Source organism: Vanessa atalanta, chromosome Z (assembly GCF_905147765.1).
Source record: "Vanessa atalanta chromosome Z, ilVanAtal1.2, whole genome shotgun sequence".
In the NCBI taxonomy this organism is placed as follows: domain Eukaryota; kingdom Metazoa; phylum Arthropoda; class Insecta; order Lepidoptera; family Nymphalidae; genus Vanessa; species Vanessa atalanta.
Genome location: NC_061902.1, coordinates 9,684,982 through 9,788,950, shown reverse-complemented (window position 1 = coordinate 9,788,950; position 103,969 = coordinate 9,684,982). Strand labels below are relative to the sequence as shown.

The 103,969-nt window shown below is 32.2% G+C and overlaps 3 protein-coding genes and 5 long non-coding RNA genes across 10 annotated transcripts in view; 2 read left to right on the top strand and 6 right to left on the bottom strand.

The window, feature by feature from the left end:
- Window positions 1-718, bottom strand: part of LOC125076284 — a 1,890-nt gene extending 1,172 nt beyond the window's left edge. The window contains exons 1-2 of the long non-coding RNA XR_007120302.1: window positions 690-718; window positions 120-240 (exon numbers count right to left, since the gene is read on the bottom strand). This is a non-coding gene — a long non-coding RNA (uncharacterized LOC125076284). The remainder of the gene's footprint in view (window positions 1-119; window positions 241-689) is intronic.
- Window positions 719-12,680: 11,962 nt separating this feature from the next.
- On the top strand, window positions 12,681-18,810 carry LOC125076287. Its single transcript, XR_007120304.1, has 3 exons — window positions 12,681-12,824; window positions 13,325-13,382; window positions 18,696-18,810. It is a non-coding gene; the product is annotated as an uncharacterized LOC125076287 (long non-coding RNA).
- Window positions 18,811-22,087: 3,277 nt separating this feature from the next.
- Window positions 22,088-23,615, bottom strand: LOC125076317. Its single transcript, XM_047688421.1, has 5 exons — window positions 23,487-23,615; window positions 23,280-23,405; window positions 22,991-23,125; window positions 22,783-22,925; window positions 22,088-22,142 (listed from the first exon to the last, which is right to left on the bottom strand). The coding sequence occupies exons 1-5, from the start codon at window positions 23,613-23,615 to the stop codon at window positions 22,088-22,090; spliced, it is 588 nt and encodes a 195-aa protein (XP_047544377.1).
- A 15,123-nt stretch (window positions 23,616-38,738) lies between these two features.
- On the top strand, window positions 38,739-41,361 carry LOC125076265. Its single transcript, XM_047688362.1, has 6 exons — window positions 38,739-38,859; window positions 39,327-39,459; window positions 39,551-39,631; window positions 39,709-39,833; window positions 39,930-40,016; window positions 40,105-41,361. Exons 1-6 carry the CDS (start codon window positions 38,821-38,823, stop codon window positions 40,201-40,203), a joined length of 564 nt encoding a protein of 187 aa, XP_047544318.1. The 5' UTR covers window positions 38,739-38,820; the 3' UTR covers window positions 40,204-41,361.
- A 9,405-nt stretch (window positions 41,362-50,766) lies between these two features.
- On the bottom strand, window positions 50,767-52,747 carry LOC125076290. 2 transcript variants are annotated; one of them, XR_007120308.1, is made up of 3 exons: window positions 52,612-52,747; window positions 52,198-52,498; window positions 50,767-51,191 (listed from the first exon to the last, which is right to left on the bottom strand). It is a non-coding gene; the product is annotated as an uncharacterized LOC125076290 (long non-coding RNA). The 2 variants fall into 2 exon arrangements; XR_007120309.1 differs by having other exon boundaries at window positions 50,767-51,185.
- A 17,618-nt stretch (window positions 52,748-70,365) lies between these two features.
- LOC125076285 lies at window positions 70,366-71,477 on the bottom strand. The gene is made up of 3 exons (XR_007120303.1): window positions 71,355-71,477; window positions 71,038-71,131; window positions 70,366-70,908 (listed from the first exon to the last, which is right to left on the bottom strand). It is a non-coding gene; the product is annotated as an uncharacterized LOC125076285 (long non-coding RNA).
- A 22,262-nt stretch (window positions 71,478-93,739) lies between these two features.
- LOC125076193 lies at window positions 93,740-94,970 on the bottom strand. The gene is made up of 3 exons (XR_007120292.1): window positions 94,908-94,970; window positions 93,908-93,999; window positions 93,740-93,820 (listed from the first exon to the last, which is right to left on the bottom strand). It is a non-coding gene; the product is annotated as an uncharacterized LOC125076193 (long non-coding RNA).
- A 6,159-nt stretch (window positions 94,971-101,129) lies between these two features.
- LOC125075821 lies at window positions 101,130-102,649 on the bottom strand. Of its 2 annotated transcripts, none has more exons than XM_047687598.1 (6): window positions 102,481-102,649; window positions 101,968-102,112; window positions 101,808-101,885; window positions 101,618-101,736; window positions 101,450-101,545; window positions 101,130-101,371 (listed from the first exon to the last, which is right to left on the bottom strand). In XM_047687598.1, exons 2-6 carry the CDS (start codon window positions 102,080-102,082, stop codon window positions 101,306-101,308), a joined length of 474 nt encoding a protein of 157 aa, XP_047543554.1. In that variant the 5' UTR covers window positions 102,083-102,112; window positions 102,481-102,649; the 3' UTR covers window positions 101,130-101,305. The 2 variants fall into 2 exon arrangements, with proteins under 2 accessions (XP_047543554.1, XP_047543555.1); XM_047687599.1 differs by having other exon boundaries at window positions 101,450-101,530; window positions 102,481-102,637.
- Window positions 102,650-103,969: the final 1,320 nt, after the last annotated feature.

Sequence of the window (103,969 nt, the reverse complement as noted above, 5' to 3'; positions counted from 1 at the left end):
GTTTTCGTTTTCGAACTTTGTGTGCGCGAGCGCGTGTATGTGTGTGTGTGTGTATGTGTGTGTGTGTGTGTATGTGTGTGTGTGTGTGTGTGTAAGGTCTATTTATTTATTTGTTTTACCTTCAAAAATTGTCAGATATCATCAGAGATCATATTTATTGCACCATCTCTGCCGCATACAACTGCACAGCCTTACCCCCTCCCCCTCCTTACCTCATATTAAAGGAGGGGGAGGGTAATCCTGAAATCGATAATAATAATTAATAAATACATTGAAAAATGTATTCCAAAAAAGTTTAAAATTTTACTCAATGTTTAATATACGATTATACCTCTCCTACTTATAACTCTAACACGAAACGAAAGTAATGTATTAAACTAATGTACGCAAAAATTATATAATAGAAAATTTTTGCTAACCTTCGTTGCCTGTGGACTTATTCCTAAATCTTTACCGCTTAATAAACAGTTTGGGTAAACTTTGAACTTCCTTTAATAATTTCTATCCCAAACTATTTCCTTAAGCGATAACTTTTATAAAACAAAGTTATTTTTTTATACTCATAAACAGAAACCTTTAATGTTACTTAGAAGATGTAACAGGTTTCAACATTTTGATAAATTTAAAGCTTTCATATAATATTAAATAATAACATATAATTCGTATTATATCAATAAAAGTACACTTACGATTTTTAAAAGCAACTGCTTAATAAATTATTGATTTACACACGTTCTAAAATATAAAATTTGTAATCTAAATACTTTTAAATGTATTATACTAATGCAAATAAAATGAAAACAAAGTAATTAAAACATACTAATGCCTTTAGTGCTAGAAGAAGCCCTAGAATGTCTGGTCCACAGTGCTCATGCGTAGTTCATTACCAATCACTAGATTGAAATATGGACGCGTCCATAGACTGTGACGGCCAATCAGAACGTGGCGCGAGGATCAAATTTTAAACCATTATTGATGTGATACGGACATAGTTAAAATTTCATTATTTTTAATTTATAATACTTTATTGCACAAAATATATTACACAAAAATATTGAGTACATAAGAGAAACGAAAAATATATAACAAATGGTGCGCAAAGACGGTCTTAACTTTTATTGCGATCCCACAAAGACAACCTTTGATGATAGAAGCTTAGAACGAAATCAGGTAAGTTATTATAGATTGAAAGAGTATATAATAACTATAATTTAAGAATATATGCGGTGCATCCATGCTATGGATCCAGCACGTACGCACGCACGTACGACGAGACGTATTTAGTTTAAGTTTTAATCGTAAAGTCGTATTATTCTATTCATATGATATTAATAAATTTATGAGGTAATCAATGATTCCCGAATCAATGCAAATCAATTTTAACGATGGGATTTAAATATGTTTATTTCCTAATTAAGGTTACAGTTAAAATACAACATGACGATATTTAACAGGTATGTTATATACATCGAGAGGGCGGTTCCGGACTTTAGTATTGATTGATACTGCAAAGGTCAAACATGCGCTCTCGATCTGCATACGCTCAATTCTGGAAAATTCCTTGCCGACTCGGAAACATTCTACTGGTTCAACATACATTGAATGTCTATTATAATATTTTGAAGTTTATCATTCTACGTATATACAATTTTATTACAAAATAGTTATGTATGTTACGCTTAAACAACTAAATTGCAGATTTTGAAAATTCTTATGGGGTTAGCTGGAATCCCATAAAAATCAACCTTTGGTATTTTTTAAGATTATTAATAGGGAAAAATTATCAAAATTATTTTCATCCACATACAAAGATTAATTATTATTGATTAATCTTCTCCTAAACGCGATAAAAGAAAATACTCTCTTCAAATTACATTTTTTTTTTATGTCAGAGGTGGCTAACAAGCAGTAGGCTCACCTGATGAAAAGTGACTACCACCGCCCATGGACATCTGCAACACCGGGGGGCTTGCAGGTGCGTTGCCGGCCTTTCAGGAAAGAGTACGCTCTTTTCTTGGAGGTTCCCAAGTCATATCGAGTCGGAAAAACCGCCGGCGAAAGCTGGTTCCACAGAGTGGTTGTGCGAGGCAGAAAATGTCTTAAAAATCGCGCTGTTGTGGATTTTCGGACATCTGGGTGGTGCGGGTGAGATTTGGAATTTTGACGAGATGTCCGGAGGTGAAATTCAGCAGCCGGGATTAATCCGAACAATTCGTCGGAACATTCCCCGTGATAGATTCTGTAGAAGATGCAGAGCGATCCAACATCTCTACGCAAAGCCAAAGGATCAAGCAGATCGAAAAGGGCTTGATCGTCGATAATTCGAGCCGCTCTACGTTGGATACGGTCAAATGGAAGGAGCTGGTACTGGGGAGCACCCGCCCATAGGTGAGAGCAGTATTCCACGTGAGACCGAATTTGCGCCTAGTATAGTTTTAGACGATGGGCCGACGTGAAATTCTGTCTTGCCTTGCTGAGCACACCGAGCTTTTTTGATGCCAATTTGGCTTTGCCTTCCAATTGACCGCGGAACTGAACGCGGCTCGAAATATCGACGCCAAGTATTCGATACTAGCTGTGGCGGCTAACGGAATGTTCTCGAATAGTGGAGATACGACAAATGATGTTTTTTTAGCAGTTAACGCGCAAACTTGCGTCTTTTTGGGGTTGAAATGGACTAGGTTTAGCCGACCCCAGTTCGAGACTTTGTTTAACGAAGACTCCATTTCAGACACAAGTTTGTTCCGGTTTTAAATATTAACACTGCTGGTGTATGAAGTGTCTACGGTGCTGTCGTCTGCATAGCAGTGAATGTTACAGATTTGCAACAAGTCATTGATATGCAGAAGAAACAGAGTGGGTGATAGAACGCAGCCTTGTGGAATACCAGCATTAACGACTTTTAAGTCGGAGCATGCACCGTCGACAACGACTTTGATGCTCCGATCTGCCAAAAAACTGGTAATCCAATTGCATAATTTCCCGGGAAGCCCGTAGGAAGGAAGTTTCGAAAGAAGCGCTTTGTACCACACGTGATCGAAGGCCTTCGCTATGTCCAGACTGGCTGCTAATGCGTCCCCCTTGCTTCCAACTGCTTCCGCCCATCTATGAGTAAGGTAAACTAGAAGATCACCGGCTGAGCGACCCCGATGGAAACCGTACTGGCGGTCGCTAATCAGCCGGTACTCCTAGGTACCGCCAGAGCTGGCAGTTTATAATGGGCTCCATTACCTTGGAGAACAAGGAGGTGATGGATATAGGCCTATAATTGGACGGGTCTAAGCGGGTGCCCTTTTTAGGGATCGGATGCACCAAAGCAGTCTTCCAGGAGTTCGGGACGAAGCCGTATGCATAGGATTGCCGGAAAAGACGCGTTAAGACCGTCAAGGTGAAAGTGAACGGCGTTCAAGTTGGAGTTGAGTCCCCTTATGTTGCAGAAGTCAACGGTGAGGGTGGTAGGGGTTGCCTTATGATGCCTACTCCGCTTGCACCGAACAGTGGCGAGCGCAAAATTTACTTCCAAGAATTCGGACTGCAGCCTGGGCATCCCTGCTCAGGTGATGTACGTCCTGAGCATGGATGTCTAGAGAGGGATTCTCCACCGCAGTCGCTGATGGTACCCTCCTGGGGTAATAAAACCAAATTCTGCACAACCATTATGTTTTGTGGGGGAGGGGGATCGGGTCTCCGGGACTCTCACATACCTGACGAAACGCAGTAGCATAGCTACCACTTTACGCCGATTTTAAGTGAGAGAGTGGTACTTCCCCGGGCGTGCGTGGCGTCCGCCATTCGGCTGCAACCCGAAAGTATACAGTGTGGCACTACCACTAGGTACATTAAATCAAACCATCACGATGGTACGAAATAAGGGAAAACAGAAGCTTGGAGAGTTGTGGATTAGAAACACCAGGGAGTGCAATGGTATAGACTGTACAACTTTTTCTTGTAGCTAAGATCTGACTGATCTTTAAATGAAGCGCTGTAGGGCAACTTTTGAAAGAGAAGAGGCACAAAAATAACAAGGAATTGCAAAATATAATTATATCTTTAACCACGTGAATAATTAAACTTTTGATATCGTATTTTTTTTTAATATAGGATACTAATATACTGAAATCTCCTTTTGACTTTCTGTAGGCTAAATGTTGCTAGCATTCTTGCCACCATTCCAGGCAGTCAAGATTTATACGACAGCTCTTTTTAATTCATATTTGTATATATTTAAGGAATGTTAATAATTCTTATGTAAATAAAATTTATGATTAGTTAAATTCATAAACTCGGCGTATTCATTTTAATCTAACAATATTGTATGTACAAAAATTATCTTCTCTGCCTTGAAATCATTCTTATATATGATATCCTGAAATATGTAGAAAATATACGAGATATCTTACGCTTTGATAAATAGTTTTTGAGTAGCGACTTCGTGTAGTTTTGTCACCTTTTTGTGTGATAAATGTTTTTTTTTTTAAATTAAGCGTACATGCAAATTGGCCACCTGATGGTGAGCAGTCATCTCCGCTTATATACATAGACATCGTAAGAAATATTAACAATTCGTTACATCACTAACCCAACCTAGGAAATTAAAATTTTATATCACTTGGGCTTTAAGTTATATTGGCTCAAACCATGCTAAGTATTGTTTGATTTTGTTTGTTATTTTAAATATAAAAAGTATTTATATAAAAAGGCTTTTGAATTCCCACGCCCTGACTTTTCACGAGTAGTCTCGCCCAGATTACAAATAAATCAATGTCTACCTCCCTACCGACTATCTAGTGATTCGATATGTTGATTTGTTGCGTTTAATCTGCGCGTTTCGCGCGGCGCACCTCCACAAGCTCGCGAGAGAGAGAGAGACAAACTTATATGCAATTGCATAGAAAGGTCGAGTACATTCTACAAATCCTGATATTGACTTGAATATTCACAATATAACAATTACATCTCCCTATTTTGGAATGGGTATGGAGAAATGGGCCTGTTTCGACCACCCTCCTTCCTCAACCTCAACCAACCTCCCTTGGATACTGCCTACCTGATGCACCTACGCAAAACCGATAAAATTAATATACTGTAGTCAGCAATGTACTGGCTTATATCGTTGAGTGAGAACAAAGAAAACTTATAATTCCTATTTAATGTATTGTTTTAAGCATTATTTAATTAAATGAATATTTTATACAAATCAATTATTAGGTATATAAAGAGAAAATGTTTGAAAATAATATTACAATTTTTTTCAAAAATTGTTAAAGCTTAACTTAATTTTATTAGCCATATGTTAAAATGTCACATGCAGTTTTTGCAATCAATACGATTTACTTAACTATTGGCAAATATTGAATTATTATGAAAGATTTCTTCGTTACGTTCCAATGAAGAGTTACAAAGGCCGCAATAGTAATCAAAGGGTAATACGTCACTTTTGATACAAACAAAAATACAAATTTAACAATTTATATATCACTTGAATATATTTATAGTTCTATAAATTAAGTGTCCGTTAGCGAATTATTCAAGATTAATATACCAGGCAGAAGAAGTTCTCAGACTGGGCCACAAGCATTATATATATATTTTTAGTAGAAGTATTAAATAATGTAATATAGCCGTGGTTCTAAATGTATTACTTTCACCGACAACTATTTCAAAACATTAATATTTGTCCAACAGATCAATCGTTACATAAGAAAAAAACAAAATATGATGACAACTACTCGAGACATCATAATTTTAGAAAGAGGCAAAACGAGATTAGCGGGATTAATCCGTACAGATTATAAACAATGAAATTGAAGATTCGGCTTTATATTTAGATAGTCTTTAATAAATGTGTACAATTTGATGTTTTCCAAGACTTATTGGTAAAATAATCCTATTATTTAAGTTTCGATTATAATAAAATAAAATATTTGACAAACAAGCAAGATTGCTTGCTTGAAATATATTATAATAATCTAAGAAATCATAACAAAGCCATTGGAGTTTTTTGGTGACTGAAAATAATTGTTTTCAACGTGACTTATTTTAGAAAATTTTAGATACATAAATAACATACATCACATAAACAGCCTGTAAATTTCCCACTGCTGGGCTAAGGCCTCCTCTCCCTTTGAGGAGAAGGTATAGAGCTTATTCCACCACGCTGCTCCAATGCGGTTGGTGGAAAACACATGTGGCAGAATTTCGTTGAAATTAGACACATGCAGGTTTCCTCACGATGTTTTCCTTCACCGCCGAGCGCGAGATGAATTACAAAAACAAATTAAGCACATGAAAATTCAGCGGTGCTGCCTGGGCTTGAACCCGAAATCATTGGTTAAGATGCACGCGTTCTAACCACTAGGCCATCTCGGCTCAGATACAATGGAAATAAAGGTTTTAAATTCATTTTTATACATTTCTAACTTAGTGAAAGGGTTTTGAAGATTGAATACGCTTTCGCGAAGTTTGTTTGAGAAATATATTCTTGTTCTAAATATATATAAGACTAAATTAAAGCCATTTTCGTTGCCAATTGTTAAATGAATTTCGTCTGCCCTGTTCTTGAACAAATTCTTTATTTTCTGGATTTCATTTTTTCCAAGGAATTCGTCTTGAATCCAAGCTTATTACTTAATTATCTGCCTTATGAAGGAAGCTAAATAGCCTTAATTCATGCGCTAAAATCAATTCGGAAAGTCACAAACCGACAGATACAAACAAAAGCATCGCTAGGCTAGTTTATTATAGTGATTTTCAGTGTTCACAATGCAAACTTTGACATTTACTTATTCAGTAGATAATGGTTTTCTACATTTTTTATAATTCATTATTATTATTATACCTGACTTTTGTAAAACACTCGTACAGTAGATATATCGTATTGTTTTTTGAAAATTAAAATTAATGAAATTAAAGGCAAAAACTTTATAGATTTAAGATTTAAAATATAACCCCTTGTTATAGGTACGATTGGTAAAAAGAAATATAAGATAAGGTACTGTTTCTTAGAATAGTGTTTAAATTGGTGCTAAAATTTCCCATTTTTATCAGGGTGGTATTCATTTCTAGATTATTCGATTGTCTCCAGAGTACATAAATATACTCTATTGTTAAATAGTCGCTTCTTCCATATTCACATATTCGACTAATATTAATCTTGATACTATTTAATTAAAAAAAATAAAATAAAAAACTGTCATATGTCGCTACTACTACTTATAATATTAGAAATTAAAATATACATATACATTTAGCTCTTGATTTCCGTTTGCAAAAGGTTTACAGACTCAAAATGTTGACAATTCATTATTTCACAAATTATATATAGATATAGCCCAGGATCGAGACTTGCTCATATCTTGAGGGATTTATTTGTCTTATATTTTAGAACATATTCCAATACATTGTTCCATTGAGGTTTGGTCTATGATGTTGCTAAATATCAAAATCAGTATTTAACACTAATTTGATCCCCTGTTACCACTCCTTATAAAAGTATTTTGTAACTTTTTTCAATAGTCTATATACTCATTTATATCTTTTCAACTTCCAAATTGAAGAGATTGCATATAACCGTTCAACCCCAATTTCCTATGACCGTTATAGGGGTTGAGGCTTCGTACAAAATATTATCAAAATCGCCCTAGTGATTGGGGCGTGAGAGTGTAACAGACAGACAGTGTTTCTCGCGAATTTATGATTTTATATACATTATTATATAATATAGGAGCATCTTAAGATAATGTAGCAAATTCTACTTCTTTTAAAATTAATAGATTATATTAATTTATCATATAAGCAATATAATATAGATTAATTGATAATAAATTATTAAGAGCAAAGTTCAGAAAATATATAAATTATTCTTGCAATAATTATCCTAAGGCATTATTATTAATTGAGACCCGAGGTGGTCCAGTGGTTAGAACGCGCATTGGAGCAGCATGGTGGAATATGATCCAAACCTTCTCCTCAAAGGGAAAGGAGGCCTTAGCTCAGTAGTGGGAAATTAGCAGATTGTTAATGTAATGTAAATAATTGTTATTAATCCAAGCAGAAACTATATTTAACTAACCATTTTTTTATAAGTTAAATTACTATTAATTATTTACAAAGATTTGGTACTCTATTTTTATGTTTTTATGTAAAATCAAACTCATTATGCAACTTCGATTAGTCGAGACTTAGTAGGTCTTTGTAAGAGAAAAACATTAAAAGATGCATTTAGCTATCCGTGCTCTAGGGCTTGCTATTGATCGACATTGAAAAGGTCAGACATGCGCACCTGGGTCTACGTTTGTTCCGTTCTGGAAAATTCTCTATCGACTCGGGCAACAAACTGATAATTTTGAATGTATATGAATACAAATGTTTACCGTTTTCATATTAAGCTTATATCATAATATGTTTTCTCATTTAAACCACTTAATCATATGATTTTTCGAATCTTTAAAAACAAATTGTATAAATACATCAGCATTACAAAATAACAATAATTACTCCTTCAGCGTACAAGTACCAGGTGAGGAGTATATATTTCCAGGTTGCTTAAGAATTCAAAAATATGTTTATTTAGAAAGTACGAAAAACATCATTATCTGAGTCTATAATTTTAAAATTAATGTAGCGAATATTAAAAGGGAATCTTAGACATTTTACTGTCAAAATACCACGTTATAATTGAAAGGGCATTTTATAAATATTTTTTCAAATAATTTAAATAATAATTTTTAGATTCAATAAAAAAAACAGTTAATAATAAAGTTTTGAGAAGCATCAAATCGACATATTTTATCCTTGCTACATGGGTTAGCTACCACAATCGATAGTTTTCGTACAAGAAATTGTTGGGCGTCTCTACAAAATGGAGTTACTCATGAAAAATTAGCAGTAATCAAGTGCAAAAATTAACCCTGAATCCTGGACTATACGTCATATGTAGTCATTTAATATTTTTCTACGTCATGAGAGTTCATTATCAAGAACATGGAAGTGAGAATGAAAAATGTTTCAAAATGTAACTTTTCTGTCAAATTTTTACACTTCATATTGATTTATAGGAAATTTAAAAAAAATTACTATTGTTTATTTAGCTTTAGCTTCACTTTTATAATGGTTTTTATACAACTTTCATCCGCATAATAATTTATGCTAACCTTGACATTAACCCTCCCGGTTGTTCAAAAAATCGATAAACACTACCTACCATTCCGCGCATCCTTATTGCGCACCTGATTTGCACTCAGTGCCCAGGACGAGATTATACGCTAGTATATTATGTTTATGTGCTACAAATTACTCCTATGCACTATTACTAGAATAAGTCAAATATCTTTTAAATAATACAACAGGCAATGAAAATTCATAATTATAAAGCAAAAACGGAATAATATAAACTGGATAATTATTTTCTCCGATTGTTCAACGTCTCTCAAATTGTAATAATAAATGTTATTGCAATTAAAAAATTCATCCCAGCTCATTACAGCTCGAGGCGTTTATCTTGGTATGAATATACTGGATGGCAATTAATAAAACATTAAGAAAAACAGTATTTAAACAACATGGAGGCCCCGTAGATCAAACAGAATTAATTATACTACGGAAACAATACGAAAAACTAGTCATAGTATGTTACGATTTATAAATTCATAACGTGGAAAATGCTTCTATAAGTCGTACTGCAAAAAACACTTTTGAAATACGGAGCTTCCTGTTTACAGGCAAAATGTTGTACTACATTTATTGTATGTATTGTATTTATTGTATGCTCGTATTTATTGTTATTCGGGTTGCTATGGGAAACATTCTTCTTAGCAATAAACTAACAAGCAATTGAACGTGTTTCTTATTATAAAGATTCGCACATCGAGGAAGCTCTTAAATGCTTCAAAGACCCAAATGCGCAGCCAGACGAACTTGATGATGCAGGCCAAAAATAATTTAGTCAAGATGTATGGAGGAGATTCGCCACAAACTCTAACTAACTTACGCTACGATGAATTTACTCGGTCTATAACTAAGAGAAAATACAATCTCTCCAGTCTACCACCCACAAAAGCTGCAGCACGTCAACATTCTTATCGCGTGTATCATCAAGTTCAGCAATGGTTAGGTGAGTTAAAAAAGTCCTTTGAATTTTCATCAGTTTCTTTAAAAAATAACTTTCGATTTTTATCTGTTATAGGTAACAATTTACCTGCAACGTGATGGGGTTGGTCGAGAGAATGGCATGGTTTGAGTCCAGTTTTTACGACCCAGGAAGCTGCGCCACCAGATGTCTTGAAACTTGTTTAATGCAACCTGCTCAACCGCATCATGCAGCTGCAGAACAGCTGCAGCTGGGCTAAAATGCACAGAACTTTGCTGGTCTTGTCATGGCGAAACTTGTTCGAACATCAGATAAATTGTAATCGATGGCATGGGCGATGATAAACCAGACGCATTTAAGAAATGCCGAAAATAACAATTTTGGAGAGCCGCAAGATACATATCTTGATGACAAACCCCAATGAGGCAGAAAACTCACCTGAGGAAAATACAGGTGAGGTGGATATACTCGAAGACGGCATCCCATCTGGACCAACGACCACGAAAATAAGGTGACTTTTGTGATGAGTAATTTGCGGGACAACAAAACGATTTGAAAAAGTTTAATTACAAATTTAAGAGCTGAACTAGCTTTCAATCTGAATCAGCTTTTCCTATCAGTAAAACTGATGATGAAATACAATATTTTAACTTATAATAAAAAAAAACATTTAGATTTTTTTAGTTTTGATAGATTCCACTTCAAAATGGATAATGAAATTTTCCAAATGCAAAGAACTACAGCAGGAGCAGTGGCGAAAGTTTTAAGAGAGACATATGCTCGTTTTGGTTTACTAAGAGAAGTAGTTTCAGATAATGGTCCACCATTTTCAAGTAGCGAATACTAAGATTTTATATAATATAACAACGTTATTAAAGTAACTTATATTGCGATATACCATCCGGCATCAAATGGAGCGGCGGAAGGAGCGTTTAAATTGAGTAAAAGAGCAATTAAAAAAACAATGCAGGATGGCTATGACTTAGATGCAGCGATGAGATCTTTTAATTTAGGTGATAAGGTTTGGACGAGTAATTTTACGGGGGAAAAGAAATGGTCGCAAGGGAAGATAAAGAAATATATAGGTTCAAGGCATTATGAGGTGCTAGGAGAGAACGGTTCACCGATTAAAAGACATATTGATCACATAAAAAGTAAATGAATTACTACTTGTAAATCACCATTACAAGGTACTTTTTTATACTAAGTGCCAGAGATCATGTGATTCCCTACTTGCTCGAATGACACTCATGAAGCACCAACAGTTCCGGAGGTTAATGTCACTAGATCTGGATTGACCTCTCAAACCTAAACCTTTGAGAGCTTTTAAAAGATATGGAATAGAGTTTGATTCATTTTATTTTGTATATGTATATTGCTATAATAGCAATATATAATAATTATAGTAAGGTATTGATTGTTGTTTCCAGATATGAATTAGTTGAATATTTCGGTTACTGTTTGTTTTTTTTTTATATAACAGTATAAGTTCTTAGAATAAGGGGGAAAATGGGATATATATTATACGTTTGCTATGGTTAACGCACGTATTTATTGTTATTCGGGTTGCTATGGGAAACATTATTCTTTGCAATAAACTAAAAAGCAATTGAACGTGTTTTCCTATTATCCACAAACATCTTAAATAGCTAAGAAGCGTCAATTTTGTCAATCATTTCGAGCATATAACAACGATCACACCAGGGCCTCATTCAATTTTACGTATTTCGAATGGTGTTCAAAAAATATTTTATACTTTCTGCCATTTTTGTATACTATTGACTCTATATATAACTCTCAGTCCGTCGATCGGAATTAATACGACGTGTCTTGCCAGCGTCATTAAAGAAACCTTCAACTTGGCATGCTTTTATCATACTTTAATTGATTATAGTTTTTATTACATTCTGTATAAAGAAATTTATATTTTTATCTAAACAAAATTTATAGTATTATTAACAATATACTCGTACTTTAAGAAGGGGTACGCCGTACCCCAGGCAATTCCTTAGGTATTGGAAGCCTGTATAGGAAGGCCATCCGTAAGTGCGTCAAAAAGACGGAATATTGTTAAATCTGAACTGCAATATCACAGTACTGTACACTCTAGTATTTTAGTGTTACTTTCGTTATTAATATTATGATTTCATATCACTATTATCTTTGCATTATATAAATATTAGTTAACGCCCGCGGCTTTGCTCGCATTAGGCGTTGTTCGTGTGTGTTAGGTATTAAAAAGTTGTCTGATACAATTTTTCATCGAATTAGGTTCAGTAATTTAGACGGGAAATCGTAAAAGTCATAGTTACTTTTGCATTTATAATATTAGTGTTTTTATATAAAATCTAGCGCCTAGCGTAGTCTGTAGATTATTCAATCAATACAATGAAACGTGTGCCACGTTTCATTGTATTGATTGAATAAAGCTACGCATGCGCAAATGAGATGCGCAATGCGCTGTCTGTTTCTTACATTGAACTCCGGGATTTCAGGCAGTTTAGTACTGATTTTGGCACCGTCAGAACGTCTACTATCTTTTTTTTTAAAATTTATTTATGAAAGTATTTAATTTTAAAGTTACCTAAATCAAAGCAATTCATTTAATTTTGAACTATAACAAAAACAATATTCTTTGTGTTGTGTGTGTTTTTGTGGTTTGGAATGTATGATTCACGCACTATGGAACTGCTGTGCGTGCTGACGACGGTGCAACAAAAAGACCTAAGGAAGGAAGGTAATTGTTATTTTTATCTCTTTCGTATTAATACTAGTGGATCTTCCGCGAAACTTCGAGTTTTTTGAAAATATTTTATAGAAATTTAGATTTTTTTATATTTCAAGTATTTATTTTTATAAAATATAGTTTTTTTGTTGTAGGTATGCTCTATGATTATACACTTTGTTAATTTATCGATAAAAAACATCGTAGACTTTTAGTGTACTGTAGGTAGGTCAGTACAATTTATGATTATTTTGATACAGATTAGGCACGCCATTCTATTTTTTATTATTTCATTATAAATGAGAATTATATTTACCCCTTTGATCGCAGCCATACCTAACTAAACAGAACCTGTCCAAACCAATCACAGACCCAAATAAACACTTTTTTTCAAAATTGTTTTAATTTTTTATTGAAGTTTAACTACATACTCACGTATAAACGATTTAAACTCTTTATTAATTCATCATGCATATATCTCCTATTACTATTATATAAATTTTTGTTTTCAGGCGGAACTCCCTATACCTGATGGAAGATGCTGAATGTGGAGAAGGAGGATTTTTAAAGGTAAGTGTTGCGGGGAGTAGAAAGGTAGGTGTTAGGGTAGTAGGGTGAGGAGGGGAGTAGGGTAGGGAAGGGGTACAGGGAGGGGCAGGGGCGTAGGGTGGGGAGGGGAGTAGGGAGGGGAAGGGGTACAGGGAGGGGCAGCGGCGTAGGGTGGGGAGGGGAGTAGGGAGGGGAAGGGGTACAGGGAGGGGCAGCGGCGTAGGGTGGGGAGGGGAGTAGGGAGGGGAAGGGGTACAGGGAGGGGCAGCGGCGAAGGGTGGGGAGGGAAGTAGGGAGGGGAAGGGTTACAGGGAGGGGCTAGGAAATAGGGTGGGGAGGGTGTAGGGTGGGGAGGGAAGTAGGGAGGGGAAGGGTTACAGGGAGGGGCTAGGAAATAGGGTGGGGAGGGTGTAGGGTGGGGAGGAGAGTAGGGAGGGGAAGGGAGGGAAGTAGGGAGGGGAAGGGAGGGGAGTAAGGAGGGGAAGGGAGGGGAGTGGGGAGGGGAAGGGAGGGGAGAAGGGAGGGGATGGGGTACAGGGAGGGGCAGGGAAATAGGGTGGGAAGGGGAGTAGGGTGGGGAGGGGAGTAGGGTGGGGAAGGCGTAACGGGAGGGGCAGGGATGTAGGGTGGGGAGGGAAGTAGGGAGGGGAGAGGAGTAGGGAGGGGAAGGCGTACAGGGAGGGACAGGGATGTAGGGTGGGGAGGGGAGTAGTGAGGAGTATTCCCCTCACTTCATCCCCTCCCTGCACCACTGGGGCACCCATTGGTCCAGGGAGGGGAAGGGTAGTTGGTTGGGGAGGGGAGTAGGGTGGGTAAGGGTGCAGGGAGGGGAAGGAGAGTAGGGAGGGGATGAGTAATAGGTAGGAGAAGGATATTAAGGAGTTGACGGGTAATAGGGGGGAAGGGGTAATAGTGGGGGGAAGGGTAAAAGGAAGAGAAAGGAACATAGGGAGGGGAGGGGTAATAGGGATGGGAAGGAGAATAGGGAGGGAAGGAGTAATATTTAGGGGAAGGGTAATAGGAAGGGGAAGGGGTGTTGGGGGGTGTGGGTTAGGGACGGGATGGCTGTAAGGAGGGGAAGGGGAGTAGGGAGAGAAAGGTCAGTAGGGAGGGGAAGGGGAGTAAGGGGGCTAAGGGGAAAAGAAGGGGACTAGGGAGGAGAAGGGGAGTAGGGAGGGAAGGGGAGTAGGGTGTGAAGGGCAGTAGGTTATGAAGGAGAATAGTGACAGGATTGACAATAGGGAGAAGAAGGGAAGCGGAAGGGTGTTGGGAGCGGAGTAAAAATGGGTGAGTCAGTGTACAGGTGTGCAAGTGTACGTGTAAACCAGTGTTATATGAGACAGTGTACGGGTAAACCAGGATACTGTGAGCCAGCATACAGAGGAATCGGTGTATAATTATCCAAAATACGGGTTAACCAGTGTATTGTGAGCCAACACATGGATGACCCAGTGTTATATGAGCCAGAATGTGTACTGTGTGCCAAGGTCTTCGTGACCCAATGTACTATGAGTCTGAGTATGAGGAGGAGGGTCGTAGGGACTACTTACTACTACTACTTCCCAATTCCCTTATTTCCCTATGTTTTCGATGGATGGAGGAAAGGGTGAGGGAGAGAACCAGGAAGTTAGTGTGCGGGTGAGCGAATGGATGAGTGTAAGTATGTTACAAGTGAGTATGTCATCCACTGTCTCATTGAGAGAGAGGCGGTTGAGTGAGTGGGTGAGACAGTGAGTTGACGATTTTGCGAATAGGCGAATGACAATAAATTATGGATGTGTGAGTGTGTGTTAGAGCAAGTGAGCGGACCTGTGGATCGGTGCTATATAAATCAGTAAGCGATTAGGTGAATGAGTGAGATAATGAGTCTGTGACTGGGCGACATAGTATCAAGACATAGTCACTGAATAATTAAGTGGCAGAGTAGGAAAATAATATGCATATGTGTCCGAGTGGACGAGTGATCAAGAGGACGAGTAAGCAAGTGAATGAGTGTACCAGTAGTCGAGTGGATAAGTGACTAGGTGAAGGCAAATGTTAAATTACTTTGTTTAGGACAGTATTTAAAAAAATACACTTTAAAAATGGCAGAATGGTATCCCACTATGGGATCTTACGAAACACATAAAATTATTTGAGATGTAATCAATCACTCATCTAACGTATCAAGAAATTGAAAGAACCATTTCTACAGACCCTATTGCCCAAAATGATAAAACAATGATCAAATTCCACTGATCATATTGCCGTGAAAAGGGGCAAGACGGCCTTTTGGAAATTCTAAACTTAATAAATCCTAGGCTTTTATTTAACTAATACATTATCCTTTAATATTCAATTTAAACAAACTATAATAACTTATTTAAAATATATAATCCTTAATTTTAAATTGTTATAAAAATAATTTTGTTTAACCACAAGTAAACTGACAATCTATATTATTTGTTTTGTCCGGAATCCATCTTGAGTCAAGCACTTATCTTTTTGTCTTAAATCAGCTTTTTCTAAATATTCTCCGTTAATGCCCAGCCTTTGTTTAAAAGCTTGTTTAAAAGGCTTATCTAAAGTAATAATGACAAGATAAAAGTTAATATCGAAAAATTAACCCATCGATCCGATGAAATGATCTAAGTTTACGCTGGCCATAAGAAAACGACATAATAAAGTAACCAACTAAATGTAGCTGATATGATATATTCGAAATCTAATCATAAATAACTAAAAAATAATAATATATAAAAAGAATAAAAATAATAAGGATTCAATTTTGACGATTGGTATGCTTTTAGCTTTATAAATTTTTAGCAGCCCCCGATTTTGTTGAACTTAAGGTGCCGATTATTCCTATTTGGTAGAATGTCCTTTTGTAGGTTTATGATGAATTTAAAGATACTTACAACCTTTCGTATATTGGGCAAATGATTTTAAAGATACATTAATTGTCAAACATAATACAAACTTATTTTCGAAGGAATCCACTTATAGTAAAGTAAATAAGTGAGTGATGTTCTGCTACAAATTGTGTTTGTATTTGTTATATTGTTGTACTACGTCAAATTCCTGATGAATACCATCGCGATGTCATTTTATAAGATACCTCCAAGTTCAAAATCACTTTTTGACGAGGAGCTATATTAAATCTACTTTCAAAAGTTTGTAAAAAAACTGATTATTCTGTTGTGTCTTGCTTTAAAAATAAGTCTCAAGAATGGCTCTCGTATATTTTATGGGAGTTGTTTAAATATTCAATAAGTTTGGAACAATATGGGTCCACCAAGACAAATAAGCAAATTATTAAATGATGCAGGCATTCCATTCATTCGAAAAACGTCAATAATCATTCTTAATTACAAATTCATGCAAAGATACAGAATGAAAACTTCTATCAATATGAGTATCCTGATCGAGAAAGTGTTGAAAACACGGTAATCAAAAAAACAGAACAGAGCCCCAGTTTCATTTATACCTTTTTTTTGGTGCTAAAGACAGTCGAGCGGCCGTACAAAATGCCAATTTTATATGTAAGGATACATATGAAATTTTGTACGGGAGGAATATAAAGGCATTTTTTTTGTAAAATATATTTAATTAATCAAAGTGTGCACCGTTGTTATCTTTGCACTTTTGCCATCTCATCGGTAGTTCATTGATCCCTTTACTAAAAAAAACATGGGAGCGAGAATCACGGTGGGTGTCGCCGACAATCCAATTGTCCATCAAATTTAACTTAGTGGTTGTTTTTTTTTTGCGTTTAGGGCAGGATTTGGCTGGGTCTCGAGGGTTCAGCCATTCCGACGAGCGCTTCCGATTATCGTAAAGTATTCACTTTTCATCACAAGTAACAATTCGATTTAAAATCCCTTCATTATTGTGTCGGTTGAACAAAGTAACACAGTAGTTAACGCGTGTTTACAAGTTCGCTTCACTCAATTTTTGAGGTATCCATCGCTTAAGTTTTTCTTACTTTCCCGATTTTCCGTTGAATTCTTGAAGGTGGGTGTCGTTGTCTGCTAACATTTTGAGGTCATCTATGTAGAAAAGGTAATTTTTTCATTCCTCTACTAAGAAGTCAATTTCTGAACTTTCTAGTAGTAAGCTGTGCGAGTTCTGTGACATATAGACCAAACCAAAGCGGATTCAGACAATCCTGGATGGAAGCAAAGGAAAATATGTATTTTCCTCAACGATGTCCTCGACACTGTCGTCGTACCCTTATTCGGCCATCGGCAGCCGCTAACAGCTCACCATGGATATAAAAATTGTAAATAAATTCCCTATGCATTCGTCAACTTTGTGCAGCTCAAGGATTTTTAGGAGCTTTGAACGGGGCACTGAACTTGATGCATTTTTATAGCTGATCCACAACTGAGTCAATGAAAAAAAGGCTTAACAACGCCTCAACATCCGTTCTGTTATGTTATCAGCTACGTGAGCCTTAGGCGGATGTTAGTGTCTTATTGCCCGATTTAGCGGCTTTGTTGAACCAGTTCAGGGTTGACATACAACTGGCAACTGGGTTCAACGGTTTTTCTCAACCAAAAATTGTTGGTAGTTGTATTTTAATAATGGAATACTAATTACTAATTCCTATAAACACGATGCGAAACAATGTCAGATAACAATGTTTTATAGGAATATGCCATTAATAAACAATTAATGTCCAATAATAAACTTGCATCCGATTTAAAAGACTATGCTCGCTTTTTTTAAATATAAGTCTCTCCTCGAATCGATAGTCTTTGTTTTAGCATACCGAGTCATAATGTAGCGAAAGCGAAGTATTAGTGATAAATTTGCGAATATGTTTCATGCTACGGTTTTTTAATAAACATAATATTTTTTAATTGTAAGTTTATTTGTCCAATTTACATTTTTACATTTTACATTAACAGTCTGTAAATTTCCCACTGCTGGGCTAAGGCCTCCTCTCCCATTGAGCAGAAGGTTTGGAGCATATTCCACCACGCTTCTCCAATGCAGCTTGGTGGAATACAATGTGGCAGAATTTCGTTGAAATTAGACACATGCAGGTTTTCTCACGATGTTTTCCTTCACCGCTGAGCACGAGATGAATTACAAAAACAAATTAAGCACATGAAATTCAGTGGTGCTTGCCTGGGTTTGAACCCGAAATCATCGGTTGAGATGCACGCGTTCTAACTACTGGGCCATCTCATAGAATATAATTAGCTTATATATCAATTTTTTTTATAGGACAATCAATATTTTCTAAATCGATTTTTGAGTTTATTATATGAGATGGGTATGATTATTTTTATATTCATTCAAAAATTATACTTCCTCATCAATTTTAACCTGACTTATTAATTTCAGGCCCTTACTGCGCACGTCTATCTACGCAGATGGCGCACTGCAGTGACGCAATCAGAACATAGCGGCAAACAAGAATAAAAAATAATGTAATTTTATGTATTTAAGCTGATAAAGATCAAGGAGTGAAAAAAATACATTAAATTGGTAATTATTATAACACTTCCTTCAATTTTATAAGCAGTTTTATTAATAATCAGATCTTTTTGGAATATCATAATTATTAATTCGCAAGTGAATAAATTATTACAATATTTTAAGTTTATTTTTTTATTTTTAAATTGAACTAAAAACACGCCCGTCTTTGCACGGGTACAATTTGTTGATAAAAATAAAGTTTCTAACTTTGAAGTCGGTTAAATTTTTTAATAAATTATTTTTATTTCTTAGTTTTTTATCGATTGAATTAAAATAGAAGTAAATATGTAATTATTTTTTATTACTATATTACTAGCAGACTTTCTGTGATTTTCTTGTATTTCATTCAATTATTACGATACCTACTATTGGTATTATTAAGGAAGTGATTGGTGAAAAAATGATGATAAGTTTAAATTAAATTTCAACGGATAGAAAATGTTTAAGTTTTATTAAAATAATAAATGAGTTAGATAATGCTGATATTCATCACTGAAAATGATAATTATTTTACCTAATTTTATTTTTAATAATCATTACTTTCATTTAACCAAGACTTAAGCGATAAACTTTTTTTCTTGTTAATCTGTCTTTCGTTAAAATAAATAAATTCGATGGTTTTACAACACGTGAGCATGCAACATAAAGCTGCCCATGGGAGAAATAGGGATTCTTCAAGCCACAAATATCGGAATTGTAGCCTTTTGAAAGGTATTGCAGATTCTGAGGTAACAGGACGACGTCGCCCTTAAACTTTCCAGTCAATATCTTTGCTTCAAGTACATTTCCAGTAATTCTTCTCATGAACATTGTGTGGCGGCATAAAAATTCAATTGGGATATTGAAGATCTGGTTTTTATCAGCAATGGTATAGATTGACTTAAAATTTATCAGATTGCCTGGCAATAAATTTTGTTTTTGATAGTTAATCACATCGTCATCCACATTCATCACACATCACAGAGTCAAATATGGACTAATGATTATTAAGAATATCCGAGGATACATAATATCATCATCATCATGTCAGCCGAAAGACGTCCACTGCTGGACATAGGCCTCCCCCAAAGATCGCCACAACGACCGGTCTTGTGCAGCCCGCAACCAGCGTCTTCCCGCGGCCTTCACCAAGTCGTCGGACCACCTTGTGGGGGGCCTACCCACGCTGCGTCTTCCGGTCCATGGTCGCCACTCGAGAACTCGTCGAGGATACACTCTCAATTAATTCATTTTTTGAATGAAGAATAGAGCAGAAGTCGTCTGGCAATCGGATACATTGCGTATTTTGATATTGTCTGATTATACCGTTTCCAATATCCAGTAATTGATGATTGTAGCAGTAAGTACAGTCAGAGTAAGAAAACCTTCGTCAAGTTTCAAATTCATTCCTTTTTTAAGTCTTAAACTCTTAGTAACTTTTGAAACTAAAGCACTAAATAGACCTCTGCATACAAAATTAAACTAACATAGTATGTATAACTAGGTTCAAAATAGTGTAATATCTTTGGACTACGTCTAGTTTCATATCAACATGAAAACTTTTTAATGGTCTTATTTATCATTACAAGATTTAAATTAGATATGATATCTTCTACTGAATTGCAAAGTCTGTCAGTGTCATATATTTTCTTGCAATATCTTGCAATCATAGAATAAAAACGCTTATACAATTATTCGGCCGTTATTTTGAGTGACGGTTATTGACGTGACGTGTGATGAACGATAGAACCAAAGCAGTAGAACATTGCCGAAGTGTCTTTGTCGAAATAATAAATTTTAACATAATTCCTATTTATTTTTACGATTTTATTTACTACTTCCGTCCTACGGTTTCACCCGCGTTCCCGAGAGATTTTATGATTTCCCGGTGCCCTATATGTTATTCCAGTACATATGTGTGCCAAATTTTATCCAAAACCATTCAGTATATTTTACGTGAAAGAGTAACAAACATCCATCCATACCTCAGAGAAATCAGCCAGATCCATACACTACTACTATGAAGTAGGATTACTACTATGCACTCTCTTTTATAAGAGACCAGACAATGTCCTAATCTCCGATGTTACACGAGCATTTACGAAGGGGTAAGAGGTTTTGTAAAAAGATGCTAATTATCATCCCGATTGACTGCGACCGACGGTACAATCGAAGCTTACTAGGTGCAAGTATATGTTATTTTACTCTATCTTCTTATTATTATTATTATAGCTTTTAAACGCTATTTTTCTCTTTGCTAGATGCGACTTATAAGGACATTGCGACGCAATATATCATACTTAATCGGTAAAGCAGATTATCGCTCATACTGAACACATGAGAAAAGATCTTAAGGCGCCGAATCTTTTCTTACCCCGACTGTACAATCATAAACAATTAACTTCTTTTTACTGCCATCTGTTAGAATCATGTCGAACTAATAGAAAAGTTAAAATCGGTTCAGTAGTTTCAGAGTTCATCCCGGATAAACATCGTGACACTGGAATTATACAGGTGACTGTTTGAATACTATCGATATTTAAGGACGTGAAAATATTACGATCATACACGACAAAAAAAAATACATATAACATAAATATTAATAAACTTCTAAGTAAAGTTAATCAATAGTTATGTAATTAAATACGTGTCGTTTAGACACCCTAGCTGTGCTGTCAAGACAAAACAGGTATGTAGGTAGGTTTAGTTATCGCGCGGTTACATACGACTAAACGCCGCCACTTGTTAACAGGGTAGCAGGCTACCTTTGAAAAACAAGTATGATCCAATCCCCCTTCATACTTTAAGCCTGGCTCAGGACAGAAAGAAATACTAAGATATTTCAACATTAAACTACTTATCTACATAACTTGACTAACCTTGACAAATGTTCATAGTGAGTCTCCTTCTCAAGTGATACACAGTTCGGCACGTTTACGCATATCGTCTTTCATACGATTTTATACGAATGGGTCATTTTTAGCAGTTTCCAAAGCACTGGTGATTTTTAATTTCAACTCCTTTGTTTGCATACTCTGTAGCATACACGAGACGTTTCCTTGGGCATGTGTTGGAATACTAAACTGTCTGAAATCTACGAGATTTTGTATCTAATCTATTTAATCTCGTAGTATATATTGATAAGCCATACCTTATTACTAATGACGGGCCAAACTCACACACGACAGATTAGGTATACGCATAAGATCGATCGCTAGGCGAACATACACACCTACATACGAACCTTACGGTGGCGCTTGCCCTACTGACCTAATTATCTACGGGGCGGAGGTTGCGGGTGGCATAACGCACGCGCCGCCCGCGTCGGCATGGCTGGCTAATATAAATTTATGGAAAAATTTCCAAAAATTAAGTACCTATTATTTTTTACATAATTCGAATGATAATCATGTACCGAGTATTCTCCTTATATATTGATAGTAATTCACCAGTCACCTGTATATAAAGAAGCAAGATAACATCTAAGTGATTAAGTGTAATTGGGGGAACCTTATCGATAAGCTCTGCTAAAAAAAGGAGTATCGTAACACAGGTAGCATCAGAAAAACAAACTGACAAAAAAACAAAACAATTAAACCCTATCAAACTGTTAAAACAACCTCATGATACTCCTGCTTACAAGGAAATTATGCGATTACGTATTATTAATAGTGCCCCACTGCTATTTAATAATAATAATAGGAGTACGAAACACACTCTTGTGGACTTTTGCATCATCTTTGTGGATCCTACCTATGTTTTCTTTCAAGTAATTTACCTATATCTCTGAAACTACTGGACCGATTTTAATGAAACTTACATTGTCTCCTAAGTTGAAGTGTACCTTTTTTTTATTTTTATCTCTTAACCTTGCGACACCTACTGATGTGGGGGCAGAAGGTGCGCGTAGCTCTTCTTCCTCCTCCCCGGTCGTCTTTGGCGGAGCGGGTCTGCAGCGGCATCCTCTTCCCGCTCCCGCTCCGCGGCATCCTTCTGCGACATGAGGTTTTCGCAGAAGAAGCGAATCTCCGACCAGCACGTCTCGCTACCGAGCATTTCGTTGACGATGCTCGGCAGCGAGAGGTTTCCGCGCATAGTCGCCACCAGGATGTGCCTCTGGGGCCCCCACAAAACACACTCGTTGCAGGAGGGTGATACCTCCCACCGCACCCAGTAAGTACCTGCGTCATTCTGAAGGTGAGCGTGCCCTTTTTCCTCTCGACCCAGCAACTCAAGTGGAGACGTATCGCCTCCATATAGTCGCCGCGGTAGCTCACCTCGACCCGGAACCGGTACACCTCCGCGAGCACCTCTACCTAGAGGTCCCAGGGCGGATAACCCGCGAGAAGTGTCGCCGCAGTTCACGATACCGTACGGTACCTGTGATGCCTCTCTCCGCTATGACCCTCTGCGGCTTCCGCAGCTGGACCCGATTGTCGGCGGTAAGGGCGTCTACTCAGATCAGGGCACCGAACCTCGACCGAAACCGAAACTGAGCCTCGAGCCGAGATGGACAAAGTGATACCCGAAGCTCCATCGACCGTACAAGATCAAGCCCAGATATTTCATCTGGGCCTGCACCTTGATCACCATCCCCTGGACGATGATACTCGACTCTCATGGGGGTCTTTTTCGTGGACCGTGGAAGAGGAGGGCCTCCGTTTTGCATATGGAAACCCTTAAGCCCAGCAATTCCATGCGGTCCACGATGAGAGCCGCTCCCGCCTCGGCGAGGCGAGCCGCCTCCCGAAAGTCCCGCTCAGTTGCCGTGACAAGGGTGTTATCAGCGTAGCACAACACCCCCATCCCGGGAAGGACGGGTGCTCACAGGAGCCAGTCGAAACCGACGTTCCAGAGAATTGACAGACCCCTGTGGAACGCCACAGCCTACCCGACGCCGGACCAGCCTCCCATCGACCTCCGCCCAGAGGATCTCCCTGTCCTGGTACGCCTCCAGCAGCCTCCTGAGGATAGGTCGGCACCTCATGGTATCGGGGTGCCTCCCGTATCATCTCGAAAGGTGACTGTTGAAATCGTTCGCCACGGTGAGCGATACCGCCAGGCCAACTTTCAGTTTTATGTCGCTTTCATATTTCAGACATTTATTTAATGAGATATGATGAAGGGCGCGTCCTCCCCACAGCGCTTCGACTTACGGTGTTAATATTGAGCTGAGGCTTCTCGGGCAAACTATACTGATTAATATGCTAGTGTTTATGTTATACTAAAATTATATATTTATTAGGCTATAAATGACGTTTTATATATATTAAAAATTATTTTTTTATTTATAACTTTTTTTTAAATTACCCAAAACGTCACAAAAGTGTTAATTCGTTGATTTCGTGCCGTTAACCCATTTCCTACTTGTTGCTGCTAACCCAAAACTTCACTTTGGCATTTTTATAATTTAAATAATAAAATAATTTACATCGATTTTATCGGTGCAGTAAAATAATAATTACAATTAGATTTTATTATCTAATTTGATTGCTGTATTTGTTGGATGTCATTATGCATCGTTTCAGATCAATTTATTAGCTGTCATCCAATATAAAGGTTAGTATTTGTTTGAAAATGTTGAAGTATTAGGACAGACTTCTTTTGCTTTACAATTGGCTTTTATTTATTTAAATAATTATTCCATAATTATTTCTTTGATTTAAATATGGATATAATTCTTATTTAATTTTGGTGATGATACTGGCCACACTCCCTAAGCCTTTCAAAGTTTCACGAACTTTCGATTTTTTTCTTTTTGCATTTTTACATCTTCGGTTTAACACCTAATTTAAACTTCAATTTCGATATACTGAATATATCGAATATATTAATTATAGAATTTTGAAGTTTGATACAACTTTATACAACCTGCTTCTACCGACATACAAAAATTTGATTTTTGACCCATTGGAATGTTACTGCGGAGTTGAAATTGTCATTTAAAGTAAGCAGGACTTTAAACCTCCAGAAGGAGGTTGATTTTTTATGCCTACCACATGGATTAGAAATTTTAAGCTGAAATATTAAGCGTAAGGACGGCTGCAGTTTCCTGGTTGAGTGTGTCCAAATAGCTGCTAAATTTAGTAACTGTATAACTAATTTAAGACCTGAAATTGTGATATCAATAGATATAACACACCAAAATATTTGTTACTTAAATTAAATAGTTATATAAACAAAACTGCATTCTTCTTCCTCAATTCCCCATTTATACCTAAATGTAACTGTGAATATTATTTTACCGAGTAATTTTTTGTAACCAGCGGTTTAAAACAACGTCGTGTGATGGCTCAGACTCTTTTTGGTGCAGTCCTGCGAGACTCGACTGTTCAAAAAATATTTCTCTTGAATGTATTTGACTTGACATGATTCAGGTCCAAACGCATGGTGCATACGTATCGATTGATGATATTCTCTACGCAGACAACCTCTTTTTAGTAGCTGACAACGCAAATTTCCTCCTGTATTGCAAAGGCGTCGGCATCTTTTGGCATACTGAGAGCCAGAGCTTGTTAGTTACCTTTTTCGAAAAGACGACTCCAGACTACTTAAATATGTGTTTTATTCACAGCTAAAGGAGGGAAACCGTAGACATGCAGGACAATTCTTTCAATACAAAGATGTTTTAAAGCGACTCCTGACTGCCTATAATATACCTCTGATCTCTTGGGAAACGCTTGCTAATCAGAGACCTGTGTGGAGTAATACTATTAATAAGACTTTTACTATATTCGAGAGAAACCATTTGGTTGACCTCGATACCAATCGCATCGTATTGCTATACTTACAATAACAAAGGCCAATTAGTTTCAACTCATTCTCGTGACAAAAAAGTATACAAAATTAGACTTCATTTTAAAACTGACGCGACTAAGGTAATTCGTGGGATATCGCTTAGTGACGTTTATTAGCTTTAAGAAAGGTATACTGTGATTTTTTGGATCCAGATCCATGATTGGATGAAAGATTATTTGGATCCATTAGAATGGACGAGGTTATTAAAAACGTGTGCGTCTCGGGACGCCAGACAGAAGTGACAACTGAACTTGAACTATTTCATATTGAAATTGTTTAACTTAAGAATAGCCTAGGTTATAACTTGTTTTTATGCATATTTATATGATAATGTAAGGAAAGGTTATTTATTAATAAAATCTTTTATTGATTATAAAATAGATTATATTCTTAGTTACAATTCTTGAATATGTATGTGGCTTGTGAATTATGTTGGCTGTGAATTAAAGGATGAACTCATAGCCTTATTTCTAGTTGTAGTGGATGTTTCGAACTTTGCAAGTGAGCAAGGTAAGGAGTTTAGTGTAAATTTTATTGCAGCAGAAGATGAAAGTGTCATAAAGTGTTAATAGTGCGTTGGAATCAACAGACGCTAAGTGTATGATGCAACAATGTGCATGGTTTGTCGTGGGATGAATCTTTACCGGTTGATTTTAAAAGCGTGTGGTTAAAATGTACTAATGCGTTTCAAGAAAAAACCGATTTGTATCCACGGATGCAGCTTTGATTAAGCTTCATTTGGTGTCCGATAGTTCTGAGCGTGGTTATGTTGATGCTGTCTACTTTCGGATTACTGCTACTAACGGACTCAATAAAACATATATACATTATACACATTTCGAAATTCGAAGAATATTTATTTATTAACATAAGAATTAATAACCAAGTGCTTAAATATATACAAATATGAATTAAAAATAGTTACTGTATAAATCTTAACCGCGTGGAATGGTGGAAAGAATTTTAACAGCATTTCCCAGTTGAATCGCAATTCCGATCCTCTGGGCTAAAAAAGAACCAGCCCTCCTATAACCAGTGGAGGCAATAAGACAAGGTCTTATACTTTTGATGAAGCTTTTTGCACCACTATTCCAAGGGCCAAGTGTTTCGACAGCAAATGGGACAAAAAGTAATTTGACATAAGACACGAATATTTAGATCTTTTTTTGCTTTAGCTTTTTCAGCAGCGGCACCGGCTCTTAACATTGTTTCTCGGATATGAGACGGGGCCAACGCATGTAGCGTCCCACACAAGGGCCCGTCCTCGTTCCCAGGGAACCAATGTTAATCCATCAGGTCTCTTAAGTGTGTGCCAGGGAGTGCCAGCCAGTATAATGTTAGAAAACTGAAAACTGGTTTCTTATTGCTTCAGTTCATAGCTCTGAGGGTAACATTCCACGCGAAGAACTGTCCGCGGGGAATGGTAACATCAGAGTAACTTTCTAACAACTTTTGGTGGCAAGGGCCTCCTTGGTTGCGTTTGTCATGAGATTGGCCTTTGCCTTTTATTAATGACATAAAGGATACTAAATAAAATAATATTATAAATAGTGAAAGGCGTTTTATTAAAACTTTTTATTTTTGTTGGAATTAATTTCGATTTAAACCCTCAGATCTTTCTACACTAGTCTGAGTTTCGGAGTGGTGTTATCGTTTTAAAATTAAAATTGTTTAAGTGTTTTTTTAGTGTGTTCGCTCCCGGACAGTGAATAGTTTGGTTTTGTATTTTACTCAATAATAGTATAGTTTTAGTTATAGTATAGTGTATAAAGCGTCTTGAGTGTTTATATTAAAGTGAGTGACTCCGTAGTGGGCGGGGTTCAAAGGATAAAGTTCAAAAATATTCATGTTGACAATTGTTGAATTGTGCTATGCTCACTTAAATTGACCGAAGCTTTGAAGCTCACATTAGTATTGAATGCTACTCCGTCAAGTCGATCAAGTACAAACTTAAATATGTAAACAATGGCAACAATAATGTAGTTTTAGTTATCCGTTACATGAAACACCTGTTAAAGGACGGCCTAAATAATATTTGCCTCCGACGCTCTGGGTCGGAAGGTCGGAATTTATAATGTATTAATGTAAAGTATATGTAATATGAAGGCCATATGGTGTATAAATAAGATCAAATTATACAATAAATTGTTTACTCACCGGAAACTTCTCACTTAAACTGGGACTTAAGAGCACTACACTTTCCACAGGCATACCTTAAGTTTTTTTTTTTTTTAAGTTTTTGTTTCTATCACTACACTTAACTATGGAATTGCAACTACGTCCATAATATATCCATAATATAATCACGGATTCCAAATTTTGACTTTAACAAATAACTTTTAAGTTGATTCAATCATAATTTATAATTATTCAAACTGAGAAAGAGTAAGTTTAAATCACGTAAGTGATATCACTGAATCCGAGCTCATATTTATGAAAACACCATTATTTGTAACAGTGTTCCCTTGGACTTCCTGAAAAACACGAGCCAAGGAATGAGTCATAGTATTTGTAGGCTAGGAGAAGGAAAATAGTTTATTACACTTGCCGCGGTTATAAATCAGCGTACACATGATTCGCACATCAATATAGCTCATTCAATTACCTTAAATACACTACAATTACTTTCATACTTTAATTTTCTTGTGCCTGCAAAATTCGTGGCAGAATTGCATTTAGCTTACATTTTTCACATGTATTGATTTAAGAGATGCATTCTGAGGCGCATGTGCGATGCGCACTGCGCGTTGTTCCTCTCATCGCTTCACCTATTGGTGCTTATATGATATAGTGGGAGGTTGCCAGGCTCTAGCTGTAATAATTAATTAATATTTTTGATATTATCTTTATCAGTTATGTCGCAAAGCGAAATATAATATAAGCCAAGCATAGATCTTCTCATAGCTTTCAGTTTGACAAGCATACCAACTCTCGGTTTCTCGTCTTGTGTGTCATCATTATTAGTACAAATCGTTAGAATACTTAGGGTTTTTTTGAATTCCTTTGTATTTCTATATGTTACTCTGCTAACTTCTTCTGGTTTTTACTAATAAAAAGAGCGATAAGCGACGTATGTATATATATGTAAGTTATGCAAATAGGCTGTACTATGACTGCATTTTATTAAAATTACTGTTTGTATATTTGCTTACATAGCTAACGCTGGCTTAGCCTAATGAAATACATCGAAGGGATTCAGTATAATAATTCAGGTCTTAAAAAGGCCTACAAAAAGCCCGCAATATTATGTGTCTATCCTTTAAGGTACATCCGTAATAACTAGATTTTATCCATTAAAATTATTATTAAAGCAAAACAATTACCCATAATCCATTATATATCCTTACTCAGACAAAATTAGTAACCTGGGACATTTAATAAAGATTAAACTTCATTTCAATACTTATGTAAAATAGATTAAAAAATAGGACGCTTAAATCTATATCATCACTTGTTGGATGTACTCGAACTTTCTATGGAATTTCATATTGCGTCTCTCTCGCGAGCTTCGTAGATGAGCGTCGTAATACACGCAGAATAATTTAAAACAATCTTTTTGGGTAGTATTAGGGTATAATAGATAGGGGACCGAGTAAATTTTATTGGAATATTTTATCTATCTACATATCCTTACTGTTTGATTCATCATCGCCGAGCGTAAACTATTAAAGTCAGGGCCCTGAAATTTGGTGAGGAGGATCTTTTTCTTGAGTAAACACCCACTAAGAAAGGAATTTTGGATGTTCAACCCTGAAGGGTGTGAAATAGGGGTTGAACGTTTGGAAGTACGTTACTTTTTAAAGTATGAACATGAAACTTTATTTTTGAGATACTGATTAAAAATGAGTAGATACGTATTTAAGCGTTTCTGGATAATCTAGCCCTAAGGGTTGAAATAGGGGTTGAAATTTCGTATATAGGTTAGCCTGGAAACCGTCATTTTTTGAAGCTATAAGCTTTAATCTTTAATTTTGGGCTGCTGATGAGGAATGAGTAGATATGTATTTAAGCGTTTCTGTATATTCTACCCCTAAAGGTTGAAATAGGGGTTAAAATTTTGTATATAGGTTAGTCTTGAAGCCCCTCATTTTTTATGTTAGGAGATTGGCACGCCAATTATGTTACTGAGGAATTTAAGACGTCAAAAATTATGCAACGGCACCAGACTAATATTAAGGGTTCTCTATGGTAATGTCATAGATAATAGTTATCACTGTACTAAAAGAGAAGTAGTGTATATTCAGAATCAGAATACCTCTTTAATTTCAAGAGAGTACAGTTCACGATTAAATAACCTATACTTCACCATGACAATTAATAAGGTACAAGGTCAAATTTATAAAATAGCCGAAGTAGATACAAGAGAAGACTGTTTTCCGTATGGACAGCTCTAAATAGTCTGTTCGAGAGTGAGCTCTATAGAGCTCTGCTTATAAGCAGTCTGGTGTATCTAGCCAAAGAAAGTTGAACCAAAAATGAGGTCTTAAATTAACGTAATATTTTAAACTATTCTGTTACCGCGGGCAAAAGCTAGTTATCTATTATCACATAGCTGGCTGTAGCTGTATTGATTTATTATTCGTTTTGCGTAGGTGCATCAGGTGGAGGGTGGTGGACGTTTATAGGATATCTCGAAATTTCTATGTAATTGAACATAAGTTCGTCTCTCTCCCACATATAACATAATAACTATCAAGAGGTAGGGACTAGGGAGAATAAGTACGTTAGGAACACGGGTATTGATTTATTTAAAATCTGAGAGAGAGGTCACTCGTGAAAGGATAGGGTAATAAATTTGACGGTGACATTTAACATCGATGCCCACGCAGCTTCTACCTATCTGGAAACGCGGCATCGTGTTATGCCAAGATAAAAATAATTTATGAAAAAATTAAACCGAATACAAAATTAGAAACAGTTAGTTAAATAAAAACAAAATATAATGACTTGCGAAAAGGAAATTCAAAAACGGATTTGTCTAAGTTGTACCTAATTAAGGACACACGCCGACGCGTGTTAATATTAAGTATTAATATTTGTTATTGTAAAGAAAGTTATTTGTTAATTAACTGCTGCTAGTTATTTGTACAGTATATTTATATAAGTTGGATGTATCACTCTCGAAATTAATTAATAACGTTTTTCTTTATTGGTTAAGTTAAGAATTAAAGTAAAACAAGAATGTATTTTTATTGTGTATATTTTGTGAGTCATAAATAAAATAAAAATTTAACAGATCGAGAATTGAAGAGCGCTTTGATTTCGAAAACAAAAACATTTAATCTTAAACAAAACACGATATGAAATAATTCTAGAGCTTAAACAAACATAATAAGGAAATATATTACTTATGCACTAAACAGAAAACGTGAGTTCCTAAAGTTATATTTTTATTTAATATAATGTACATGGTATTTAATTATTTTGAAAAGTATTGAGATTAATTTGTCAACTTAATATGATTGTAGCATTGAATTCTATCACTGTGCCGCCCGGCAAAAGGCAGTTTTTCTTTAATAAGAACGGGCAAGAAACTCTAGGATTGCACATATCTGTTAATATTTTTCTGTTAATTCCTAAGTATCACGTGCTTCGACATTTAAGCTATTTGTTCTGTGTGCTTGGACTGGGACCTCCAAAGGTACAAAAGTCAATGTTTGCACAATTAGGAAAAGATTTCATTAGAATAAAAATTATCAAGTTCACTTTAAGTTTAGTAAGATCTGAGATCTTTTGATAATTAGCAGTGGGATTAATTCTGCCGTGTAAAAATTATATGTAAATGTAATCCGTTGTATCTTTTAACATGTTACTAGTAAGTCTCTCACGATTTTTTAGGAATTTCGAAACCTATGACAGGTTTTGTTTTGATTTCATTTCATTGTAAATTGCAAGTCACTCATCTATACCTATTTGGCGCCAAATGATGTAAACTCTTTTGAATTGAATGAAATTTTCAAAGTCAAATAGTAAATATTAATTCACTTAGAATTGGAGTTTATGGAAAACAATTTACATTATTAATTTTGTTTACGTTTTTCATTTTTAATTATGCATCTGCTGCTCTGCTCTGCTGAATTGCTGAACTGCTCTGAATCTCTCCTGAACTGAATCTGCTGAATCTCTAAATTAACTGAAAAAAGTTACTGGCCAACTTTTTCAAAAGAAAAAGTTCTTTGTTGATATGTAACAATTTAGGAAAATGCCATCAAGAACCATTTTTAATCTCTCCAGTCTATTTAACCTAACCAGGTACCAGCAAACCAGTAAATAGCTGTTAATAGCTACATGCTTTCTCTTCAGTATTATCTAGACACGCGTTAGCGTGTCAAGTCAAGTTAAAATAAATGAACTGGCGAGCAGCACCGTGTGTGCTGTTACGTGTGTAATATTATACGAACCATTGACACATAAACGTGTCAAATTTGTCTCATATATTGAGACTCGCAGGATACATATGTGCTTCAAATTTCATTAACACATTTCAAACTGTTATTTAGATATTAACGTCGTAAATTGTCATTTTTATCACTGACTGTCCTATAGATCAAAACTAACCCAGTTCCAGGTGACCTAGAAAGTTCAAATTTAGCATGCAGATAGGTAATCGAGTGAATACAAAGAAAAAAACTGACACTGGTAAATCTTTATCTTATAATTTTTCACTTAATTGATTCTATTAAGAACACTTATATGTGGCGTAGCATAGGTCACTAGCACCCGGTGCGGATTCCAAATTTGCCGCTCTCTTATTTTTGCAATCGTTATCGAGTTTGAAGTCGAAATGACGGGCGGTTTTCGACATTTTGGTAGTACGAGTAACACTTTGACAGATTTACGCATGTAAATTTAAAGTTCGTTAATTTCTTATCGAGTTTGAACTCGATTGATTTATTTAGGTGAGAGCAGGTGAAACTTTATTTTGAAAATTAACTATTAAGCGAGTGAGGCAAAAAATTTAATTTCTTTAGAAAAAGTTAAACCTCCGCAGCGCCGCCCCCGGCAAAGTGCCACCCGGTGCGGACCGCACCCTGCGATACCCTCCCCCCCCCCTGTTACGCCACTGCTTATATACTTAGTTTCTGTGATAACTGTATAAAAAAAAAAATATAAGAATCAGAAATAAAAAATTAAGTAGAACAGTAACTTCAAAAGACAGCCAAACTTTATGTGGATTTTAAGGTCTTCACGTGAATATATAACCAGATTTAGTACTTATAATTGAGAGGAAAATCGACTTTCGTATTTATTACGATATTAACTGGGATTTAGTATTAATTATTGCTTCAATATTTCGCGCGCATCATTAGAGCATTTCAGTACACGGCTCCGATGCGACACCGGAGCAGCGGGGTGGGGCGAAATGTTGATCATTTTAGAATGGCTAATGGGTATAGTAACAAGTCAAGAGAGTTGTACTTGATCTAATCGACTCCTCAAATTAACCGCTAAAAATAAAAAGGATAGGCTTAAAGAGATCATATCTTATTTTAGAGTGCTGTACGGATGATACAGGATGTTTATTTCCCACTCAAAATATATGTAACCAGTTTAATACTACAATGTTGGCAAGTATGGAACACAAAAAAGACAATTATACCCCGTAAACGTAGGAAAATACAATATTTTAACAAAAACCATTTGGTATTAATTTGTTAGAAATAAGTACCTACTTACTAATTATTTATGAACAAAAAGTAAAGTAAAGTAATGATATCCCATCAAAACATATATGTGAAATGAGAGCCAAGTTCAATATTAAGATATAGGCCTTGGTTGTTGACTTCAACGACAAAAGAAGTGAGATCTCAATTGGTGCAAAGTTCAATGGTCAGCCCTGAAATTTATTTATAACTACATAAAATATCATTTCTGTTTATAGCTTAGGAGGATATATTGTGGCCTAAGGTCTGATTTAGCAGTTCTCATATGTTATAGCCTTCGCAAGTTCTAAACCTGTTGACTACACTAGCATTGACTGTAAAGGTTAGCATCTCACCCCTCGTAACACATTGTGACTGTGTGAGCCTTTCCAAACACCACAGTTCTAACTAACTCCTGCAATCACAACTGGACGTGACTTCCCATAAAAAATCTTTTCTTTTCTATCTTGTTAGCAATTGACCCCTCATCACCAGTGTGACCGTGTGAAACTTATCTTCGATAAATAATTCAGGATCACACCAATCAACATATTTTTTTATACATATACATTTTTTACTTGTTTTTCCTTATATTATATTTTCTACAATCAATTCACGTTCTTAATTAGTTTCTTATATTATTTTATATAACGACCTACAACGTTAAATCCCTATCGACTTATTAACGTCTACTGGAACTAACAGAATCCTTAGGAAAGATAAAGTACGATATTATTGGTCTCTCAGAAGTAAGAAAACTCAGCAACAGAATAGAGGAACACGACGAATTTATTTTCTACTACTTTGGAGTAACGCCGGGATTATATGAAGGTTTTATTATTAAAAAGCACTTAAAAAATTAAAAAAATCTTTCGACAATATGGAGGAGGCCTTCACCTCCCATCGAGAGTGGTTCTTGCAATAACAAATTACATTAAAAAATAAATATATAAATAATGCATGCACAATGTTTCTTAACTGTGAATCTGTTCTGGTGCAAGAAATAAAAGGCATTTTATTTTATTTATATTTATTTTATATATTATTTTCAAATCCAAAGATAAAATTCACAATCATAATTTGTTACAAACAAAACAATAAAAGTCTTATTATATTACCATTTGTTTTGAGTTTACATTCAGCCAAAAAGTTATAATACCAAAAAAATGATAACCCTCACACACCCCTGAAATAAAATTGCGTCCTCTGATAAACGCAAGGTGAAATGTAACACTTCAATGGACTAATTATAGGTGTACTATATATAAAATATAGTGGATGTTTTATATTATGGCAATAAAAGTTTATTGGTTATTTATTTATTTCACAATTATTAAAAAACATTGAACGTATCAAAAAATTATATATATATTTTTCTAAGATGTCTAGTTTTCTAAGATGGCGGCCGCTTGACAAGGGTTGCAACCCCACAAACTTGATAAGCTTCTACTGGAGCGCCTTTCCCCTGTCCCATCCCTAAAATAAAATTTAAAAATTTTATTCTACCAACTATAATAAGTTTACATCAAAATTATCTGAAATTTGCAAGCATTTTAAAGATTATATAGCTGCACGTCCCTTCAAAGTTTACAGGAGTTCATAGACACGTTCCTACGCACCTACGTGCGTACAAAGATTTATATGTATAAAATATAATATTTTTAGAAGGCTTAAGAATTACTTTCTATTGCATAATATGATCAGATCAGCATCAGCATAGAATCATATCGACGAAACTAGTTTAATACGTATTCTTTTTTGGTGGTTGGGGTTGGGGGTTTACTTGGCGCTTCGTTAGTTTAGGAGAAGGCAGTTTTTTTTTTTTTTTTACCTTGAATGTGATAAGTCTGCCGGTAATATGGCAGTAGTAACCCTACTAGCCACGTTTATTTCTTGTATCTGAAAAATGAGTTAGTTAATATATAATTTTGACTAATTTATCATTTAACGTTGTTTATTGACCAATTTATTTACGCAACGCCAATATCATAAACTTTACCTCAGTAGACATTTTCTCATCTAGCCACAGGCCCCACTATTGACCATATTAGCTCATCCACGAATTATTATTTCGAATATTCTTTAATTGTTGGAGACCCTTCACCCATATTTGTGCTTTTGCATTTTTGTTGTAAACTGTCTTTTTTTTTTAAATATTATATTTAAATCACGCCCTACCTTAAATTGATTTGTATATTGATCTTTATATAATTTTATTAAATAAATAGGAAAAATAAGAATTTGTCTTAAAAGTTAACCAATTCTCTTCCTGTCATGTCCTAAAGCATGAAATGTCCTGCAAGCTGCTCCCACAACTTTTCCATCTCCAGTCGTCCTTGCAATGAGTGGATGGTGGTTTATGGTAAGTAACTATGAAGGCAATTTGATGTTGCGTTGCTTTGGTTCTTGAACTCATTATTGAAATAATTCTGTGTATGAAATGAAATAAATCTAATAAGTTAATTGAATTAAAAGTAAAAATATATTTATAAAAATACACCTATAAAGTACAAAAATATTACTTATAGGTACCTATTTATATAAATTGCACTTTACTTGTAATTTAACTAGCTATGAATGATTATTTTTTGTCTGCTCGCCAAAGTCCCTCCCTTCTTTTTTTTGTATAGATAAAAAATCCTAAGATTCAGAAATAAATTGATTAATGAAATAAACATTAAATTCCAGATTCTAGTTGAATATTAAAATATTTACATATTACTTCATTGATTTTCTTAAACTGGCAATTTACGATTAAGATTGCTATATGAGTTCCAATTGTTGGAAAACAAATAATGAAAATATTCTGGTTTGGATAACCTACTATTTACATAGTTAAAAACGATTAAAACGCTACCTTAAATATTATTAAATCCTACCACAAAAAGTTCCTATTTTAAAAATCATCCTTTGCTTAATACCTAATAATTTTACAATTTTTATGGATATATTATTTAGGGAATTAAATAATTGTGTGATTTACTATTATTTATATGAAGCTACAATATGCTATTATAACTATGTTAGGGACAGATTAACACTTTTTTTTTCACAAACTTCATGGTTTTTATTGTAAGATTAATATAGATGGGATTAAAACAAGATGTTTAGTTATAGTATATTGTGTTAATTGTTCTTTATTTATTAATAAATGCCCTTTTTAATTTTATAATTGACATTAAATCATGTAATATTGAAAATATAGATCAAAACATCAAATAAATGATATGAACTTATCACAATGTATTAAAAATCATTATAAGGAAATTATGTATTTTTAATTTTGTGAAATATCATGTTAAAATATTTTACACAATTGTTAATATAAAAAATTGTATTTTTAGTTTTTTTATATTTCCAATTACCTACTGCAAGTATAAACCAAGTACATATTTCTTTTAATGATGTCATATTGTATTGTTATATTTTAAGTAATATGTAGTATCAATGAAAAAGCCTCTTTATATTTATTTATTTTGAATGTATACACAATGTACATACTATATAAATACTATACACATTTATATTCAAATATGATCACAAGTCCTTTAATTTGTGTTTATTATTGACCCCGTCCAATCTGTCTTTCCAAGTGAATGTGAAGTGCATTTTGAATATGTTATTATATAGGTACTATATGAAGCTAACTTTAATTTACTCAAAGAAAACATGAATTGCATATTTAAAGTTACATCTCAACAATCCATAATTATTATGACTTATTGATCAAATGTTGCATTTAATAATATAATTTAAAAAAGTACTTTTATATCTATTCATTGATTGGTGAATAGAATTTAAAAGAATTCCTATAGATCACAAGTGATAAACATAAATCACCTTATAATTAGTTTAAGTTTAAAAGCAACGGTATACTTGCTGAAAAAATTAAATTCAATATGCATTGCAATGATACATAATATATTTTTTTGACTCAACATTTATGAACCTAAACTATGAAGAACTATTTAATGTCAAATTTAATTACTGATTAATTAGATAAAAATTAACACGAAATTAAACTATGATAATATTTTAAAAATTAATCTTTTTATTAAATAGAAACATGAGATTTTTATTTTAACTTTAATCTTAATGATTGAAATATTAATAAATTTACTATCCTTACCCAGTTTCATGCTTTTCTATACTTATCCATTTAAATTATGTACAATCTTATAAAGGAAAGTTGATAATAATTTATTCAATCTCTGTTTTCATAATTATTTGTTTTTATATTTTTTATTTTATTCTTCCTATGGATTTCCTATAAAATATTTTGTTTCCATATAATCAAGTTATATAACAAGTTATTATTATGCGGTAAACTAGGCCTTATTAATGTTTGAACCAATTTAGCTAAATCACTAAAGTTAAGTATTGCACTCGAGGAATTCAAATTATCTGGCTCGCCTAATGTATTAAATGGCATACGCTTCGGCACGGTCGATGGCCACGGAGAAAAAATGGGCTTGTAATTCAGAATCATCCACACTGGACAGTGGACAGGAATCTCCACTCTGGAACTCACCTTCGCCGTTAACGCGAAGTCGCAGAATAAACTCTTGAAGTCACAATATCTCGTCCGGTCGCAGAATAGCTCGATCTTCTTCCAATGCCATATTATTTCGTTGCTAATCTTCACTTCTTTGTGCTACTTTTATTTTTTCTTGAGTTCCATCTATTGTTATGAGAAATATCAACGTCTTCACCAGATTGTCGCTCATTAAAAGGATCGCGTTATCGTTTAAAACGAGGCATTATTGAAACGAAAATTATCCCACTTCTTATAACAAATAAACCAGTACACAGAATATTATTTTCTTTTATTTCATAAACCTAATGCTGCGGTTAAAATAAACTAAAATTGTCAATAATCTTCTAATTACATTATAAATCAGTGACTATCATTTAATATTTCTAATTTTACGCGGGAAAACATATTATATTAATATTATATACTCTATTTCAACCATAACAGGAAAACGAAACAACATTTGACAGCAAATTGACGCCATATCATTGGTCGAGAGCTTGATTAGTCTATGATATTCACTATGGACTTGCGTAAAAATGGCGTTTTGAATCTTCGTTCAAAACGTCATGTTAATTTAAATGACGTTTTGAAATCGGATACAATAACAAAATCTAAATTTATTAAATATATAATTAATATAAATGTAACTGTATAAATAAGTATTTCTAACAAATGTAACCAATAAGAGTTTTACTAATTACTTATAGATATACATATTTTATTATTATATTATTTTGATACTAGACCCAAACACTTCAAATTTATTTATTTGTGTATATTATTTAAACTTTTTGTTAATGTTTCTAACATTATATAATATTTTAATAAATTCTTAATATTTTTTTCATATAAACAAATAGTAAATGCATAAGTGCAATTCAGACATGCGCACACTTATCGGATTCTAGCTATCTGCTATGCCCGGGTAAAATCTAGGCATTGGAGCTCCTGCATCGGTGCTTTGATAACGTATATTTCACAATTATTGTGTCTGTTTGTTTTTAATTAGTATTAAAAGTACTAACTCGTGAAAATGTTGTTATACTGTGATCCTGAGAACGGCTCGGAAACCGTATGTTTTATATTTATTTATGTTTATATGTCATAGATGTCGGAATTAAATATTATTACAATAATTAATGTAATGTATTAATAAATTTATAAATATGGAGCGCTGCGAATAATTTCATGCTAGCCTATTTCATAAGATATTCAGATATAAGTTGCACATCATTGATGCGAATTTTTTACATATTTTTGTTATTTTGCTCATATATAAGGAAATAAAAAGGCTGTTAAGGTAGCTGAGCTAAACTTTTTAAGATATGTTATTGATTTCGTCCCACCTTTCCTTACCCCGAGGAAGGCGTGTCCGCGCAGTTTGAGGTAAGGGAAGGGGGAAAGCTCGCAGCTGCGCACTGAGCTGAAAATATTTTCTTCTCTAATTCCAATTGATTGATTTTATGCTTGAATTATGTTAACTGTTACTTGACAAATTTGAACCGGTAAGGAAGTAAAAAGCGACAAATTTTGTTATAGCCACCACATCATTACCACAAAACAATGAGCGACGAAAGTAAAGAGGAGGTCAGCATGCAACCAGATTCAAGCAGCGAGTCAGCATCTGAAGACGAATCGGCTCCTGCTGACGCTTTAACCCGATATTATTATGGTAAGATAACATACTAGAACATCGACTACATTTTCATTAACTATATTTGGAAGATTCTATTAAACTTGAAATTAATTATGTTTTTACAAAGATACGGCCATTGCGGAGTCACTAGCGGAGAACATGTATAATCTAGCCGTGGAGTCGGACCAAGATGATGACTACGATGATTGTATGTAACTAACGCAAAAAAATATTACTATATTAATTCGTTCCTAACAATGTTGTAATTAAATTTAACTTTTACAGTGGATCCATCGTCCTCTTCTCGCCCACCACCGCAGCCGTTTGTTTTTGAGAACTACGCAGAAAACGATTCTGAAGAATCTGATATCGATACCAAGATAAGCAAAATTGCGGGCTTGGAACATCTGGTATAGTTTTTCATTTGTAATTTATCGAGGCTATTTATAATTTAAATATGTTGAATTGTTATTTGTATACTTACTTTTTAAAAAAATAATCAACAGGTTGTGAACAGTCCTCTTTGGTACGCGCATGTAAAGCCACACTTGACTGAACTGGAACGACTGCAGTTGTGGAACGACACTCCTTGGGTGAGGTTTCATTTACTAGCTAAATATAAATTTATAAAATAATTTTGCATCGATAAAATATAATATTAACAAATGTTTTTTTTTGCAGACAGAAAAATTTTATTGGGATGACTCCGATGACGCTGATACTGACGTTGAACCTGCTCCTCCGCTATTTAAGAAACAGTGCTACATCGCACTTATTTAAAAAAAAAATGTATTTAAACTATTTTTTGTTAATGGATATCATATTATTTTGGATTGTTTATAAGCCTTTTCAAGTATATCTAATTGGAAGTAGGGCAATGCGAAATTGGAGTGTTACATACATATATGTGTAGATTATGTATTCTACGAAAAATAATATCTATTATATTCTTTTTAAATTAGTTTCAAATCTTCTTAACATTATATCATGAGCAAATATTAATTATAAAAAAAATTGTCATACAAACATGCCAGAAAATTTTTCATATTTCATGCATTAAAAATGTAGGTACATATATTTATTGGGCTTACGATATACACAGATATACACAGTAATGATGGAATATATATATGAGTAGAGTATTGTAAATGGAAGAAGTCTCATATTCACATAAAGATCATCGGCGGCACTACAATAATGAAGAGTTAATAATTCATTTCATTTATTATATTATTTAAAGTTTGATATTCATATTTTAAAGAATAAAAATATTAATGTGATTATGCAAAATATATTTTATAATCAGTAAGCCTCGTAGTTGATATTATATAGATAGTGTCAGCTGATTTCATTATGACGTATGTCTCTCTTCGTTCGGGTAAATCGAAGTCATGAAATTGTTTAATAGAAATAAGAAAAAGATAATATGCTCGCAAAAATATAGGGAATTGAATTCGGGAGATCAAATATTACAACTGTTTGCGTAGCGTATATATATGGAGCAACATAAGGAAATTAATATAATAAATATAAAATATAAAGATGGTACTGTGTAAATAAGAAATATATATAATCGTAAGGAATGAACTGCAATCATATAACTACACTATCTTTTAATTTTATTTTAAAACAAATATCGTTTAGATATCTTCCGCCTAAAACGTTTTTCTATCTCTTATTCTTATCTTTATTATATACTATGTGTATCGCACAATGGAACGAATATATATGATATATATAATATATATGACTTTGAAAACATTCCAGTCTGAAGAGTATTAACTAAAAGGCGGCATTAGAGAATTTCTGTCTCGTCTCGAATGTTTTATGTGTAACTTAGAAATAAACATACCGTGTTTATTTACTTCTCTCGTAGAATCATAAAGTTAATCAAACTATTATTAAGTAGTTTTAGAATACTGAGATGTATTTCATTAAAGTTATAAGGACATCAATTATATTGAACTTATAATAAAAAACAATTAAACTTTTGTTGTTTATTTCATGGCTATCGAATTTTAGTATCACAATTCAAAGAATGAATAAAAATAAACAAACCTGATATTTACGCTTTGCATGCGATTCGATATTAGCTATACGAGTATGTCCCACGTAATGAATCAAATATTGCTTGTAAGATTTGGTTACAAACTCCATGGTTACAGAGAGACACCGGGACAAGAGAAACTAAAAAAAGGTTAGGTACAGTATGAAATTAGTGTACCTACTGTTGTTTACCTAGACGATGGTACATAGACCTTCGTGTGCGAGTCTGACTCGCACATGGCCAATTTTTGAAAGATTTCACGAAGTAGGTACCTACAATCCAATACATTTCCTATATTTTAACATTAGTACCGGTATTTTTACCGGGTTTTTCTTCGTAATTTTTTTGATTTTTCCTTAATTAAATCTAAATATTTTAACATAAAAATCTCAGTAAGACTTTTTTATTTATAAATACTAGCGATAAATAAATAATTTACTCGAAATGATTCAAATATTTTAATATATTCCAATTTTTTTTTGTATGTTGTTCGGAACGTATTAAAATTAGTGTTGTATCTCGATAGACAAGCGATAGTCTAAGCGGTCGTTAAGGTGCTAGCGATACTATCTACAGTCTATCGATAGCATTGACACGTGACAGTGACGTAATATTTTAAATTAAAAGTAATGTTCTTTGCAATACTATCGATGACAGTGACGTGATAGTTTAGGTTAAAAGTAATGGTTTTTGCTCGCGCGTGGCGCAATTATCTGTGCTCTCATGACACAAATAAAAACCAAAACAAAAGAAGTTATTGGCATTACAGAAAAAAAGTTTCAGGCAATAATTGTACATAATTAAAAGATCACTTTGAGAATCGGTAAAATTTAATAAAATTTAATGGTTGGGGAGAAAACGACGAAAAATAGAGAAAAAAAGTAAAATTTTTGTCTTGCGGGAGTAATAACTTGAAAAATATTAATGTTATAAAAAAAAGTTTGAAATAAAAAAGTTAATAAATTTTATTTAGAAGAGAATAGGCTTCTACAATTTTATGCCTAACACTGATATTTCTCGAGATATCGAATTAAACGCGATTCCATCGAAATGACCTTGAGCTGACCTCAGTACAACCCCTCAAATTGGAATTTATGCTCAGAATACACCCCCTTACGACCCTTATAATCCCCAAACTGTGTTCGTTCATGTTTTTTTATTTCGTAATTTGACTTCGAGGTCAACTATCGATAGTTCTGCAACACACAGATTAAAATGAAAACAGACGTCATTATTAACAATTATTGTCAAATTAAACTTTAACATATCATAAGAAAAATAAATGCTTAAATACTTTTTATTTAAAACTTTCATTAAATTCGTCTTAGCTTACGATCGAATTGATTGATTAAACGATAAGATATAATCAATAAAATGGATGCGCAGTCGATTCGTAATACATCTTTAACTATTTGACTTTTCGTCAGCGTATTAGATATTATTATTAATTTCTTCTTCGTACATTATATTGCAGTACGAACTTAAAATATTCCAGTTCCAGTATTGTTTAAATGCACCACTATATGTACCAACAGAAACATAGTTGTCTAGATAGTGTTGTCACTATGATTTTTGAAGTAGGCAACATTAAAAATAATAAAACATTGGCGGGAAATTTAATTTCTCTGTCTCTTCTGGATACGCTGGAACCGGGAACATTGTTATGACATTATCTTACATTACTGTATTGCTTTACATTAATTGCTTAACTTAACCAATAAAGAAAAACGGTCTTAATTAATTTAGAGAGTGATAGGTACATACAACACATATAAATACACCGTACAAATAACTAGCAGCAATTAATTAACAAATAACTTTCATTTACAATAGGTACCTAAGTGATATTTAACTAGAATTTATGAAATACCTATCGTAAATCTAACCTTAATATATCGCTCATATCTTTTAGAAAATATACAATTATACAGCATTTTTTTTGGATAAGAATAGTTATCAAAATGGATTGGACACTAATGGATAGCTTCTCTTAGCCTAATTACTATTAGATGATGAGTTGAAGAAGGGACTAATACCTAATACTTTAAGTGTTGTGTGCCAACTTTACTCATACCTTGGTATGAAATCAACTGAGAATGACGATAAAAGGGAATCATTTTCAAATCAAGCACTTAAAAAAAATATAACTTCTAAAGAATTGAAGGATTAGTACTGTAAAATGATTACAAGAACTGTTTATGCAATATTAAGTTCTAATTCAGTTCAAAAGAGAATGTTAGATGTTGATATCAGATTACAAGTTATTAGTTTTAAGAATGTAATACTTATGAGGAAATTGTTTTAACAAATAAATATATTTGAAGTTAAAGACATTTCTTTTAATTCTTTCATTAATATATTTTAAATATTATAGGCAAAATAAAAATAGCAGCTTTTTAAAATTATTTTATTACCTCAATATTTTAATAAAACAGGTAAATAGGTAATGTCAAATTGCAATGAATAAATGTAGTTACATAATTTTAAACAGAAACTTAGTTAGAATTTTATTAAGCAAATAAAATCATAACATCCACCACATACCTATTTAAATATATAAAATTACAAATTACATAAAGGAATGCTTTGTTGAAAATTTTGGATAATTATATTTCTATCAAAATATTATTTAGCTGGTAGTAAATAAATAATTTTATTTGAAATTCAGAACTACAAAATATATATCTAATGTTAAAATATATATCATGTTTTGCTATCTGAGTAATAAGAACTTATAAACTGAAGAGAAAGACTATATTATGCAGTATCTGTTATTTCATATTTGCACGGGCTGGTTTTACATTAATTTAAATTTACTGTATTATTTAAAGTATTTTACATGACTAATATATGATATTTTTATTTATAAATTTAAATTATGTATATTTAACACACATTTAAAATATTCACCTCATTTTAAACATAAAATTTTAATTATAATTGTGTTAAAAATAATTACATTTGAAGTCTTAATATTACATAACTTAACCTAATATCTAGTAAGTATACATTAATTTATTTTTAAAGATTAAAAGTCTATACTGATTATCCTATTTTCATCTTATTATTGAAATTCAAAAGATCAAAACCTTTCATCAATTTACTTAGTTTCATTATGGCATAACATATGTAATCTTTTTTCTTATAATTTTCAGTCGATCTATGATACCACATATAAGTTACCACCTTTCAACCCAAAATATTTAACTAGTATTGAATGTACTAATAACACATACGCCAAATGTTCTGTAACAGATCATGAGGTTAAAACACAGCTTCTATCCTTAAATTGCAATAAAGGGGCGGGACCCGATCTAATATCACCTACATTTATTAAAAATTGTGCTAAAGTTTTAGTTAACCCCCTTACAACAATATATAATAAATCACTTCAATCGGGAATATTCCCAGCTAAATGGAAAGTAACTTATATAACGCCAATTCATAAATCTGGAGACATTAATAATATTTCTAATTACAGACCAATATCCATACTATCTACTTTTGGGAAAGTTTTTGAGTCACTAATTCAAAAAAAGATGTATTCTCATTTAAAACCTTACTTTGATTCATACTAGCATGGCTTTTGTCCACATAAATCCACAACATATATATATGTAAGCTTTGTGATTACATTCGAGTGTTAGTTAGCAGTTGAGTCGAAGGAGGCCGTCTCAGTAAAAAACCATATAATATTTTTTAATGACATAAGAAGTGTCAATTAATTTAAAATATTCATTTTAAACTTAGTGATAAACGTTTTTTTTTATTAATTAGTATTTTAGTTCAGTTAAGAGTGGAAAGGACAATTCCAGTTCTCTTTAAGGAAGAAATAAAGCATGAACATTGCAATTGTCGATTCTCTATTTTTTAGGTTTGTATTATAGTTAGCCATTTGTATTGTAAAATTTATTTGTTATTAACAAAATTAAACTCTATTTTTTAGATGAATCAAATTGTTTAATGCTTGAAAAACCCATGACCTTATAAATCGACAATTTATTTACATGTAAAAAAAAAGGAAATATTTTCTTTTGCACTTACGTAATGGAGAAATTAAGATTTGAATTTATTATAAAAGCCAAACCAGACGATAATAAGACAAGTATTTATGCCATAACCTCCATTACGGATATACACAACCAAACTTATATTGTGCCTAGAGAGTACCAACCAGTGCATCTACACAAAGAAATAATATAATAAAGCATGAAATATTTGACAAAATAAAAAAATCTCTTCAAAAAAGGCACGATAAGAGACAGGTATGGATAACATTAACTAAGGAAATGAAATCAACATATTTAGATGATGACAACTTACAGTTTGATGGGTTTTTACTTGAAAAAATAGAACAAAGAAATGAGTCTTTAACAACAGAACCAATATTGTTGAAAAAACCAGAAAATAAGATGAGATTAATATCAGAATTTTCAATAGAGAAGTTTTCAAAAAATACAACAAATGTTAAACAATGGTTAGATACTTTTGAAAATGAATGTGCACGATTACAAATAGATACAGATATACAAAAAATAGAAATTCTAAGATTGCTATTGGAAGATAGTTGTGTAGATTGGTACAGCTCAATGATTATTAAACATACTATAGATTCAGATTGGTCTGTATGGAAGAAAAGTTTGAGTGAAACCAAGGGACTGTATGACCCTGGTTCACAAATAACATTAATAAATTCAAAACTAGTTCAGGTGACGAATATGAAACCAAATTATTTTTATAACACGATAAAAACAATAAGTGGAGGGGGCAAAACAAAAGGATTGATTACGTTAGATGCGGAGCTATTGCATAAGAAGATTAAAATAAATGCATTTATCTATGAAAATGAACATTTTGAGTATGATTTAATACTAGGATTAGATTCAATACATAAATTTGGGTTGACTCATGATGAGAATTTAAATATCCAAATACAAAAAACAGACAATTTCAAAATAAGAAATAAGAATAATTTTGAAGACGAACAAACTAAAAATATGGGAATATATATAGAAGAAAAAGAATATGCTGTAAACTTTAATGAAGGTATAGATACAAACAAATTTAATATAGATACAGAACACTTAAATACTGATCAAAGAAAACAGATAAACATATTATTGGATAGTTACACTGATATCTTTGCAAAAAATAAATTTGACACTGGAAAAGTGAAGAACTATGAAGCCTGTATAGATTTACAAGTTGAAAAATATTGTTATAAAAGACCATATAGATGTTCAGTTCAAGACAAGCTAGAGATAGAAAATCAAATCTCACAACTGTTAAAACATGGATTGATTGAGGAATCATACAGTCCGTTTGGTGCACCTGTGACCTTAGCTTTTAAAAGGGATGAAGGAAAAAAAAGTAGATTATGCATAGACTTCAGAGATTTAAATAAATTAATCATACCTCAATCGCAACCATTTCCCCTAATAGAAGACTTAATAACAAAAACAATAAATTGTAATTATTTTACAACTCTAGATATTAATTCAGCTTTTTGGTCTATTCCATTAAAAATTTCAGACAAATACAAAACTGGTTTTGTAACACAGGAAGGCCATTACCAGTGGACTTGTTTACCCTTTGGCCTTAAAACATCACCGGCCATATTTCAACGAATTTTGGGAAATATTATAAGAAAAAATGACCTGTCGGGGTTTGCAGTGAATTTTATTGATGACATACTGGTTTTTTCTAAATCATTTGATGAACATATCACACACTTAAAAAAATTGTTGGATGCTATTCAAGAAGAGGGTTTCAGGTTGAAATTTACAAAATGCAAATTTGCAAGAGATTCTGTTAAGTATTTAGGCCATATATTACAAAAGAATACGATTACACCTCTAAAAGACAATTTAAAATCAATTAAAGATTTTCCTGCTCCTCAAAATAGAAAACAAATACGACAATTTTTAGGAAAAATTAATTTTTATGGAAAATACATTCCAAATGTTTCAATCATTCTTGACCCTTTACATAAATTACTGAGAAAAGTTCAGATATTTAATTGGACACAACAATGTGAGGATGCATTTCAGAAAATTAAAGATTATTTGTGTTCCAAACCAATACTAGCTATTTATAATCCACAAGCACCAATACTTATCTATACAGATACCAGTGCCGTAGGAATAGGAGCAGTTTTAAAACAAATTCAACACAATGGCGAAGAAAAACCGGTAGCATATTTTTCTAAAAAAATAAATGAATCACAAAGAAATAAAAAAGCTATATTTTTGGAATGCTTAGCCATAAAAGAGAGTATAAAATTTTGGCAACATTGGTTGATTGGAAACTATTTTACTGTCTATACAGATCACAAACCCTCAGAGAAGTTAAATGTAAGAAACAGACCTGATGATGAATTAGGCGATATGCCATATTATCTGTCACAATATAATTGTGAAATAAAATATTTCCCAGGAAAAAATAATACAGAAGCAGATTGTCTCAGCAGAAACCCAGTGTTGGACATAGATGCTAATAATGAAGATAATTTAAGGACGGTTAATATTATTGATATTCATGACATAAAATGTGATCAAGCACAAAATTTGCAAATAAAAGAACATGAAAAGAACATTGTGTTAGAAGACGGAATTTACTATAAAAAAAGTGGTAAAAGTAATAAAAAAATACTTCTAAGTGAAAATTACAGTAAAATTATAATAAAAAAAACCCATGAAAAATATTGTCATACTGGAATAAATCAAACAGAATCTAAAATAAAACGATTTTATACTGCACCGAATCTATCAGAAAATATCAAATATATATGCAAAAACTGTGAGACTTGTATAAAAAATAAAACAAGGTTAAATAAAAAGTATGGCTTTATATCGCAATTGGGCCCAGCTAATAAACCCTTTCAAATAATGTCACTGGACACAATAGGAGGATTTGGTGGGCAAAGATCAACAAAAAAGTATTTACATCTACTAGTTGACCACTTTACTAGATATGCATATACCCTATGTTCTAAGAATCAACACGCTCGAGACTTCATTAAACTCATAGAAAAAATTCCTAAAGAAGAAACAATAGACATCTTACTCTCTGATCAATATCCAGCTTTTAATTCGATTGAATTCAAAAATTATCTTAAGAACCGAAACATTCAATTAATATTTACTGCGGTAGATGCACCGTTCTCAAATGGTTTAAACGAAAGGCTAAATCAGACTATTGTAAACAAAATAAGATGCAAAATGAATGAATCAAAAGGAAAAAGAAATTGGTCAAAAATAGCTGAAGAATGTAGAAACAGATATAATGAAACAGACCATTCTGTAACAGGATTTTCTCCTAAATATTTGTTATCTGGGGAATCTACAGACTTGTTACCACATGAATTAAAAGAAAAACAGTTATTAACAAAAAGTTTGGAAGAAGACAGGAAAATAGCACTCCAAAGGTCAATAAAATCGCATGACTATAATAAAACTTTATTTGCCAAGAATAGATTACAATATGATTTTAAAAAAGGAGATATGGTATATGTTGACTATGGGAACAAATTAAACAAAAAAAAGATGGATGAAATTAGAATTGGCCCATTTGAAATAGAAGAAAAAATATCGGATTCAGTTTTTAAAATAAATACTGGTCGTGGAACAAGATCAACTGGACTATATCATGTCACAAAGCTTATCCCTATGCATACTGATTTTTAGTTTTCACAGCTAAATATTACTTAAGAGGAAATATCAATTTTCTCATTTATATTTCGAAGGGGGGAGATGTAAGCTTTGTGATTACATTCGAGTGTTAGTTAGCAGTTGAGTCGAAGGAGGCCGTCTCAGTAAAAAACCATATAATATTTTTTAATGACATAAGAAGTGTCAATTAATTTAAAATATTCATTTTAAACTTAGTGATAAACGTTTTTTTTTATTAATTAGTATTTTAGTTCAGTTAAGAGTGGAAAGGACAACTCCAGTTCTCTTTAAGGAAGAAATAAAGCATGAACATTGCAATTGTCGATTCTCTATTTTTTAGGTTTGTATTATAGTTAGCCATTTGTATTGTAAAATTTATTTGTTATTAACAAAATTAAACTCTATTTTTTAGATGAATCAAATTGTTTAATGCTTGAAAAACCCATGACCTTATATATATATATCGCTATATATCTGGATTTTAAAAAAGCGTTCGACTTAGTCCACCACGACATTCTTTTAACCAAATTGGAATGTATGGGTATTCATGGTTCCTTGTTACGTTGGTGTGAGGCATAATTAAAGAATCGATCCCAATTAGTTGCCATTAATGGTTTTAAATCTTTTGAATGTAAAATACCCTCTGGTGTACCGCAAGGGTCACACTTAGGACCTTTGTTTTTCCTTGTTTTCATTAATGATGTTGGAAAAGTACTTAAATCTAAATATCAAATATTCGCAGATGATTTAAAAATATACAGGGAAATTCATTAGATTCATATATACAGGGAAATTCAATATCACTAGAGGATATCGAAATCCTACAAAGTGACATCGACAACTTTGTTTGTTGGTGTCTTGCAAATCGTATGACTCTAAATAAGGATAAATGTGTTCATATTAAATTTAGTAGAAAATGAAAGCCACTAAAACACACTTACTACATCGACGGTACGCCTCTTACGGAATCAACGAATGTTAGGGATCTCGGGGTGATAATAGAAAACACCTTAAGCTTTAGAGGTCATATTGATTCCATCATATCAAAAGCCTCGCAAGTATCTGGTCTGGTGTTAAGATTAATGAAAATCTTTAAGGATCCAAGCTTGACAATATTGGTATACAATAGTATAATAAGGAGTATCCTAGAATATTGTTCAGTTGCTTGGAATCCTGGATATGAGGTGCACTCAGATAGAATAGAACGTGTACAAAAACGTTTTCTATATTACTTAGCGTACACAGATCTAAATGCTAAAAATTTTAATTCCTACGACGCACGCCTAATTAATTATAAAGTGCAAACTCTTAAATAGAGAAGAGAAGCTGCCGACTTTCTTTTTTTATACAAATTATTGCATGGATATATTGATGCACCTGATCTACTTGCTAAGATTAGTTTTTACATTCCGCCGCAAGGTAGCCGTTTACAAAATCGTAAAATATTTAGCCTGCCTGATGTCAAAACAAATCTTGGCCAACATTCGCCATTTTTTTTTAATTTAGGATTAGTATTAGAAAAACCTTATACTTGGCAGAACAAGGCAATCAAATAATATACTATAGAATGTTTGGTTTTTTTAGTACTCGTTATAATAATTACAGTATTTTTGTTGTATTTGCAAATATATTATAATAAGCTAACCGTTAATTAAAATTTGTTCATCATCAATAAATTAGCAAGAGACATTTATAAACAAATATCCATACGCTGGTTTTTCTCCGAAGGGTTAAACTCAGGTATAATGTTTTTGCTATCTCTATTCGAAATTTGTGTGCTATGGCTCGGCTGTGACGGAAAGATATCTTTAATAGACTTAATTATTTGAGCTACGTCTTTAGAAAAAAGGATGGCTATGTGACCTTTTAGAAACACGCTTCTGTTCTTTCCTCAGCGCCTCTTCGCGATCCTGCAACCACCGACAGTAACTGCGGCTGCGTCCACTGGAGTCGCGATCACGCCCGAGTGTGAGGCTGCGGCTGGAGCGCCATCGGCCGCGTCGGGGTGTTTCTGGCCTCCGTCCAACATCGTTTGATTCTATCATCTGAAACTCGTAGCCGGAAATTGTGTGCATTAGATATAAAATCGGGCAACGTGATTTTTTTTAAAAAGACGAAATCCCTAATTTCTTGAAAACTATGCGTCCTAAGCAAAAAATAACGAAATTTTGATTCCCCTTATAAACACCCAGACGCAATAATCAGAATATCCATTATATACTTAGTAGTTTTTTTATTTTATTTTTTTTACTTTCAATTTAAAGTTTTCTTAGTTTATACGATAAAACTATTTAAAATTACATAGGAAGTATAACATCAGATTGAACTTCGAAGGTTAGTGGCGTTTCGTGAATATCATGCGTTCAATGTAGGTAGTCTATTTAACAATACGGTTTCAACATTTTCTGCTTTAGCGTTAGGTTCGGATTTAAATGAGGGGTAAGCCAGGGTAAAGGGTAATTAATTGTATTTTTTATTAAAATGTTGACAAAATACGTATAATGTCGCTGTGGTAGTTATTTGTTACTCTATTTTAGTTCTGTTTAATTCTCATGTCGATAACTCGATCGCGCTATGCAATTAATTAAAACATTCCTTCGACTTAACTTAATAAAAAAAATCTAAAACTGATTGAGTTAAATTTCAGAAATTAAAATATTGTGAGCTAATAAGTATTTATTCATGATGTATAGTTTTAATACCTATTTGAATAACTTGGAACGATTCACTTAAAATTAAATTAGTGACATATTTTTTATTTTTATGCCAGCTTAAATATTCGGAAACAATTGTACTTATGTGTAAAGCAACGCTGTATTTGAAATAATAACCATTTCGCGTATGTCATTATTCTTTTTTTTACATTACATTAACAGCCTGTAAATTTCCCACTGCTGGGCTAAGGCCTCCTCTCCTTTTGAGGAAAAGGTTTGGAGCATATTCTTAACCTTATATTTTTGCTCCATACGCATTGAAGGACATTAATGGTTAAATGTACTATATCTGTCCGTTTCCTTTTATTTTTAAATTTTTGTCTCACCTTACTGTTGGAGTTACCTGCCGTGCAATGTGGGTACGTAAGATCAAAACGCATCAACGATCCCAGTCAGCCACGCGCCGAAGCTGCTGGTGAGGTCGCCGCTGCCGTCGAGTTACTGACACTGCTGACGAGGCGCCGCCGCTGGCGAAGGGGCCCAACGCTGTCGATGTGGTGCTGTCAAGGCACTGATACTATGGATGAGGTACCGACGTTGTTGACATGGCAGTAGCGAGGTCATGCCAAGGCGATCGGTTCACTTCGAGACGTTCAGCAAGCCGAATTTTCCAGCGACAAGCGAGCCGAGCATCCGACGCGTCGCTACCCTCATTTAAACAACAAAAGAACAACTGGTAAGAACGTTCTGTATTATTCTAAGTAACTGTATACACTGCATTTTTAAATGTAGTGGGAAACCAAGGATGATCTCGTACAGCTTCATATGTTCAACTGCCGCGTGCTCCACGGTCCGGTGTCGCCTCTAGAAGATCAACAGGCCCAATTCTCCAGTGACAGGGAAGCCGAGCATCCGGAAAAAAAATGAAAAAAAAATGCTTTAAAATAGATAGAAATATTTTATGCTTTTTATTATAAATACACTACTTATAAACATTGGTCGTGCTAATTGATTTCCTATTTGAAAATTACTTGCTACTACAGTACTTGCTTACGCCAGTGGCGAAACCGACAAGATACTGATAAAATATGGAATGGTTTTCAGATTTAGTCAATAGTGTTCGCCCAGGGGTCGATATTTGGGAAAACAAATGTGTTTGGATTATCCATTTTTTAAATTTATAACCCTAAAGCACTTTTAATAGCTATTATAATAATAAAAAGAAAATCAAGTGTTCAAACTTTATTGTTTTGTTTTGACAATTGATTTTGTATTCATTTAAGTTTGTCAAAACGAGAAAAAAAAACTGCCTTCCCAATTTATTAAAATGTGAATCATAAATAAGAAGCATTAAAATAATTTGACTTTGCTGCCCATCGAATTTAGTGGATCTGCTTTCAGTCAGCGATGGTTCATTTCGTCGGTGGATGGAATAGGGTGCATAATATAACATAGAAACTGGTTATAACTCAACTTTAAAGCTTTCCACTGAAAAAATCAAGAATGATCTAATTTACTAATTATTTTTTCTTTATTTAGTCCTTATTTAAACTACGTTTTCATAAGTAACAATTACAAATCGAAAAAAAATCACAATCATATTTCCGACAGGAACAGTTTACGCAAATAATATGAAGGTTTTGTCTCACGCTCCTCACTCAGCGATGTTCAGGGGTGATGCTTATTGCTCAATCTGCTCGACAACCTGCTGCTCAACAATCAGCCGCCCGGCAAGCAGCTGCTCGACAATCAGCTAATATACCTTTACTTGTCGAAACGTAGAAAACGTCGTTTTCCCCTTCAACTGAAATTGTTAGGCAAAATAATTTTAATATGTTGTAAAACTAAATTTTTCATCTATAATATATGTAGTTATAAATTCGTTACTATTATTAACTTTTATAGTAACATTTTTGACAAATATAAAACTATATCTCGAGTTTTAATTCGATTATACCATGCAAAATAAAAATAACACCAAACTATAATCGGTGTCTTACTAAATAGTTTTACCACTTGTTTGATCAATTCCAAATAAATCATATTATATGAAATCATTATTATGATATCAATAAATGTACACTTACGATTTTTAAGATATTGAGGATGATAATATGTCATTAATTTCGTTCAAGATTAATACTACTGAAATGAATGTTGTTACGTTAGTATCAAAACAAGCTCTAGAATATCTGGACCGGCCGGTCCAGTGTAAGCGAGAAAAAGATATGTTTGCGCATGCGAAACGTTTTTCAATCAATACATTGCATCCATATATTACGAAAGCCAAATTGAAAATTAAACAATTAGTCCAGTTTTTATATACGAAAAAAGGCCGAATTAACCGCAAAGGTTGATTTGTAGATATATTGTAGAGAGAGCTTAGAAAAGCTTTACCTGAAATTGTCGACCTGGATTTCCTATACGCGCTCTCGACCATCTTGAAAAATAGGATATGGTAGAATTTCGTATTTTTGCAACAACTGGACTGGATACTTTTTTTGTTTCATTTACGCACTACAATTTAATTCTTATAAAAAAATGAAAAAAGTTTATTTTTTCGTTTTTCTTGTGATATTGTTACTGGGATTATTTCAGTTATAGTACTGTATATTTTCAAAGATATGAGACGTATCTCTAGAGATATTGTAACTGATTAATATTATACGGGAGAATGAATTATTATTATTTTAATATACTTATATATAAATCATTATTATTTTGTAATCCTGTCGCAGCGCTACCAATGGGTTCAATATTAGCCGCTCGTGGACCCAATTAAGCACATATTAAAATTTAATCAAAATTGGTTTGGGGAGTTTACTTACATACATATATACATACATACATACATACATACATACACAATTCATTAGATTACATGGTAAATGAATACATATACACGGAATAATAAAGAATAGTAACAGGAATGACGAATTACAGAATAAAACTTTTTTATTAGGCCGCATGGCCGTTGTGCACTTGAATTGGTATGAGAAACAGTGATTAATTGCTATGATAATCCAGGGTTTAACACATTGGTAACAGATTTCAGCTAAGACTGATTGACCATTTATGGGACTTTATCCCTTATTTTTATAATTATGTTGTGGCATCGGCTACTATATAAACACTAAAGCTGTGAAACTCTGTGAAAAAAAGACTTATTGATAAGCTAAGCGTCGATTTAAATACCGTAGTTATTACTTTGTTATCCACTGGACTACGGTCTAGTTTATAGTAATAAGACTTTTAGTCTTTTATAAGTTTTAGCTACGGCTGTGATACATGGTGGACTATAGTTCCACCTTATATATTATGTTCCCAACTGTTGGGACACTATAAAATGGATCCCATGCTCGAGGAAGGTTCAACGACCTATTGTTGGAATCTACAGCTGATGGCGGGTGCGGAGCCAATTCAGTATCCTCCCCATTTTATATTTTTCAAAATCAGTTAAATATATAAAGATGGGAAGGAGCGACATTCTTCAGCTCGTAAGAGGTGTTAAAGGAAATGGGAACAATATCTCATACATCCGATTATTATTATTCAAATTAATTAAACAAAATATTTATATTAAAACGTAATCATAAGTCAAACCAATAATTAAATATTAAAAATATATAGTTAAAATTATATTTTAACAAAGGTAGGTAGGGAATAGTCACTATATCAATAATTTTTGTGTTGTAGCTAAATACAGAAGTCTGAAGTCAAGAAGTCAGAATCTTTATTCATTAAAAAAAGAGATTGAACAGAGCAGTTTTGTTTTATAATTGGTTTGTACAAATTAATCTTATTTCAATCAATTGGGTGTAGTACTGTACTCCTCGCTAGGTTATTAAATAATCTCTAATAAGGAGTAACAGGTCCCGTTCCGTTCTTGATTGTTTCTTAATCATTGTGTACAACATGTGAAGACGTTATTAAGATTTACAAAAATTATACAATATTATATTCCATAGTTATTTTTCAAATGTGTGTGTGTTCGTGTGGGTGTGTGTGTGTGTTTATGTGATTGGGTGCATGTGTGGGTGTTTTTTCCTTTAATACTACTTGGATAGGTATTGCTCAGTTTCGTTATAACTCTTGTGTGAAAAAATGTACGTACACTTTGCTTGCAATTATGGTGGGATAAGTCATATATTAAGCAATCCTTTCTGATCTTTATAACATGAATATTGTAAAGGGATGGACCTAGGTAGTGGAAAAATGTTTTACTAAAGGTAGTACGTCCTCGTGGAACTACACAGACCTTGTCCTTTCGCCGTATGTTTATTTTTTTGTAGTGGGTTTGGCGGTGCTGTAATAGAATTGTCTGCAGTATAAAATTCTTCCGTACATTAAGGACGTTGCATTTATTATATAGATGTATGGTTGGGAAGGTGAGTGGACGGAAGGTAGCCACTTTTAATATTGGCTTTATGCGCAATTTCCAGTGGCTTTAGGATAGTTTCTGGAGTCCCTGGAGACTCCAGAAACTGTGGACTTGCACTTGCATTACTGCAATATACAATAATAGATTGACATAGAGCAAAATAGACACTTCTAATAATGGATTGATTTGTAATAGTTCTTAGGGTTTTAAATATATATCGGAGCGTGGTTACTTTAGTTGTTGATTTGGATAGTTAATGAATCGAATAGTTGGCAATAATGTTTGATGGCTGATTTACTTATAAGAGCGGGTCACCCCGAATGGAGTTGTAAGTGTCATGGCAACGCGAGTCGTAATGTTTTGACAAGCTTCTCGAATGCGATGGTTGCTTGCAAACTCTTAATCGAGATGAATTATTAATCCTTTGATATTATTGTGGTGTACGATTATTGAATCAATGAATACAGTGATTAGACGATATTAAATACGTTTTATTTTGTGAATATCTCCATCGCACGCCCACATAGTCTTACAAATGTCGGATCAATCCCCGAACCCAACTGTTCGGCATCCTGCTTCTCCGATATATATATATTAATTTACGAAGTCAGCTTGTATTTAGGTTGATATGTTCATTGAAATTGAGATTTTATCTATGATTATGCCCAGGTACATTGTACAATCCGCTGATGTTAAATTAGGACATTGACAAATTGATTGTGTTTGTATATTGCATTAGTGAGCTTAGAGGGTTATAGGTAGATTGGGTTGGAATGCAGAAGTGATCGAATTAGTAATTAAATTAGTTTTTGAGGTATTAAGAGTAAGCGTGTGAGCGTGAAGACAGTTTACGATTACATTTAATCCAATTTGTGCCATATGCTCAAGTTCAAACCACAACACAGGAAAAACAGCAGTCTCAAAGCAAAAGTTAAATATATGACACAAAATAGGAGCTAGGATGGTTGAGTCTTTCCTTAGAAACGAGGATGATATGCCATCCCAACCAGTAGCAGTATTAGAACGTACGGAATTAAATCAATTATGTTTTAATTATTAATTATGTTTGTCTACTTGTACAAGATCAACATAATTATACATATCTATAAGACACAAGAGAAATATCTTTTAAGGAAATTCTAGTTTTATGTAGCACATTAAAGTATTTTCCAGGTCTCAGAGCCAAAAACGGCCAAGAAATGTAATTACTAATGGTCCTTAAATTTTAATCATTTTAATTTTAAGTAATTAAAGTGGAAATACATAGAGGATGAAAAAAATCAGCTTCACTAATTTTTGACCATTGGTGTGTCGCCCACCAGCAGTGCGATCGGATCGTTTAAAAGTTCATCTGACGTGTACTCTACTATAATTTTATCATAAATATGCTCATTACAAGAAATAAATGACGCGAGAGAGTTATTAAAGATAGATAACAGCTGAGGTGAAAGAACGTTACCTGCCTCCACGCCAGATGTGGTTAGGTTAGGAAGCTGTTTCCTCATTAACATATAACAAATAACACGTTCAAGAACATTAGATAAAATATAAAAGATAAATAAAATGCGGAATAGTAATATATAATAATAATAATATAGATATATAATAATATAGACTAACAAAGGAAGAAAAATCGATGCAGCTTTATATGAGCCCGGGAATAATCTAGGGCTCATCTAAATATAGACACTGATATGTTTACGCATGCCCAGCATTGCATAAATCGTTACCTCGAAAATTTTATACAATTTTACAGTCAACAGATGTTTTAGATGGCTTAAACTATATGAAAATTATATTTCTTACAGTGTCTATTGTGGTTTTGACCGCTTATCATTAGTTGGCCAAGTACCATAACAAGACAACCTACCTAAGTCATACATCTTTCATTATGATGTTCAGCGCCGAATACAAAAAACAAAGTATATGAGAAACATGTGATTATCAACACATCAATTCAAATAAAGTCATCTATTTGTCACTCATTTTGTTATTAGTCGGAGGTATTATTATTATTAATTGATTACAAGCCATAATTGCGCATGTCAGTCTAACCCAGTGACGCAGTTATGAGTAAATAGCGTTTAACTGGTCACGCCCATAAGAATAAAAAATATCCATATGGGCGTTACTATCGTCATATTATATCGTAAAAAAATGTTCTTTTCATTTTATAAACATATATTATTTTTATTTTTTATAAATATCATTTTAAATTACTTGCAAATATACACTTTTTTTTGTTACTTCGAATTAGTATTTAATTGGAGGATCACGTTTATAGTAGCGAGTGATGGCCAGGGCACCAAATCAGAGGAAATTAGCTTCATTCATTGTAGTATTTTATTATTATTGGATGATTGATTTTATATTTTTGTTAATAATGGATGTGGACGGTCTTCGATACTGAATAGATATAAAAATATTTACCAAAAGGTTAACAGTGAAAAGTCAATGAAAAGCTGACAAATAATTATGCATGTTGATTATTTATTATAATGTTATTCCTAATCTTAATAACCATTAAGAAACAGTGAACAGCTGCGGGCGTACCGATTTTAAATGTCAATGTAAAAATAGCATACACAGAATTTGTTAGTACTCTGGAAAATTATACGCCCTGCCCTTCCCGAATGACCTCTCCCAGATTTAAAATAAATCAATATTCCCCCCTATCCCCCTCCTTCATCTAGTGCACCGAGATATTTTAGTTAGTTACACGTCGATTGGTTGTTTTCTTTAATCAGCTCATATCACGTCGCGTACCACCCCAAATTGGCGAGAGTGAGACAAACTTATGTGCAATTACTTAGAAAGTTCGAGTGTATCCTACAACTGCAGTATTGATTTTAGCGTCCTATTAACATTAAATCTCCCTATTTTTGTATGGGTATGGGAAAGGGTTTCGTTGCCACCACACTCCACCGGTCTCCATTGGATGTTGCATACCTGATACACCTACGCAGAACGAACAAAATTATATGTACTGATTTATGTCGGCACTAAAGAACAAAGGAACCTTATAATTTTTATTATGAATATTTTTTAAGCAGTATTTCTTATTAAAATAAAGCATGATATAAATAAAGTAATAATTTGACAAACATATGTAAACAATAGAGTTCGCGAAATGCAATAGATACCGCAATATCAAACGAAATTGATCATTAATATTTCTCATTTATACTTAACAAAACCAGTGAAGAATAAAATCGGAAAAGTGGTTTCTGGGAAAATAATCAGATTGACACAACTTGCACGATAAGAGGACTGATGTAGCAGAGAGCTGGTAGGACTGATGTAGCAGCGAGCTGGTCACGTATATCGTATTTCTGAGGGCCATTCTAGCAGACAAGTCCTAGAGCAGAGATCGACAAATGCAGCCTAGATTGCCGTATAATCAGGTGATCCAATACTGAGAAGAAGGTTATGGCACTGGACTTGATTCGGAAAGCATAGAACTCGTATTACAACTGGCTAATAATTGAAACATAAAATAGTAGAATTGCTATTTTTGGCATTGCTGACGCAATTGTTATACATGAAACGCATGGCATAATTTTTTTTTTTAAATCTGTGTATTAAGATTTTCTCAAGTTGAAGAAAAATATCTTTGTCTCTATTTATTTGTATTGTATAGCTGAGATTACCCAAAGAAAAAATGTTTGCTGAAAAATGTTTCCTTTTTATGCAAAAATAATATACAATGTATTAATACGAGAGCTACAAATAGTCATTGGAATGCTCTAATTATATATAAAAAAAAAATCAAAATATTAAAGTTACTTGATTGAAGAATTCCTTTAGAAGAATTTTTAAACTTTAATTGCAATTAAAAAAATACTTTTATTAAAATTATATTTTTTTTTTCTGGTTCGGTAGATTCTTCCAAGAGGAACCGCCCAGTGAGTCATTATTTTCATAAGTGATTATTTTTAATCAATCAAGAATATGTTGATGTAGCGATCACATATGTATATAATTATATACAATGTAAATCCTGGTTGAATGAATCAACGAATAGTAACTCCCAGCTCTTTTATAATCTATACTAATATTTAAAATGAAAATGAAACTCTGTGTCTGTGACCTCTTTGCGCTTAAACAGCTAAACCGATTTAGATGAAATTTAGTATGAAGATAGCTTGAGTCCAAGGGAAGGACCAAGGCTACTTTTTTAATTTACCCCTCGAGGATTATAATGATAACACGTTGTGAGCTGCATGTAAAGCTTCACAAGTAAAGCTGTAGATTCAACTTGCAGTACTGTCCTATATAGTTTAATTGGTATATTTATAAAAAAAATATTAAGAATAGTCAACATCAAATTATAATTATAAAGGGTTTTTTATTGTGCATATTTTATTATATTTCACCATTTTTAGTGAATATTTGCATGCATATTTTGGCATTTTGATAGCGCATATAATCCGAAGTCTAGTAATGATGTATACGCAGCAAATAATACAATATTATAAGCATAGCTTGGAAGATCATTTATGTATACCAAAAGTAAAAAAGGTCAAAAGATGTATACCTGTGGAACGCCTATTTTTGACACAGACTCGCTAGGCTTTATCTCGATTATAAAACATAAAAAGGTATTGTAAATGGTAGAAGATTTATATTAGTTAGAGAATGGGTACAAAGAATTAGTAACTTTTTGAATAATTGCAAGAAGTCGCTAATACAAATAGTAGCAAATATTTATCGGATATTTATCTGAAGTTTTCTGAATGCACTAATGTTATTACATTTTTGTCGATGATATTATGTATTTCTTTTGTTTTTGTTTCTTACGTAACAAATTAAACATTGCAATAATACGTTTCAAAATGAGCGAGCTTACATTTGGCGCATATGAGATGATAATATAATGTTGTCTTAGATTTTCGCGATTATTACACATTGAAATAAAACTAGTTTTTAACGGATTTAATCGCGTATATTAATTATTTTATTTTAACATCCCGACGTTTCGAGCACTTTGCACAAATCCAACAGACTGCAAGACCTAAAGATACAGTTAGTGCCTTCTGCGTGCAACCGGAATGCTACTCTAGATATCAATTAAGAAATCGTTGGCGGTAGTTGTAAATAATATTCTTTTGTAATTCGAACAGACAAATGTCACCTTAGTCTGCCCGTGACCACGAACACTGCAAAGTGCTCGAAACGTCGGGATGTTAAAATAAAATAATTAATATACGAGATGATAATAATTATGATCTAACATCTCATCTCTGTAATATGTAACATTAAGGAAAATGGGCTGGTGAACTCTGTCACCGCGTACGTTCATTGGTCAAATGAAAAAGCGCTTCCCCGGCTTCCTTTTTGTCATGTTAACTATAACTGTTGAGGTTCTGGTTCTGTGGTTTCGGACTATGAACCTAAACTAGCGAGAGGTGGGTTCGCAATAAATGTATCGATATATATTTATAGTACTTTTTATGTTTATTTTGTTTGATACATAGGTTGCGAATAGGATGAAGAGAAGTCCATACAACGAAACGCTGACTGGACCAGCGTCCATCGTCGAGACCTGACGAAGGCCGCGAGGACGCTGCTATGTCAGGAGAGGCCGTGTTAATAAGTTTGCGGACCGGTAAATGGGCCACCTGATGTAAAGTGGTCACCACCGCCTATAGACACTGGCATTGCCAGATATATTAACCATACCTTACATCACCAATTCGTCACTAACCTTGGGAACTAAGATATAATGTCCCTTGTGTCTTTAATTACAATGGCGCAAACGGGAACTTGGGAACAAACATGATAAAGTATTGTTTGCTTATGATACCTCTTTAGTTTTTAAAATTAATAGAAAACAGGTACAGTATGACGATGTAAATAATGCTATCTCTGATATAGTATCTAATCTAGACACTGGCTTAGCGTAAATAATCTTAGGCTAAATAATAAAAAAAACAAAAATGGTAAAATTTTGTACACCAAATGTGAAAAATATAAAAGCTGATGTACTTATCATGGATCTAGTTGAATCAGCTAAATTTCTTTGCCTTACTGTTTATGCCAAATTGCAATGAGTTCCCCATCTTAACGGATTGGCGAGTAGACTGAGTTCTGCGGCATTTGCGATGTTTATACGGCGCGTTTAGTATATTTCAGTTACTTTCGCAGTATAATAATCTTACGGTATGCTTTGCTTCTGCTTCTTTGTTTATAAATTTAAAGAAATCAAGATATTAACTGTTGCTTCTCAGTATACATTCTGTAATGTTATGTATGTACGGAAAAATATTAATGATTTTTTGAGAAAATTTTATAGCAAAAAATTCATAGCATTGGTCCAAGGAATAAACAAAAATTTGTTACTCCTGTTACTCGACTGCATAGAGTAAGTAACTCTTTTGTGGGGAAATGTATAAAGTTCTACAACACGATCCCAGAAAACGTTCAAAATGCATCTGTTGTAAATTTAAAAAAAATGTTAGGAGCGCTTGTTTGAGAAAGGTTATTATTATTATACAATTAATGAGTTTATGATTGATAGCACACATTGGAAATGAAACGATCGCCTCCTGGCTATTTCTATTCATATTCAATGTATAATATATAATATAATAAATTTGACAAAAAAAGACCTGCTCAGTTTCTTTCTTCGGTTCCTCTCAGGTCAGGATATTTTCTTTTCCGAACCGTTGATAGTGTTTAATTTTAATAATAAGAAGTAAGTGTAATGCTTCCATATTAAATAAAGGAATTTGAGTTTGAGTTTCATTTTGCTAATTGGCGTAGAATACCTAATGAGTGGGTGGTACCTAACAAGACGGGCTTGCACAAAACCCAACCACCTGTTAAACACAATCGTCCCTTTTACTCTAAATCACACCAACATATTGCAAGAAAGCGAAACGAAAGTTATTGCACATTAATAAAGTTAAAATAACTAACGTTTTGTAATAGATCTGCAAACTTTTCAATATTTTGTCAACGAAAACTAAATTCACATATGTATGGGAAAGAGACACGTGTGATGACATCATCACATACATTTCTAAATTATAGTGTGAAATAGTTATGTAAGATTGAGGTTAGCGCAGTATCGACTAAAAATAAAATATACCATTATATTGTGTAATAGTATTCATTGTTCGATAATTTTATTTCGATTTTTAACTTGTTTTACTCAAGTACTATATTTATTTATTTTCATTAGGACAACCAACAGTAGACACATCAAAATAAAAAATAAAAATTACGTCTCAAAATGATCTAGGCAAAAGTTCTACTACTTACAGGTTCATCATGCACTATCTTATCGCACAATATGTATTAAAAATATAAATTAATTATAAGCAATAATTAGAGATAGGAAGTATAATACATTTTTTAAAATATTATGTAATTAATAAAACCAATAAGATATACCATAAAATAAGAAATCAGCACAAAAAAAATTCTTTATTTTTCGATTGAACTGAGGGCGACTATCGTGATATACGTCTAAATCTTTTACTTGATTACTGACTGTGGTGATATATAACAATGATATGATGGATTTTTTTCCTAATTGCGTTCTATATAATCTGGTAGAAAATAAATGATATATTATACAAATATTACGGGAATTAATGTGAGTGACGTTTAAGTAGAATCTTGATAAAAGTTCTATTTGAAATATTTCATCTTCAATTATGATTAAGTATAAAATTAGTAGTATAGTACTAAGTAAAGCAATATAAATTAGCGAATATAGCAATCAATTAGCGTATATGATTTTACCCTAACTATAATTCACAATTACATATTTTTGATTACTTTTGTTTTGAATTATCACAATCTAAAATCAAGTAATAAATGTATTTTTATATATTAAAGATCATATTAATTTTTAAGCGATTTTTTAATTATATTGTTATATAAAAATTATAATTTATAATACGTAGCACATAATCTTCTAAGTAACTTTTCAATTTATAAGGATTTTAAACAAAAAGCTGTAGTTGCAAAATATCAATATAGTTAGAAAATACCTAACAATATATTACTAACTCGTCGCTCGTTAGTCACCACGAATAGACGTGTGTCGATTCATATTAAGAATATACTCATTAGTGCCGTTTAAAAATGACTCTTAATGTAATAACCAATTGAATTTGAAGTGAAATTTCTTTATTGCTTTTATTAAATCGTTTTTCTTTTGTATATTACCCAACATAAACAGTGAAACGCGCACCTTTGTGTAGTACCTCACCCCCGTGGAAGCAAGACAATTGCTGTTTTGTAGTTCTTTTACTTACCGACTCCGCCGTAAGGCGTATAACTCAACTTTGTCAGTAATAACAGCTTGCCTATTTCGCAGACTTTAATTTGTTTGGACTTGTAGTTGTACTTTGTTGTTATCATGAGTGTAAGACGACCGTCGCCACGTTCGACAGTTGAAGCTTCTGGATACAGCGGTGGCTCACATCCAGACTTATCTAAACTAAGTTTAGTGGCTGCAATTGATCCACAGATCATTTTCAGAAAAAGAAAACAAACCACAAATGAAACCTGTGGATGTAACAATGAAATCAAAGAAATTCGGTCAGAGTTGATGCGTATCGGCTTATTATTGGAAAAGTATGTTGGATCTAACGAGCAAATATTGAATAAAATGCAGGAAAGTGTAAAAGAGGTCCAAACACAATTAACCATGCTGAAGTCTTCTAATGGACAAAATTTGAACATGATCCGTGAAAATGTTTCACAAATTAACAAAATAAAAGTATCTACAAATAACATTACAGACGAACAAAAAGATATAAAGATAATCGAGAAACCCATAGAAAAACAAAGCACTCAGGACGATAATAGAATTGAAACTCTTGAATCTACATCCATCCAATCTACTGGCATCCTTAAAAACACACCTCAATCTTCAACCTCCAAATTGAAGCAACAGGTATGCATGAATGAAAATATATGCAAAGAATTGCACGGATGCAATAACAGGGCAAATAATATCATATTTGCGGGCTTATTGGAGCAAAACTACCGAGGTGCTAACGAAAGACTAGTGAAAGATGAAGCTGATATATTAAGTATTACTTCTTTGGTCAGTAAAAACATTCCGAAACCCATTAGAGTCTACAGAATCGGTCAATACACGCCAGGAAAGAACCGCCAAATCAAGGCATGCTATAGTTCATCAGAATACGTGAAACTACTTCTACGCAACCATGATAAGCTACCCCTAAATATAAAAATATTTTCTGATCAATCTCCAACACAGCAAAAGAGCTTAAAAATCCTAAGATATCAGCTAAAGCAATTAAGAAAGTAAGCTCACCGTCAAATATAGGAAATACCCCTACCCTACAATAAATATTCTTGAGTTCATTAACACAATTGCTTGATCATTATTAAATCTTTCAAACTAGTAAGTCACACAAAAAAAGTCTCCCAAGGGAGTCTCAGAAAATAATCGCAAAGACTTAAAACATAGTAACACCAATTATTATGGATAAAACTGATCAAGAGCATATTTTTTCCTTATGAGTATTAGTATTATTAGCTGTTGTATAAAACGCCGCAGATACTAATTTTTCCCTAACTTTCAACTTCAAAAAATAAGAAGGCTATCTATTTACTTTTATATTTATTAACTTATCTTATGCTTTACAACAAAATTTTCAAAGACTTATGCATTATCTACTGTATATACTCTAAATATTTAAAAAGATCCAACTTAATAATGGTATCTATAGGGTTAGGTGGAATTTACAGTAAAAAAATAATTGCAGGAACTCTAAGTAACAGTTTTATTAAACTACTAGTCAATAGAGAATTTTTCTTTTCTGGGGATTTCTATTACACCGATTCATAATTCCGGACCAAGTACAGAGCCAAAAAATTAGTGACCCATATATCTGTATTGCCTGTATTACCCAAGATACTGAAAAAAATCTTACGTAAGAGATAAGAAAAATACTTTGACACTAACAACTCATTTTATGGCGTTTTGGATTGTGAGAAAAAACATTTTTGCAGCAAAAATGGATTGGATTCAATTATTGTTGTTATTAACTAAATTTAAATAATTATAATATACACGGTAAAAAAATTTTTTCATAGTCTTATATATATATAGTCTAACTAACACCTGTCTTAGAACATGTGCCTTAGAATTATTTAAATCTTATTTAAAAAAAAGAACTTTAATTTTAAGAATTAAAATAAATTATTATAGAAGTAACGTAGTAGGTGAGGAACATACTTATTTACGGAGTCCCACAAGGCTCTATTATAGGCCCGTTGCTCTTTCTATTATATAATTACATTAAAATTCATGAACTCGCACTAATTAGAACACGCATATCTATTCTATTTAGATTAATCGATACATGATGCGACAACACAAGCTTAACACGATCTTAGCATGTATTTATGGTTTAAGTCTAAATTTTTAATTATCAACATCTAGAAGAAATGTTTTTTTTATTGAAAGCCCAAAATATAACTATTCTTTCACACGAAACACCTAAATTCTACCATATAGAAGTATATGGACTCTAAACAATTATAGAAAAATATACTAGCTCATCGATTATTAGAAGTAAGTTTTCGTCCCTATTTGACTCACTATATAACTTTTAAATGATGTAGATACTTCGTCAAATACAATACATTAATTAAAAACTTTTGATTTTTAAATTCATTATATTTGGATTAAAGTTTTAAAAACTAAATTAAAATACGGTTTCATCCAGCTACCCAAAATAATAAGAATAAAAAGAAATTAATAGTCTTTTTCAATACCCGTGTCTAACATTAAATACTTAGTAAAATTTGTAAAGAAACTAAATTAATTAATATACCTAAATAGGTCTTTATTGGTATGTAAATTTTTTTCCTAATTTTGGTGGCTAATTTCATACTTGAACTAGTATACTATCCATCGGGTATTAGCTAGAGATAAAATATATATCTCCGATAGTTTGCGACACGTTTGTCTAATAAAAAAATCGTACGACTTTTTATTTGTTGATTTCGGTATGATAAAATTCTAAATACTTAGAACAATAGCGGATGTTTAGTAGTTCACCTTGAGAAAATGGCTCTTTAATGATGAAAGTGAAAAGTTTAAGCTACTTCTTGAGTTGCGCAGCCACTGAGATTAAGCCTGCAATGATATTAACTCACTCAACCTTTAAACCAAAATACGGCTACACAAAGTATTACTGATTTGTGCTAGAATAAAAGATGAGGGGTTGGTTGTACCTGCACAAATCCCTACCACTAATAAAATTGAAGTGAAATTTCATAAGGTAATTTTTTTTCATATAAGTGGGGTCTTAATAACATACAAAGCGTAAAAATAAGTAACTAGTTGAACCCACGGCTTTGAACACGCTAAATTTACAAACAAAGTACACAAACCTCGACGACGATTTTATCCCCTTGAAGGGTGACTTGAAAAGCTAGTGGCATAAATTTAAACTTACTTTGTACTAAGTTTCATCAAAGTCTGTTTTGTGACTCAGTCGTGAAAGCATGACAGACAAATAAAGTTACCTGGGTAATTATAACATTAGTAGTGTAATTAGTAGTGTACTACAAATTAATCTGTCAGCGGTAAGTAAAGCATTAAATCATCTTCTAGTTAACCTAATTGGTCCAAAATGCAAAAACATTATATCAGTTAACGAAAAATGAATATTCCCTACTTAAGAAATTATTGATTCCCCATACAAACTTTCAACTCCCTATTCATAATTATATCGTTTTATTTCAGTGATTAATTCTAACGGCCTTTAGCGGGAATCAAACTAATTACATAAAATCAAAATCAAAAATTAAAAATCATATACATACTTTATTTAAGTATTCTTTTATAAGCACTTTAGAATCGTCATTTAACAAACTATATTAAGTGAAGGTACCACCTGGTTGGGATGTAGATTCTACCGAGAAGAACCTGCAAGAAACTCAGTAGTTACTCTTTTTCAACATGTTAGCTAACAATCAATGTTTTTCAACAATTATATATGTATGTAATATCCTGCCTGGAAGTCAACAAGTATTAACTCCACGCTTTTTTATCATCTGTATAATCTTGTATTGAATAATATGCCTTCTTTACCAATGTATTTTTTACAAATTATTTGAATTTATGAAACGGCAATTTTAAAAATGTCTGTCATCAAATAAGTCATAATAAATTTCATCCAAATCGGTTCAGCGGCTTAAGCGTGAAGAGGACAGAAGGAGGACTGAACAGACTGAATTACTGTCACATTTATAATATTAGAAGTGAACTATAGATAGTTTAATTAGTCGAGATGTTACATTGTAAAAACAGACAAGACTAGATGTATTATTATATAAATTCAAATGAAATTTACAATATTCTTTTAACATTTAAAATGTGTTAAATTTAATATTCGAACATGTCTAATGTTGCTTAGAGTTAATAAATTTATTTATTGTAAATTAATTAAGTTATTAAGTAACTCTAATAAATAAACGTTATAAAAATACTCATTTCAATACCACGTCATGTAATATCCATACTGAAAAATATACGACTGAAAGTTTGTATATATATCACAACAGAACCACGAGGATTTGTAAAAATGTTGATATAAAATCTTTTAATATTTTGACTTAAGATATTTTTTAGAACCAAATATATTAATTATTTAAATATCTCTAGGCGGACAGGCAAATGGGCCACCTGATTTTGAAGTCATCATCACCCATAAACAAGGGTGGTGTAAGAAATATTAACCATTCTTTACATCGCCAATGCGCCACCAACCTTCATAGTACCAAAATAAGATGGTATGTCTCTTGTAGCAACACAGTAACACAGACACACTCATCCTCCAAACCGAAAAACAACAGACGGGTTTGTACAAAACGCTACCATTAACTATTTAGCTATTATGCTATTATTGTTGTTTTAATTAAGAACTTAGAATCATGTAATGGAAGTAAAATACTATCGACAAAGGAAACTAATCTTTCCAAATTCTTAAAGAGCATATCTACATAACGTTAGGAATACACACTGATTTAAACTGATTTATGTCGTCTAAATGAGATCATGAAAACGCATAATAGAGATGCTGTAAGCTGGTGTAGCATAGAAGGTCATTTAATGCCTGTTTAAAAAAGTATTTCTTTTGTAAGACGGCATTTTTTCAAAAAGAAAAAAGTTCGTTCAATTTCCAGATACTTTTTAAGCAAAATCTTGCTTCAATAATTTGTAAGTGATTCTTTACTACATTTAATGATCAGTTTAATCTAACAGTAATATTGTTGAGGTGATCAGATGGATATATGTCATTATATTACAACAAGGATAATCGAGGAAGGTTATATCATTAACCTTGCTCGATTGGGCGTTACCGATGAATATTTCGCCCAGACGTCGCACCACCTGAGCGCTGTGTTTACAAAAAGTGTCCCAACTCTCTTCAGCACAATATTTCGTCTAGCACTCGTCATTTATTCTGTATCTTATTTGTGATTATATTAGTTCATTAATTTAGCTGAGGTCAATAAAATAATATTGTGGTAGATAGCTTAGGAGCAAAAACAGAAAAATTACGAACAGAGAGTTGCTTCTTTATCAGTATTACTTCTTTCGAGAAGGAGAGGAAAAGTTATATTTTCTTTTTCTTAATTTGTTTCGATAACGATAACCGGAAAAAAAGGTTTTAATGCAACTAAAATTAGCTTATTTTCACTTCAATTAGATCAGCAAGAAAATATATCTCTTATTTTTTATAATACTAAAACCAAAAGAGATACAGTATTATGTTGCTTTTTCTTTTAATATTCTTTATCGTTTACTATTATTGCTTATACTAAGTTAATTTTTTAATGAATATACTCCTGTACATTTGGCGCTCAACATGGGTTTTATTTAACCCTCATCGTATTTAAAATATATAATATAAATCTCTTTACAATAATCTCATATCTTTATCTTTCAACAAATATTCTTACTTTACATCCCTTACATATAGCTTTAATTAAATAATATTTTTTTTTATGTATCTGATATAATTTTATCGTATTTTATATTACATTATATTTATTATAGGCAAAAGGATGCGATCCTTACTTTGAAAAGTTAACAAGTTATTAGTAATAATAATATATTTTATGTCAGTTGTTTTGAATTAACAAGTGCAAGAATAAAAGTTGGATTAAATGAAACAAGATACATACGAAACATATTATTATATTTTTTTCCAAATATTACCGAAGATGACGATTACATGACTTATTACTACTAGTCTAGTTCTAAGTACTAGTCCTTATAGTACTAACCGTAGGGTAATACATAATAATACCTAACACTACAAAATATTAAACAGTTACATAATCAATAGGCTTAAGTAGTTATTACGACAAATGACATTAAATTAATAACAATACGCACGGTAATGAATTAGCCGATTACATATATTTTTTTAATATAAGCGAATGGTCAAATAGGCCACCTGATGGTAAGTGGTCACCACCGCCCATAGACATTGACGCTGTAAGTAATAACAACCATTCCTTACATTACACAAATGCGCCACCAACCTTGGGACTTAAGATGTCCTTTGTGCCAGAAGTTATTCCTTGGGCTTACATTTAAGGCTAGCTATTTTTGAATGCGTATACTGTACTAATTTAAAAGTCTTTAAAATATTAGATGAAAACTTCTAACTGGTATGGAATGGACGTCAGACCGGTGATGAAGAAGCTGACATCGAACACCTTAAAAGAGAAAATACAATACATTAGTAAAATTCTAGAAACATAAAACATATTTGATTAACTTCATAAATTAAAATTGAATATTTTAGATTTATCTTTAATTTGTTTGTATAAAGATAAAAAAAAAACCTTATAAATAATAGTATTTGTATCGTCATCTCGGTCTCAAACTGGGCAGACACACATTTCCCTGTCTTTATCTCATTTTAAAGGAGGGCTAAGCCTGAAATCAAAAACAATTTTTAAATATGTTGACAAATGTATACGATCAAACCCTGCCGAAATATAATTTTAATCCGAAACAAATAATTTATTTTTCACTAATGTAACCAGTTTCATGACATTTTCTATTGCAAAGTCTCATTTCATAACAATCAAAAACCAAATTGGAACGATAATAGTAAAAACAATGCAATGTAAATGATTTAATATAATTATAAACTTACTATTTTTCAAACAACTATGCTTAATAAGTTATTGCTTTGATACACGTTCTGTTAAAATGGATTAAAAAAAAAATACTTTAAAAATTAAACACAATACTAAAAGTAAAATAAACGTGATACTAGTGTCAAAACAAGCACTAGTATGTCTTGGTTTCGTGTAAGCTAAAACAGATCGATTTGCGCATGCGTAGCTCTTTGCAATCAATACATTAAAATCCGTCCACAGATTAAGCCAATCAGAAGAGAGTGCAGAGGATCACAATTAATACAATTTTTGGAATTCGAATAAAATATAAATTACTTTAATTATGTAACTATAGTACGAGAAAAGTCCATTTATTTTTCTCATACTTAAATATAACGCAGCAAGTCACGGAATAGAATTTATGTTTTAAAAAGTGTCTGAAATATTATTTGTATTTAAATTTATTATTGTGAACCATATGACTTAATCATTTAAAGTTACTTTTTGAATATTACTTCATACGGCACGACAAATCCGAGTCAAGTTTAGGCCAAGCGGGGTCGAATCGCCATCTTGAAGTTTTTGGCGTGAATAACGTAGTCGCTATGTAGTCTGTGGCGAGATTGATAACACCGAAATGACAACAAACTGGAAACTGAAACTATTACTACTTTATTTCATATTCGAATTCAACCCGAATGACGCCAACAAGGCCCGTAACCATTTATGATAATAATAATACAATTATCATTCCCGACATCATACATATTAGAACGTTAAGCAATAATTAACACGATATTGGAATCGAGTTCTATTGCTTTTTTCCGTTTTTATGTATCTTTTTATTAATATGTAATTTTCATATTATTTTAATTTAGCGTTTTAAATTCACATATAGGCAATTTACTAGAACATCATTGCATATAAGGCTATAAGTATGTTAATTTGTGGCATATTTTTTTTGGATATAGCTAAATAATATTTACTGTCCAGATTATCTGCTATAAAAAAGTTCTTAAAGAGATTTTAATCGACTTCTTTCATCGAAACGAATCAGTTTGCGTATACGTTCATATCCATAAAATATATATATCACATAATTATAAAGATAGAAAAATAGAAACATCGTTTTTTTTAAATTTTTGCGTTAAGTTTTTAAATTAGATTATTTTAATATTATTCTATTTATTTAAAATTTTATTACAGACTATATTTTCAAAATTATTCTATAGTATTTATATTTGTCCTTTTTATAGCATGTGCAGGTGGTCAGACAAATGGGCCATCTGGCCATCACCTGATAGTCAATGGCCACCATTGCTCAAAAACATTAGCCGTTAGAAATTATTTGACATTCCTTAGATCACCATTTTGCTACCAAACCTTGGGAACTGATTTGTTATGTCCCTTGTGCCTTTAATTACACCCTTCAAACCGGAACACAAAAATACTAAGGTATATAAATTGTAATATAAATAAGAGTAATATATAAACGAATTTTTCATTTTTCATTCGGTACTGTTGGGCATGCGCAAAGCTAGCCAGTGTCGCGTCCTAGACGTTTCCCGGGCTAGCTGCATCGATCCATAATGCATTGATATAATCATACTAAAAATAATAATAACAATTCAAATAAAACTAATAATGCTATCTGCATTAGTTTCATCTTTAAACTAAAAAGATATTTTTATAAAGTAAAGCATCACATAATAAATTAATTAATTAATATAAATTAACTAATTTTCTTTATAAGTTTACAAAAAAATAAACTGAACTAAACTTTATTAATTAATTATTTCGAACCAACCGATCAACTGCATTTTAATGTAAATTTGACAATGAATAAGCCAGTAATATGTTATTAAAATATTCATTACAGCATTTTCCTTTTTGGCACAGCAGAATGGTGCTGTCCATCGTCACTTACTATACCTACCGACATATATGTACCTACCTACATATATGTATATGTAGAATCAACAGCTTCTCTTAAGTAGACTCATTCTGATTCGAAAAGTCGAACCTCTCGGTGGTCTGTTTATGTATTGAATTAGAAGGAAAAAAAATATCTTAGAAATAAAATACGATATTAAAATAATCTACGCTGCATAAAATAAGTCTCGTTTGGGTGTACAGTGTAAATCGGCGAATTTGTGATGTCTGTTTCGTGTCGAGTGCATATCACTGTCCAGTGCTTCTTCGTAGAGCAGTCAATTTCTCCGTTTGGTTGTTTTCTATTTGTAAAGTGTATAGGGTTTGTGTAACAGTAATGTATTGTGTCTAATTAAGAAGTCAGATAAGAACAAGTAACTGGAACAAGTTTCTTTGAAAATGCTAGGCCGAAAAAAGTGTGAGTCTTGGAGCCATTTGCTATTGTAGTTTTATGTGTGTGTTTGCCAGTGTGGGTATGTCTATGTATTAAATTTTAATGTATATGAATAAATAAATTAATTAATAATGAATTAGATAAATTTGAATTTGTAATAGACAAAAATAATTGTTATGAATATTCTTTAGAATATAAGCACATGCTGTTTTCTGGAGGCCTCATTAAGGCCTAAAATTTACTTGTATCAATCAAAACATGTGTTTATATTTATCTCATAAGGTTAAGCGTTAGCCAAGTATGCGTACTAAATCATTTTTTGGATAAAACATCATCACACTTCAGCCCCGCTGTTCAATACGAAGAGATGAAAGTATTGAAGTAATATTAGTTTTATGTGGCATGGAGAGTGAAACTGTTAGTATGATGAATAAACTCTTTATATATATGCATGTATACATTATAATATATATATTTTTATAAAAAAATTAAATGAAATAAAACAAATAACGTACTTTATAAACATTTGCTTGGGTTTTTTAAGTGAGACATCGATATGTGTTCGTACAACTAAGACTATTTTTTCCTATCATACTTACAAATAAATCGAAAACGATTTATAAGAATAAGTTGAATGAGCTTTGCAACAGATAACATTCAAACATTAAAAATACCGTTTTTAGTTCGAATACAAGTACTAGAATATCAATCGATACAGCGACGCCCTGGAGCCGCCCACCTGGACGCAGCTAAATATAGACCGCTATATAAGTATAATATGCAACTAATGTAACGAAATTGACGAGATGGTAATTATTTTAATCAGAATATTAAAATGATTTAAAACAAATAATGTTTACAATCGATAATATTTTATACAAAAAGGAACCAAAAAGAATGTATTATGTAAAAATATTATGTAAAAAAATATACAAGGATTTAGTTTTAGTTAATTATATAATTTGAGCTACTCGGGACGTTCATACTTCTACACGAAGACATTCGATAACCGATCTGATGGCCCATCTGCTGTGCTAATGAATCAAACAGCGTCTAATGAAATATACCATAAAAAGCGCGTTTTTCTAATTATCTCGTAATATTCATAAAACTGCTAGTTCAAATTGAAAAGTGTTTAAGTCAATATCTATATGAAATTATAATATTACTAGCCGTGTGCACGATGGAATATCCTATTGGAAATATTATGCAAAAACCTAACAAACCTAATAACCTAAATTAACAAAAAAATTCTCATAGTAATTACTCTATTCGAACTATTCTGAGAAGTATTCATTTTTCATTTGATAGTGTGGGGCATGCGCAAAACTATCCAGTGTCGCGTCCTGGACGATTCCCCGGGCTAGCTGCATCGATCGACATGTACCAAATGCATTGATATAATCTTACTAAGATGAGTTCAATTTTGATAATCACTAGAATTCGTAAGAACAGTTTATATTTTAGCATTATGTTAAACTAAGTATTTCACTTCAATTAGAATCGTTGACAATTTATAAGTACCCAACCTTGCAAAAAAGGGATCTTATTTAAAAAAAAACCCAAATTATTCGTTTATTACAAAATAAGTTATATAACACCTGTCTATGAAAAAAAAGGAGAGATGTTATTTTACTATTTTACTATATTATTGTATTGTATGCACAATGGTACAGTTTAGTTTCTTTATGTCGTGGTTACTTTATTTTTTTACGGCTGAAATATTATAAAAAAATTAAACTAATCTAAGTTAAACTATTCAATACTAAAATTGTTTAAGTTGAGGAAATAAAGGTTATTATTTAAATTTTATGTATTATAATCTATCATTCATCAAATATTGAAAAATTATACACAAGTAACAATTATATACAGCAAAATAACAAAAACATTAAAGAACTCATATCATAAGCAACCGACTATTCTATTCTATCTCTTATGTCAACTAAATATGGCTGCCTCGCCGCGTGTGTCATATATTTTCTTATGCCACGTCGTCTGTCCGGTGACGTCACTTCCCAAGCCACGTCACACAGTCTGCGTTCAACAGTATATTAATAACATAATGCAAGGAAAGGTTATTCATTAATAAAATCTTTTATTGGTCACAAAATATATTATATCATTAGTTTATTAGTTACAATTAGAATTTTAAGAATAACATTTTCAAAATTTTAATTAAGAATGTATAAGGGAAAAAGAAACCAGACCGACTATTAATTATTACACATTGCGATACTAATGTGATACATTAAAAAATAATAATAATATATGAATAAATATCCAAATCGCGATACAACTTCTTTGTCGCCTAGTAACACAACCACAAAACCTTGTGTTGCACGGACCTTTGACCCTTTTCGTCTCTAATACGAATGTGTGAGATTTCCAGGTCTTTTTAATCCATTTTTTTATAGTAATTTAACGACATTTTTTATACTGATAAGTGATAACTTAAAAATTTATATATATTTTTTAATATACTTTAAACGACATAAAAGTCCGTGGCGTTAACTCATTTCCTACTTTCCATATTTGGTGTTGCTAACTCAACTCTTTGTTTTGTCATTTTCTTATGATTTAAATAATAATATAAATAACATTTATGGTAACGGTTCAGTGAAATTATTATTGGAATTAGATTGTATTAACTAAGTCGTTTGTTGTATTAATTTGTAAGCCATTTTTCATTGTTTCAGAGCAATTAATTACCTGTCATACACTATATAAAATAGTATTTGTGTGAAAATTTATGGAGTATTTATTATGATTTTATTTATTTTGTCATTTATTTTTCCTTAAAAGTGGCTTATATTTAATTAATTAATTATTTCTTTGATTTAGAAATGGATTTAATACCTATTTAATTTAGGGTATTTATGGTACTGATACTGGCCACACTCCCTAAACCTTTCATCGTTTCAAGAACTTCAAATCGGAACACAAACATACTAAGGTATATTGTATTATAAATATAAGTAATTTATATATGCGAATTTTTAATTTTTCATTCGGTACTGTTGGGCATGCGCAAAGCTATCCAGCGTCGCGACCTAGACGTTTCCCGGGCTCGCTGCATCGATCCATAATGCATTGATATAATCATACTAAAAATAATAATAACAATGCAGATAAAACTAATAATACTATATATTAGTTTCATCTTTAAACTAAAAACACATTTTTATAAAAGTAAAGCATCACATAATAAATTCATTAATTAATTCAAATTAACTTATTTTGTTTATAAGTTTACAAATAAATTAAACTGAACAAATATTTATTAATTAATTATTTCGAACCAACCAATCAACTGCATTTTAATGTAAATTAGACAATGAATAAGCCAGTAATATGTTATTAAAATATTCATTACAGCGTTTTCCTTTTTGGCACAGCAGAATGGTGCTGTCCATCGTCACTTACTATACCTACCTACATATATGTATATATAGAATCAACAACTTCTCTTAAGTAGAGTCATTCTGATTCGAAAAGTCGAACCTCTCGGTGGTCTGTATTGACTTAGGAAAATAAGTATCTTAGAAATAAAATATGATATTCAAATAATCTACGCTGCATAAAATAAGTCTTGTTTGGGTGTACAGTGTAAATCGGCGAATTTGTGATGTCTGTTTCGTGTCGAGTGCATATCGCTGTCCAGTGCTTCTTCGTATATTAATCAATTTCTACGTTTGGTTTTCTATTTGTAAAATGTATAGAGTTTATGTAGTAGTAATGTTTTGTGTCTAGTTAAGAAGTCAGATAAGAATAAGTAACTGGAACAAGTTTCTTTGAAAATGTGAGCTAGGTCGAAAAAAGTGTGGTCTTGGAGCCATTTGCTATTGTAGTTTTATGTGTGTGTTTTCCAGTGTGGGTATGTCTATGTATTAAATTTTTAATGTATATGAATAAATTAATTAATTAATAATGAGTTAGATAAATTTGACTTTGTAATAGTCAAAAATAATTATTTTGAATATTCTTGAGAATATATACACATGCTGTTTTCCGGAGGCCTCATTAAGGCCTAAAATTTACTTGTATCAATCAAAACATATGTTTATATTTATCTCATAAGATTAAGCGTTAGCCAAGTATGCGTACTAAATCATTTTTTGGATAAAACATCATCACACTTCAGCCCCGCTGTTCAATACGAAGAGATGAAAGTATTGAAGTAATATTAGTTTTATGTGGAATGGAGAGTGAAACTGTTAGTATGATGAATAAACTCTTTATATATATGCATGTATACATTATAATATATATATTTTTATAAAAAAATTAAATGAAATAAAACAAATAACGTACTTTATAAACATTTGCTTGGGTTTTTTAAGTGAGACATCGATATGTGTTCGTACAACTAAGACTATTTTTTCCTATCATACTTACAAATAAATCGAAAACGATTTATAAGAATAAGTTGAATGAGCTTTGCAACAGATAACATTCAAACATTAAAAATACCGTTTTTAGTTCGAATACAAGTACTAGAATATCAATCAATACAGCGACGCCCTGGAACCGCCCACCTGGACGCAGCTAAATATAGACCGCTATACAAAAGTATAATATGCAACTAATGTAAAGAAATTGACGAGATGGTAAATATTTTAATCAGAATATTAAAATGATTTAAAACAAATAATGTTTACAATCCATAATATTTTATACAAAAAGGAACCAAACAGAATGTATTATGTAAAAATATTATGTAAAAAAATATACAAGGATTTAGTTTTAGTTAATTATATAATTTGAGCTACTCGGGACGTTCATACTTCTAGACTAAGACATTCGATAACCGATCTGATGGCCCATCTGCTGTGCTAATGAATCAAACAGCGTCTAATAAACTATACCATAAAAACCGCGTTTTTCTAATTATCTCGTAATATTTATAAAACTGCTAGTTCAAATTGAAAAGTGTTTAAGTCAACATCTATATGAAATTATAATATTACTAGCCGTGTGCACGATGGAATATCCTATTGGAAATATTATGCAAAAACCTAACAAACCTAATAACCTAACCTAACAAAAAATTCTCATAGTAATTACTCTATTCGAACTATTCTGAGAAGTATTTATTTTTCATTTGATAGTGTGGGGCATGCGCAAAACTATCCAGTGTCGCGTCCTGGACGATTCCCCGGGCTAGCTGCATCGATCGACATGTACCGAATTATTGATATATCTTACTAATTTTGATAATCACTAGCATTCGTAAGAACAGTTAATATTTTAGCATTATGTTAAACTAAGTATTTAACTTCAATTAGAATCGTTGACAATTTATAAGTACCCAATCTTGCAAAAAAAAGGATCTTATTTAAAAAAAACCCAAATTAATCGTTTATTACAAAATAAGTTATATAATACCTGTCTATGAAAAAGAGGAGAGATGTTATTTTACTATTTTACTATATTATTGTATTGTATGCACAATGGTACAGTTTAGTTTCTTTATGTCGTGGTTACTTTATTTTTTTACGGCTGAAATATTATATAAAATTAAACTAATCTAAGTTAAACCATTCAATACTAAAATTGTTTAACTTGAGGAAATAAAGGTTATTATTTAAATTTTATGTATATTAATAACATAATGCAAGGAAAGGTTATTCATTAATAAAATCTTTTATTGATCACAAAATATATTATATCATTAGTTAATTAGTTACAATTAGAATTTTAAGAATAACATATTAAAAATTTTAATTAAGAATGTATAAGGGAAAAAGAAACCAGACCGACTATTAATTATTACACATTGCGATACTAATGTAATACATAAAAAAATAATAATAAATGACCTAATGGCGATACAACTTCTTTAGACTAGTAAGACAACTACAAGACCTTGTGTTGCACGGACCTTTGACCCTTCTCGTCGCTAATACAGAATGTGTGAGATTTCCAGGTCTTTTTAATCCATTTTTTTTTATAGTAATTAAACGACATTCTTCATACTGATAAGTGATAACTTAAAAAATATATATTTTTTAATATACTTTAAACAACATAAAAGTGTCAATTCGCTGGAATCCGTGGTGTTAACTCGTTTCCTACTTTCCATATTTGGTGTTGCTAACTCAATTCTTTGTTTTGTCATTTTCTTATGATTTAAATAATAATATAAATAATATTTATGGTAACGGTTCAGTGAAATTATTATTGGAATTAGATTGTATTAACTAAGTCCTTTGTTGAATTAATTTGTAAGTCATTTTTCATTGTTTCACCTCAATTAATTACCTGTCATACACTATATACAATAGTATTTGTGTGAAAATTGATGGAGTATTTGTTATGATAAATTTATTTTGCCTTAAAAGTTAAAGGATTATATTTAGTAAATTTATTATCTATTTGATTTAGAAATGGATTTAACTAATACCTATTTAATTTAGGGTATTTTTGATACCAATACTGGCCACACTCCCTAAACCTTTCATCGTTTCAAGAACTTCAAACCGGAACACAAACATACTAAGGTATATTGTATTATAAATATAAGTAATTTATATATACGAATTTTTAATTTTTCATTCGGTACTGTTGGGCATGCGCAAAGCTATCCAGCGTCGCGACCTAGACGTTTCCCGGGCTCGCTGGATCGATCCATAATGCATTGATATAATCATAGTAAAAATAATAATAACAATGCAGATAAAACTAATAATACTATATATTAGTTTCATCTTTAAACTAAAAACACATTTTTATAAAAGTAAAGCATCACGTAAGACATAAATTTAAATACTTTAAATTAACTAATTTTATTTATGAGTTTACAAATAAATTAAGCTGAACAAAACTTTATTATATATTATTTTCAACCAACCAATCATCTGCATTTTAATGTAAATTAGACAATGAATAAGCCAGTAATTTGTTATTAAAATATTCATTACAGCGTGTTCCTTTTTGGCACAGCAGAATGATGCTGACCATCGTCACTTACTATTCCTACCGACGTATATGTATGTATAGAATCAACAGCTTCTCTTAAGTAGAGTCATTCTGATTCGAAAAGTTGAACCTCTCGGTGGTCTGTAATGACTTAAGAAAAAAACCAAATAAGTATCTTAGAAATAAAATATGATATTAAAATAATCTACGCTGCATAAAATAAGTCTTGTTTGGGTGTACAGTGTAAATCGGCGAATTTGTGATGTCGGTTTCGTGTCGAGTGCATATCGCTGTCCAGTGCTTCTTCGTATATTAATCAATTTCTACGTTTGGTTTTCTATTTGTAAAGTGTATAGAGTTTATGTAGTAGTAATGTATTGTGTCTAGTTAAGAAGTCAGATAAGAATAAGTAACTGGAACAAGTTTCTTTAAAAATGTGAGCTAGGTCGAAAAAAGTGCGAGACTTGGAGGCATTTGCTATTGTAGTTTTATGAGCGTGTTTGCTAGTGTGGGTATGTCTATGTTTTAAATTTTAATGTATATGAATTGATTAATTAATAAATAATGAATAAGATAAATTTGACTTTGTTATAGACAAAAACAATTATTATGAATATTCCTTATAATAGAAACAAATGTTGTTTTCTGTAGGCCTCATTAAGGCCTAAAATTTTCTTGAATAAATCAAAACAATGTGTTTATATTTATCTCATAAGGTTAAGCGTTAGACAAGTATGCGTATTAAAACTTTTTTTTTGATAAAACTTCATTACACTTCAGCCCCGCTGTTCAATACGGGGAGATGCAAGTTTTGAAATAATATTCGTTTTATGTGGGATGGCGAGTGAGTACCTACTAGAATATCAATCGATACAGCGACGCCCTGGAACCGCCCATATAATAACTGGACGCGGCTATATTTAGACCGCTATACAAAAGTATAATATGCAACTAATGTACGTAAATTGACGAGATTGTATTTATTTTAATCATAATATTAAAATTATTTTAAACAATCGATATCATTCTATACAAAAAGGTACCAAAGAGAATGTATTATGTAAAAAGATTATTTAAAAAAATATACAAGGATTTAGTTTTGGTTAATTACATACTTTGAGCTACTCGGGAAGTTGATACTTCTAGGCGAAGACATTCGATAACCGACCTGATGGCCCATCTGCTGTGCTAATGAATCAAACAGCATCTAATAAACTATACCATAAAAACCGCGTTTTTCTAATTATCTCGTAATATTTATAAAACTGCTAGTTCAAATTGAAGAGTGTTTAAGTCAATATCTATATGAAATTATAATGTTACTAGCCGTGTGCACGATGGAATATCCTATTTGAAATATTATACAAATACCTACCGAACCAAATTACTAAGACATTTTTTTTTGTAACCTATAGAAAAAAATCACATTCTGTAATTAAAACCAAATCTAATCTTTGTAAGGAATTAATTTTTAGTAGCGACTTAGCCATTTTAAGTACCCATAAACTAACACCAAAATCCTTATAGAATAATAATATCATATAATTTAATCATTTTTATTACTCGTAGATTACTCTATTCGAACTATTCCGAGAAGTATTAATTTTTCATTTGATAGTGTTAGGCATGCGCAATGATACCCAGTGTAGCGTCCTGGACGATTCCCCGGGCTAGCTGCATCGATCGACATGTACCGAATGCATTGACATAACCTTACTAAGATGTGTTCAATTTTCATAATGTGAATAATAATAAAAAGTGGGAAATTAGCTCGCCTTTACAATTCTAATTCTTTTATTGAAATAGAATTCTAGTATAGGGAACAGAGTAATATTTAATCATAGTAGTCTATATTTGCGCTTGTGCCATCACCCATTAATGGCTTACATTTCTATTTATGTTTGGTTGTATCCATCCATGTTAAGTATGCCAACCTGCAATGCTGAGTATCGAATATCCAAGGTAACAGTAACGCTTGGAAGTGCAGAAAGATCTGCTAGGCGGCGCGAACTGATTATGTAAGCAACAAAAGACGGATGTAGTTGGTGGTTATCTCTCGATATCAGCCTCGATCTATCTTAGGTTATGGTGCATAAAAAAGTTACTATTATTGTTGTAAGTTATGAATTATATATTTGACTAATGTGTTACATTTAAAAAAATATTTTATTATTTTTTTTTTATTACTTTAAGCTACATAAAAGTGTCAATTCGCTGGAATCCGTGCCGTTAACTCGTTTCCTACTTTCCATACTTGGTGTTGCTAACTCAATTCTTTGTTTTGTCATTTTCTTATGATTTAAATAATAATATAAATTACATTTACGTTAACTATTCAGTGAAATTATTATTGGAATTAGATTGTATTGACTAAGTCGTTTGCTGTATTAATTTGTAAGTCATTTTGCATCGTTTCAGATCAATTAATTACCTGTCATCCACTATAAAAAGTAGTATTTGTATGAAAATTGTTGAAGTAATTGTTATGATTTTATTTATTTTTCCTTAGAAGTGTCTTATATTTAATTAATTATTTATTTCTTTGATTTAGAAATGGATTTAATATCTATTTAATTTAGGGTATTTTTGGTAGTGATACTGGCCACACTCCCTAAGCCTTTCAACGTTTCAAGAACTTTAATATTCATTCTTTTTGCATTTTTACATTTTCCGTTTAGCATTGAATTCAAACTTCAAATTCGTTATACTGAATATATCGATGAGTTATCCAAATAGTTAAGTTTCTTAATTCACGATTGGATAGTATTTCAGTGCTTTAAGTTTTGAAGTTTGATAAATATTTTTATAACATGCAAACCAATCTTTAAAAATTGTAAGACTTTAATTACTTTTTTCGCTTAAATGCCTTAGCTTGCAATTCAAAAAGTCGTAATTTATTTTGTGGTTTACAGTTATTTTTGACCTATAGGAATAAGTCTCCGCGATTGCCATTTATTCTAAGCAACACTTTAAGTTTCCATAACGTAAATCATACTTACATTCCTCGATAAAGGTAGGTATTTAAATTTTACATAATTATTGAACCTGTATATCTGTATATTTCGTATTGCAGGGCTTTTTTTTATGTATCACTTGGATTAGAAATTAAAAGCTGAAATGTTAAGTGTGAAAGGGTGCCATATCCTTAAATATTAGAATTATCCATATGTAACTGAAAAGCTTGTAATGTATACAATCCATTGTACAAATCTAATTTACACCGGCCTTGCGAACTTTGTTCTAAATTATTAAATAAAAAAATTTCGTCAGTGACGCTTAAATTAATTTTAAATATTATCATATTTATGATTAATTTATAGTATATATGGATACATGGTTCTAATTTATACTAAATTGATTTTTCAAAATATGACCCACGCTGAATCTATAATTAATGGCATTGCATAATTTTTAGTTAAAGAATAACTCAAAATACTGTAACTAAATTTATAAACTGTAAAACTAATTTAAAATGTGAATATATACTAACAATCTGTAAACTCATCAATGTACATATTTTGTAACTTGTAATTAAATAAAAACTGCTTTCTCTCTCAACCAAGGTTTTTTTTTTATATAGAACAAATATATTTAATTACTTCTAAAGATAATACTGCGTCGATTCTTGTAAGGAATAGTTTCAAAATTATTGTTATCATCGTCTAAAAATAAAATAAAAACTATTATGTATATTGTTTCATTTAATTTTAAATATAAATTTTAACTAATCCTTGTCAATTCAAAACGACTGATGATATAATGGCTAAATCAAAACAAAAACAAGTTCCTTGCAAATAATAAACCATTTTAAGCATTATTCAAAGTGATAACTTTTTAGTTTCTAAAATACAAATCGTGTCATATTGGTGTTCGTATAACACAAACTTTTAGCACAAATATTAAACACAGTAAAGTTGTATTCGGCAATAAAATGAAACTCCGATTTCCCAGGCTACCTATCCTCAATAAACAAATATTTTAACAAAAAAAAACCGACTTCAAATACAGCACTATTCCAAAACAAATTAATATGCATGAAAAGTAAAAAAAATAATTGCGTATTCTTCTACCTATAGCTTAATAATCAATTTACTTTTTCTACTCATCAATATGTACGAGTAGGTACGATCTATGAGTTTACCACGCGAGAAGATAAGTGGGTACATAGCCACTTTAAATCTAACTCAACACATACCAATGAACAACAAACAATGATCATAATATTTTTTAGAGTTCTCCTAAGTAAAATGAAATGAAAAATATTAGAATACTTAAAAGGCGATTTACGATAATATAGTGTAGTTATAATTTTTGTTAGTTTTGGAGTCGATGTCACCCAAGGAAACACTACATAATACCTAGCAAAAATAATACGAGAATACTTTAAGAAATAGAAACTTCTATCATTACATAGTATAAAACAAATTTAGATTGTTTTTTTTTTTATTTAATAATTAGATTGATTTAAGGGGAAGGTTTATATGTATAATACATGCGCAATATAGTAACTTAGAGAAATAGAGATAATGTTAGAGGTTTTCTAAATTGATGTCGTAAACACATTTTTTGTGCTTACATTGCAAACGCTGGCTGAACGCTACAAGATAGATTAAAATAATGTACTAAAATGTTGTACACCTTAAAAAGTTCTTCAAATAAATCAGCAATGGTATATGTCTATTTCTTAGTGATAACCCACAATAACTATTTTTTATATTTCACTTTTTACGAGAAATAATTTTCGAAGCGATTTTAAGCAACACAGCATTAATCCTTATCCAATTAACTAAAATAATAAACTTAAATACATTGTGCATTTAATATAGATCAATATGGCCCTTTACATTACGTAACCAAACTCTTAAACTATCCTTGAAGTATATCCTTTCCAATAAAAAAAGAATCATCAAAATTGGTTGACTTGATATTGAGTTATTCGTCCATTTGTCGCGCACATACTGTATGCAAATTTAAAACTTGGTTTTCTTATAGATACCATCATCAGAACTGGACCAAATTAAAATGGGACCACACGGGAAGCACTAGCTTTCAAACAAAAAAAAGCATACATTATAACCTTGTAATTTTTTTTTTGTTAATATATTTTTTAAATATGTGAATGATTTTTGGATATTGTTTAGTATTCAAATACGTATAATTCAATTAAATTCTTAGTTGTAATGTAATGTAATGTAATGTCAAATAAATTTTGAACACAAATATATTAGTAGCATTTTGCTTAATAATCCTTAACCTAGAACAAACTTCCAATACCTTTTAATTAATGCTTTTTTGACATATATAAATCTACCCTACACATCGAAATGCGGACAATTATAAAACATATTATGGTGTTCTAGTCCACCCCAGCTGCATATGGTCATAATATGGGTAAATAGATAAGTAGTAATCAACTGGTGTTTTCAAACTTGAATCGAAATATGTATGATTATAACCCTTTTTTAGCAATATTGATATAAGTCTACGAAGCTGAGATAGGAGATAATTTGTTGTAGATATCTGCTAATAAGCATAATACTAGAAAGGTAAAAATTAAATTGCAAATGTCCTCACGAAAATATACCCATCTACTTGATTAGTAGAGTTTGGTCATTTTCATAAGATACTTTCACAAATTAATTCGAAGTTAAGCTACAGATATTGAAAATGTTTTCGATATACATGAAATAAGCTTTTGCAGTCTACGTTTTATGTTGAAGGCGTTTTTACTAATCAGGGAAAAGTATTATTTGGGTATATTTCTGAAATATATACTACATGAAACTATCATTTCCATAAAAGAATAAACATTTAATTCATTCATCAGCCGCCCATATTTGTCCACTGCTGGACATAGGCCTCTCTTATTGCGCGCCACTGTGATCTATTTTCGGCTATTGGCATCCAGCTCCTGCTAGCCGTCTTGCGCAGATCGTCACTTCACCGTGCCTGAGGACGTCCTACACTACGTTTGCCGAGACGCGGTCTCTACTCTAGAACACGTTTTCCCCAACGGTAATCGGTTCTACGACAAATAGGGCCGGCCTACTGCCACTTCAGCTTACTAATCCGGTGGGTTATGTCGATGACTTTGGTTCTCTGACGGATCACCTCATTTCTGATGCGATCCCTTAGAGAAACGCCGAGCATAACCCTTTTCATAGCACGCTGAGCGACTTTAAAGCTGGTGAACCAGCTTTGTCGTGAGTGTCCACGAGTCAAATATTCAATAATTAAAACTTTTTAAAAAATAATTTTTATTAAATAATTAACAAAAGTTTACTTAAAACTTAAACTGCACTACTTTGTGTCCTGTGGATGAATGAATTAATTTCCAAATGTTTGGCTTTTTATAGGCAGCTGTTGATGGTGGTGGGACTCAGCGTAAAGTATGCAAATGTTCCATTGTTTCTTAATTACTATATTGTCCCCTTTTGTTTAGTCTTTTATATTACATTCTTCGAAGTCCAGGGTGTTGACACTACATCCTGAATATGATCCTCGTTCGATGAACTGGCATTATTAATATTCCTTTTAAAATTAATTTCTTGCACATGGGTGGCGTGACTCAGGTTTGGGCTCCGTATGTCATGACGGGTAGGACGCACTGATTTAAGACTTTCGTCTTAAGGCACTGTGGGATCGACGATGTGAAGATTTGACGTAACTTCTCAAATTGGGCAGCATTGCATGGCAGCACCTAGCTGAATTTTTCTATTCACCTCGTCCTCAAAGTTGTTTCTTTGAACAACTTCGAGGACGGTATGCATTAGTGAACAATTTGGGGGAAATAACGTCCTCTTGTCTCACTCCTCGATGCAATGGTATGGGATTTGTTTGCTGATTCTATACTTGGACGGACATGGTGGTGGTTTCGTAGAGACATCTTATTACTTAGATGTATCGCCAATCAACTTGGCAACGCTGCAGGGACTCCAGAACAGCCCAGATTTCAACCGAGTCAAAGGCCTTCCCATAGTCCACGAATGCAAGGTACAAGGGCCGATTATACTCATGCGACTTCTGTATAATCTGCCGCACTGTGTGGATGTGGTCTAATTCTGCCGTATCCGCTCAGAAACTCGGCCTGTTCCGGAGGTTGGAGAATCTTCTCGCAAGACGGTTCGTGATCACTCTTGAAAACAGCTTAGCGCAGAAGGGATATGGGTCGATAGTTCTTCAGCAGGGTCTTGACATCCTTTTGAAGAACAAGACAACCACACTCCTACTCCACGCCTCCGGAGTTCTCCCTTTCGAAGAGGACAGAGTTAAAAAGCTTCTGGAGCTCCCTCATCTTCTGCTTTCAATAGCTCTGTTTTAACGCCGTCCTCTCCAGTTTAGTTGCTGTTTCTCTGACGAAGTGACAGGTGGGTTTTCACGTCGTTTCTTCATTAGCCCTAAAGTCTCTTCCGAAAATTTGGACTTCCTTTACGCTGCATGCTTCAAAATCGTGCCTTCTTCCCTGAGAATTCGAACTACATTTTCGAGGTTCTGGTTAACGTCTGTTGTGGTTTTCACGGCAGGGAATCGGTTCTCCAGGTTTGACTGGAATGTTTCAGATCCCGCAATTGTTTGGAGCAGGGTTGGTCGGAGCGTGGTGAAGCACTATAAGAGGTATAACAAAAATAATATTTATCATACAAATATTGTTTTTATTATATCTGTCATAGTATTTCAGAAAATACGTTCCTAAATTTGTTTACACAGACGTATACTTTTAATATATATATATGAATAATAAGCCGGATATTTTATTTTTCAAATTTAGTGTATCTCTAATGGAAGGTAAAATAAATATTTAACTACTTCTTAAAGAAACTCATCCTTGAACTAAACAGTTAGTCGGTCTGAACACTAAGCTAAGTTTTTATTTTTATTTAATACTTATGTATCCAATGTTAAATAAATCATTATGAAATAAATAAAACAAAACACATATAATCAGTATATTAGCGTCAAGAATAACAAGAATTTTGAACTGACAATTTAAAATAATATACTACTTACAATTGATCATGTTACGTTTTCTTTATATTACAAATAGTTTTATCCAAATACCATAACAGTAGGCACAATAATTTTTGATCCACTTTGGTGAAATCATATTTTAACTATAGCAACGTCAACAGAAACAGTTTCACAAACTGGGACTATCCTAACGAGCTCATTTAATAATATATATATAATTGCCAGGAATAATATAAATGGTTTGAAATCTGTATTTATATAACTTAGTTAACTAACATTTTACGCGTAACACATCGTAAGCATATGTTTTAATTTGTTAACATAAAGCTACGAATACACTAAGGAGTATTTTATCCCGTAATATGATGCGCAGCACTCAATCAACGTGAAGTTGTAACGTTGCTTTGTGTCCTGCAACATGTTCTGCAACATTATTTGTTGCTTGCTCCCACTCTGACAGCAAACATACAAGTCTCGCGACATTGACACCAATGTAGTCGGATATGCAACTTCCCCCTCAATATGCCCCGCAAGGTGGTTTCACTCCATAAATAAGTATGGACATAGTACTGATCATCACCACAGCCTCCTCGGGCAACATTTTTATAAACACTGACTAGTATGGCATACGAAATGTTGCTTGGCATTTGTCTCGGCGACATTCCACAGTGTTTTTGAGGGCATGTCACGCTGCGCATTTTGCTCCATTTAGTCCCTAGCGTATTCGAGGCTTAATGTAGATACAATAGTACAATGAACAATATGCATTCAATAACTTTCTAATGAGTCTCCACTAATATGGTTTATATTCACGCTAGAAATTTTTTGCGAATCGTACCAAAACCAACCATTTTATTTTTCGTCTTGTCCGCGTGATATGTGATTAATTCGTCGAAAATTTTCAATTACTTTTAATGTATTTTTAATTTTGGAACTAACAGAACAATCAAACATCTGCAGAATTCGTATGAGATTAAACATCTGTGAGAATTGATTACAGACATTGTTGTCACCAATACTTGTTTCTAATTTTTGTGGAGACTCAGCTATACGGTACAAGTTCATACTTAGACAATTAATATAACCTTATCTAGAGGGTCAAAGTAGAGCCCTTTCGTCTATAATATTTCCAATAGACATAAAAAAGTTTTCATTTATGTATGATTTTTTAACTTCAGTAACATGACTACATCGAACATAATTCCTTAATGCCCTGGCATTAGTAAGGTACTACACATCTCTAGACCATTCTAAAATACTATAGGTGCATGCGTAAGCTACGGCGCCTCTTCTATTTCAACAATTTAAATTCAGTGCATCTTTTCTTTTTCATAGGTTCACAACTGGGCGATTTTTTACGCTGCGAGACTTTTGATCACTCGTGTTCTAGTCAGAGCTGCATTTTTTTAAGAAGATTATTGCTAATAGTCCTCTGGTCTTGTTAGCGTCGACGGTTAGAAGCCTAGCTTAACTTTGAGCGACCAATCTCCCGAGAATATCTCTTCCCAATACGCAAGGCTTTTAGCGTTGTCAGAATGCGGCCAGAACAGAGCTTTGAGGAATTCATGTGAATTCGGACGAATGGCCGATGAGTGTCCTCTACTCGACATAACTCCGAGCGCAGCGCCCAATTGATGCAACACTTTACCATCAACTATTTTACCCGGTGTTCGAAAGATTGCTTACGCTTTGCGAATGGTCTTAAATGAATTCAAAAATTGATCTTCAGAAGATGAGACATGTGTAGTTCCATATTATAAACAAAACATTTAAATGGCCTTAATTGCTATACACATTTATTTAAATGTCTTAACTCTCTAAAACCCACAAAGGTTGAATGAATACAATTAGTAAATAAACATGCTACCGTATGCAAATGCATTTCTCTCTAGACCTGTCAGTTCCTATTTACAAACTACATCACTACGTAATTACATACATAAATAATGTCATATACATATATAAATGCCAAAAATGTTTTTTATTTAATAATTTTATAAATATTCTTATTTCGAAAAGGACTTTTTTTTTCCTTTCCAATAATTAATTCGAATTTTTAATTGTTTCAAAAATTCGGTTTATTTGACTAAGAATGCTCTTTAGTTGTTGACACTATGACCGACGCATATTATGAAAAACGAGCATTTGAAATAAGAATAATTACTAATCCTAATTAATGCTATGAGTCACTGATGTGACAGGAACTTCCCGATGCCGTCGCTTGGGTGATCTTCGTACCTACGTTTTTAAGACTTCTCAAAAACTTCGAAGATCAGCGTGTTAAGTTTGAATTCTGACGCAAGCGTGACGGGTTTGGTTCCTGTCGCATTAGTGTTTATTTTTCCTATATTTCTAAGTTATACTAAGTTGTGCGTTTAGATTTCTCTAATATGGCTTTTTAAGATCACTTCATAATAAAATATATTCATAAAGTTTGTAAAATCAAAATCTTAATAACGAGTTTTTTATTACTATTCTATGCTTTTTTTTGGATTTTTCTTGTTTTTTTTTTAACATAACACTTATACCTAGGTACCTATGCTTAATCAAATATGATTAGAAATCAAACATTAACTTGTTAAATAATAATTACAATTAACAAACAAAAATAAATCAAATAATGTAATTTTGAGATAATGAATTAAATAATACAATTTGCAAATTTATTATCAATTGAAAATATTTACATCATAACATATAACATACAATTTTTTACATAAAATAAATTAAACGGAAACAAGAATATATGTAACATATTTTTCTAACTGGCTGATATTTTAACTGATGATCTTTTAACTTGTTTTAAGCTATATAAAAAACATTTTTCAACGAAATTAAAGTCTTAAAATAAAAAAAATAAAAGCAAAGTCTAACGGTTCCTAATATTTTAAAAAATGTATTAAAAAAACTTATCAATAATAAAAAAGTTTTTGGAAACTACGTTCAATTAAAAATTCAGCCAGTTAGCTGAAATTTTTATTTACCTAGGTGATATTATTAAAACAATATTAATGTTTGGAATCTCTATTTAGAGCAAAGTTTCTAATAAAATGAATAATATGATTTTAGATTTAGTTTCATATTTCTATGCGAGGATTATGTTGGAATAAAAATTATATTAATAAATTAGTTTTATTTCGAAATTTGAATTTTATACGTACAATAAAGTCGTAATAAAGTACAATTTAGTCGAATATTTTTGTCAAAATGAAATATGACATTAATTAAAGTTTCTAATAGATATTAATAAAATTATAAAATATTTAAAAAAAATATGGATAATTTTTAATTTTAATTTAGATATTCAGAAATGATGTGCAGTTCTTTTTTAATTTTACCAAAGTTATAGACCAAACTGGAACTCGTTTAAGATTCACGAGCCCTATAATAACAAAACTTAAAAACTTAAAAGAAAACGTTAAATATAACTGCAATTTTTACATTTATTTACACGTTTACTTACGACTTCCGGCTGGTAAGTCATATCGCCTTAGCAAACTACTACTTTGATCTGCTATTTTCATTTTATGGCTTATCTTATTACCTATTACTCTTCACTATAATAAGCAAAGATATTTAAATTTAATTATTATGAATAGGAAAATACGCAACTTCTATTGAGCAATTGAGGTTTCAGTTCGTGAAAAATAAACGTGAAACAAAAACAAACGTGTTTAACCAATGTTAAGAAACGAAATGATTTCAACAGAAATGGAGGTGGAACCCGAAATATTTATTGAGCAATTGAGTATTGAGTCCGTCCCCGTAAAAAAAAATACTAACGATTTTAACTGTTGATGATGAAAGTAAATTACATCTACTACTAAAACTTCATAAATAATTTGATTAATAACTTTTGTTCATAATTATACCAAAGTTATAAACCAAATCGGTCAATCTCTTGAATCTATAACTTTTATTGAGCAAATTAGGCTTGAGTCCGTTCCGTAAATGAAAAACAAACCAAATTGATTGTTAAAGATGAAATGTATGGAAATAATGACTTTGTTCCTATTACAATACTATTTTTGTAAATAATTCTCAAAAAATATATTTGTATTCTTTTATAGCGGCGGCTTAAAATCTAGAAGGCTTGCACCTTTATTACGAGCAAATAAAATGCATTACTACGTTTACTCCAACATAATAGAATGTATGCCAATCATAATAAAAAGCTAAAAACACAAAATTCCAAGATATCTCTAGAAGAAACCTCATATTTCATGACCCACACACGGCTCCCATCATAAACTCTATTTAAAATTTTCTAAATAAAATTTTAAATTAATAAAGTGAATTTATTTTAGAAATTCGAGAAATGTTTAAACAGAAATTATCTCTGATGTAAGTGCTATTATTCTCTGAACTGAATCAAAAGAATTGAGTTATAAAAAATAAGAAAGGAGCTGATTTTAATTGTTTTCTATCCAATAATAAATAAAATGACTAACAATGTTGTTCAATGACATGTTCAAACTCTCCAGATGACCGCTTCATATTTATTTGCCTCCCTTCATTGTAATTACTTTAAAATTTTGACGTTTTTTTGAATCAAGCCGATCGAGAAATGCTAATATCAGACTTCTTCTATATCTATATGTACAAAGACATCTTCTTTCTTAAAAAAATCTACTCACTTAATTTATTATTACTGTGTTTACTTGGATTTCAATACTTTGAATATTTAATACTAAAATAATTCAACCCGATGTTATCCAATATCAATAAAATCGCAATGTTCATTATTAACTTCCCGTTAATTCATTAAACTTAATCAATTCCCAACTAACTACGATTAAGATTAGTCCTTAAGCTACTACCTAACTAAGTTGTATAGAAGACTTGAGACCTATGATAAAGATTGAGAAATGAGAAAACAAAAATCAGAAAGAAGGACAATGGAATTAAAAGACAATTTCTGTCTTGGCATTAAAAATAATGACAGAGCTACTCTAGTGGGGGACAGTTGTGGAGCGTCAAGCCTTGTCTCTGTTATCGGTATGACCTGACCACATCACAACTGGTAAAATATTAAAAGGGTCGGTGAACAGGTGGTTTATCTATCTATCTGAGGGGTTTAAACTTTTTTTTTGTTTTTTTTTTATTTTATATAAAAAATAGTTTCTTAAATATCTATAATCTTAAGCTAGATTAATTATACTTATAAATAGTATTCTTATCTATGTATTTTTTTTGTTGTGCGTCTCAAACCTTTTTTTTCCATGTCTGGTTATTTTTTTTCCAGAATATTTTCTCTCCAAAAAATCTTTTTGACGATTCGAGTTTCTGCAATGACAAAAATGTACTAATTATATTGTAATAATTTCATTTCAAAATAGTATACAATACATATATATATGTATATGTACTTACAGAACAAGAGCGAATTTCAATTTTAAGTTGTAAAGTTCAAAATGCAGCAATTTTCGCCTGTTGTTACGGTTTGATCTGGACACCGTTGGTATCTGTAAAACGTTATTCGCTATTAATCCGTTTTTATTATTATAAATCAATAAAATTAATCCCTTTGTATTTAAATATAATATACGATATATATATTTTTATTTTCCGATTTTCTTTATTGTTTGATCTGATTTCGTAATGATGTATCATAAATTGCTCCTTGTACATACATTATATTATATTATACAGGGTGATAAAGGATATGTTTTTAGCCTACAGTCACTGAGTTAATTACTATTATAGTTGACCCCTCCTACGATATCGTTGTATTATCTCAGCTATTTAAAAATTGACAGCACCTAAATGTCTATGTTGTTAAATTTACAAGTAAAACATTAATTTCAAGATTCGAATATACATAAAATCTATATTTTTAGTTCTCATTAACAAAGCTACAAAAAATAGTTGGGCTACAAAAAGGTTGTATGGAGTTACGGGCATTGTCAAATAGTGGCTGGATTGTAATTATAGCGTTCGATTTATAAATAAATAGATAATTCGCAAAAAACACACATTTTTACAATAACAGCTTTGCAGAATCGCAGGTGCAAGTGCAAGCGATGCACATATCGCTCAAATTGTAGTTTATCGATTATACCCCCCGAAACTGGGGCATGAGAAATAAGGAGGAGCCCCCCTGATAATTAGTATACAATAACTTTTTTTTTTATTTCTATAATTTTGCAATAAAATTTTATTGCATCTATTAAAAGGCAGATAAAAAATTCGCAAGTCTTTGCTTAATTAATTTGAAATAATTCGCTTTATATACGCAGCCGATATTTAGCTCAGCTTAGAAATAACAATGATTACAATTTAAATACGAATTAAAATATATCAAAGGAAAAATAAAAAATCATACAAAAAAAAAACATCACATAGAAATAAAAATTATTCAAAAAATACTCACGATATTTAAATCCGAAAGGTGTTTGAGTTCACTGCACATATTTTTTCTTTTTTTTAAACTATATTTAAAATTTTAATACTAAGCACTAACTATAGAAAAAAAAAGATAATGCTCTTATTTTAAAAAAATATTCATAATATGCGTCATCATAGTGTCAACACGTAAAGTGCATTGCCTAGATTTTCAGCTACGACCGGGTTGAGGTAGCTCGCTCAGATCTGCGCATGTGCTATCGAGATCAATACCGCCCCGTCTCCATGGCAAAAATCGGAAGGAGTAGGGAGATGTCTGGAATGGGTGGAAGGTAGCACGGTTGCCTAGAAACAATGCAATGCATGTTTAAAATACATAATATATACAAAATTGAGTATTGAAATATAATACATCTGAATTAATAATTAAACTGGTGATGCAATAATGAAGCTACCTTAGGTATCAAAATATTTTGTATTATCTCGATTATTGGCGGTAATACCAAATGTCAAGATTATTTTTTTTCTTTCATAGATTTTTCTATAATGAATAATAATTACTGGTATATTTCTATAATGAATAATGATTTAAATCAATGATATCTAAAATGGTCTATATCGACCTCAGGGATTGATGACGATCTACAAGAAACCCCGTCTACAGTGAGCGAAAAAATAATTTAAGGTCTGAGAGATGTAAACGGGGGTTGATCTGCCATAGTGGATCTAATTGTAGGAAATCATCGTAGGTTAAGGTATTTATTTCGTATAGAAAAAAAGTTCATGCAATGATGTCGTATACTGTAGAGCTCCAGGTGAGGCTAAAGTTGCCCTGTTCTAAGCAACATAAAATTGTGGTATTGCCCCGCTGCTGCTAAATAACAACTGTATATAATATGCACGTTCAAGAAAAAGCCAAAAGAAATATATTTTGTTCATTATTTTCATAAAACTTTTTAAAAATAACATAAATTTTAAGAAAGCTAATGCCACATACCTAATCATCAAAAAACAATAATAAAACAAATAACAGTGCCCTATAATTATGACATTATGGCGTACATTGGACTGCCAGCTTAATTGATAAAGACTATCGTGAGACAAAGCGCACCGGCTGAAAATTGAAGACTATCAGAAAGTATCTAACGGATGCCTTGTGCAAAATTGTATCACTCTAGAAGAGAATCCTGAGAAATGGCAGCGGTAGTTGCCGACACTATAAGCAAATTTTTGATATTTGGACCCGCCCAGAACTGGAGCGGGTCAATGGGGCACCAGAGAGCTGTAAAAACAATATAAATTGTGGACAACTTTAAGGGGAGCGATGGAAAACTAACTGCCACGCAGCAGGTGATACTAAAGAAAGTTTTGTTTGACGTATCAGTTCCTCTCAGAGAGCACTTGTGATTGTAACAAATACTTAGCGGAAGACTCGTTTGATCGATTATTATTATTTACAAATAAAACGAGTTTTTATTCAATTCTAGTAGGTACATTGCAGTTTAGCAGAACTCTTATATAACACATTGTTTAATATTTTTTGTTTTGACTCGCAAATTGTATATAAAAATGGACTGTAAAATACGATTAGAATCAAAACTAGAACTATTCAACTCTTTATATAAATAATATAATATGTGTATATTTTTGACCATGTACTTATACAAATTTCAGAAAAACAAAACTTAAGTTCAGTTCAGTTTGGTATAGGGCCTGGTTTATGGCGTTAATATTTATCCTCACTCTGGTATCATGCCAAATATTTATTTTTTATACCAAACTCAAACTCAAAATCAAATTCCTTTATTCAATATAGAAGCATTACACTTTCTTATTGATGGTCAAATTAAACACTACCACTGGTTCGGAAAAAGAAAACACCCTGACCTGAGATGAACCGGCGAAAGAAACTCAGCGGGACTTTTTTTTTTACGTCAAATTAATTATATGAGTAGAAACAGCCAGGAGGCGATCGTTTCATTCCCAAGGTGTGCTATCAAACATAAACTCACTAATTGTATAGTAACCTTTCGCACACTAGCGTTCCTTAATATTTTTTTTAAATTTCGCAACAGAAGCATTTTGAACCCTTTCTGGGATCCTGTTGTAGAAGCGTATACATTGCCCCACAAAAGAGTTACTGACTCTATGCAGTCGAGTAACAGGAGTAACAAGATTGTGTTTGTTCCTTGTACCAACGTTATGAGAATCACATTTTCTCATAAAAACATTAATATTTTTCCGTACATATAAAACATTACAGAATATATATTGAGAAGCAACAGTCAATATCTTAATTCCTTTTACCCTGTACGAGATACCTTGATCTTTTTGACACATGTAATTTTTTCTGATCGACATAACTTTGCAATGACGAACATATTATTTTCTTAATTTAATGATTTTTAAAAATTGTAAAAATATTTAAAAACATAAAGCGTTTTCCGAAAATTTTAAGACTTTTTCTATTATATATTAGTGCTTCAAAGTAAAATTTAAATAGTAACACTGAAAATAATAGACGCTTGTACAACGTGTCATCGGTCGGACGTTAGGGACGCGAATAACAGGCAGTAACTGCTACAAATATCGATTACAAAAATCCTTATTAAAGATCATTGTTAAGTTATTGTTACGGGGGTCCTTTTAGTTGGGGTCTCTTTGGCTAGTGGTTGGGGTTTCTTTAGCTGGTATAACACTTTTTAGAAAAAAAATTGAATTAAGCATTACATCGTTCCATCGACTGTTATATATGTTATATTTTCTGTTTCTCAGCACTAGCTCGTCTATCAAAAAGATAAAGCTAACGTGAACGGGGTATAAGAGCTGTGTCGCTTAGGTCCATAGAAAACATGGATCTTAAGCGAAGAACACACTTCAAATGCAGTCATTCACCTCCAATTATTATCATAAATCATCATCCACATATTCATGTTTTCTTATAAACTTTTCTTGGTGGTAGTTATCATATTTGGGTTAGCACACCCAATATAAGCTCCTTCTCCGTAATTTCATCCAATGCTGAGCAATTTGAATTAACTACGATCCAATACTAACAGACGATTTAGGTCATCCCTTACGCTGCAGATTATCAGCGACGGTGACTACACACCATCAAGTGAACCTTCCGCTTGCCACCTATAGCTATAAAAAGGTATTTGTATTTCATCTCACAGAAGGCGAATAGGACAAAAAACAACAGCGGCTAGTTATCCGCTGATGCATGAACAGTCTATTGACAGGAGGGTGTTGGCTAATGGTTTTCCTAAAGCAAGTACTCATGCTTCTTCACCTGTATTTATATACTTTGAATATCATTCTAATTATTATCAGCTCTTATTTGGAACACAGGGTATGCTACAATAGAGAACATCTCTGTAGGGTGTTATATTTTTGGCTTTTCTCTCATTAAATGTTAGTTAGTCATCATTTGTTCTTGACAATATTGTAGTTAGATTTTAATTTAACCCATTTCAAAAGACTTGCTAGATTATTAAGAAATTGGTTTATATTGTGAGAGATTAATTCCTAAATAAGACTTTAGCTCTGATCTGTGCGATACTGGTCTTCCGATCAGATATTAATAGTGATGGTATTGAGAAAGCTTCTGCGCTTGAGCACATTCTAGTACTCATTAGCAACTCCTGCGTCGTTGACTTTAACCAGTGTGATAGTAATTTGAACTGGAATATATTTATTTATTATTATTTAGTTTTCATGGCAACATTTAAATATTATTCAAGATATGTTTTAGCACATTTCGTCGATCCTAAGTAACTGGGACGAGCAAATGATTATGATAATCATTTGATATATAAACAAACACATTGAAATGTTTTTATTTAATTTTATAATAATGGTTACAGTATATGGGATATCATATTGTAGAATTATAAGATAATAATTAATAATAATAAGCTTATTATTAAATAAGCTTGGCTAGTAATAGACACTGAGATCAATTGATTAATACTAATTTCACAATATATGTGTGATAACCTTATATACGTAGTGGTAGTAGACTATGTGGTAAATTCAAGACAATAGTCTACTACACGTAAAAGTATTCTCAATACAATACACGTTTTAGTATTATAAACCTTATGACACTAGAAGTATACCCTAAAATACATTCCATAAATAAGCAAAAAATAATGATATAATGACTCTGTTTTGCGGTTTCAATAAGGAACAAATAATTACCTTAGCAGTAAGTTATATAAAATGTGGCGAGGTAAACCCCAGTTTGTTCGAAATCTGTTTGATAATGTACAAAATTATTCTTATATACGATATATTTAAAAAAAAAATCTATTACAGTACACATTTTTAAAAGTTCTAAACACTATTTCAGTTTATTGTTATATATATTATAGTTATACAATCTTAAAGTGATATCTGTTTTTAAAATCATGGAGCAAAATAAGTAAATAACGTGAATTTTTACTCCGCTTACAACGATACATTTTTAAAATAAATTATTTTTATAAAAAATCTTACTCCAAACTCTTACAATCCGCCCAACGTGCAAGACCAATCTATCGACAATAGTTAAAAAATTAACATTCCTTACTTGCAACTTTTTTTTTCCTTACTCTACCTTTTCAATCTTTATGTACGTTTGTTCCCACACGTTAAAATTTCAAGTCACAGGTGCCAACCCGACGATCACAGTTAGTAATACTTCAATATTCGTTTCCGTATAACTCTTTAGCTAACTCAGTTCCTTACCGAAATTTTATTTCGAAATAGGAGAATTTGAATGCAACCTGCATTAAACAAAAATCTTAAGTCACAAGTTTAACCACCGTAAAATAATTTTGGGTTTCGTATTTGACCCTTTGAAACGTCTATAAATATTTTTATCTGACTCGGTTTCATTCACTATATTTGATTCTTAAATAATCTTTAAATCAAAATAGTAAAAAAACTTATCTACCCAAAATATAATTGATTACAACCATAAATTTGAATAATAGTTGTTTTTCATAACCACCTCTTTGAATTACGAGGCTTAGGCTTTGAGCCAGATTAGGTTAGAACCATTGACCAGTCTTATAGAAAATTTCTAATATTTTAATTTTTTTTACTGACCACAGTACAGTGTTCAATTTTAAGCACCAAAAATTTTATATAATTTTTGCCAATTTAAAAATATTATGAATAATACTAATCCCACTCCAACTAAGTTTTTCGAGGAGCGGGATACATTTTAAATTAAAAATCTACTGTAAAGTCTGCATTTGGTTTGTGATTTTCATTATGTCTAGGATAGAGTGTTAAGCAATACATAATTAAAAAAAATCAAAATTAAAATGAATGCTATCTGGCGTATAGTTGATAAGGAAATAAAATACAATAAATTGCAAAAATGCGATCAGATTTTTCAGATACATCCACCGTGTGTCTTATGATTTGTTTGTTTTTAAAATGATATGAAATTAAACTATCTTTTGATAGCATTCGATTAAACATATCTGTATATGTTACCGTATAATTGTAATGACGACGGTCTGCCAGGATACTTACAATTTCACGGTGACATAATATATAAACATCTTAATACAATACTTATGTTTAGGAAATTATATTGTCTACATTTAAGAGAACATAATATAATTTTCGCAAGTAATAATTTCAAGCTAAAAACTTAAAAATGAAGATGTCTCTAGAAGAAACCATATATTTCTTAATGGAATCAGCTGCCACAGTTTTGTTATTACGGCTTCGTAAAATAATCAAAATTAAACAAGTGTTAAATCAATGGTTTGAACCAAAAATTTCGAACAAACATTTTAATAAAATATTTATGTTGTAATAAAAAACAAGTTTCCAATTAAAAAATAAAACAATGCTGATTCATTAAAGAGAATATTCGACTTCTCCTATTTTATATGTACAAAGACATCTTTTGATTTATCAAAATACTACACTCACATATTTCCTTTTTGTTCGCTCCCTTAGATTTACATATTATCAATAAAATTAATCTAGTGCTATATGCTTACGTTCTAAATAGATTATATAAATCGATATTACTAAGTAATTAAAATATTTTATATAAAAAAAATAATTAAAAATCATATAATTATTTTGATGAAAATTATCTTTCCCGATAAGCCCATTTCTTTGATATGTAAAATATAAAATCGATTATTTTATACGTAGATTAAAGTTTCGAATAAATAATATTTTTAAACTAAGACAAAATTATTTCTTCTGACAAAGTAGAAAGGAGTTAGTACTCCTTTCTACTTTGTCACTTTCTAATTTGTGAAAGAACACAAATGGAACCTTATCGTATGAGACTTATTATTACATTTAATAAGTCTTGGGATTATACATTTTAGATTACTTATATGTACTAAATTAAATTATAAACAGTGTATTTTTTGATTGATTATTCTCTTCTCCCATCTCCCGACTTTACTGTGTATCTTGGTCTGTAGCCGCTGCCTCTTGCATAATATTGTCAGACGATTCCTGTTCCGCCTGTAAATAGACAAAATTGATTAAATTACGTTCAAATGAATATAATAATAATGAGCATTAGATTCGCATCATAAATACCTTTGACAGAAAGTAGACAAATTTATACAAGCCCAGATAGTGCACTTCATTGTTTGTTTGTGCTTCTGATTGATCGATGGCCTGCATAAAAAAACTCTATGTTAAAAAAGTAAGGAAAACTTTTGAGATTAAAAAGGAAAAAAAATAATGAAATGCTATGATACTTACTACGTTGTCTAGGCCATAAACGAGATCGGAGACGTTTCCTTCTTCATAGGTCTCGTCGTCAAAATCTCCATGTATACCGAAAGCCAACGGTGGCACTGGAGAGGGCGGCGGAGAAGTCCCTATAAAAGTATTATATAACTTTAGATATTTCTCAAATAAAAAATTTTATTTTTAATTTATATTTACATACACTCCACCGGTTCCTCCTCTTCTTCGTCGTCTTCGTAATCTTCATCGTATGGAGATCCAGTAAATGGCCCCACGAGCTCTATTAAACAAGATAATATGCAATAATTACTGTTCGTAAATTATCAAAATGTTATTATTTAAATATTATAAATAATACACACCCTCTTCATCTTCGTCTTGGCAATCCATAGTAGGATTATCTACTACAGTCGCCTTGGCGTACTGGTGATCCACCGGCTGCACTGCTGTTTCGTTATATTCCTCCGCGTCAATCATTATTTGCGGATCACTTATTGTGTTCTTTATCTAAAACACATAATGAGTCTGGTCAACAACTGATTAATAAATATACAATAATAAGGCTTGCGCGCGCAGCTTCACCCTCCCTTCCTCTCCCGTAAACAAAGCAACATGATCGATCACACGCCCCTCCCCACCTCAACTACCCCTTCGAAGTGAGACAAGCTAGCACTCGGACCTCTCAGTCTATCAAACAATGATTCATAATATTACGCATCATTTAAAACTAATTTAAATAAAAAAAATATATTCGCTATATTGCTGCGAGAAAAAAATACAGAAAATTTTCAAAATATATTAGAATTTCGCTTGCATGCCTTCAATTAATTTATTCCTAGTTAAAGAAAAAAAAAAAAAAAAACACAAATACTTACAAAACGGAGTCAATCCAATTACACAGCGTATGTTTCTCAATATTTCAATAAACAATCACTTCTCTAAAACTAAAGTGCACGATACACGTAGTTACTCTACCGGTGCCACAAGATGGAATGCAAAAATATATGACGACAATGATGGACTAACAAGGGTCAGGTACGCTTGCGCAAGCTGGAGATGGGATGAGGGTGGGGTTCAACCGTGGAAGGAGGGCGTTGAGGGCTCTATAATAGACATTTATACGAGTATTACAAAACTATTAGCAACAACATTTCGAAGTGTTTTTTACTAAGTAATTCTATGTTTTTTTAATTATTTTTAATTGATATATTAATAGAGTATATTATAAATATTATATGAGACAAATTTAATTTACTACAAAAATATAACTATTCGAAATTATTAATTGTATTCATCCACTATCAGTTATTCTATTTGCTAATTACCAATATTGATTATAGCGATACGTTGGGATGATTATGTTCTACTGAGAAACCGGAATTAAATGAGCCGGAGCCATTGAGCCGAAACGGCCCAGTTGTTAGAACGCGTGCATCTTAAACAATGATTGCGGGGTCAAACCCAGGCAAGCACCACTGAATTTTCATGTGTTTAATTTATATTTATAATTCATCCCGAGCTCGGCGGTGAAAGAAAACATCGTGAGGAAACCTACATGTGTCAAATTTCAACGAAATTCTGCCACATGTGTATCCACCAACTCGCCTTGGAGCAACGTGGTGGAATATGCTCCTTCTCCTCAAAGGGAGAGGTGACTTTAGCCCAGCAGTGGGAACTTGGCTTAGAAAACAGGCTGTTAATGTAAGAAACCGGAATTAAAACCGGAATACATAACATAATTAAAGAAAATAACATTTTTTTTTACATTTAAAGTGTTACTGATCTTATGAATTAGTGAAGTGCCTTGTCCTTGTAGTTACGCTAGCTTAATTGTTCTTCAAACCGGTATAAAATTAATAGGTAGCACTTACACATGTACAAAGGCTTGCTAGGGTTGGTAAGTGTACAAAAAGGTTAATATTTCCTATCGTGCTTAGGAGTGGTGTTAATATTTGCGTTGTAGGTCTAGCACCTCCTAAGAGGAGACAGGGTTTCTAGATTTGAAAAAGAAAACTTATTGAGTATTAACTTAATTATCGTACATAGAGTTTACCAATTACTTAAGTAAATAGTAAATTTACATACAGATTATACATATAAACAGCTTGCTACAAGTACATGTATATATAGTATATGTCAACGTGCTATTAAATCAAATCAAAATAGACTTTATTCAAGTAGGCTTTTACAAGCACTTTTGAATCGTCATTTAACAAACTATTTAATGAAACACTACCACCGGTTCGGAATGTAGATTCTACTGAGAAGAACCGGCAAGAAACTCAGTAGTTACTCTTTTTCAATATCTAAAAATACAGTAATTTTAGTTAAATACAATTATATACGTATGTTATGTCTCCTGGA

Coding starts and splice junctions, on each gene's coding strand:
- LOC125076317 (XM_047688421.1), bottom strand. CDS start 23,615: ATGGGGGTGTTGTGCTACGCTGATAACACCCTTGTCACGGCAACTGAG. Junction 23,406..23,486: donor TGGAATTGCTGGGCTTAAGG/GTTTCCATATGC, acceptor ATCATCGTCCAG/GGGATGGTGATCAAGGTGCA. Junction 23,126..23,279: donor TCGGTTTCGGTCGAGGTTCG/GTGCCCTGATCT, acceptor TGGGACCTCTAG/GTAGAGGTGCTCGCGGAGGT.
- LOC125076265 (XM_047688362.1), top strand. CDS start 38,821: ATGTTGTTATACTGTGATCCTGAGAACGGCTCGGAAACC. Junction 38,860..39,326: donor CTGAGAACGGCTCGGAAACC/GTATGTTTTATA, acceptor ATTTTGTTATAG/CCACCACATCATTACCACAA. Junction 39,460..39,550: donor TTTAACCCGATATTATTATG/GTAAGATAACAT, acceptor GTTTTTACAAAG/ATACGGCCATTGCGGAGTCA.
- LOC125075821 (XM_047687598.1), bottom strand. CDS start 102,082: ATGATTGACGCGGAGGAATATAACGAAACAGCAGTGCAGCCGGTGGAT. Junction 101,886..101,967: donor CCAAGACGAAGATGAAGAGG/GTGTGTATTATT, acceptor CTTGTTTAATAG/AGCTCGTGGGGCCATTTACT. Junction 101,737..101,807: donor AGAGGAGGAACCGGTGGAGT/GTATGTAAATAT, acceptor ATACTTTTATAG/GGACTTCTCCGCCGCCCTCT.